The sequence below is a fragment of the Patella vulgata genome, chromosome 1 (genome assembly GCF_932274485.2).
Source record: "Patella vulgata chromosome 1, xgPatVulg1.2, whole genome shotgun sequence".
NCBI classification, from domain to species: Eukaryota; Metazoa; Mollusca; class Gastropoda; family Patellidae; genus Patella; species Patella vulgata.
In genome coordinates, this window is record NC_065879.2 from 12,813,585 (window position 1) to 12,935,480 (window position 121,896).

At 37.4% G+C, this 121,896-nt stretch overlaps 3 protein-coding genes across 9 annotated transcripts; 1 reads left to right on the plus strand and 2 right to left on the minus strand.

Annotated features, from left to right (window-relative positions):
* Window positions 1-15,596: 15,596 nt before the first annotated feature.
* LOC126812109 (lysyl oxidase homolog 3B-like) lies at window positions 15,597-30,875 on the minus strand (the record flags this gene model as incomplete). The annotated part of the gene is made up of 4 exons (XM_050538361.1): window positions 15,597-15,602; window positions 19,613-19,710; window positions 29,957-29,961; window positions 30,820-30,875. Coding segments are annotated over 4 exons (165 nt in total), but the record flags the coding sequence as incomplete, so codon positions are not given.
* A 28,464-nt stretch (window positions 30,876-59,339) lies between these two features.
* LOC126808649 (GTPase IMAP family member 7) lies at window positions 59,340-110,212 on the minus strand. Of its 7 annotated transcripts, none has more exons than XR_008788228.1 (7): window positions 110,073-110,212; window positions 96,720-96,756; window positions 96,103-96,291; window positions 95,706-95,971; window positions 84,272-85,444; window positions 83,494-83,582; window positions 81,246-83,052 (listed from the first exon to the last, which is right to left on the minus strand). XR_008788228.1 is itself a non-coding variant. In XM_050533554.2 (4 exons), the coding sequence occupies exons 2-4, from the start codon at window positions 65,873-65,875 to the stop codon at window positions 61,681-61,683; spliced, it is 1,170 nt and encodes a 389-aa protein (XP_050389511.1). In that variant the 5' UTR covers window positions 65,876-65,901; window positions 110,073-110,203; the 3' UTR covers window positions 59,340-61,680. The 7 variants fall into 7 exon arrangements, 2 of the variants coding, with proteins under 2 accessions (XP_050389511.1, XP_050389512.1); XR_008788227.1 differs by having other exon boundaries at window positions 95,706-95,978; XR_007674703.2 differs by having other exon boundaries at window positions 81,253-83,052; window positions 84,272-84,404; window positions 95,706-95,978; window positions 110,073-110,208.
* A 2,844-nt stretch (window positions 110,213-113,056) lies between these two features.
* LOC126808660 (GTPase IMAP family member 7) lies at window positions 113,057-120,854 on the plus strand. Its single transcript, XM_050533583.2, has 4 exons — window positions 113,057-113,208; window positions 114,663-114,755; window positions 117,223-117,925; window positions 118,349-120,854. The coding sequence occupies exons 2-4, from the start codon at window positions 114,686-114,688 to the stop codon at window positions 118,503-118,505; spliced, it is 930 nt and encodes a 309-aa protein (XP_050389540.1). The 5' UTR covers window positions 113,057-113,208; window positions 114,663-114,685; the 3' UTR covers window positions 118,506-120,854.
* The last annotated feature ends 1,042 nt before the right edge of the window (window positions 120,855-121,896 follow it).

Here is a 121,896-nt window from a genome sequence, read left to right on the forward strand (position 1 = left end):
GTGGGCAATAACCGACATAAGAGCATTAGATAGACAATAAATAGACAATTAGTGAACAATAATCGACATAACAACATTTAATAGACAATAAATAGACACTAAGTGAACAATAACCGGCATAACAACATTTAATAGACAATAAATAGACACTAGGTGAACAATAATCGACATAACAACATTTAATAGACAATTAGTGAACAATAATCGACATAACAACATTAAATAGACAATAAATAGACACTAAGTGAACAATAATCGACATAACAACATTTAATAGACAATAAATAAAAATAAGTGAACAATAACCGACATAACAACATTTAATAAACAATAAACAGACAACAAGTGGACATATTTAATGGAAATACAATCCCAAGTTAAATAGATAATTTCATATTTTCTAAGAAAGTCAAAACATAATTATTTCAATGTCTTTTGCTCAATAGGTTGTCAACTCACTATTATAGGTATTATTTTCCCACTTAAAAATCCGTTGACCCCGGAAATAATAACACAATTATCTCCCTTGTGTTCGTATTGAAGTTGAAAATGATATTTTTGCCAATTTCTCAACTGGCAATAGTGAATTATAGGATTAATAGGAGTATTCTTTAACAAGGTAGGACTGTTTATAGATACCATCTATTTTAAGGCTTTATTTTAATAAATTTTAAAAATATAACGTAAAAATATGAAATTGCAACTTTAAATAGATGACATCGAGAACTGATTATGATCTTGATAAGTTAATAAATGTCTAATTAATAATTTATATAACATTTCAGACCCAAAGAAAGTTCTGCAATGGGCAGATTTAGCTCTTGTGCATAATGCATTTTTAAGTAGATTGTGGGGGTATTGTAGGTATAGTAAAAACATTTATCACCCAATAATACATTCTACAGTACATATCGCTTGTGTGATAAATTTCATATCCTTAGGAGAATTTGATTGGTCAGTTAAAAAGGAACTACTTTTTTTTTATTTTCAAAGAACAGTTCATTTTTTATTAAAAGTATCTTCTATTTTTATTTAATTGACCGTGATGGAAACACTGGGTCAATATAAAGGATTTTGCAATGGTTGAATTGCTGTCATCAGGTTCAGTAAACGTGAAATCTATAGCAAAGAATTATATTTATTTATTTGTGCATGTAAGAAAGGTTTGGGTGATAAATAAAATCTCCTACTCGTCTTTTTTGATATAAAAAAATATCAACACTTGTCGGTAAAGTAAAAAAAAACTCGGCAGAGCCTCGTTTTATGGTTTTTGTTTTACTTTATCGACTTGTGTTGATATTTTTTTATATCAAAAAAGACTCGTAGGAGATTCTCTATGTATATGGATTGAATGATGTATTTGTGAGATACTGTAGGTATAGTAAATATTATAGGTGTGTGAGTTAGTTTTATTTAACGTCCGCTTCCACCGAGGTGATATCGCAGACAATATTATAGGGATTGAATGCTGTATTTATGAGGTACTGTAAATATACGGACGGAATGATAGAATGTTGTATTTTTGAGGTACAGTGAATATAAGAATTGCGTGTTGTATTTTTGGGGTTTATGGATGTTAAATCCTCTCGAGAATAGTGGATGGGAAATATTAATAGCCTTCTATATCTGAAGAAGAATGGTGATACCTGCAAAATACATCGGCTTCGGAAATTCCCCAACTTTCGTCGCATATGTTTCCATATACACCATTTATCACTACTACCACAACCCCGGAAACCCCATTTCGATGCCGATCTGTATGCACGGAGGAATTCAGAAACTGATAAGTTATGTCTGAAATAAAATTTAACAGATGTTGAAACGAGAGAAGTTAAATTCCACTTCATTTCATTTCATTTCACAACAAGCTTTCTTTTCCGCCCTCATAAGTACACAAGTATATGGAACTTGTACTTGATATACTAAAAAAAGTCAATATAATATGTCCCATGATAAGCCGATATTAGAAAGTCCAATATAAAGAGCCGTTTGGAAACAGTTTACAAGTGTAAATTAACTATTTTACAGCCACCGCCTTCATTATTCAGTGGAAGTACCTTATACCTTTCCCGATTCATCAATGGTAATTAAACACCGCCGGGATGAAAGGAACTAATCAAGCTTTACCTGTATTATACCTGTATCGAATTGACGGAATTGCAATCGAGTGGCACGACTTCATATCTGTCATTTCAAAAATAGATGTGGTCTAATGGAAACAAAAGTTTTGGCTCTGTTGACTGGTCGAGATAGAACCATAAGCAATAGCCGCGTGTCTTGTAGTCCGACATTCTCATGTTTACTCGATTGTCAAATTTCGAGATATTTAGATATTCATTTCCGGAACGTTGAATCGGGTATCCGACTTTAGGCCTGGGTAGTACTCGTGTAGGGAGATCACGGTGGGTAAGTGGGTGACTCGCTAGCCTGGGGTTGGGTGTTCGATCCCTGCATTGGCCGAGAAAGTTCATCCAGATTTTCCGGCGTGGTTCCCCCTTGTCAGTGATGCAGGCCGGAGGGCCTGACAAGGACAGCTGTCTAGATGTACGGATCGAACAAAAAACCGAGGTCCCATGTACACATTGGCGTGCACGTAAAAGATCCCTTGACAGTTGGAATTCGATATAAGAGTAGGCCGTAGTGCCGCTGTTCGGGCAAAAGTTCCCTTATAACATACTGTATGGCGTATGAGCGTCTTCATTAACCCAGTTCGGAGCAGAACAGTAGGACGTTAAACCCCATTTTCATTTCATTTCAGTACTCGAGTAAGGCTTGGAGCATAAACCTCCATGGTGTGGGTAACTTGCATTATAATAAACATACACATTATTATAACAAAAATCAACACTGTAAATTATTACCTAGGGATCCATTATAACACGTCACTGCTGCTCGTTTATTTGAAGTACAGTTACCCAGTTGTAGACGTGATCTAAATGGACAGTCGGTTAGAGACCTTTCGGACCCCGTACAGTTTATACCACCAATCCAAAATGGCCGCTGGTCTCCTGGAGATGGTCGCGTGAGGAATGACAAACCCGTCTCATGCCCTTGACTACGGCAAAACACTATAGCATCCTTTGTATCCCACGTGTCAGCACATATATCTCCTTCGATTCCAAATAAAGATACAGAGACTTTGCCAGAGTCTTGAAGTACATTGGTAGCCGAGGACTGTACCAACGTAAAGTTGTATTCGGCTTCACCATCTGAAAAGAAAAAGTACAAAAGTACAATCAAATCACGGTTGATTGAAGTATATTTTCAGTCGTATTGGGGAGGCCAGGTTAGAAGCCAAAGACCAGAGGGGTTAGGTTTAAGAATTTGAGGAGAAGGTTCAAATCTCCACATACGCACTAATCCCTAACTATATCCATACACCAACATTTCCTAATAGATGAAGTTTCCGTATTTTAACGAACTCTCCATCTGGTATGATCTCCCAAACTTGCCTGATTCCCCACTTAATATAAAACGTAAAGGACCACCAATCTAGGTAATACGACAATAAATGTATTGATAATGGAGAGAGAGAGAGAGAGAGAGATAGAGTTTAACGTCCACTCCACACAAACTAGGTCATTTCGGGACTAACACATGGTTCAATTTTGTTTCAACAATTCGCTTGCGGGTAGGGGTCTTTAACAGTGGGAGGAAACCGGAGGGCCCGGAGAAAAAAGGTTGGACAGGCGACCTTACTCCTTGTCACATACAACCGGGGAATCGAAACCCCGCCAGTTGACTCAATGACAGATCGTATGATACAGCACACACGTGCTAACCATTCGGCCATCCAACCGCCCAAAACATAAAGAACCAATACGACAATGAATTTATTGATAATCGTAAGGATATAATTAAGCACGTTTAAATATCAAGTGAATTTTAAGAAATGATATAAAAGTTGATAAAAGTTATTTATTAGTAAAACGCCACATCGTAATTTAGAAGATTGACATGTTGGCGCTGGTTTAAAGAGACATTATTAGGTAAGATTGGATATAGTTCTCGCTATAATAGTTAAAATATAGATAATGAAAACAGGGTATGCTGAAAATTTCAGTCAAATTGTTTCACTCTGAACCTAGATATTAGCGATTCAATTTTAGGCTAGCCTCGATCGCCATTACTACCGTTGTTACGATAATGAACAAAGTGTCGATTATTCATTTTTAGGTTTATTCATCCACAACAAAACTTATTCAAGTCCACTAAATATCATAGGCTAACAATGGCATCGAGAGTTGATTGCGGCCTTGATAGGTTAATTAATGTCTAATAATTTTGATAACATTTATGGTCTAAAGAAAGATCTGCAATAGACAGATTTAGATTGCATAATGTATGTTTAACTAACCAGAAGTCCTGGGTTCGATAACAGTATTGGCCGAATAACGTCCTCGGGATTTGTTTTCACAGCATGGTTATGGCTAATACTTGTCATAACCACGCTCATTTGTGAACTACTTTTTGCAAGAACGCCCATCTCTGTATCCAAGTCTTATAAAATGTATCTGTAACAAAAATTAAATAATACTTACATTCTTCAAGGATATCTGTTTGATCAAAACAGACCACGGATGCGTACAAACCGGACGAACAGTTAATCACTTGATGAACACATTCTAAACTTTTCTCTTCACTACCGTTACATCTGAGTAGTATATCAGATACTGTGATATCATTTATATATTCAACACCAAATGACGAACAACAAACCGCCTTCCCATCTTGATAACTCAGATCTTGACAAACGCGTTTCGCTGATGCGTCGTTAAATTCGTCGTCACAGACCAGATGCCAGGCGTAATTATAGTAGATCTGTACTGGACCCCTGCTAACCTTTTCCAGGTTTCTATTTCCCATAATTTGAACTAAAAGTACACAGAATATGATTCAACTCCAAAGTCAATACCGTTCAAAATATTGTAGTTTGTAACTGATTCAAAATATTGTAGTTTGTAATTGATTCAAAATATTGTAGTTTGTAATTGATTCAAAATATTGTAGTTTGTAATTGATTCAAAATATTGTAGTTTGTAATTGATTCAAAATATTGTAGTTTGTAATTGATTCAAATATTGTAGTTTGTAATTGATTCAAAATCCCTCCAATTGAGATCAGGTCCCGAGTTCACAAACCATTCTCCTACTAAAGTTAAGAATTTACTCAAAATTGTTCGCCTTTTTTAAAAAAAACTAAAATATAGCCCTTTATAAATCTTTGGTTGTTTTAATGTATCAAATACACCAATAAGAAACCATGTACAAAGTTTTGTGTATCTGGATCAAAGATATTTATGATGAACATTGATTGAAAGTTGAAAGTTGTGAACTAGGAGCCAGAGACTTTTAGGATTCCCCCATTTTAAGACCAAACTTATTTTAGTTTGTACCATGATTCGATAAGGTAATACTGGGCTTAATGCCACTGATAATTCATTTGTAAAAGTCGACAATAACAGTGGGTGCTCAGCTACATAGATACATTGTAAAACAACACTAATTATGAGAAAAGTGTAACTAGATAATGGTAAAGATAAATGTGATATTACAATTAATGATTTGCATCAATGAAATTGAATCACAACGTGATCCTACTAATTCATAATAGAAATTGACCTCAAACGGGGTGTTGGACTTATCTCTTTAAAACGTCACGTGTGCATATATGCCTACGTAATTTAGAGACGAAGATGCCATCGTGCATTATCAACTGTCACGTTTCCTTAACAGAAACCTGGCAAATCCTCAGCTGCAAAAATGCCTGGATCTGCCCATGTGTAATGGATTTAAAATCCTCAAGATGACGATAGACTTCTTTTATATGATTCCATTTGTTCTACCATTTAAAGACAAAACTGATATTAAACACTGTACTGGCTTCTATTCTAAGAGAAATACCGGATGTCTCAAAACAATATACTGATTCATCGGTTTCTGTCTTTCTTTCTTTAAAATAAAATGAATTGGGAATTAACGTCCTCATTAGCAGGGTTGTTGCACAGGGAAAAAAATGAAATGAAATGAAATTGGTTTAACGTCCTACTGTTCTGCTCCGACTGGGATAATGAAGACGGGCATATGCCATACAGTGTGCTATGAGGGACATTTTGCTCGGACAGCGGCACTATATCTTATATACTCTTATATCAAATTCCAACTGCCAAGGGATCTTTTACGTGTATGGCAATGTATACACGTCGAACAGAAAAATAGGACTTTATATCCCATTTCATTTCTGTTGCTGGGAAGTATGGCCTAACAGAATTATAAAATTCTGGTTCTAGAACGGAGAGGATCATAGCTATTTGCTGGCACCCTGAATATAAAAGCTAATAATAAAAAACAAAACCCACCATCTTTAACACAATGAATAGTTTGATGAGACTGGCAGGATGTTGTCGTGGTCCAGCTAGAGTGTGGACACTGATCTAGATCTTTTTCATGACCCACACAACTAAAATCAGTGTCATAGATCGGACCAGTGGAGTGAAATTGTGTTGTGCTTATATTAGTTGATGGATAACCAGTCACATATCCATATGACCTACAAAATACGTCATAGAATTCCACCGTTCTTATGTTGTGATCGGTACACAAAGTTCCCCATTCGCCATTTATGTCCACCTGTATCACCCCTCGTCCATTCTCACCAATCAAACGATAAAATATATCTGAAACGTTAAAAAGAGTGATCCATATTTATATGAAGAGCCCCGAGGAAGAATGATCTAAGTCACTTTTTCACCGAACACCCAGTTAATGGCGCCATCTGGTAGCAAATTGTATAAGCTTTCTGCGAAAACAATCAATATCTGGTAAAAACGATCGGAGTCACATCGATCCAAGTTCCTTCTGAAATGGCCTCCCGGACAAATACAAGTTCATCGTATTTATTTGACCTTAATTTGGCTGAAAAGTGGAAGTCAGTTGTTGTACTGGTAATTATGATTCGTACTAAACATCATTTTGAAGTTGTAATTAAACCTGCTCGTTGTTCTGTTCGCGTCATGTATTCTCGTCCAAAAGTCTGTTTTGCCTTTTATGCGAAACGACAAAAATGTGAATAAGATCGTTTTCCCCTGGCCTCTTCATTTCTGTTCTTTTGTTCATTTAAGTCAGTCCCAAGTCAAAATTTTGTAAAAAAAAATCACATCGGCAAATGAATAGTATCCGGAGTAGCTATCTTATTTCACTGGATCGAGTAATTTCTGGAGTAATTTCAAGATATGTGTCGGGAGTTCTTGGAAAGTGCCGCTGTGTTTTAGGACTCGATACTTGTGGCAACGCGTTTGGTTACGAAAGACATAATTGTCAGTTGGGACCTGCCATCCTGCGACCGACCAGTCAGCAACCTTATCTAAAGTAATCGAGGAAAGCAGCAAGGCTCAATCAGAAGTTGCTTGCCACCATTCTGGCAATCCTCGCTCGCTATTATACTTTGTCTATCACATGGTCTCTGGAGCAATGCGTTTCGGTTGGAGTGGAAATGGTCTTGAAAGATTATGTTAAGACACTGTAGTATCTCCAAAGGCACGACTTCGCCTGCAAAATACCAATGTTGTAGCATCATCCGCCGTGGAAATGAATGTTCAGTTCAAAAAATGAACAAACCTTCGTTATTATTCCCTTAAAAGATGCATTATGTAAGATTAGATAAGTAGCTAATAGACCGGAGGCTCAGTTCGGGGGGTGTCCATCAAATGAGCACAAAACCAGGCACAACTTTTCTATGGTAAACTTTGCCGTAGAATACGATGCCGAGTGGTAATCAGTCCGGCGTTGGGGCGTTGGGGCGTTCTCGAGATATTCGGGGTCAAAGGTCAAATGAGGTCATTTTGGGTTGTTTTTTGTTACCTGTTCGAGCTGTACATAGAATTCCTGCACTTTGATTTGAGTTACATCTTGTTACATCTCCAATCTGGAAGTCACAATCAGAAAGCCGATCCTCACTTCCTGTGCAATTGGTGTTGGATATCCAATATGGTAAACTCGCCAGTGATGTACTGTATAAGATAATAAATAGATGAGAATTTGTATCTTAAGAAGCAACGTGTCTAAGTAAGTAATCAGCCTCAATTAATTGTTAAGTATACATTTAGACATTTTCTCAGTTGTAGCTCTGGAATTTACAATGACCAAATACCATGTTATGCCAAAGGCATCATCTAAGCAAATAGTAATAACACAAAACGATATCAATAACATATAATGACCATTTACATGTTGAAGATTATCCTGTGCTCTTAACAAAACTAATTATCTCCCTTGGGGACTTAACCTATGATCGTCAATAAAGATACATCAGAGTGCAGAATTATTTAGTTTGTTTTAAAACATTTTAGGACTTACGACGAATGAGAATAGGCAATTCCCCCAGTAAATCCCCGCTCTCTACAGGCTACTAGAGCATCAGCATCATCCCAACCATCAGAACAAACTTTACCCACTTTACCAGAAAACGTGATTGCAATATATCCAGTATATCGATTCCCTTCTTCGATACTCCAACTGAAATCTAAACAAAAAACACCAATATTGTATCACGATAGCAGAATAAAGATGCATCATGTAAGAGAAAAATGTGATTATTGCAGATCTTTATTTTGGCTTCAAATGTTATATTTTGGCTTCAAATGTTATATTATCTCCTTATTGCAGATCTTTATTTTGGCTTCAAAATATAAACTATTATTTAAACATTTATTAACACGACAAACTCATAATAAACTATCTAGACTATCGGATGGCCGAGATTTAGATGGATTAGAACATCCGCGAGATTTAAGAATTTAACAATAAAATGGATAATCGAGACTTAGTATCGTTTCTCAAGTACCGATAAAAAAAACTCATCAACGCTATACATCTTCCAACATTCATAAGTTTGCTCAGAATAAAGTAGTCTGAATGAAATGTCCAATATTTTCATTTCTGATTATCTACTTTTGAACTATTATAACAAAAACGACCAGCTCTTTATCTAAATCTTACATAAGGCATCTTTCATAGACGGGGGTTAATGCACTAACAAGCAGCAACGTCATCGATAAATAGCAAGTTGAGAACAAATCCACTATGACCTCTGTCCCACACTATAAATTTTAAGAAAGTAAAAACGTGAACGTAAAGACAACTTCGCGACACCCGATCGAAATGAATTGGCGCCAAGCGTTACTCAATCAATCTTTTACGGTCGACCAGATTCTGCTACTCTCCATTAACATAAAATATCGTATTTGTTCGCTTCTATAAAAAGATGCCCTCTACCCAACGTTTTGCGTCATCAATATATTTGTAATTATAAATCACCCTGCCTTACCTCGAGATAAACTACCATTAAAACACTGTAAACCTATAGATGTTTGACAGTAATCTGAATAAGGCAGAGAATAGGAACAGGCAGTGATAGTTGTTTCATTTCCGGAACACTGTACTTGATTCATGGCAGCACCCTTGCCGCTAACACCAAACCCAGTTATAACATACCCATTGTTATAGTTTAATTCTCTACAAATTACCACTGTAATAGAATACATGAAGCTATATCTGGGCCGCCGCCATATTTATTTGCCGTGAACCAAAGGGATGGACCTGTATTAACTATGATTGAACTCAAATCTATAGAAATTATCTAGCGTTGGTATTTTGTTAAATAATCCATATTAATGTGGGTTAAAGGCGTGAAAAGTTTGAAATTTCCGGCAAATTACGGATAGTTAATTTAACTGATTTTATTCCCATCAGCTATTTTCATCTATTAGGGTAATTTTTAACATAATTTTCTTGGTATATCAACCGAACCTTATCATCAGTTCAAAAGTTAGATAAACTCAGAACTAAATTACAAATGTTAGATAAATTTACAACGATAATTCATTGAATAAGATATACCCATTTAAACAACCTAATAGATTGAACTGACATCTAGTAGTATATTGTTTAATAAATTTTGTATACAAACTGTATACGAGGTGTTATAGATTAAAATGTAAGATAACAGACTTGCTATTTATTTTACAATAATATTAGTTCAAACGAAACTTGTCATCAAATACGAGCATGACCATGAGCTCCTGCGTGTGGTGCTACTAAGCAAAGGTCAAGATAAATTAATGCTACCTGTGTTTTCATGGGACCAACCGTCTCCACATACGGCTCCCCATTTTCCATTTAAATGAACCTCTAAATACTCCTGATCCAACCTCACTAAAAACATAAAATAACATTGAAAAACTATGCTATACGTTTAAATATAAGAGATACTATAACTGTTTACCTGGCGTTGAACAGGTAGAACCCTGTACCGGAATTAATATGACCACGAAACCGGAAGTGGTAATGTAACGTCAAAACCAAGGTAAATTATGATTATTATCGAAGAATCTCTATTGTAGAATAGCGTTCCTGATTATTCCCGGAAAACAAATTACCAAAAATAATATCAGTCTGGAATCGAAACCACGCTACTTGACTCAATGACAGACCTTCTGATCCAATGCGCACGTATTAACCATTCGCCCCCCCCCCACCAAAAAAGAATTTATAACAATGATCATTATTAAAGAAGAATGCAAGTACGAGCGCAAAAAACTGTTAAAATTTATAAATTAATATTCATAATCAACAATTAGAATGATACAAAGCTGATTGTATAGATCTATTACCGCTTTGTGGCTCAGTGGGTAAGACGTTGGCTCAGTAACCTGGTGGACCCGTGTTCGATCCATGCATTGGCCGAGAAAGTTCATCGGGATTTTCCGGAGTTGTTCCTTCTTGTCAGTGATGCAGGACCGAGGGACTGGCAAAGGACAAGGTATAGTCGTTCGGATGGGACGAAGGACCGGCGCCCGTGTATACATTGGCGTACACGTTAAAGATCGCTTGGCACGTTAAAGATCACTTGGCAGATGGAATACGATATAAGAGTAGGCCGTAGCCCCGCTGTCCGGGCAAAATTTCCCTCAATGCCACCGTATGGTGTATGCCCGTCTTCAATAGGCCAGTCGGAGCAGAACAGTAGGACGTTAAACCCCATTTCATTTCATTTATTACCGCTTTAATACTAACTTTCCTGGATATTTCGCAAAACAAGTCAATCTATTCGAGTTTGATCCCGATCCGTATACTAACTATTCTCGATAATTTTGTAGGCTTTGTGCAACGTTCAACACGTCAGATAAAAGGTGAACAGCTGATCATAGAATGTCATGACTACATACAGCTATGCCTAGCTCACAACCCGCCGTTAGTGTTTTGACATGCACCGGTCGTAGGGTTTGGTATACGTAACTCGCCGACCAGCCGCTAGTAACTGGGTATAAATTTTGTATGTGCCGAACCAAAAGTCTCTACGGTCAGTCTGCAATCTTCTCTACGGTGCCGAACGCACGGGTTTACTCAAATACCCCGTACGTTGGGTTGGGAGCTAGACTTAACATTATAATAAAATTTCATATCGCCACAAACATTGGCCTAGGACTTAAATGCATACAGACAGGGTAAAAAGGAGTATAATATTTACCGTTATTATAACATTCTACGCCAGCATCACGACACCGACCACTATAGAATCCATCACTTTTGCAAAGATACAGATTCTTTTCGTCTCCGCGACAGTCGATGTTTACCCATGAATTACTATAACCCAATGTATTTTCTGATTGGCTACGTGCTTCGCCACGTAAATAGTTCAACTGTCTGAAACAAAACAAACATCACAATATAGTCTTGTTCGAGCAACTCATTATATATACAATTCAAAATTTAAATAAAATAATATGTCTTGTTAAGTAGCCTTATGAGAATATATCCAATATAAAATAATGTTTCGATAACATAATATTATGTTTTGTTAAGGAGCCTTATGAGAATATATCCAATATAAAATAATGTTTCGATAACATAATGTCTTCTTAAAGGGATTAATGGGAATATATCCATATCAAATAATATTTCAATAACATATTATGTTTTGTTAAGGTGCCTTATGGGAATATATTCATTATAAAATAATGTTTCGATAACATAATATTATGTTTTGTTAAGGGGCCTTATGGGAATATATCCAATATAAAATAATATTTCGATAACATAATACGTCTTGTTAAAGGTCCTTATGGGAATATATCCATTATAAAATAATGTTTCGATAACATAATATATGTTAAACGGCCTTATGAGAATATATTCAATATAAAATAATGTTTCGATAACATAATATATGTTAAGGGGCCTTATGGGAATATATCCAATATAAAATAATGTTTCGATAACATAAGATCTCTTGTTAAACGGCCTTATGAGAATATATCCATTATAAAATAATGTTTCGATAACATAATATTATGTTTTGTTAAGGGGCCGTATGAGAATATATTCAATATAAAATAATGTTTGGATAACATAATATATTTTGTTAAGGGGCCTTATGGGAATATATCCAATATAAAATAATGTTTCGATAACATAAGATGTCTTGTTAAACGGCCTTATGAGAATATATCCATTATAAAATAATATTTTCGATAAATATCTTATAATATATAAAATAATGGTGCAATTTATTTAGTATTATTTGCGTTTCATGCCTCGTTATACTGTGATTTTTCGCCCAATTAGACGACAAACGAAACGATGAGTTCATCTGGATTTTCCGGCGTTGTTCCCCTTTGTCAGTGGTGCAGGACGGGGGCCGACAAGGGACAACGTTTAGACATTCGGATGGGACAAAAACGAGGTCCCATGTGCAAATTGACGTGTACATGTAAGACAACCCTTGACAGTTGGAATTTAAAATACGAGTAGATGGTAGTACCGCTATCCGGGCAATATTCCACGCATAGCACACATCGACGAGTATGCCCTTCTTCATTAGCCCTGTTGGCGAAGAACAGTAGGACGTTAAGCCCCGTTTCATATCACTTTTGTCTGGGTACGATTGCTAACTTTTCCGGTTTCCTCCCACTGCTAAAGACCCCTACGCGAAAGCGAATTGATGAAATAAAATTGAACCATATGTTAGTCCCGAAATGACCTAGTTTGTGTCGAGTGGACGTTAAACTCTCTCTCTCTCTCTCTCTCTCTCCATTATCAATACATTTATTGTCGTATTACCTCTCTCTCTCTCTCTCTCTCTCTCTCTCTCTCTCTCTCACGACTGTTAACAATAAAAAGAAATATATTTAACCTGCAGAGAACTGTTGCGTCTTTGTCGTCCCATCCGTCACTACAAATCCGATACGTGCTGTAATCTATCTGGAGTGTAACCTTTCCTTTTCTTTCATCAGATAAAGATATCTTGGGTCCTGAAAATAGGTAGAGGTTAGTTCGATTAGTTGAATCATTTTGCTCATCATGTTTCCGATGATTTTAGTTTTATTAAATCGGGGATCACGGTGGCTGAAAAGGGCAGCTGTCTAGTCGTTCTGATGGGACGAAAATACGGGGTCTCGTGTACACATTAGCGTGCACGTAAAGGATCCCTTGATAGTTGGAATTCGATATAGGAGTAGGCCGTAGTTCCGCTGGCCGGGCAAAGTTTCCCTCATAGCACACTGTATGGCGTATGCCCGTCTTCATTAGCCCAGTTCGGAGCAGAACAGTAGGATGTTTAACCCAGCGCTGCAAGGGGACAGCCCCGGTTTCACAAAACATTCTCAGACTACAGTTAAGAAACCGGAGCCTGCAACGCTTACTTATATGAGCTTCCTGAAGTCGCAAGTACATGTAGTAGTACAACGATCCCAGACATAATATGTCACCCGATGGGGTGGAGTCGCCCTTATACCCAAAATTTCAGCCTTAGTGGAGAGAGAGAGAGAGAGAGAGAGAGGGGGGGGAGCGCAGCACCCGGAGAAAACTCACGCCGTTGGACAGGAAATCCTACTCCTTGTCACATATAAGCGTGAAATGGAAACCATACCACTTGACTCACTGATTGACACTGTATGTTAACCCACTACACCAGCCAACCCCACAAATCCGAAAGGCAATGGATTTGGACCCTTTACAAAATACAGATAAAATCAACCAACCCGTCGTTCTATATCTGTGGCATATAACTCCACCAACTAATCCTGTAGAGGTCAAAGGTCGAGAACAGCCTGTATTAAAGTCATTTCGTTGACACTGGTCCATTTCCGTTTCGTTTCCACTGCAGTTAAACTTTCCATATATGACCGGCAATGTCTGATGGTTTACTCCGTAACCAGCAATTCCTATCGAACAAAAGCTACATTATAATAAAAGCAGGTGCGGATCCAGGAATTTTTGCAGGAGGGGGTTTGTCAGGTTCCTGAGACAATGTATCCCCCCCCCCACCCGCATGGTCTCTATCGTCATTTTTGCGTATATACATACACATTGAGCTTTTTAAACAGAAAAATTCAACACCTCGTTTGACGTCAGTTTTTTATTATGAATTAATACAATGACATTGTGGTTCATTTTCATGGATGCAAAGCATTAATTGTGATATCACATAATGTCTATATCATTATCTCGTGCTTTGAGTGCCCATCCTGTCCCACATCTGACGCTAAAGGATAAAGCACACGGTCGATAAACTTTTCTCATAAAAAGTGTTGATTTACAAAAAAAAATTATGTAGCTGAGCAGGGGGGAGGGGGGACCCCTCTGGATCCGCCCCTGAAAAGGTTAAGGTTTGAAAAATATCCAAATTTTCCAATATTATGTATGAACCTTGAGAATTTAATCTACAGTATTTATGACATGAGATCTATGGCACTAAAAAATATTAGAAATGCCAACCCAATGTAGTTTTGCTTTGACCATGCACAATGTTCCCTGTAACTTTCGGTAGTCAGAGTTGCCAAACATATGTTACGCAAATTCTATTCCTGTGAAAATAGCATGTATGCGCAGCCTATCTCTCATGCCTAATAAAATTGCATTATTCATTAGCATGTTTAATAAGTAAGATTGCATTAGAAATAGAATAGTTTTGTATCATATGGCCTAAAATATTTGTGCAGACTATTAATTTCCTTTGTGTGCTCGTTGCAAAACGTGTGCGCACACCTTATATAGAGAAATAGCAATGAATATAGAGTTTATTCTTAGATTTAAAGATCTTACCTCCTTTATAACGCCTTTGTTTGCATACAACATTTGCTTCCGAATCAGTCCAAGCTGTTGGACAAATAACTCCGGTTATGCCATTACCATTGACTGTAACCGTTCCGTACCAGTTAGACTGTATCGAAACAGCAATGGCTATCAATGAAATAAAATCAAATTAGGTTTAATATCATACTTTACTGGTCTGGGCTACGGAAGACGTTATACGCCATACAGTGTGCTATGAGAGAAAATGACACGGACAGTGTCATTACGGTCTACCCATATCGAATTCCAACTGTCAAGGGTTCTTTTAAGTGAATGCCAATGTCTACCCGGGATCTCGGGTTTTCATAACATCCGAACGACTAGAAAGCTGTCCTTATCAGGCCCTCCGTCCTGCATCACTAATAAGCGGAAACAACTCCGAAAAACAACTTTCTCGGCCAACACCGGGAGCGAACCCGAGACCTCCAGACTAGCGAGTCAGCGTCCTACGCACCGAGGTCCCCTCTATGGCTGTAATCATAAGATGAAAACGGGTCGTTATTTGCAATTTTCGGACAATATGTAATTTAATATGTACTCGATCAGATTGATTAATTAACATTTAATTTACAACACAACACAAAATATCAAGGCTATATCCGCCGGCTTGGAGTATTTCTAATTTAAAAAAGGTCCATCAACAGATTTTACCTAGCACTAGATTGTTGATATCATATCCAGAGGATGTCAAAAGTTTTGAAATTGTTAATTTATCAAAGTAAATACTGAACGGAATTGAACCATATTAACCTTACAATAGTGTAGGTTTGAACGGGATTCAGAAACACGCAGATGCTGGTCAGCTGTCTATGTTCCATGTTCCGGTTAACGGAAACGTTTGCGTGCACAAGATTTTTAATACAAAATTGAGGAATTTGGAGGAGAAATGAATGCACAACGAACAATTTTAAACGAGAACCCAACACGGACGAAACTATAGGGAAAAAAATACATTTGCTGAAATAAGAGGGAATTTAGCTTTTAGCTGGTTGTTATAATTACCTGTGTCGTTAAATGTTCTTTTAGAACAAATTAATGTTGTATAATTATTTGATTGACACCCGGAAGTAAGAAAGTAGTTATCCAGAAAACGTGTACCGTTATCCTCTAGGAAAGAGCGGCTATTTATGGTCAGAGCATTAATCGACATGTTACCACCAATTGACGAACAGCATCGGTACGTGCCGTCTGTATATCCAAGTATCTGGCATGCCTCCTCGGCGACAGAAAGGTTAAAATTTGTATCACAAACAGGCCTCCATACTTCATTATGCAAAACTTCTACCCGACCATAATTTAGATATGACTTGGTTGACCCTGTTAATCTTACTAAAATAAAATATAATGCAATTAAAACGTACATTAAATTGGCAAAGATCTCAACATTTTCTCGTCATATCATAAATTATTTTAGAACATCTGAGTTTATAAAGCGCCCGCGTTACCCACTATAGACTAACAGTCAGTTGAGAGAGTGTTTAGTTTTTGTATGCATAAAGATATATATAAAAAGATCGAAGATTACAATGATTACATATTGCTTCCACATCATTACCGAAACACTGGCACACAAATCTACAGTATTCACATAAATTTAGCATTTCGTTTTTATAGTTCAAAATTTCGTTTTACTTGTCTTTACTACACTGTAGGCCATCGAAAGTATATAAAAACGAAACGAAATATAGATCTGTATTTTAATCAGATTGGTATTTAGTAATTGAATTGGAAATACAAAGGAAATCATTTAAAGGACAATATTGGCGCCAGTCATTATCACATATGTGTTAGAGCTGGTTAAACACATTCCAAATATACTTTTACCCCATAGATCATTGCTACGATAGCTGAGTAATACAGGTTTCCCGTATCGGAAGTGACGAACGCCAAAGGAAAACACGAGTCACCGCTCTATATAACTGACTGAAGCGACGATTGATAACAGATACACGGCCGAATTTCTGCTCACTAATAATTCCTTTGAAGACCAACAGTTGTTGTGTGAGACTGTGAGAGGATATCTGACAATTCATAAAAGAATTGACTGCCACTAGATAAGAGAACACGAAGAAAAACTGAAAAAGTCCGTGCATTACCATGTTTTATAAGGTATAGAATGAATATAAACAAGGGAATGTACGGACTATTTCTATTTTTCTCGTGTTCTCTTATCTAATGACATTCAATTACTTTATTGAATTGTCAGATATCCTCTTACAGTCCCATATAACAACTTTTGGTCATCGAAGGAATTATTAGTAAGTAGAAATTCGGCCATGTATCTGATATCAATAGTCGCTTCAGTCAGTTATATAGAGCGGCGACTCGTGTTTTCCTTTGGCGTTCGTCACTTCCGATACGGGAAACCTGTATTACTCAGCTATCGTAGCAATGATCTCTGTGTTAAAAATATATTTGGAATGTGTTTAACCAGCTCTAACACATATGTGATAATGACTGGCACCAACATTGTCCTTTAATAGAAAACAATTTGCTGTTTATTACTGAGCCACGTTTCGATTAGAATACTCTCACGTCCCATTATATTTGCCATGTGTCATTGGTTGATACAGACTTGAGAATCCTTATCCTCAGTTAATGACAGCTCTATATGGACCAGGAAACGAACAAGCCTTCATAGCAATCGTACTTGAATTGGTAGGGCCCTAAACTTTTAACAAGAAGAGTGTCGCCTTTGTCAGTGCTTCACAGAACTAAGACATCCTTATTTGGTTCCTTCGCAGTTGATTGGCCAGTACGAGAGAGAGGGGGAGAAATGGGGTTAAACGTCCACTCGACAAAAACTAGGTCATTTCGGAACTAAGATATGGTTTAATTTTATTTCAATAATTCGCTTGCGCGTAGAAGTATTTAGAAGTGGGAGGAAACCGAAGGATCCGGAGAAAACCCACGAGGTTGGACAGCCAACTTGTCACCCAACTTGGCCTGTTCGATCTGGGAACAAGCCAATGTATTATGTTCGACATCACCATCGTGTTCCACAAACAAAATGTCTACCTCGGTATTTCATCTTTCACAAAAAAACACAAGATTTGCATTCTCAACAGAAGTCTCGCCGAAGACAACTCTGTTTGGGGGATGGCAAGATTTGTAGCGTTTAGAGCATAGTTCCAGTGTAAGTATAATCTCTGCATAAAAAAAGACAAATTTAAATCTTACTATCAGAGTAGCATTTGACACCAAGATCCACAATGTTACTACACTGTGCATTATCATCAAATCGTAATCCACAATCTAATAATGACTTCTCTGTTCCCACACAGTCCATCCTTGTGATGTGGATCGGCCCAGATTTATAGCCATAGGTTCTTTGCGGTACCACGTTACCACCTAGATAAAACGATAAATAATACACGCCATTTAACAGTTATGTAGAAGATATCCCTACATGAGGGTGGACGCGCACGTTAACATCTTCTTTCACACGTAACAATTTAAAGTCGATCACAAGTTGAACCCTGTTACTTTTTCTAACGACTGGTGCGCTAAACGCTGCTATGTTTGCACTGTTTTTAACATTTGGCGGGCTAATGCAGTGTCCTTTAAGTGAGTCTACTCTCCATCGAATTCCAACAGTCAGGCGTTCTCGGCGTACACCTGGATCAAACCCAAAACTTCCTGGTTATTGAGCTAGAACCCTACTCACTGCGCCACCGTGGTTTTCATAAAACTACTGGCCCCGAGTTCACAAAGCATTCTGAAACTTACGTTAAAAGAATTGACTCAAAAATAAAAAAAAATCGACTTAAAAAATATATAGCCCTTTATAACGCTTTTGTTGTTTTAATGTATCAAATACATCAATAAGAAACTATGTGCACAGTGTTTTCTGGATCAAAGATATTTCTCATAAACAGTGATTGAAAAGTCGTAACTTAAGTCTGAGATTGTTTTGTGAACTCTCCCCGTCTTCATTAGCCCAGTCGGAGCAGACCAGTAGAACGTTAAACCCAATTTCATTTCATTTTAGTTTTGTGAAATTGGGGGCCAGATAAAGACTCCATAAATAGCAGGCGCTAATCACATGAATTTTTTTATTCCATCAATCTGATTAAAACACAGATCCTATTTCATTTCATTTTTATAGTTAAAAATCTCGTTTTACTTGTCTTTACTACACTAGGATCTGGAAGATTTGTTATCATTGACGTGTTCTGAATGATGTGAGGGATTAGCCAATGAAACGTTCTGTTACGGCGAGTTATTGGCCTTTTAATGCAGGGAACTGTGGGTAAACTCCTAGAAACGCCAACGCTGATTGATTAATCGTTTGACCCCTGACGCGAACTCCCACTATAACTTGTCAGATCTTCATGTAGTGTAGGCCATCGAAAGTATATAAAAAAAACGAAACGAAATATAGATCTGTATTTTAATCAGATTGTTATTCCATACTCTGCTAATCACTTACCTGAATAATTTAACATTCGGCATATCACCGATGCTTCTTCGTCATCTACAGCATATGATTCACATACAGAGCCCCATTCACCATTCACCAACACTTCAACCCGTCCTTGTGATGCTGACGACGAGCCTACCAATCGTATGTTAAACCCTGGGGATAGTCGAGAATGAATGAATGTATATTTCAAGATTTTGCCCACTTGATACCAAAAACAATATTGTTCCAGGTAAAGATAGAAGTAACGTAAAAAAAAAAACCAATGTAACAATATAAACAAAAACCTCAACTGCTTAAGTTGAGAGAATACTCTTCGAAACATCGCCTTAATTAATCAGTAGCTGTTTTCCATAAGTATGTTTATAGTTTATTTATCTGCCCAGTTACTAAACGTCACTTGAAGAATACTTCAGTTCTGGTGTCTGAATGTGGGGTCGGGTTGCGGCATTTTAGCACAGTTTAGTTGTTCTAAGAAACATAAAATACACTGATATGCACGTAGGCTGATATTTACTTCCATGACTTGTACCATGTATATAATGTAAGAACATAAACAAAAAATCATTTTGTGTTCTCTTTTGGTGAAAACCGGTAAAACAAATGTTTTCTTAAAACTCTAAAATACATGCAGATTAATTAAATCATGTTTTGTGTTGTCACCTTCGTGGGTTTTTTTAGTCTGAAAGTGGAGTGTCTGTTAACAAGCCTATTTTCGTTGTATTTTAGCGATGTATCATTTTAAAAGAAAGCCAGTGAAACACAAATTTTCATAAAACCTTGAAATACATACAGATTTATTCTGTAATATTTTTGTGTATTAACTACCCTTTACACTACTAGTGTACGTTTGTTTTTCGGGAGGAGGGGGTGACGATGGCTATAAGTGGGTAAGACGTAGGATCGCTAACCTGGAGATCGGGTGTTCGATCCCTGCATTGACCGAAAAAGTACATCCAGATTTTCCGGCGTGGTTTTCCCGTTGGCAGTGATGCAGGACGACGGACCTGATAAAGACATCTGTCTAGTCGTTCGGATGGGACGAAAAACCAAGGCCCCGTGTACACATTAGTATGCACGCAAAAGACCCCTTGACAGTTGGAATTCGATAGAAGAGTAGGCCGTAGTGCCGCTGTCCGGGCAAAATTTCCCTCATAGCACACTGTATGGCGTATGCCCGTCTTCATTAGCCAAGTTCGGAGCAGAACAGTAAGGTCGTTAAACCCACTTTCCTTGTTTTTTGGTAAGTTATTATCTATAACTCATATCTTACCTGGGTTTCTAGAGCAATATACAGCAGCCGATCTGTCCAAATTACATTCAGAAATATTTCCCCATTCCAAACCTGGACACTGACTGATATACGATTCATTGCCAGAGCAATCAAGGCCTGATAACCACTTTACTCCAGGGTTACGCAATTCTCCGCCCAGATTGATTCTGTTGTAAGCGAATCCCCCTGTGTACGAATCATCTCCAACCTCCTTACAAACCACGCTGGCATCATTGTCATCCCAATGGTTAGGAAAAATCGTACCCACAATACCCAGGTGGTTTATGGTGACTTTACCATAATGGTCGTTACTTCCAGAACCAATTTGTATATCGTAACCTACTATTAAAGAGAAAGAGTTATACGTTATCTAAAATGCCTTAAAAAATGTAATTCAAAGCCGTTGATCGTCGGACGATGTCTATTTTTTGTCGGGATTTAATCCACGCTAAAATGTACCCAATTTGATTATCTAACACTTAATTAAAGATACATTATGAGAGATTCGATAATAGTTAAAAACTAGATAATGTAAATGCAATTTGCTGAAAATTTCATTCAAATTGATCCACTATGAACCGAGAACAAAGCGATTGAATTTCCGCCTAACCTTGATCATCATTACTAACGTCAGTACGATAAACAGAATAGTCTCGATTATCCATTTAATCGTTAAATCGTGAAGGAAAGTTATGCACTAAATCGGCTCACAATCCACTAAAGATCGCAGGCTAGCTATGCCATCTAGAGTTGATTATGGTCTGGATAGGTTAATTAATATCTAATTAATAATTTAGATAACATTTCAGGCCTTAAGAAAGACCTGCAATAGACAGATTTAGATAACAATTTAGACAACATTTCAGGCCTAAAGAAAGACCTGCAATAGACAGATATAGCTCTTGCATAATGTATGTTTAAGAAAGAAAAAAAAGTAAAATATCAGTGGTAGCTGCTTGGATCCAATTAAATTTAAATGAAGCATGCCAAAAGATATTAGCCAAGATCATAGGTGAGATTGGCTTGTTGTTGAAATAAAATTGAACCATATATCAGTCCCAAAATGACCTAGTTTATGTCCAATGGACGTTAAACCCCAGCCCCTCTCTCTCTCCCTCGCTCTCTCTCTCTCTCTCTCTCTCTCTCTCTCTCTAAACACAGAACTTAACTGGACCATTTTGGGACTAATATTCAATTTGCGCCATCTTGTAGTATGCGATGGATTCAAAATCCCTCAAATGATGTTCAGAGACTTCAAGAACATTTTATAACTAACCTGTGTTATGATGCAAGTTAGTACACATGACGTAAGCAGGACGATTACTTCGACAAAATTCCTGATCATATGGACAGTCGTCTAATTTGTTTTCCATTCCACTACACTGTATTCAAAATATATAAAGACAAACACGTGTTTTTAAATTTTTTTTTAGTAAAAATGATGTCTTCTTTTAAAGATTCATTATGTAAGATTTCGATAAAAAGCTGACAGTTCTTGCTATAATAGTTAATGAAAAGTAAATATGTTGAAAATTAAGGTCAAATTATTTCACTATGGCAGTTTGAAGAACAGTGCAGTCTCGATTTTTATCTCTACCGGTGCTACGGTAAATAACAAAGTTTCGATTATCCATTTTTAAATCAATTTATTAACTGCGTTTAAATCCGTTGAAAATTAAAACCACCCTAAGCTCTACACAGTTGTTTATGGGCTTGACATGTCTAATCAATGATTTATATAACGTTTGTGGCCAAACGGCAGATTGGCATTAGGTAGATTAGCTCTTACATAATGCATCTTTAACCTTTCTAAACAAATATTTATTTTTATAGATCTAAATAACACAGCAGATTAACCCAACTGAAAACTTTAATTCTAGCTGGGCCCTACTAATCATCGACAAGAACGTTTTTTGGTCATAGCAAATTGGGAAAAATATGGATAATTGAAATATTGATAAATGCTGTCAGCGACAAGATTGTTTAGTGGTCTGTAGAGCCCAAAGTATTGCCAAATGTGACCGATGAGGCAATATATGTTATACATAAGCATATTTTACAAATCATAACTAAAATCTTTCATAAAAAATTGAAAACATTATGGATGATTGTAATTTGGACACAAAAGTCTTGCTATAATCACCAACAAGAACCGATAAGAGAGTTCTTTTGTTAAATCACCTTTGACGGTTCTTGTTGGTGATTAGTAGGACCAACCAGTAATGATATCAAATGAACACATAATCAATTGGTACCCACAGAAGATTCGACTACTGTCACATTCACGGGTACTTGGTAACCCTGTTGTTCGTGTTCTTGGTGTGACCCTCTATAAAAAAAAACCCTACCGCTCCCACAATTCGATTACGATCTATATGAAGCTCGGTATATGGTTGTTCGGTGGAAGATTTGGCCTGTCCCTTGTTCATATAGTACGGTTGTTACTTCTTATAAACATTGGAAACTTTCGTCTAAATTCTTCAAAATTTACAAAGGAGAGGATATCCCTGGTGTTTTATAAATAGTGAGCATACCCCGCTTTGATCACTACACCCGCCACTACGTATAGCAAACTGTAGTTGTTTGGACTGGACTGGTTAATGGATAAAGGTTTATGAATACTTCCTTACCTTAAAATTATTGAATATTATAGGGTCAGTGGTATTTTGAAAGGGTGAGTACTGCAACTTGTAGCTATATGTAAAGCCGAGATGTTTGCATGCTACAGACGCCGCTGTGGAATCAAAGTCATCGTTGCAAACTAGACCAGTTACTTGGTTATGAGTTAACTGAATACTGCCAACAAATGGTCCCGGTTTCAGCTCAACTAAAATTGCAACATAAATAAATTAATACATAATTACTTCTGCATTCTGGACCACCTTACACACATAAATAAGTTATTATTATCAGGGAGGGGGGTTTAACGTCCACTCGACACAAACTAGGTCATTTCGGGACTAACACATGGTTCAGTTTTATTTCAATAACTCGCTTGCAATGGGAGGAAACCCACGAGGTTGGACAGGCGACCCTACTCCGTGTCACGTACAACCGGGGAATCGTAACCACTCCAGTTGACTCAATGGCTGACCTAATGATACAACGCGTACGTGCTAACCATTCGGCCATCCAACCCCGCAAAAATGGTCACATGTTTGTGTTCTTAAGACGGGTGTTTCAATTTGAAACATGAACTGGCTCAATACACTTGATAATCTTTTTCTTGGTTTTCTTGGGGTGATGCTCTTTAAAAAATGGAGATCCATGTTAGTGTACCAGCGCCTAACCCACTGAGCTACATCAATATAATAGTTGATGACTACTGAAGTAAGATGGCGGAGATTAGGCCATTAGCTGTTTCATATTTTCTGTTATACTTGTCTGATTAAAGGAGCTAAATCGCTAATATTTTGGACCTAGAAATTGACCCAAATGGGTCGCAACGCATATAATAATGTAATCTGATTGTATATAAACTGATTTACATTCAATTGTTTCCGCTTTGACTCTAATTTCAAATCCGTTATGCCCAGCGAAATACGACATGAGTCTCAACCGACTGGCAATTTTTAGCGTCTGGTTATTCAAGTCTATTGTGCATGCTCTCCAGATAAGATATGGCGTCACCGCTTGATATGAGTTGTGAAATATGTCTAGCACTGTTCTTCGTGTCCCTTGTTCCAAATGACGCTGAAACGCATTATGGTACACGATTCGTGTACCAATGGTAAAATGTGTATTATTTTCTTAAATATTGGATATCAGAAGCCTACCTTTTCTCGGTAAGACCACAACATCCGTGTTGATTTGAATCGACAAATAGAGACTTAGCTACTTTAACTATTGTTCACCTGAGATATGGCAGTCCACAGATAAAATGGGTGTATCACCAGATCCATAAGAGCCTGTTGTATTAAACTCATCCATAAAACAGCCTCCAAAATCATCCAGTTCTCGGCATGACTTTAATCCTTTCAGCCATATTTTATCAGATACTGCGTAAAGACTTGAATAGCTATAACTTCCGGCTGGGTAACCAAGACGCTGACAGGCCATCCTAGCGAGTATCTCTTTGTACCATTCTTTTACACAAATGCTTCCCCACATTCCCTGGAGACCAAACTCAACTGATCCCTTGTTTGCACTATGGTTTCCTGGTTTAAGTCTTATCTGATATTCTATAAAAGATAAAAAGGTAAATAACTAGAGTTTATGCAATGGTGGAAATGTTACCCGGAGAGTTTTGTTCCCTATTCTTCATCGCATTCCAACTCTGTTCTTTTACGTGCAAACCAGAAAGTTCACTGATGGACCTAAGATGTCTGTGCCATCCAAACGAATAGGTTCTATTTTCCTTCGCGCCTCCCATTCACTGCAGAACTGACACGTGAAAACCAGATTACAACTTCTTGTGGAATTTGGTGGTTCGTTTTCGCCATGAGAATTTTGTTGTTTAATTCTGTGTACAATTCTATGCAACTCCATGATCTCATATTGGGAGATTAACAATACCGTCGAAAAACATGAATCTAACATCGGAAACCAATTTAACTAAAATGGTCATTAGAAAAAAAATGTGATTTAACGTCCCACTGCTCTGCGTTGATAATAATGTGTATGTTTATTATAATGCACGTTACCCACACCATGGAGGGTTATGCTCCAAGTCCTACACGAGTACTGAAATGAAATGAAATGAAAATGAAAATGAAATGAAATGGGGTCTAACGTCCTACTGTTCTGCTCCGAACTGGGTTAATGAAGACGGACATACACCATACAGTTTTGCTATGGGGGAAAGTTCCCACCGGACAGCGGCGCTACGCCCTACTCGTATATCGAATTTCATGTGCCAAGGATCTTTTACATGAACACTAATGTGTTTACGTGACCTCTGTGTCTCGTTCCATGTAAATGACTACGCATTGTCCCTTCCAAAACCCTCTATCGAGCATCAGTGGACCTACCCGTTAGAGAGCAAAGTCTTACTCAATAAGCTACCGTGCCCCCTTCCCCACCCCCTGGTCATAAGAAAGATAGAGACACTAACCTATAGAACGATTAGAGCATATGGCATTAGCTGCCTTGTCGCTGCTCTGGCAGGGGAGTAGTCCCGTTGAGCTGAAGGGACATTCATTCAAGTTCAGTTCTGATCCATTACACCGGAAGTCAACGGCAAGTCTAGGCTTGTATGTTGAGTTATATGCCTTGACAACACCAATTCGTCTCCCGTACTGAAAGCCACTCTGTCTACAAAAGACACTAGCGTCATTATCATCCCAGCCATCAGAACAAACAGAACCTGCGGTGTTATAGATGGTAATACTTGGATTAAAGCCTTCTTCTGCTGTATTAACACTGACATCTGTAATTAAGAATTCCTTCATAATTAGCTCAATTTCAATAATTCTTTTCACGTCCACTGGACACAAACTAGGTCATTTTAGGTATTAAGGTATGGTTATTTCAATAATTCGCTTGCGCATAGGGGTCGTTAGAAATGGGAGGAAACCGGAGGGTCTTTAGCAGTGGGAGAAAACCCGAGGACCCGGAGAAAACTCAAGAGCTTGGACAGACAACCCTACTCCTTGTCACGTACAAGTGGAGAATCGAAACCCCTCCACTTGACTCAATGAAAGCCCTTGTAATTACACACCCACGGGTTAAACCACTAGACCACCCAACACCCTTCCATAATAAGTAAAAGTTAATTTATCTGAAACAATCTCAGTAAATCATTATACCGAAATCTATAAGTTCTGGTTATAGAGCAGACCATATTTACAGTACCCTAGATATATAAGTAGAGATCTTTAACAGTAGGGGGAAATCGGAGTACTTTGAGAAAAATCCATGAGGTTATAGACAGGCTACTCTAATCCTGGTATCGAAGCCACGCCACTTGATCCACTGCCATAACTTCGATCTAATGTGATGCTATGTACAATAATAAAGTTGAGATTGGTTGCTGTATTGTATCAGTTGTAAAGGTATTTGACATATTTTTGTACCTACATCAAGTTTTACGTGGAATAAGATATATACCTGTGCCAATAGGATGTGTGCTACATAATAAAGATGAGACACCGAGGTAACAACCACCACCAGTGTAGGTACATTCAGATAAATTCAATTCACTTCCATTACATACGACATTATTTATACCATATCTTACGTAAGTTGAACCAAATATCCTTTCTTCTAACACCTGAAAATAAAAGTGGACAGTGTTCATATTGGATTAGGTTCACTTCCATTTCGACCACGTGCCATTTCGAATACACCCCATTTCGACTACAAATTCTGACCCCCAACTAATCAGTGGAAAATGTACCATACGTTCGAAATGTCTCAAATGTTTTATGGAAGAATCTATTTTAGCTATGGAGAAGGTACATAAGGAGGGATAATAAAACCACTAGACCGTATAATCTGTTGTTATAAGCTGTAGTTGAAGTGGGGCGTAGGCGAAATGGGAGGGTATCTCTGATTATGAATCGTAAACTCCTCTACCAGTTTATTAAAGATGCATTATGTAAGAGCTAAATCGGTCCACTGCAGGTCTTTATTGTGTCTGATGAGCATATATAAATTATTATTTAGATAAGTTTATAATCAACACCCCCCCCCCAAGACCACCGGGCCGCCCACAGAGATTTGAATGAATTAGAACGCACAGGAGATTTAAAGATTTAATGATAAACTTAATCTCGTTTGTCCAGGACCGTTGCTACGATAACAAACGATCTACGCTACATCTTTAAACTGTTCCCAGAATAAAGTAATTTGAATGAAATTTTCAATATTTATTATTCATTTTTAGTATCTAGTTTTGAACTATTATAGCAAGAGTATCCAGATCTTTATCTAGACTGATGCTCTATAACCCCTGTTATAAAACAGAGAACTTTATAGTTAGCTACAAACGCAATTTTGGTGAATATACTCATTTATAGTTTTGGTATAAAAAGCAAACAGAATAGTAGAATAATTATATTTATTAAATGAGCTGTTTTCGTCTGAATGTCAGTCGAATGGGGAATACATTCACACTGGTGTACGCCAAGGGTACATGTTAGGGTCGTATTCATTTATATTATATATTCACAACATGAAGGATGTTACATAAAACCATACAGTATTTAAAGCTAGCTGCTGGTAACACAACTTACGATTGATGAAGACCCCGCTTCATTCAATCATTCTATTTACAAATAGTAAAGACTACCTTATAATAAGGGCTAGCTAGTTCCCTACAAATGACTTCACCAGCTCGATCATCCAGGCCTCGACAGATAGGTTTCCAATCTTGGTTGTCGTATACTTCTACTCGACCAGCCATTACATTCGTATCACCGTTGTTACTTAATCTAACTTAAAAACAAATAAATAATAATGTCAGACAGGTTTGTATACAGTGAATGACCTGAAAGATATCTTATTCCGTTAGTAATAAGAATTTTGTCTGCTGATCTAACCATGCGAGAGAGAGAGAGAGAGAGAGAGAGAGAGAGAGGGGGGAGAGAGGGAGAGAGAAAGAGAGATTTTGGGATTTCGGGACTATTATATGAGGAGACCTGAAGACCAAACTAGGTCATTTCGGGACTAACATATGGTTCAATTTTATTTCAATAATACGCTTGCAGTGGGGGGAAACATGAGAACCCGGAGAAAACCCACGAGGTTTGACAGGCAGCCCTATTCACGTACAACCGAGGAATCGAAACCACGGCAGTTGACTCCATCATAGACCTGAGGTAGCAGCATGTGGTTTATTTGTATGATGGTCGTGTATGGTCTTACTACTGGTGGTTTAATTGTGTGATTGTCGTGTATGGTTTTATTACTGGTGGCTTAATTGTGCGATGGTCGTGTATGGTCTTACTACTGGTGGTTTAATTGTGTGATGGTCTTATTACTGGTGGTTTAATTGTGTGATGGTCGTGTATGGTCTTACTACTGGTGGTTTAATTGTGTGATGTTCGTGTATGGTCTTTCTACTGGTGGTTTAATTGTGTGATGGTCGTGTATGGTCTTACTACTGGTGGTTTAATTGTATGATGGTCGTGTATGGTCTTACTACTGGTGGTTTAATGGTGTGGCTGTGTAAGTGTTACTGACTTGCTGGTCCTTTAATGTCACCTACCTCCTCTTTCACACTTGATTGGGAACGTATTACATCCATATTGGTGGTTGGGTTTCCATCCAGAGTTAGCGCACTGGAATATAGATTCTTCACTACCCGAACAGGATACCCCATCCAAAAACACTGCATCACTGGTCCAGATTCCAGGACCATTCCTAGAAGGGACGAGAGTTCAAACTAGTTGCATTCAATACAAACTAGGTAATTTCGGGACTAATATAAAGTACTTCCTGTTTTAATAATTAGCTTGTAATGGCAATGGTTTAACGATGGGGATGAGAGAAGTTGGTAGGCCCTGTGCAATCCCACGAGGCAAGCCCGATAACTCCTTATTGCTTACACGTGGTATAGAAACTCGCCTTTTGACTCAATGGCAGACCTTTTGAATTAAAGCGGTATAATACCCTACCAACGTTCACACAACTACAATACGCCACCATCTGCAGAACCCTACAGGCAAAACTTGAAGCAAGGTTTTGAAAGAAATTGTATTAGATGATTTTAAACAATTACAAGTTAGTGTAATAATTGGTAGTAACTGGCGTTCCCATGACAATAAAGTACAAACAGTGTTACTCTAGTTGATGTTAGTCAATTAGATCCAAGATGACAGAAGACATGGACATGGCCTATGCCAACCAAGGCAATGAAGACGGTCATGGGCAGTAAAGTGTGCTGTGATGGTAAATTTACGTTTCCGACCCCTCTTCTTCGAATTCCACATGTCAATATATATACCCCGACTCTCCAATCCTGCCCCACAAACAAGTGGTAAGCAGTCTGGAAAATCTTCTTTATTTTTCGTTTCGGTTATATGAACTAATACTGTACCCAATCATGCTGCCGGTTTGATAACCTAATATTTTACATAATGTTATGGCTGTTCTTGTTGACCGTCGTCCTATACACACGTTACCGACATCTGTTCCATCCACAATCTCGAGAATACCACTAGTACCTCCACCTTTAAACCTCAGAACAGGTGCTATATTAAAACAGATGATTATAAAAATCAAGTATAACAATCAAATAATAACGTATCAAGCAATCAAATTACTTATTCCTTATTCTGATTAAAACATTCATCATATTTCGTTTTGTTTTTTATAGTTCAATGTTTCGTTTTACTTGTCTTATATATTACTTAATGTCTCGCTCTCGACCATTAAATCATACATACATTATGCAAGAGTTAAATCTGCCTATTGCGGGTATTTCTTTAGGTCTGAAATGTTATATAAACTATTCATTAGATATTAATTAACTTATCCAGACCATAATCAACTCTCGATGTCATCGCTAGCCTGTGATGTTTATTGTATTAGTTCCGATTTGCTGTTCGACTTCCATTCATAATTTAATCATGAAATGGATAATCGGGACTATGTTCTTTTCGTACCGACTTTAGTAATGAGGATCGCGGCTAGGCTGAAAACTCAATCGCTAAAATTTCGGTTCAGAATGGATCAATTTGACTGAAATTGTCAGCAAATTCCCTTTACATTATTTAGTTTTTAACTATTAAAGTGGGAACTGCCAACTCTTTATCTAATCCCACATAATGTATCTTTTAAGTAAAGACTTAAAATCGCAATTATTAGCTTACGCACCGCCATCATCAGTAAGAAAACATGATATCAACATTCACTTTTTATATTGGTATGATATAGTACCTTGGTTGTTGTAGCAGAAGACACCAGCAGGTCCAGCACCGTAGGGACACACTTCCGTCCCTGTAGAACAATTAAATATGTTCGATTCGTTTCCAAAGCAGGCGAGGTCTTGAATAATGTACATTACATTTGTCGGTGAAGGTAATTTCAATTCTATTCCGTGCCTATACCCAAGTTGTCTACAGACAACAGTTGCTTCCGGTTTGCCGAAAAATTCGTCACAAATTGACCCCTCCAATCCACTTTCATTGATCAAAACTTGACCCGTATTTTGAACAAATCCGATTGTTTGCAGTTTTAACGATTTTTCTGAAACTGAAAGAAAATGTAAAATACAAAGAGAGAGAGAGAAAAATGGGGACTAACATATGGTTTTAATTTTTATTTCAATTATTTAGTCCACTCAACACAAACTAGGTCTTTTCGGGACTAACATATTGTTCAATTTTATTTCAATAATTCGCTTGGTTTTAATTTTTATTTCAATTATTTAGCAGTGGGAGGAAACCGGGGGACTAGGAGAAAACCCACGTGGTTGGACAGGCGACCCTACTCCTTGTCACGTACAACCGGGGATTCGAAACCACGCCAGTTGACTCAATGACAGACTTTATGATACAGCGTGCACACGCTAACCATTCAGCCACCCAACCCCCTTAAAATATAAAGGACCAATGAAAAAAGAAAAAATCTGGGTCACATTTAGACTGACACATGGTTATATTTTAATTTATTATTTTTAATATGAATGAGAACTGGCATAAAATAACCAGGTACACTTTTTCGTGTCCGACACCCGAACTTGGCTAATGAAGACGGGCATACGCCATACAGTGTGCTATGAGGGAAATTTTGCCCGGACAGCGGCACTACGGCCTACACTAATATCGAATTTCAACTGCCAAGGGATCTTTTACGTGCACGCCAATGTATACACGGGGCCAAGGTTTTTCGTCCCATCGGAACGACTAAACAGCTGTCCTTGTCAGGCCCCCCTTCCTGTACCACTGACAAGGGGGAGGTTTGAGACAAACATATTTTTATCTCTATTTTTCTCTCTATGGTTCCGATTTCGCCTATCTTTTTTCGATATCTGTCAAGGATTATTTTATGTTCGCACCAATGAATACTTCCGCGAGTGGACTTCCAATGGCTAATTGTTATGCCTAATTTTCTTCGATTTCCAACCGTAAAGGATGATTTTACTTTCGCGCCAATGTATACACAGATGGACCTCGGTCTTTTGGTCTTATCCAAATGGCTAGGGACCCTTTCCTTGTTAGACTCCCAGCCGTCATCACTGATAATTGAAGCTGGACTTGAAAAATCCCAAGAGTTCTACTCGAACCGAACACTCTAGTCGAGGTCCTGACTGGTCGATTACCACACCAACACAATGATTTGGACCTGGACCTCAGCGAGATAGAGAAATGGGGTTTAACGTCCACTCAACACAAACTAGGTCTTTTCGGGACTAACATATTGTTCAATTTTATTTCAATAATTCGCTTGCGCGCAGGGGTCTTTAGCAGTGGTGGGGGGGACCCACGAGGTTAGGTAGGCGACCCTATTCCTTGTCACGTACAACCGGGGAATCGAAAACACACCAATTGACTCAATGACAGACCTTATGATACAGCACGCACGCGCTAACTATTCGCTTACTTAAACTTACCCGTGCTTGCTATATCATTAAAACAATGAACCGCTGCATAATTTACAGCACCTCTACAATATTGATAGCGATTGTTACATTTCAGCAAAGACGTTTCATTGCCAGAACAAAGATAATATCTATTGTCCTTAGGCCTGCTATCACTTCCAAAGGTACCTTGTGGTAGAACTCGACCTTGATTAAACCCTAAATGTCTACAAACGACGACCGCTTCCACAGTGTTGAAATTGGTTCCACAAACATCGTACAGGTTTCTTCCGATAAAGGTGGTAACAATACCGATGGAATCAGATCCACCTTCAAGTATTACTGAAAAATAAACCAGAACCGTAACATCAAATAATGCGCAATTGTCGAAAGAACAGGCATGTCAATTTCATGTCGATCGTACTCGAATTTAGGCATTTTGTGAAGAGTGTCCTAAAGTTACGGGGGGGGGGGGGCAGGTTCCACGGCGTCAAAGGGAAACTCCGGGGACATCGCGAGCCACGTGAAACCATCGGCAGGCCTCGGGAGAACAGAGAAAAATTTCAAAGCTTGCATTGTTAGGTAAACAGGCTAATCAATTCCCATCGGTAGTACATTACCGAGGCAAAAATGCCAAGTGGGATCTAGGCATTAGACAACAACAGTCATGCGAATATCTATAGATGTGTTTGTAATGGAATAGAGTTCAATGTCAGATAAATGTCAGTCATGGTAGAGTTCAATGTCAGACAAATGCCAGTCATGGGAGAGTTTAATGTCAGATAAATGCCAGTCATGGGAGAGTTTAATATCTTATTACCACAATACTTTGGTTATTTTGAGAATCAAGACTCGTCCACAAATTCATATAGCAAGGAGTTGTTTGACGTTCACGACAATGTGTGCCCCGGTAGTTCGTGGTTTTTCGTCCCATCCGAACGACATGGCACACTGAATATCCGAAAATGATAATTATACATTCTTACAAAATTAGCTTTTGAAAACGTGACCAACGATTCCCGCGTCACTTACCATCCCTGCGACAGCTGACAGTCAAGTCCCTTGAATAAACTGAACAAAAATCACCCAACTCTGACCATTTATAGAGATAACTGCATTCGAAAATTGAAGATTTTAAACAGTCTGTGGTTTCAAGGAACACCGGACCATTACCCTGGCCGAACTGCCCTGTGGGCAGAGCAGATCCTTGAGCGAAACCAAGTTGTCGGCAGACAGTGGTAGCATAATTCTCAATGCCAACTCTTGCACATATTCTTCCACGAACTCCATTCACGATCAGTTCTACTCGGCCATAGGTTGATGTACCATTTACCAATTCCAGACGAGGTGGCTCTAAATAGATAATTTTGGATGAAAGTCAATATGGTTGTTTTATATTTATAGGACAATGATCGTCGTTTGAGGGATAGAATATTATTCCAAAAAATTGATTGATATTTGTAATACTCCTTTCAGTTCCTTAAAGATACATTATGCAAGAGCTAAATCGGCCTATTGCAGCCTTCTCTTGTATCGAATTCCAACGGCCAAGTCTACTTGTCCGTGCACGCCAATATGTACACCTGAAATCAGTTTCAATTTGTCGTCCAATTCGAACGACTGTACGTTGACCACTGCCAGGACCTCTGTCCTAGACGATAACATTGAAGAATATACATCCAGCAAACGAACACCCTTATCTTAAATATAGTATAAGTTATTATCTAATTACCTGCCCCGTAACAAACAGCTTCAACAGGAGATGTGGTTCTATGAACAGGTTCGCCCCATGTTATATCACACTGATCTAATCTGCTTTCTCTTCCAGTACAAGTGATAGACGATGCCCAAAATGGTACACGAGATTTATCTTTGAGTACTCCGTCTGAAATATATGTTATCATTTGCAGTGGAGCACGCCCAATTCCGAATTAGTGTGCGTTTAACAGCCTATCTACTCTGACAAATCAGAATTGGATGATCTGATATTTAGTTGAGTATGACCAATTCAGGGTAAGGTGATTGTCGATTTGACTATCCGTCAAGTATCCTAATTAAAGAAACATTATTCTCCTTCCCCATTATGATAGACACCCAGTACTAACTACAGCCAAGCTGAATCCTTAAGTATATATCGTTAAGTTAAGTTAATCATTGTACCTATTTCATAATGTAATGTTTCTATTATAATAGACACCCAGTACTAACTACAGCCAAGCTGAATCCTTAAGTATATATCGTTAAGTTAATCATTGTACCTATTTCATAATGTAATGTTTTATTTCTAAATTTTGGAGTTTTGTAACAGTATGGTAAGGATATCATACATGTGTTAGAGTATGTTTAAAATTGAAAGGGGCCAGGTGCCCCGCTTCGCTAAGCATACATAAAGCTGTTAATGTAGTTAACTTACTTCTTTTGTACAATAATCCTCCAGTGAACCCAAGGTTTCTACAGCTAACATTTACAATGCGTGAGCTCCCTGACAAATTTACATTTACAACATTGCCCCACTGGCCAAACCGTCTCACTTGAACATCACCAGCAAATGAGTTACTTAAGCGAATGGCGAATGCTAAATACAAAAAACAAAAGAGATAGAGAAGTGAGTGGGGTGAACAACGTTAATTCGACACAAATCATGTCATTTCGGGACTAACATATAGTACAATTTCATTTCAAACTGAAGTATCCGGAGATCGGAGAAAATCCACGATGTTGGGCAGGACGCCCTTCTCATCCATCGCCATTTATGATCTAAAGCCTATGCGTTAGACGCTCGACCACCCAAACCCTAATATAGACGGCCATACACGACAGAATGGGTATGTAGTCAAATCTTACTTCGAATTACAACTTTCACGAGATCTTTAATGTACTGTCGGTTTCTCGTCCTATCCAAACGACATGACTAGAAAGTTATCCTTGTCAGATCTTGAACTGTTTCTCGTCCCATTCAAAAGACATGACTAGAAGCTTAACCCTGCCAGACAGTTTCTCGACACATCTAAACGACAGGACTAGAAACGTATCCCTGCCAGACCTTGAACGGTTTCTCGGCCCTTCCGAATGACATACCTGGAAACCTATCCCGGTTTCTCGCCCAATTCGAACGACATGCCTAGAAACTTATCCCCGCTAGACCTTGAACGGTTCTCGTCCAATCCAAACGACATGACAGGAAACTTACCACTGCCAGATTTGAAGGTGAAAATAAATACATATCAAATATTATCCACATCTAACAAAAATTGCTGGCGTTACTCAATTTGTTTTCCAACTTTGACCATTCGACTTTGTATTTGACGATTGCACTTGAGGTTTGACCACTGGACTTTTTTTTGTATTTGTCCACTGGACCATTGAACCGATCCAGTTAAATATTTATTGGACATTAGGTAACAAAGAAATGAAATGGAGTTAACGCTCAACTTTTCTGCCCAATATTCCTGAAGCAATGGCCCGATAAATCTCTCTCGCGCCATTGCTGGATTGACTTCTGATACTTGAGTTTTTGAAGGAGTGTGTCTATTCTTCCCGTTCAATCAAATCTATCTCAAGTACAGCAGTATGGCAGCCCTTCGTTTAATCTCGGGTCTTCCCTAAAACCCTGGACGTGATTTAAGGTATTAAAAACGGTGAAAGTATTGTTCGTCTCCAAACAGTATTGTTTACATTGTAGCCGTTTGATAGCCTCGTTTGTAACGCAATTAGTTTTCTGCACTGGCTAATTGGGCGTAATACATTTCGTAAGTCATGACGTAACGTTATGTAAACATATTTGGTCCAATTTGGAGCTCTGTTTAAAGCCGAATGATATCAGTACGCAGTTAAGGATTGGTTGTTAATCGGACTACTGACCAGTCATAATTTGGAATAGAAATTTGCTTACATTACAGCAGTGTTAAGTGGGATTATGTCTAATTAAACGAAACACTACGAGGAGTATGGTTCTGCCCGACTTGGCTAATGAACATGGGCATACGCCATGCAGTGTTTTATGTGGCCTACTCTTAAAACTGCCAATGCATCTCTTACGTTCTCGCAAATGTGTACACGGGACCTTGGTTGTTCGTCCCATCCGAACGGATGTACCATAAAGTAACACCGAAGCCACATTTACTGTTCCTTGGAATACATTACATAAATTAATATCCTACCGTTATCCACATCTTCCAGACTGGTGTTATAACATATAACAGAGGCAAGTCTTTTGTTCGAGCAGCTTCCCGACATCCTGGTATAGCCACACGATTGTATGCCGGTATCATTACTTGTACAATTAAAGTTGTTGTAACTATAATATGGGTAATTATTAAAATTGTCGGTAGGGGTTCTAGTTAAGAATGTTAGCTTAGAGCAGCATAAAGCTTTCCCAGATATAAACCCCTTCTGTCTACAAAATACCCCGGCGTCATCGTCATCCCAATCATCATCACAAACCGGCCGCCATCCAATGTTATCTTCCCATATAAGAGGTGCGCCACTATTAGACTCGGTAAATATGTCATCCACGGTTATTATAGCTGAAAGCAGATGCACATCAATATTAAACTTGACAAGACAGACCATGCCTTTGGGGTGCACCTTCTAAGGCAATCACCATTATGTTGATCACATGATAAATAAATTAACGCAATCCGTTCGTTATATTTACCACTTTCATTCCAGCATGCGACTCCGACATTTTTGTTCCAGTTACACTTTGGAACCGAAGATCAACCATAAACTTTGCAAGCGTTCTAGGGACCTTGTTACTATGGTGTTTGTGCGCGATATATAAATTTCCGTATTATTATTATTATTATTATTATAAATGCCGTGGGGCCAACCATTACTCAATAAGTGTCCCCATTATTAATAATTATCCAATAAATAACTTGCGGTTCGTTATATTTACCACTTTCATTCCAGCATGCGACTCCGACATCTCTAGAATGATGACTTGCGTAATATGAAGACCCAAGCCAAGTTATACGACAGTCGAACAAACTGGTCTCATTTCCCTTACAATAAACAAACTCTGTCCATATTCGTTTAGTGCTCATTCCATAATATCCATATCGCCTTCCCTAATGTATGAAAAAAAACCCAAAAGTTTGTTAAAAGCATGCCAATATTTTATTTAGTATTGATAGATCCTCTAACGTCTCCCATGGTAGAAAGTTTTCACCGCGGTGGAAACATATCCTCCCCGGTAGAAAGTGTTCTCAGTGGTGGAAAGTTTTTCTCCGCGGTGGAGAGAGAGAGAGAGGGGGGGGGGGAGGGGGAGGGTTCTTCAGCGGAGAAAATGTTTACACCGCAGAGAAAAGGTTTACACTGTTTATACAGCCGAGAGAAGGTTTTTCATGTTTTTGTTCTCATTTACCATAGTTTTCATTGCGAAACAATCTTTCATTGTATTGCATGCATAGTGATTCTTTCTGATATGTTTGAAATTTGCGTTCTTTTATTATACCCGTGGACATCAAATAATAACATTCATTTGTGATTTAATATTTCATACTAGTACATATACATCAGGACACCGAATGCCATTTACATAAAATTTATGTTATTATTTGATGGCTATATAGATAACAACAGAACACAAATTTCAAACGCATAATATATATCAGATTCGTCGGTTCGCCAGAAACGCGACGAATTCTCCTATTTTATGGATCCTTTACATATATTCTAATTTTCATCTAAATCAGACAAACATTGCTGGTTCTAGAGGGTCAACATACACTTTGTACAATTCACATTTTGCAAAATAAAGGCAAGGGACATAACTCAAGATGTTAGGGTCTGATGTAGACCAAAATCGAACTTCCCAAGATTTTTTGATCCATAACATGTTAAATTTGCATCTAAATCAGAGAGTCCACAGACTTTGTACATAATCCAAATTATGCGTAAAAGGCAAGGCTCTGATGCAGACCAAAATCGAATACCTCCAGGATCTTGTGATCGTGAACATGCATGTTAAGTTTCATCTGAATGGGATAAAAATTGTGGCCTCAAGATTGTCAACAACCAAATGTAAAGGGACGTACGGACATATGGATGGGTGACAACATAATACGTCCACGGGACTCGTGGACATGCAAAAATCATCTGAATGGGTCAATTGGGGTAATTCTGCGAAAAAAAAAGACAAAAAATGCAAATGTCAGTACAGATTTCAAAGATTTTTACACTTAACTGTCCCTCTATTACCTGTGCATATTGATACCCCAGCATTCGGCATACAACCTGTGCCTCGTTAATACCCCAGGAGCTAACAGCCACACTTCCCCAGGCATCCCCCGAGTTTCTTCTGACCAGAAGTAAACCTGAGGATACACCATTTCCTCTACTATCGTAACCTTTTGTCAGTCGGAATTCGCCTCCTGAAATATCAGTACGAATTTTATTTCCACAAATGTCAGAGTGGTATGAGATGTTACAGGAAGAGAAAGCGTACCTTTAATCATGTCCATGTTTATAAGCCTATTCAACTGGTCATCAATGCATCATACATTTAACAGAACAGAGAGAGAGAGAGAGAGAGAGAGAGAGAGAGAGAGAGAAATGGGGTTTAACGTCCACTCGACACAAACTAGGTCATTTCGGGACTAACATATGGTTTAATTTTATTTCAATAATTCGCTTGCGCGTAGGGGTCTTTAGCAGTGGGAGGAAACCGGAGGACCCGGAGAAAACCCACGAGGTTGGACAGGCGACCCTACTCCTTGTCACGTACAACCGGGGATTCGAAACCACGCCAGTCGACTCAATGACAGACTTTATGATACAGCGCGCGCACGCTAACCATTCAGCCATCCAACCCCCCTTAACAGAACAGAACAAGGACGATCGTTCTATGGACCAAGAACTGACCATGTTGTTGGATGAAATTCAAAAATCTAATTCACAAAATCGATGCAGAATTGCTCAAAGAACAAGTAGGCTCTATTTCAATTTTCATGTCCATCGGACTTGAAATGACGCAGTCTTAGGCTTTTTCGAAGAGCGTCACCCCAAGAACAAGAAGAACAAGAACTGTTAATTGTTCTTTCACGTGCACTCTGTTATTTACCGGCACAACTTTTGTTTCTCACCTTTTCCACAGCGTTTATTACCATAGATTTACCATAGATTCATTTCTTGATCGAAGTGTGCACATTGCATATGCGTGCTCAATCGGGTGTATATACACCTAGGCGTACAGCCACGGGTTCGCTTCCAATAAATCAACATAGTGTTATTATAAAAAGTCGGCCTCTGGAGGGAAATCACCAGTTTTCACGTACAGATAAGCTCAAATTTTAGCTTAAATAATAACAGCAGAAAACATGGAAGTGATGGTGGAGAGGTAACAGAATTATAAAACATCTCTTAAAATAAAATTATGCACAATGCAACATAAACTTATGCACTTCTCCGAATTCTTCAAAACGATGGCAAGGGACGACGTATAGTCGTTCGGATAGTACGGAAAATCAAGGTCCCGTGTACACATCGGCGTGCACGTAAAAGAACTCGAAATAAGAGTAGGTGTATCGCCGCCTGCCGAGCAAAATGTCCCCTCTCCCCAATGGTACACTGTATGGCGCATGCTCATCTTCATTAGCCCAGTCGGCGCAGAATATTCAAAATGGCGCATTTCAGTTATTCAAAATAAAATAAAATGATGTAAGTGATTGTTAGTTTTCCTACCTTGGACTATTAAATAAACACTAGCAAGAAATATAAACCTAGCGAATGTAGAAACACACTTCACCATTCTCTCTCCCGGTTACATTATTCATGAATCCTATTAAGTCTACTTTAATAGTAACAAGTTATCGCATTTTTATCTCGATTGTGAAATTTTAAATCGTTTGACGTTTGATGTGTTAACGCCCAGTTTCCATCGCATCAGCGTTATATTATAATCGGGTATCTATTTCAGTTATGGTCCGAGTAGTTATGTATCTAAACATTTTTATCACCCAATAATACATTATACAGTAGATATCGCTTGTGTGATATATTTCATAATCTACGGCAATATCTCCTTATTTCTTATTAAAGGTAACTTTTTTTTTATTAAATATGAACTACTGTTATTCAATTGACCTTGATGGAAACACGGGGTCAATATAAAGGACTTTACAATGGTTGAATTGCGGTCAAAAAATGATTATCACTATGCCGTAATGTTCAGTAAAAGTGAAATCTAGCAAAGAATTATATTTATCTATTTGTGCATGTAAGAAAGGATTGAGTGATAAATAAAATCTCCTACTCGTCTTTTTTTAAGTCAAAAAATATGTCAACACTCGTCGATAAGTAAAAAATCTGCAGAGTTTTTTTTTTTTTTTCCTTTATCAACTTGTGTTGATATTTTTTTATATTAAAAATGACTGGTAGGAAATCCTCTATCTACAAACCATTACAAAATCATATTTTAAATGGCATTTAGTAATTGGAACATAATCAAATAACACACTATTTATGGATAACAATTACTATGGTTTATTTCACTGCGACTTTTCAACAAGATTTCACAGGTCGTTATCAAGCATATAACACAAATAAATACAATCGTTCGTTCCTAGGTGGAAGTGGAAGTAAAACTCTAGAAACGAACGATTGTATTTATTTGTGTTATATGCTTGATAACGACTTGTGAAATAGTGTGTTATTTGATTAAGGATTACATTCTGTATATAATTCAAGGGTTTCACTTTGTGAGTACTGTGTTTGATAATGGTACGTATCGGCTGATGTAGCAAAGTTCGCTTGCCTAGTGTGTATCAAAACTGCAATTGTTTCGCAATATGAAGATAACAATTTAATATATTAAACATAGTACGATATCGCCCTGATATACTTAACGGACTAATTTTTGTTCGGTGGGCGAGTTTCATTTTACATAAAGGGTGGCAAACGTTGGAATAGATTACCCATTACATCAGCAATACTACCTCTCCCTTTAAAAAAAAATTACACAGAGCCATCAGCAATACGACCTGTCTCTTAAGTAAAACAAACTACGTATAGACATCAAAAATAAGACCTCTCCCCTAAATAAAACAAATTACCCATAGACATCACAACAATACGATCTCTCCCCTAAATGGCATCACTCTGACTCGTCGAGTGTTTACATGTGCAACTGATTTTCAAACCGAGAACCCCGGGTTTTTAAAGGCCTTAGATTTGGGTTTCATGCTTGCGAAGTTGTTAGACTCGTGTGTCTTGGTGCAATCAAGCGAAAAACAAATTTCGGCAAAAAGTATGACCAGTCACACATAGTAACCCTACATTTAAAACCAATAATGAATATGTTTTACCCTTACATGTTGCAAGGACTGGATGCCGGTCATGAAGACATTTTCTTCAGCCACCCTAAAAAAAAGGTCGTTCACAGCTGACATGACATCATCATTACCAGGAAAATGACGGGCGGCTATGGCGTATGATGATATCGAAAATATTATATTCACGGCGTAGAACCTTCAAGTGAGCTCATTCGAAACGGATTATATCAACCAAGTAGACTACGAAATGGGAAATCGAAAAGGGCGGTGGAGGGGGTATTTACTTCGATAACATAATTCGTATCAAATTATAAAATAGTAAGGTTCATAATTGCATTAATCCCATTGAAAAATATCGAAGAATTTCCTGGGATAAGGAAACAATTTGTAATAATAATAGTTTAAGTGAACAAAAAAGAACCATGTTTCGGGTTTGTGGGCACCAGCTAAACTTCTTTTATGCGTTCGATGATAAACATTTTCTGTTTGGCTAAGCAGCACGCACAACAATCTGGAACACAACACTCAATCTGGAACATAGCAATCAATCCTGAACTCAGCAATCAAACTGGAACATATCAATCGATCTGGAACGCAGCAATCAAACTGGAATATACCAATCAATCAGGAACACAGAAATCCAGCAGGAACACAACAATCAATCTGGAACAAACAATCAATCTGGAACACAGCAATCAATCTCAAACATCTCGATCTGGAACACAACAAGTACGTCATACTTTTAGGGGCCTACAATTAACACCACTCTACAGTAATTGTAATTTGTAGGCCGAAACATATTGTTTTGGTAGCTTTTAAAAGAGTTGAGAAATAAATTGGGAAATGAAACAGGATTTAGCGTTCTGCTTTTCTGGGCTAATGAAGATAGACATACGTCAGGTTTTAGGTTCCCATTTTTTTGCGCGCTAATGAAGACGGTCGGTCATACGCCAGGAAGTGTGCTATGATTGGAATTTTGCTCGGACAGCGGCGCTACGGCCCACTCTTATATCGAATTCTAACTGTTAAGGATTCGTTTATGGACATGCCAATGCGTACAAATAAGCTGAATACTCAAGATGTATCAAGTAACTTTATAGCTGGATTTCCTACTTTCAAAGATTCCTCAACTCTGTATATTATCTATATTCATAAGTAATCCTAAGAATACTTTATATACATCTAAAATTCATTACTTGAAAAACAGGCTCATTTCCGGCTATTATTTTGAAGATACGTGCGATGAATTAATATAAGTGGTTGGTAATTAGTTTGAAATACTAAATATTCTATCTCAAGACTCAGGGTAAGTAAAACAAGAGTTATTTCCCTTTGTATATTTTCAGTCATGTACAGGACGCGGACTACGAAATATACACTCAATGATTATATTTCTTTGTCCGGCTCCAAGTATTCCCCAAATTGTCGTTGGACTTAACGCTCTCAGCCACAGACAAAGCAACATCTGGCCCTGTCTAGCTACAAATTAATAGGTTTGTGAGGTTGTCCAAAGTTAATTTTAGATACATAGATTGGGGAAGTAGTACATTTGCGTCTACTGACATGTTGAAAGTAATTACTCCGATTAAAAAAGGAGACGACCCAAACGTATCTTTGTTAACGAGTTGAATGTATGTAAGAATTTTTCTAAAATAATAATTTATGCTTATAACGAATAGAAAGTTAGAACTACGTTTATGAAATGACATGAAATGAAATGAGGTCTAACGTCCTACTTTTCTGGTTCGACTTGGCTAATAACATCATACAATGTGCTCTGATGGAAATTTTGATCGGACAACTCTTATTTCTATTACCTGCACGACCTCCGTCCTGCACCACTGACAAGGAGGAACCACGCCGTAAAACCCCAATGAACTTTCTCGGTCAATACAGGGAGTGTACCCCACAACTCCTAGTTAGCGTTCCAGCGTCTTACTTACTGAGCCATGGCGGCCCTCGCTGCATACAATGTATATACATGTATGAAGTGTGATGAATTTATAAAGATGTTTCGAATCTCTGTGGAAAAGTTTCGTCGATCCTAAATTTAGCTTTACCGTGAATTTCAGCAATTTTACAAATGAATTGATTCTACAAATATTTCGTCTAAGAAAGATGGACTTCAATGGCGAAAGCATTATTTATGGTTATACAGGTTGAAAGCTAAAACTACGTTTATTAAAAGAAATGAAGTGAAATAGGGTTTTACGTCCTACTTTTCTGCACCAACTGGGCAGCGTCGTAGTCACTGAGCCACCGCGGCTCTTTCTACATGCATGTATATATGAATTAATGGGACATCTGTGGAAATGTTTCGTCATTCCTAAATAAATTAAGCTTTTCCGTGAATTTCAAATTTTTTTACAAATATATTGATTCTACATTTACTCTATAAGTAAATGCGTTATAGCATATTAATGGCTAAGTTAAAATGAATTCATTTCATCTCGACAATTATAAATTTTGTAAGTAAATACGCTACAGCTTGCTAATGGCTAAGTTAAACATTATATGCATCTCGACAATAATTATGTTTGTAAAATATCTTTTGTAGTGCATGTAATAAAGATGGACGTCAGTGGGGAAAGCTACATTGTTTATGAATCGTGTCACTTGGGTCGCTCCTTTTGTAAGTAAATATTGTAAAATATCATTTGTAGTGTAAAGATGGATTTTAGTGGAGAAAGCTACATTATTTATGAATCGTGTCACTTGGGTCGCTCCTTGCGTACTATATTTATTTAATTTGTGAATAATATATGAATCAACACAATTAAAAAGTTGTGTTTTTTGTTTTATTTAACCCGGTTTGTATTGGAAGGTGTTTTGGATATACTCAATCAATATTACTTACAAAGACGAACTGCTAACAATTCCCGTTATCTCTCTTTGGATCCTTTCCGCCTGGTGATCAATCTGTAGAACTACATTATAAGGAGTGCCAGGTCGCCACATTTGTTAGCAGTTTTGCAAAGAGAACGGATTGCGTCTAACGCTGTCTATGTATCTTGGTTAAAATCGGGTTAACAATCATGAAGTTTTTTGTTTTAATATGTCTATTTATCGCCGTAAACACCAGGGAAGTCCTGTACAGCAAGGTAAAATTACCAAACCCTGTGACAATGGAGTATTCTGATTCTATGCATGGCATTTCTGCTAACATATGTGGACGGCTGTGTACATCTAATCTTGGATGTGAAAGGTTCCACTATGATTCCAAATCGTGTTACATTCTAAACAACACAGGTATAGCGGCACTCAGGATTTTGACATATTTCGGAAACGAGATTTGGGCAGGTAAGATAACGTCGGTGGGGAGTCAAAAGGTCGTATCCGGATTTTGCGAAATTGTCCAGGAGAGCCAAAAAACACACATAGGTTAAGAATCAAAATGTCTAATAAAACCGTCACGTCAAAATGTCGTATGTAAAATGTCGTATTTCTGAAGCTTTTCTAAAATATTTCTGTACAAAGTGTATGTGTAGGCATTAAAACAATATGTAACTATCCGCACGTATCAAGCTCAACATTTAGTGCAGCAGAAATAAAGAGTGAAAGATAGTTATTTGCAATTTTATACAGCAAAGACGTATCTCAGGAAAATATTCACCTTTACCTGCTTCAATTTCACAGAATTCACACAGTAGACGCTCAACAATAATTTCTATAATATATATTTAACTATAAAACAATACTGGCTACATTTCGTTTGATTGTAATACTTTGGTAAGACACAAAGTTGATTTCTTTTTAAAAAATACGACATTTTGACTCTTACTATTTATTTTTTTTTTTGAACACCCCATATACGACATTCTGAAACTATATCTATAAAACCTCTTTTTATTGGCTTAGAAATACGACGACTAGATGAAAAGATGCGCAAGAAAATCCTCATTCTGAAGAAGCAAAAAAGTGAATTTCGCAAAATATGCCAGATACGACCTTTTGACTCCCCACCGACGATAAGTTATAGTTGGGTATACATGTATGTTTGAGGTGTTGGGGAAAATCCAATAACCGTTTTGATCGACCTAAAATTAATTCTAACCCTAGTTTCGACTCCAGAATACCACCCATCTTCCTATTCTGTTACAAAAAACAGCAGTATACCAAAATAATAAAAAAATATTTCCTAAAGATGGGTAAAAATAAATGTAAGAGCTTCAGCGAAACTTAAAGGTGGCAACGACTTGTTTAAAGAGGATATAGAGCTTGAAATTAATGAATCATGATATCAATAAATGATATCAATAAATGATATCAATGAGAGTATGAAGTTAATGAGAGTATGAACTTAACGGATGATTTTAATGATGGCATGAAAAGAACGAATTATATTAAGCATGGCATGAATGTGCTTATTCTGTAACAAATAATAAAGTATGTTCATGTGGACGTATATTGGCGTCGCCCATGTCCATCTGTACATCCGTCCGTCCACTTGTGGATACACGGTTACAATTTTGATCTGATTTTGACTAAACTTGAAATATAGATTTATCTCCCAAGTATCTCGGTTCCTTTCTAAATTTGCATGTAAATTCGTGGTTTATGGCCCCTGATTGTACGAAATATTGTGACCACATACTAAAAACGCGATTTTTCGTACAATCAGGTTCCATAATCCTTGAAGATGCGGTCCGATATGCGCGAATATCGAAAGGAACCAAGATGAAAAAAAAAATTTGATCTGATTTTGACTAAACTTGAAATATAGGTTTATCTCCCAAGTATTTTGATTCCTTTCTAAATTTGCATGTAAATTCGTGGTTTATGGCCCCTTATTGTACGAAATATTGTGACCACATACTAAAAACGCGATTTTTCGTACAATCAGGTTCCATAATCCTTGAAGATGCGGTCCGATATGCGCGAATATTGAAAGTAACCAAGATGAAAAACAAAATTCATAGCCTATAAAATACCCTTGAAAATAAATGAAATGAAATGAAATGGGGTTTAACGTCCTACTGTTCTGCTCCTATACTGGGCTAATGAAGAAGGGCATATGCCATACAGTGTGCTATGAGGGAAATTTTGCCCGGGCAGCGGCACTATCGCCTACTCTTATATCGAATTCCAACTGCCAAGGGATCTTTTACGTGCATTCCAATGTATACACGGGACCTCGGTTTTTCGTCTCATCCGAAGGACTAGACAGCTGTCTTTGTCAGGCCCTCCGTTCTGCACCACTGACAAGGGGAAACCACGTCGGAAAATCCAGATGAACTTTCTCGGCCAATGCATCTTGAAAATAAGCTTAAGACAGAAATGTTGCCAATTACCTGAATATTATGGATGTATGACTTTTAAAGTTAGTTCTTGAGAAATATTAAAGAAGGCAATCCACATTCAATGTGATCCCTTTTATTAGTTGGCAGGGGGGGGGGGGAGGGGGCGTTGTATCATAAGATCTGCCATTGAGTCAACTGGCGGGGTTTCGATTCCCCGGTTGTAAGTGGCAAGGAGAAGACTCACCTGTCGAACTTCAGGGGTTTTCACCGAGTCCTCTGTCTCCTATCACTGCTAAAGACCCCTACGCGCAAGCGAATTATTGAAATAAAATTGAACCATATGTTAGTTCCGAAATGACCTAGTTGGTGTCGCTTGGACTTTATACCCCATCTCTATCCTGGTCTTTGTATGGCGGAAGGTTTTGTATGAAAATATTCCATTTTCAACAATCCTGGTCTGACTACAAAGGGGGACCCCACCGATAATTTCTTGTTTTCTTTAATTTCAAAGACAACTGTAATAACACGGAATTTCCTTTGTATGGTGGAAGGTTTTGTATGAAAATATTCTATGATCCACAATCCTGGTTTGATGCCAACACCACGTGTTCACAAAATGGCGGCCAACTCCTCACCATGAAGTCAGATGATTTCTTTCTGAAACAAATGGTTTTACAGGATGAACTTGTTCCAGGTGTTGTAAATGGTAAGACGAAACGCCAGTTTTGTCAGTTAATTTGTTTTATTTTTCATTTACAGATCATAGAAGAATCAAATAGATTGAATGTTCCACGATCATAAAGACTGTTACTGTGTCAATCACCGGGTTCCCATCCAAGTAATGTACGTGACACGGCCCAGGGTCGCCTGTCTAACCTTATGGGTTTTCTCCCAATGTTAAAGTCCCCTTAGCTCAAATGAATTATTGAATAAGATGTTCCATATGACTTTTTAGTCACGAAATGACCTAGTTTATGCGGAGTTGACGTTAACAGTCATTTCGCTTTCTCTTATTTTATTAATACGAATGCTTGTAATGTTAATCTGAAATAAATTTTGATTGGTATTTTTATTCCAAATTATGAATTTCTATGAGACTCTTTACAAAAACCGATCGCTAACAGCTATTTATTAAATACAAATGGTATGTTTATTTGATGGTGTGAACTTATGGACACAGATCACCAAATATTCCTACGCCCGAAACACGGTCCAAAGCTATTTTTAGTCTTCCTCTCCCTTTTCCTTTTTCCCCCTTTTGCATGGCGATTTTTTTTTTTGACTTTTTGGTTTAGAATCGAAGAAAAGGGTTTGAAAATACATTTTCTGCCAGGTTTTGGTGAGTATTCATAATTTTGATGCGGAAGGATACAAGAGTTGAGGGGTTGGTCAGGTTGAAATGTAGGGCCTGAAATTGCATGTTTACTTGTCTCTACTTCCAGCTTGTGTATCTCAAGGTTTTCATGAAGAACCTCATACGTGCTTTTGGGCAAGTGTTTGCCACATGTTGCTCCATCTGTGGTAGAAAGCGTTCTACCCAACGAAAATTTGGGAAAAAGTTAGAGCCGGTCTAAGATAAGAGAATTAACATTGGAGTCAATGGGGAAATCTTTAGTGATCTGTGGCCTTATATGAGAACCGATCGCTATACAGCTATTTATTAAATAAAAATGGAATGTTTATTTGATGATGTGAACTTATATCTACAATTGCAATATTAAAAATTATTTTATGATCAGTAGTGGAATACCGCGTTTTATCAGTGAAATAAAAGTGTTATTTCACTGGCTATCAGTAGTCCATGTTGTTTTTACCTAAAATGATTGTAAAATCATAAAATAAATAGAACATTTGTCGTTTTGTCGTGAATAACATATTTTATTTCATCTCTAAGCAAGAAAACGTTTATATTTTCACTCATGCTACGCTATCAGTAGTCCATGTTGTTTTTACCTAAAATGATTGTAAAATCATAAAATAAATAGAACATTTGTCGTTTTGTCGTGAATAACATATTTTATTTCATCTCTAAGCAAGAAAACGTTTATATTTTCACTCATGCTACGCATTCGTGAAAATATAAGTTTTCTTGCTTCTCGATGAAATAAAATATGTTATTCACTCTAAAACGACAAATATCCCCTATATATCTCTTACCCCATATTCAATTATCCAATAAATCAGGATGTTCAACACAATTTCATTTCTTCTGATATTAAAATATGTCTTTCTTGTGATAATTTAGATAATTATTGGATTGGTGGTAAAGATTTCGATTCCGAAGGGGACTGGACATGGAATGATGGATCTACAATAGAAAGAGGAACTTACCGATGGTATCCGAATCAACCGGACAATTACTTAGGTGTTGAGCATTGTTTGCAATTATTACATTTAAAGTTGAATGATGATGATTGTAACGTATCTCGGAAGTTTATTTGTGAAAAATTGAAATTGTAGAGTGTCACCCATTGTGAAACTGCTATACATTGAGATCCTTTTGTTTACTCATCTGTTCCTTCCGTTCTGTTTTACTTATCCACAGTAGAAACATGTGACGTATTGGTCTGAAAATTTTGTCAATAGTATATATATATTTATTTACAACCCAAAAAAACTCATTTATTGTAAACTTGTAACGGGTCCCTGACCACATAGCGAATAATAATGAAAAAATATTATAAGAATAATAATTCTGTTTTACGTATCCACAATAGAAATGAAATGAAATGGGATTTAACGTCCTACTGTTCTGCTCCTAACCTGGGCTAATGAAGACGGGCCATACAGTGTGCTATGAGGGAAATTCTGCCCGGACAGCGCTTCGGCCTACTCTTATATCGAATTCCAACTGCCAAGGGATCTTTTACGTGCACGCCAATATGTACACGGAACCTCGATTTTTCGTCCCATCCGAACGACTAGACAGCTGTCCTTGTCAGGCCCTCCATCCTGCATCACTGACAAGGGGAAACCACGCCGGAAAATCTGAATGAACTTTCTCGGCCAATGCAGTGATCAAAAACCCGACCTCCAGGCTAGCGAGCCAGCGTATTACCATCCACTTAGCCACGTGATTCCCCATCCACAATAGAAGCATGGTGACGTATTGACCTGAACGTGTTCTCAACAATATATATTTATATACAACGCAACAAAACTAATTTATTTAGATAGCCATATGATATTTTACAGGTTATATTGTAAATTTGTAACATACCCCTGGCCCCGTAGCAATTTTCAATCAAATGTTCTGCCGAATAGATTTTTTAAAAACAAAAATTGCGGTTTGGTTTTTATACGCCCACATTTTCATGTGGACGTATATTGTCGTCGCCCCTGTCCGTTCGTCCGTCCGGACGTCCGTCCACAATTTGTTTGTGGACAGTCTACAGGCCACAATTTTTATCCGATTTTGACGAAACTTGAAATATAGGTCTATCTCCCAAAGATCTCGGTCCCTTTCGATATTGGCATGCATCGTTTTTAGCTTGTGGACCCTCTAGAGGTCACAATTTTCATCCGATTTTGATGAAACTTGAAATGCATGTTTATAACCCAAAGATCTCGGTTCCTTTCGATATTCGCGCATATCGGAACGTTACTTCCTGAATTATGGCCCCTGATTGTAGGGGTCACAATTTTTATTCGATTTGGTTTAAACTTGAAATGTATGCTTATAACCCAAAGATCTCGGTTCCTTTCGATATTCGCGTATATCGGATCGTAACTTCCCTAATTATGGCCCCTGATTATACGAAAAATCGCGTTTTTAGCTTGTGATCCCTATAGAGGGCACAATATGTATCCGATTTAAAAAAGAAACGTGTGAACGTATCACAGTTATACCTTAACGATGGTTGAGTTCGAATTTCGTGAAAATCAGACCAAAACTGCTGGACAAAATGGCCCCCCTCGTACGCTAATAGTGTAAAAATGTGGTATATCAAGGTTGTGGACTGTCTAGAGGTCACAATTTTCACAATTTTTGATGAAACTTGAAATGCATGTTTATAACCCAAAGATCTTGGTCCCTGCAAATACTTCCTGAATTATGGCCCCTGATTGTACGAAAAATCAAGAGGTCACGATTATTATGTGATTTAAAAAAAACCCATTCAAATATGTCACCGTTACACCGTATTGTTGGTTGAGTTCGAATTTCATGAAAATCTGACCAAAACTGCCAAAATTCACCGGGCATGTGAATAAATCATTTAATTAATGATTTATATAACATTTGAGGCAGATGTGGTTCTTACATAATGTGATTTGTCTTGTTACGTTATGTTCCTGTGTGCTGAGGTTGTTGTTAGAATTACAGGTGTAATTATGGCTTTTAATGTTTGTTCCTGCATCACTGAGGCACGGCGTCTCCCTCTATGTACATGTATATATAAATTTATAAAGAGATTTCGGACATTTGTGGAAAAGTTCGTCATTTAAAATTTTACAAATATATTGATTCTACAAATATTTACTCTATAAGTAAATACGTTATAGCATACTAATTGCTATGTTAAAATAAATTCATTTCATCTCGACAATTATAAATTTTGTAAGTTAATACGCTTCAGCTTGCTAATGGCTAAGTTAAACATTATATGCATCTCGACAATAATTATGTTTGCAAAATATCTTTTGTAGTGATGTGTAGTGTAAAGATTGTTTATCAATCGTGTCATTTAGTTCTCTCCTTGTATACTCTATTTATTTAGTTTGTCAATAATATATATAAATCAACACAATTAAAAAGTCTTTTTTATTTAAAGGAGCTAAAGCTCTATTCTTTGACACCTAGAAATGGACACAAAATGTGTCGCAACGCATATAATAATGTAATATAAAGGTATATAAACTGATTTACATTCAATCGTTTCTGTTTTTACTGTAATTTCTAATTAGTTATGTTCGGCGAAATACGCGAAGTGTCCATTTATTCCAGTCTACACTGGTAGTATTCTTCTGTGGGATATGTTTAGCCTCGTTCATCGAGTCGCGGGATTTAATTTACAAATGACACTCAAAAGCATCCTGGCACGTGATTCCTGTGCCAATTTTAAAATGTCAATTTTGTCTTAAATATTGGATACCAGAAGCCCACCTTTTCACCGTAAGATAACAACATCAATGTTGATTTAAATTGACCAATATGTCGTGTTTGCTAACTGTGGAGGATATTGAGTAAAAGACTTACCCTTTTTAACACGTTGTTTATTGTAAGATGTTTTGGATATACCCAATCGATATTACTTACAAAAGCAAACACAAGATCACTTAGCATGCGCATTCCAATAATCTCTCTTTTGATCCTTTCCGCCTGGAGGTCAATCTGCATAACTACATTATAAAGAGTGCCAGAACGCCTCGTCTGTCAACAGTTTTTTAAAGAGAGCGGGTTCGATGCATCTTGGTTAAAATCGTGTTAACAATCATGAAGTTTTTTGTTTTAATTTGTCTATTTATCGCCGTAAACACCAGGGAAGTCCTGTACAGCAAGATACAATTACCAAACCCTGTGACAATGGAGTATTCTGATTCTATGCATGACATTTCTGCTATCGTATGTGGACAAAAGTGTACATCTACACCTGGATGTGAAAGGTGCCACTATGATTCCAGGTCTTGTTACTTTCTAAACAACACAGGTATAGCGGCACTCGACGTTCGTACTTTCTTTGGAACCAAGATTTGGACAGGTAAGACAAGTAATATGTCTTTGGGAAACCCCATTAATCGGTTCCATCGACCTAAAATAAATTGTAACTACATCGTGTATACCAGGGACCTGGCTTTGATCCCAGAAAACTAACAAACCTCAATATAGGGCATATTTATATTATGTTACACAAACAGCATATATATCAAATAATTAAAGTAGCTAAGTCTCTAACTCAATATCATCCAAAGTCTTCGACGTTAAATACACGAATTATTAGTCAATTTAAATCAACATTGATGTTGTGATCTTACCGGAAAAAAATGGGCTTCTTATATGCAATATTTAAGACAAAATAAACAGTTTATCATTGGTACACGAATCGTGTACCATTATGCGATTCGGCGGCATTTGTAACAAGGGGCTCAAAGAACGAGGCTAGATATATTCCAAAGGTGACGGCATCTCCTTATCTGGAGAGCATGCGCAATAAATACTATCGGTGTAGACTTTAATAACCAGACGCTAGAGATTGTCATTCGATTGGGACTTATGGCCTCTTTCGCCGAGCACAACTGATTAGAATTTACAGTAAAAACAGAAACGTTTGAATGTAAATCAGTTTATATACATTCATATTACATCATTATACGCGTTGCGACCCATTTTGTGTCCATTTTAAGGCGCCTGATATTAGCGATTTAGTAAATATTAATCACTTTAAATTTGGGATTGCAGAAACTCAAATATTCACAACCAAAGTACGTAATACAATTGTGAGCCGCAGCGGCTCATTGAGTAAGACGCTGACTCGCTAACCAGGGGGTGTCGTGTTCGCTCCCGGTGTTGGCCGAGTATTCCCCGGAAATGGTGGTGCTGGACAGAGGGCGTGGCAACGGACAACATATAGTCGTTCGGATGGGACAAAAAAAACGAGGTCCCGTAAACTCATTGGCGTGTATGTAAAAGAAACCCTGAGAGTTGGAATTAGATAGACGAGTAGGCCATAGTGCCGATGTCCGGGCCAAATTTTGACCTAAAGCACACTGTATGGCGTATGTCCGTCGATAATAAAAACTGTGGCACTTTTTTACATGACATTTGCCAATCTTTTTCTGATAGAGAATAGAAGGGTAAATCATATTTTATAAGTAAGTATTTCGCTATGTATCATTCGTTGATATTAACTCATACAAGGCGATCTAGTGACATTCAAATTAAATGCATCGTATTTATGGTAGATCCCCACTGTCGTGCTACGCGTTACAATAGGATTGTTCCTATTGAGTCCACGATCTGGTACGTGCAGATACGCTAAGACCAACACGATTGCTACGACTGACATAAATACTCTTCAAAAAAGTCGGGGATATTCAGAAACAATACAAAACTGCGGAAATGCACTGCTGTTTTTATGAGAGGTAACCAATGTAGGTTAATAACAGGCGGCTTATCTGACGGCTTATCCGACGGCCCCATTTTACTCGCAAAGAGATACACTGTCAAAAGTGAAAATGTCTTAATAATGAGTAATTGCTCCACCAAACCTCAGACATTCAGCAATTCGTCGTGGCATGCTCCTAATCAACCGGCCACAATCACGATTTGGGCCAATCTGACCCACTCCTCTTGCAGTGCCACGGCCAATTCTTGCAGTGTTGTCGGTTGACGTTGACGTTGACGTTGACGAACACGTCTTCCGATCATGTCACAGACATGCGCTATAGGGGAATGTCAGGACTCATGGCTGGCCAAGGCATATGGACAATATGGTGACGCTGGAGGTAGTCATTCACGACACAAGCGCGGTGGGCGCGGGCATTATCATCTTAAAAGATGAAACGTCGAGCAAAGGGCAAAACTATCGGTGCCAGGATGTGGTCACGGTAGTACACACCAGTGACTCTTCCTTGAATAATATGCAAGTTCGTTCTGCCAGTCATGAAGATTCCTTCCCACACCATAACAGACCCACGCCCGAATATGTCATGCTGTCTGACGTGAACGGTAGCATGACGCTCATTTACACGCCTCCAAACGCGAGCACGCCTATCGGTGAAATCCAGAGTAAATCTGGACTCATCTCAAAACATTACACGCGCCCATCGACGATTACCCCAATTTCTACGGTGCCTACACCATTGACGCCTGTTTGCCATGTGCTGGCGAGTTAACGAGGGCACAACACGCGGTCGTCGCGCATGCAAATGGGCTGCATGTAGCCGATTTTTAATCGTTTGGGTTGTAACTTGAATTCCTGTAACTTGGTACAAGTTTACAGAAAGCTGATTTGCCGTTTGTCCTAGATTTCGCAGGACCTGTGTATGAATGTATCGATCCTGGGCTTGTGTAGTGGCTCTAGGACGACCTGAACACGGTCTATCATCAATATTGTGTGTTTGTTGGTACCGGTTCTACAGTCTGCTGATCACAGACTGATGAAGCATGCCAATAGCACGTAGACGTTCATCATGTTGAAGACGTCTCATTGCAAATTAAACGTAACACACTAAAGCAAAGATACGCTAAACAGTAAATCGTATGCAAGAACCGATAGGAAACCAAACATGGATAGGATAAACCAGCACACGGCAGGTTTCATCAACCCTTCTTTGAAGTGTCCAATTTGACATGTATGGCGCTATTGCGTGTCGATCGTGCAGTTCAGTGGTTCTGTTGGGGCGATAAGTTCTTCATCTGTGAACATACTCTCAAAGCATGTCAAGTGTCCATGACTATTTATCATATCCCCTACTTTTTTTGAAGAGTATATATGTTAAGACCTGATAGGATCACCACGATTACTCTACGATTAAAACCACGATTTCAATCGTAGCGCAAATCGAGATAGTAGGAACCTAGCATTTAGCCAGGCTGACACTTGCACGACTTTTGGCCACGATTTTGGGGCACGAACTGGGAGGCTCCCGCACTGTTCTCGACTAGTTCACGCATAGTTCACGACGAGTTCACGGCGAGTTCACGAATGCGTGCCCATCAGTGTCCACATTGACACGAACTGGCACGACGAGTTCACGCATAGTTTGCGCATAGTTTAAGCATTGTTTACGCACTTCCCGCATTGGCACGACGAGTTTGCGCAATTCGGACGATGTCGTGCCGCAGTAGTCGTGAACTATTTGTGAACTAGTCGTGAACTATTCGTGGCAGTTCGTGACAGTCGTGGCATGGCGCGCACTGCCACGCACTGGCACGCATCCTACCGCATCATCCCGACGAGTTCAAGACGAGTTCACAAACAGTTCACGACCCGGTAGCTAAATTTTGTCGTGACCAAAATTTTGAACATTTCAAAATTCTCGTCCCGACATGGCACGTAGTCACGACGGGTTTACGCACACTTCACGCCAGTTTACGACTAGTTTGCGCACTGGTGCGATTCGAGTCGTGCCAATGCGTGCCACGGAATCGTGCAAGTGTCAGCCTTGCTTTAGGGTTGTTTAGTTCACGAGCAGGTCTAATTTGGTGTCTGAGCAGACATGCCGTTGTGGATCGTACCAAAAGAACAACAAAAAATGATTTTTCCGCTTAGACACCCTATTAAAGAGTTGCGTTTCTTTCTTAATGTTCAGTAATTTAACTAAATCATAATTGAAGCGCCAAAATATAGAGGAATGGTGTATTTTCCTTGTCTCAAAATTCCAGCTCAAAATATTGAGTCGTTTTGACGTGAACCTCAAAATCCCGTATCTGGACCCCTTGCCCTTTTAAGATATCGGTTCAATTGTTTCGTTGGGTGACCTCAGGTCTATACAGTGCATGGCTCACGTGCTGTACTTGATAACGAAAGGTAAATTTCACTTACACGTTATTTTTATAAAATAATAGTCTGGTGTTCTATCTAAACACAATATAACACAGCTTCGGATACAGGTCTCCATTTCCAGATGAAGACTAACGGATTTAAGTTGTTTGAAAACGTATCACGTATATTGAGTTAGTTGCTTGGTCCTAAGATAGGGGACTTTAAGGGCTTTTAACACAAAATTAAGCAGTTTTATTCTCCAAAATATAATCGAGATTGGCCCTTTAAATTTTGACTTTAAATCTGTCAAATCCCTAAAACAGACTCTCTTTTTTCAAAATTCGAAACTTGAACTTTTTCAGAATTTCAATAGTTACAATCTGTCAGTGGCATTTTGTTTTGATAAATTAACACGTGTTTTCACGGGGTTTTAATTGAAGGGTACTGGCGGAGTACTAGGAAAATGAGAGTCTTAAGGACCGAAAACAAGCTGGTGTGAGCGTGGAACCAGAAATTAATGTAGGTAGATATGGGCCATCACCAGAATTTCCCCGTGGCCGATGTTTAAAATTTTAACAAAAATGAAATGAAATGAAATGGGTTTTAGCGTCCTACGTTTCTGCTCCGAGTGGGCTAATGAAGATGACAAACACCAACTGCCAAGACATATTTTACGTGTGTAGACAGGGCCTCGGTTTTTTCGTCCCATCCGAACGACTAGACACTGGAATTCAAAAATAGTTTAAAAAGGTAACAGTTTTTATCAAGGTTCCAATGAGAGATATACACTGGGTGGACTTGCTGACTCTTGAAGTTTCGGCAATAATGTTCCGATATGTTATTCGAGTTATCATAATATTAGTCGAAGCAGAACAGTAGGATGTTAAAGTCAATTTCATTTCATGATGTTGGACTTCATGTGAAACTTCTAATAATTAAGAAGGGAAATCTACTTTCAGCGTTATCCTTTGAAAATTTACCAATTGTGTTAGAATGACGCATGGCCATCTCCATCAGCCCTATTGGTGCAGAAAAGTAGACGTTAAACCCCATTCTACTTTTTGACCAGGAACTGGTCGCTAACCGCTACTCATCTTGTTCTTCTTCTTGTTCTGGGGGTGGTGCTCTTCGAAAAAGCCCAAGGCTTCGTCATTTCAAGTTCGATCGACATGAAAATTGGCATAGGGCCTACTTGTCATTTTAGCGATTCCGCATAGATTTGGTTAATTAGATTTTAGATTTTTGAATTTCGTCCATCAAAATGGTCAGGTCCTGGTCCACAGTACGATCCTACTTGTTACTAGCAGAGAGGGACAATTTCCTGTATATTTTTTCTAATTCCACAGGCAATTGTAATAACACGGAATATCCTTTGTATGGCGGGAGATTTTGTATGAAAATATTCCAAGTTCAACAATCCTGGTCTGAAGCCAACACCACGTGTTTACAAAATGGCGGTCAACTTCTCACCATGAAGTCAGATGATTTCGGTCTGAAAAAAATGGTTTTAGAGGATGAACTTGTTTCAGATTTTACAAATGGTAAGACGGCCTACCAGTTCTGTCAGTTAATTTGTTTTACTTTTTTTTATAGATTATAGAAAAATCAAATAATGTAATGTTCCGACCTATTGTATAAGAAAGAGGGAGAGAGAGAGAGAGAGAGGGGGGGGGGGTGAACAGGCGACCATACGTCTTATCACGTACAAGTGGGGTTATCTCCTGGTCCTCCGGTTTCCACCCACTGCAAAAGACCCCTACGCGCAAGCGAATTATTGAAATAAAATTGAACCATATGTTAGTCCCGAAATGACCTAGTTTGTGTCGAGTGATCGTTAAAACGCCCCCCTCTATCTCTCTCTCTCTCTCTCTCTCTCTCTCTCTCTCACACACACACACACACACAAGATAAAAGTGTATCTTTCAAACAACATTTGCAATCATCTAGTAAAATAAGATGTTGAACACATCATTTCTTCTGATATAATGTTCTTACAATATGTCTTTCTTGTGATAATTCAGGTAGATATTGGATTGCTGGTAATGATTTCGATACACAAGGGGAATGGAAGTGGAATGATGGATCTACAATAGAAATAGGAACTGACAGATGGTATCCGAATCAACCGGATAATCACCTGGATGCTGAACATTGTGTGGAAGCATTACAACTCCAGTTCAATGATAGAGAGTGTAACACTTCTCAAAAGTTTATTTGTGAAAAACTGAATTTGTAGAGTGTCACCCATTGTGAAACTGCCATACATCGAGATCCCTTTCTTTACGCATTCGTTACTTCTGTTGTGTTTTATTAATCCACAATAGAAACATGTGACGTATTTGTCTGAAAATCTTCTCAATAGTATACATATTTATATACAACCCAACAAAACTCATTTATCTTGAATGAATTTTGGTGACTTGACAATGTTATATTGTAAATTTGTAACGTGTCTCTGACCACGTAGCGAATAATAATAATAATAATAATAATAATAATAATAGGCAAAAGTAAGTCTCTTTCAATCCAATCATCTACTGAATAGATGTTTTAAATTGGGGTTTTGTTAGATTATAATAAAATGCCTATATCAATGCATTATAATTTGATTGGTTTTGTTGTCTTCATTAACCCAGTCGGTGCAGAAAGGTAGGGCGTTAAACCCCATGTCATAGACCAGATCTGCGGTAGAATTTATAACAATGCGTGACATCTCAAAAACGTGACTTACTACTTAAGGGAAAAAAACATTAAATAGGAGACCTGCCCAGAGTTATAAATCCACGAAATTGACAACTCAGAACAGTTTGACATCTGTATGTTATATGTACTGGACCTTTCTGTGCTTGTACTGCTAAAGTGTATTAATGATCGAATGGGCGGGGCCGACCAATGGTGACAGTTGACCTAGTCAGAATGGGGCCAGTCCCCCGATTTGACAACTCAGAAGGATTCGTGTTGCTCAAGGTGGTCCTGGTGAATCGTTTGATACCCATTTTGTGCTTGTACTAAAGGCATGTGTAACACTATCTTAATGATAACAGATATAAGTTTAGTAAATATATGATTTATTTACATCGGAACAGACTATAACACAACTACATCAATACTACAGAAACTAGATTACGACAGGAACACATCAGGACGGTACATAACTATATTAAAGCCATCATTCGTCCCCTCTGCCAAGGCAGCGGATAAACTCGGGTGAGTCCATGCACTCGTCCAAGCCCCTATTATCCTCCCCGCTCTCCTCAGGCCGTCTCGTATCTGCGTCTCTCCATCTATCTGGTCCTCGTTCGTTCTAGAGTTGTACGTCCACTTCCACCTAGGGTGATATCGTTGACAAGCTCTCTAGTCGTCTGCAAACTCCTGCTTATATACACGCCGACAATAGATAAGACTCATGATCATACATGCAGTTGTCTCTTTATTACGACATGGTATGCTGGTATGTTTGTAAATTAGATCATAGCCAGTTCGTGCCTTAACAGAAATATATACAGAGTTGACAAGTCAATATAATATATTATCAAAAGCAGCTTAGGTCAATAAGTTCCTATGCACCTAAATGATCGTTCAATTTGATGAAAGTTGTAGAGTATTTTGTCGCACATGTACTGAGATATACATTGCTGTGGGCGTTGCCGATCAATAGTGGCCTTTGACTTACTCAGAAGTGGGTTAATCTTCACAATTGACAGTGGATATTGACCCAGCGTGTCCAACGGAACAGTTTGATACCCATTTTGTGTTTGTACTAGAGGTATGTACTGATTTGCATTTGAGGGGGGTTGGCTGCGGCCTACTCAGAAGCGGATTAATTCCCAAAATTGACCACTCGAAAGGATTCATATTATCCCAGGGGATAATAGTTTAATACCGATTTTGGACTTGCACTGAGATATGCTTTGAAAGTAGATTGGTTAAACACCAAGAGAGATTTCTATGGTCATCGTGAATCCTACGGAACATCTGAACACAGGTTTCGTGGATGTACTCGAGATGTGTTTTAAAACCAATTTTGGCGATAACGTGAACAGCGCCCAATGGTGGTGTCCCCTAAAACATTACATAAGAGTTGCGTATTTGGGAGGACCGCTCATAAATCTACTAATTCAATATCTATATTCCAGAATTTAACTTCAGGCTTCGTTTAACTTAATTTAAATGAAACCCCACACAAATCCACCCTCGATTGGCAAGGTGTGTTGTCATTGTTTTCCATGAATAACATTTAGCTATGGTTTATTACCACTCACCCTCACCATGTAAAAATATTAACAGGACCATAAATACAGAGAATACATAGAGAGAGGGAGAGATGGAGAGAAATGAGGTTTAACGTTCACGCGACACAAACTAGGTCATTTTGGGGCTAACATATGGTTCAATTTTATTTCAATAATTCGCTTGCGCGTAGGGGTCTTTAGCAGTGGGAGGAAACCGGAGGACCCGGAGAAAACCGACAGGGCTGGACAGGCGCCCCTACTCCTTGTCACGTACAACTGGAGACTCGAAATCACGCCAGTTGACTCAATGATAGACCTTATGATACAGCGCGCACGCGCTAACCATTCGGCCATCCAACTCCCTCAAAGTACAGAGAGAGTCTGGTCAGCTATTGTCTTAGTTGTTATTGAGTAACATATTGGCTGTTTTGTCTAATTTCAGTACAAATTCTTAAACAGTTTGGAGCCACGGTGTCTCAGTGAGTAAGACGTTGGCTCATTGGGATTTTCCGGCGTGGTTCCTCCTTGTCAGTGATGCAGGACTAAGCGCCTGATAGGGGATAACGTATAGTTGAAGTTGAAAAGTTGTTTTATGAGACTGAACTATTCATAAAAAGAATTGACGGTCACGAGATAATAGAATACGAGAGAAATAGAAAAGTCCGAGCCTTCCCTTGTTTTTATTAATTCTCTACTTCCACATTTTAAGCGATAATTATAATTATAGTAGCAAAGATATCGGTGTTAGAATTACATTTGGAATGTGTTTAACCAGGTCTATCACATGTATAATATTGGCTCACACGAAAATTGTCCTTTACGAAATCTGGCTGAGCACAAACCAGTTTTCATTCTACCGGATTTAAAACCGATAAGTTGTATGGCAAAAAAAGCCTTCATTAGTCCAGTCGCAGCAGAACAGTATGACGTTAAACCTCATATCATTTCCTTGTATGGCAAAGGCCTGCTGGATCACTGGCCTGGTATATGGGTTGAAATAATATATACAAAAACACCAAAAATGTAGCAATCCTGATATTGAAACATTCTCACCAACTATTTCATGGGAATCTAACGAATGGGAATGGGTATATAAATAACTAACAGGGACAAATACAAATTCACTACATGTAATTCGTTTTTTTTCAATGAAAAAGTTACTTTACAACGGGCTCACTCTACCAAGGCAGCATATTTCTAGATGTATCTTGATCTTTTTAGACATCACACATGTATTTAAGTACCGCACCTGTTGCAGCTACACCGGTACTTGCAACAGCAAGTGGTCCTGCAGTAAATAAAGTTCCAGAAAGACCAAGCGCTATTAAGGTATAGGCTTTCAAATCGCAATGCCTAAATCATAAAAAAAAGAAAAAATATTAGAAATAGAATGGACCGGCATTATGTTATTTTTATAAGAGCTTTTCTTGGATTATAGAATTCTACTCAAAATAGTTCATTGTGGTTAATATATTTTCACATCCTTGTGCCGCGCAAAACATAAATATAATGAAAAAAATATAAAAATATTAAAGATACATTATGTAAGCTTTAGACAAAGAGTTGACAGTCCTCGCTATAATAGTTTAAATAAAGATAACGAAAAGGGTATATGTTGAAAATTAAGTAAGCTTTAGACAAAAGGTTGACAGTCCTCGCTATAATAGTTTAAATATAGATAACAACAAGGGTATATGTTGAACATTTCAAGCAAATAACTGAGCGGAGTTATGGTCGTTTAGAGAACAGTGTAGTCTGTTGATTGTCATTGCTACCGTTGTTACGATAATAAATAAAGTCTGGATTATCCATTTTTTAATTAAATTATTCACTGGCGATCGTGTTTAAATCCATTGACAATCAAAATCATCCGATGCTCTAGAGAGTTAATCATGGGGTTGTCATGTGAATAAAATGTCTAATTAATGATCTATGTAACATTTGAGACCAAACGCAAGATCCGCATTAGACAGATTTAGCTCTTACAAAACGCATCTTTTGAATAAAAAAAAAGACTTTTAATGAAGCCATGACGGGCTTCGTTGATGCTCTTAATTAACCCTTACCTGCCGTCACCCCCGTACCAATGAAACATACATATAGCCATAGAACTATGGTACAAGTTTTAAAAATGGACACTTAATAACCACTGATGAAGACATCTTAACGTGACTTATCTTAAAGTGTCGATAGATATAACAGGCAATGCAAATAAGGTTAGAAAATATTTTGTGATCATGTATCTTCATACTATTCGCTGAATAAAATGAGCCAGCATCAACATATATACTCAGTAACAAAACAAAACTGCGGAAATGCACTGGTAACCAGTGTATGTTAATAACAGGCCAATTGCCTATACATGAACATAAACAGTTCATATGGGCGGCTTATCTGACGGCCACATTTCACTCGCAAAGAGATACACCGTCAAAAGTGAAGATGGACGTTTTAGATGTTTGTCTTAATAATGAGTAATTGCGCCACCAATCTTCAGACATTCAGCAATTCGTCGTGGCATGCTTCTAATCAACCGTCCAATCACGATTTTGGACTCCCCTTGCAGTGCCACGGCTAATTCTTGCAGTGTTATCCGTTGACGTTGACGTTGACGAACACGTCTCCCGATCAAATTAAACGTAACGCACTAAAGCAAAGATACGCTAAACAGTAAATCTTATGCAAGAACCGATAGGAAAGCAAACATGGATAGATAAACCAGCACACGGCAGTTTTCATCAACCCTTCCTTGAAGTGTCAAATTTGACAATGAACCACTCTCACGTGTATGGCGCTATTGCGTGTCGCATGTTCATCTGTGAACATACTCTCAAAGCATGTCAAGTGTCCATGACTATTTATCATATCACAACGTGCATAGGTATTTGCATTTCAATATCCCCTATTTTGTTTGAAGAGTATTATATATTTTAAGTTTCGTCAAAATTGGGTAAAAATTGTGACCTGTAGATTGTCCACAAACAAATGTAAACGGACGTCTGGACTGGCATGCACGACAACAAAATATACTAATGTCCAAAAGAAAGTATACACTGTGCATTTTGTGCTGCATCAACCAAAGTCGTTTTTCCATGGTATAAGGTATTTGGATAGAATGTCAATTTGTTTCACATTTTTATTTTGCTTAGAAATGTTGAGTTTGGACGCAAGAGACAAACTCAGTAATGCTTTATCAAATGTTTTAATCTAAACAAAACTTGATCATACTTTTAGTGTGTATACATTCTTTTGGACATCAGTATACGTTCACAATGTATGTCATAAAAAACAACAGTGTTTCACTACGTGCTACAGCGTTGTGAAACCCTAATAAAGTTACCCGTTCAACCATTCGTATTTTCCTTCCTCCTCTTCTTCTTTCCTTTCCTCCTCTTCTTTGTTTCTTTCCTTTTCTTCTTTTCTTTTCTTTTCCCTTTCTTCCCGTTTCTTCTCTTCCTCTTTTATTTCCTCTTTTCTTTTCGTTTCTTCTTTTTTTCTTTTCATTTCTTCCTCCTTTCGCTTTGCTTCCAGTTCTTCATTTTTCTTTTGTAAAATCTCTTTTTCTTTTTCCCATTGCTGCTTTTCTTTCTCTCTTTTCTTCTCCTTTGCTGCCGCCTGTCTTAACACTTCCCTTTCCAATCGCAGTTTTTCTTCCTCTCTTTTCTTGTCATCTTCCCTGCGCTTTTCTGCTTGTTTAAACATAAAACTAGTGTAATGAGTACAATCATTCTTCTGAACAGTTTCGTAAATCAATTTCCAAATGGAAGCTATTTCTCTGGTAAGACGATCGCGAGGTGTTTTTGTGTTGATATGTGTATGATAATTATTACATTGTGCTAGAATATCTTTAAGTTCTTTCGTATGACTCTTAGCAAATTCAGATACTTCATTCGGGTGTATTTTGGTGAAAACAACGATCACGTGATTAATAAAGTCATCACCAAATCTAAGTTTTAAATGGTTAAACGTGTTTAAGTCTTCTTTTGTGAATCTTTCGCTGCCGCTGATGACGTAAACGAAGACATGTGGACCAGGTAACGACATCTCAACACACCGACCGATCTCCTCGGCGATTTCATCATTGTTTGCTCTTGTACAAAATAATCCTGGTGTATCAATGATAACCAGCTTCTTTCTATCGAATCCAGGAAATTTAATCGTTACTCTTTCAGATTGTGTCATTTGGGTTATAGAACTTGATCCGATACCAGTAACAAAGGCGTCTTTGTTCAATAGAACATTGGCCAGAGAACTCTTTCCAACACCAGTTTTACCGACTAACACCACGCGAATTTCTTCCATATCTAAATGAAATAAATGACATTAAATTAATCTAACTAACATCACTTTCATACGATTTCCATAGACAAAAATCCACTAGCATCTATATCGTTCGCTTCATTCTCCAATGGATAGCAGGGTCCAGCTGTGTTCATGTTGGCAAGAACGTAGCAAGTGTAGTAATACCGGACTTTTTTTTGTTGTGTTTCCTTCGTTAGTTAAATATAACTACAGGTTAGTTCGTTTCTACAACTTTATTATTAAAACTGGTTGGCTTCTCAATAAAGTATTAATCATGGCTGTTCAATTCTTTTACGTCATAGACTGGCCTTGGTGTTAATTTCCTTCCCAAATATGGAATAAACACCCCCATACCCCAAAGACCGGGAGGAGAATATTACTTATTTGATCTACCAACCACATGTCATAACCAAGATAGTATTTGATGGATATATTGACAACGGTAAGGACATAACTAGGGTTTTACCAAATTATCGCTGTTTTTTTATATATATAAACATATCACTCAATTTCATTTGAGTACGTCATGGGGTCTATAGAAAGTGTGAACCTAATAATTAGACAAAGATACAATATGGTCGCAAAGAACTACCTACTACACAGGTAAAGAGAGGGTGAGAGAGCGGGGGAGGGAGAGGGAGACATTTAAACGTCCACTAGTAGGTCATTTCGGGACTAACATATGGTACAATTTAAATACGAGAACGGGAGAGTTTTAACCTCCTCTAGGTTATTTCGGACTAACATGGTCCAATGTATTTCAATAAGAGAGAGGAGGGTATTTAATTTTATTTCAGTAAGACACTTCCGTGTTGGAGCCTTTAGATGGTAAAAGAAATCGGAGGACCTGCGCAAAACACAAAAGGTTGGCAGACGAGCCGTACGCCATGGCATTTGTCTCAATGACAAATGACAGATCTTTAGATCTAAAGCGCACGCGTTAGACCACTCAACCCCTCCCCACCCCACACACACCCACACACACCACACACCCCTCTCGCCACCATATGACACACTCATATACTTCTGTAAACTCTAACCTGTAAAGCGATCGCCGTACGTTTTAGCTAAAACGATGAGACACAAAAACATTAACTGGTACGTCATCATTAGAAAATATGCTGTTAAATGTATATCTGAAATACAAATCCAACTCTCTCAATAATAGACTTTCTATCTGTAGACCTAATAATGAAATATTTAAATGTAGTTTACAATATAGAGGCATCGTGCTTTGGAATTCTCTCTCATATTCACTTAAAAATATTAAAAATCTTCATTTATTTAAGAAAAATATCACTAGGCATGTTATTGAAAAACTGATTGAAAGTTCTTGAATAATTTTGAAATTAAATATTTCAAATTTGGCATCTAACAAAGCAGACATTCTGTGTTGCCACCCTAACTATGATGCTCTAAGGTATGGAAGACCAAATGGGACAATATTCATGATTCTTGTTTCTACATTCTAGTTTAAATATTTTAGACATGAACGCAACATTCTAAACTAATGATTCTTGTTTCTACATTCTTATGTCAACATTTCATGCACAAAATCAACATTTTAAACAAAAAATTGACTCTATGTTTCATTTTCGGCGTTTTATCGGTAACTTTTATACATCATTAAATATTAAAATTAAAAAATAATTTCTTAATTTTACACGACAAAGAAATCAATTCTTTGGTTTCTGAAAGTATCTAAAGAAATCTGGAATTTGAACTCTTATGAAGTTAAAATCTTGAAATGAAAATTTCCAGTAAAATATAATGAATTATCAACATTATTACACCAGAGGGCGTTGGCGTATGTGTACAACTTTGATACAGACTATAGATTAGAAATCAAAAGTAGACTTTTCCACGCGTGGAAGTGTGCCCCTGTTGTGTTTACAGTAATTAGTTGCATGAAACAGAAATTAAGCTCGGGATATAATAACAATACAAATAACTTCTATAATTTAAACATCTAGAAAAATTAGGACAAAGGCCTTTCTTACATATTCGCTGTTATTTGTTTATTATCATCCATTTTTGCCACATTCGAAACACACGTAGGTCTAAGGTGCAAACACTATCCTAGTTATAGTTCATATGAAGAAGTAAACAAATAACAGTGAATAGAATCCATTTAAAACACAGCATTATCATCCATTCTTGCCATATTCGAAACACGTGTATTTCTAATTTGTAAACATATGAAAAAGTAAACAAAAAACAGCGAATATGTAAGAAAGGCCTTTGTCCTAATTTTGATTTCTAATCTATAGTCTGTTCAAATTCCAGACTTTTTTTTAGATACTTTCAGAAACCAATGAAATGATTTCTTTGTCGTGTAAAATTAAGAAATTATTTTTTAATTTTAATATTTAATGATATATAAAAGTTACCGATAAAACGCCGAAAATGAAACATAAGTCAATTTTTTGTGCATGAAATGTTTATTTTGTGCATGAAATGTTGACATAAGAGTGTAGAAACAAGAATCATTAGTTTAGAATGTTGCGTTCGTGTCTAAAATGTTCAAACTGGAATGTAGAAACAAGAATCATGACTATTGTCCCATTTGGTCTTCATACTAAGCAGGTGCTTATTTTGCTTAGTGGCTCATCCAGCAATGTATAACATACAGGCAATGTTATATATATATATATATATATATATATATATATATATAACATACGGGCAATGTAATTTTGGGTATTTGGAATTAAAAAATAAAATAAATAAAATTCCTTTTTTACTCTTAAGTTTTGACCTGAGTATATTTCTTTATCTATTATTATGGGCATTAGGCAGACAGGCTTTAACCCTAAACAGTTTTTCTAAAAACATATGAATGTCTGTATTTTTTTTTTTGTATTTTTTCATTCAGGAAACGTTGCTTTTAATTTTGACAACAAATTTGTTTCGTGGTTTTTATTAATTTTCGAAAATAATATTTTGTCATTTTGTTACTGTCAAAATTGTCGTTTCGACGTGAGAGGTCATTAATTGAAACATTCACGAGTATATGGCGTCAACGTCTCGATGACGTCAATGTTTCTATGACGTAAACGGCAGGTGTCAACCAAAGCCCTATATAGGGAAAGTTACGACCATAGAAATATATAAATAGTCTATTTATATATATTTCTATGGTTACGACAACTCATTTCCAGGCGCTATTTTGGGTCCCAGTTATGACGCCATAAAAGCTGTGACGTCATCGCTTCATACAGGTTTACATACCAAAATTTGTTTTTTTCTTGCAGTATTAGGCGTTAAGGGATAACGTTTTACCCCCCCCCCCCCCAAAAAAAAAATGCAAAAGAAACCAATGCAGTTTGGTTCAGTGATTAATATATCAAACAAAATCATACTCAAAATCGGGGTATTTTCTGAGAGCGATATCTCGTAATCAGTGTGTTTTATATATTTACTCGTGGGATTATAAATGATTTCTTTTTAAATTCCTCAAACACAGAGTGGTTATGCAAGCGAAATGTGCCAAAAAATCGAATTTGACAAACATCAATTAAAAAAAAAAAATTTTATATGGTGCCGGGCGTTGCTTTCATAATGGCCGCCAAATTTGGTAATATTATTATTATATTTATTATTATTATTACAGCATATTTATAGCGCGCCCTTTCATAAAACATGTTCAGGGGCACTTTACAAAGTGACAATGTAATCATAAATAAACAACAAGATTATGCACATGTTAACGATTGTATACAGAGTCAGTTAAAAAGACTTTTTAAATAAATGTGTTTTAAGTTGTTTTTATACGCCCACATTTTCATGTGGACGTATATTGTCGTCGCCCCTGTCCGTCCGTCCGTCCGCTCTTACGAGAGCAACACTGTGTGTCTTTTTGTCCGTTCACTAGTATCGTTATGTGGCTATTTTTTTATGTGTCTAGACACACAAATCTTTTGAGCCAGAGCTCGTTTGTAGATGTTTTATGTGTTTCTAAGCGTTATGGCCATGAGACACACAAACATAAGGTCTCGGACTAGTCCATAAAATATTTGCCCTTAAGGTGTCCATACATACCACCCTCCATTTGATGGTCCAATTGAAATTCGTGTTCTTTTGCGTCTTTATTATTAGCCAATGAAATGACGGAAATTTGTCAGCCGATTTAAACAGCCAATGAAAATCAGTCTTTCATGTTCCAGGAACTGCGCATGTGCATGACGATAATCTATCAAGATTTTATGGGTTTCTGTTGAAGCAGCCGCTAAAAAATTAAATTAAAACACCAGGTTAATTTCCAAGTTTCTGTGTTCTATTTCTTTTTATTTATTAGGTTCAGATTTTAGGATGTGTAGGTATTTGCCAAAATTCGGTCTCTAATATCCATTCATATAACTTATTACTATTTTTGATGTCAGTCAGTCCGGACTCAAAAGATTTGTGTGTCTAGACACATAAAAAAATAGCCACATAACGATACTAGTGGACGGACAAAAAGACACACGGCTCGATTTTTCCACGTGTTTATTTCTCCGTTCTAATATTACACCCAGGTGCCCCAAAGTTTAATACGTGCTAGGGATTTGCCCGAGCTAGCGAAGCCCCCCACAATCGACCACCTCTGAGGCATAGGGACCTAACCATAACCCCGCAAAGTTGGCCCCTCGTTTCGGTTAGGCACTCTGGACTTTGCCCATTTTAGCCAAAAAAGCACCCCGACCTCCAGTCAACACGCAGACGCACCCGCGGAGGTGTTCGGGAGTTTCCGAGGTTGAATATTCTTAATGTAAATCGACCCCGGGGAGGCGCCCGGGGCCCTCAGATTTCATTCCCGACGACCGGAAGTGGGAATGATTTAGGGGGGGCGCCCACTTCCGGGGCCCTTGACCCCTTTCTGGAACTTTGAACTGGAAAAAGCTGCTGCAGGGGCCCTGTCTTTTGTGGACCCAATTCCCCAACCGGAAGTCCGAGACGTCTGAATTTTGGGGCCGGGAGGCAGAAGGGCCCAACACCCGACCCCATGCTCAAAAGCGGCTACCCCTACTAAATCGACCATTGCGCGTCACGTGGTGCCCTCGAAATTTTTCTGCGGTTAACGGAAGTGGGTCAAAACATTATATATGGTCATTTGACCTTGACCTTTAAGGGTCAACCCAAGGTCACCACGCGACTCCCAGGGGTCGATTTAGTTTAGAAAGCCGCGACCTCAAGGTCGTCGGATGCGATTTCGGAAATCCAGTTATCTGCCCTTAGACCACAGCCCAAAAAATACAGCTTTTTGACTTTTTTAGACAATTTTCCCCAAAAAAGGTCTTCCCATCGACTCCAAAAGTCGTGACCTTGACCCGCTAGGGGCCCCACAAATATTTCGGTTTTTGCCCCCTAGGGGCCAAACTGATTAAGTGAGAACCATTGGACCTTGACCTTTCGCCCTAAAAGTGGGGCCTGCATGACCCCGATAGGTCAAGGTCATCTGAAAGGGTCAAGGTCACCAGAATATCTACCATCTTGCGTGCTCCAGGGCCACGTGGCGTGTCAAAGGTCATATTTGAGACCTTGACCTTTGATCTGACATTTGACCTTGGGGTAGAAAAATTCCGAAAACTTTATGTACCATCCAGAAATGCCAAGGTCAAGGTCACTACCCACAAGCCCGGTGACGGGGCTGTTACCTGAATCAAGTTCATGACCTTGGCTGACATATCGTGCCCCTGGCGGCGGCATAGGTCAAAAGTCACCTCAAAATCCCGGACTTCGAAAAAAAATCCACCCCCAGACACGACCCCTCGTCTGTAAACGCCCCGAAGGGATCGTGGGCGAGGTCCCAGGTTGGGTATTCGTTAAGTATATCGACCCCGAAAAGTCGCCCGGTCACATCAAAATGGACTTCCGGCAACCGGAAGTGGGTCAAAAACATTATTTATGGTCCCTTGACCTTGACCTTTAAGGGTCAAATCAAGGTCACCACGCGACTCCCAGGGGTCGATTTAGTTTAAAAGGCCGCGACCTCAAGGTCGTCGGGTGAGATTTGGACACCAAGTTATCTCCCCCCCTAGCGAGCCCCCGGATGAGGTCACGCCCACCGGACCTTGACCTTTGAGCATGGCCTCCAGCCCTGCATGACCTTGTTGGGTCAAGGTCATCTCAAATGGTCACGGTCTATAGGGTCCACAAGCTAAAAACGTGATTTTTCATACAATCAGGGGCCATAATCCATGAAGTTTCGGTCCTATACATGCCAATATCAAAAGCACAACCGTGATATACCAGATGTTATACACTATTTGCATATGAGGGTCGGCCATTTTGTCCGGCAATTTTGGCAATAAACATTACGGTGTAACGGTGATATATTCGAATGTTGTTTTTAAATCGGATAATAATTGGGTTATAAACATGCATTCAAGTTTCATCAAATTCAGATCAAAATTGTGACCTCGACAGGATATACCAGATGTTTAGACTAATTGTGTATGAGGGTCGGCCATTTTATCCGGCAATTTTCGTCCAAATACGAAGTCAACAAAAAATTACGCTGTAACGGTGATATATTTGAACTTTTTTTAAAACCAGATAATAATTGTGACCTCTCGAGGGACCTCAAGCTAAAAACGTGATTTTTCATACAATCAGGGGCCATAATTCAGGAAATTACGATCCGATGTTTGCGAATATTAACATGAACCAATATCTTTGGGCTATAAACTTACATTTCAAGTTTCATCAAAATCAGAAGAAAATATTTTGACCTCTAGAGTGTCCACAACCTTTATATACCATATTTTTACACTATTTGAGTACAAGTGGTGGCCAAATTCGATCTCAACCATCCTTAGGGTGTAACGGTGATATATTCACAAGTTGTTTTTAATTCAGATAAAAATTATGACCTCTATAGTGTCCACAAGCTAAAAACGTAATTTTTCGTACAATCAAGGGCCATAATTCAGGAAGTTACGGTCCGATATGCTCGAATATCGACAGGAACTGAGACCTTTGGGTTATAAACTTACATTTCAAGTTTCAACAAAATCAGATAAAAACGCGATTTTTCATCAAAACATATTTTATTGCAAAAATATTCTTTACAAAGGGATAAGAACAATTTATAACAAATTATGAATCTTCTCCCATAATCCAAGAAGTTACGGTCAGATACATGCCAATATCAAAAGCAAAGAAGGTCTTTTGGAGATAAACCTATATTTCAAGTTTCGTCAAAATCGGATAAGAAATGTGACCTGTAGAGTGTCCACAAACAATTGTTGACAGACGTCCGGACGGACCGGGGCTACCACAATATACGTCCACATGAAAATGTGGGCGTATAAAAATTTTGACCTCTATAGGGTCCACAAGCTAAAAACATGACTTTCCGTACAATCAGGGGCCATAATCCATGAAGTGTCGGTCCTATACATGCTAATATCAAAAGCAACCAAGATCTTTTGGAGATAAACCTATATTTCAAGTTTCGTCAAAATAGGATAAGAATTGTGACCTGTAGAGTGTCTACAAACAATTGTGGACGGACCGATGGACGTTCGGACGGACAGGGGCGACAACAATATACGTCCACATGAAAATGTTAGCGTATAAAAAACTGTCACCTTCACAATCACAAACTAATTTGGACAAACAAACAGTCAGGGCAACGATATAATAACCCAACATTAAAAATAAGGTATATACTTAATTACACCAATATTGCATGTGTGATAGAATTTGTTAAACACATTACAAATATAATTTTAACACAGATTTTTGCTATGATTGATCTATCACAAAAATTTGAAGAATTTGTAAGGGTTTAAAAAGTTCCCGTATACCATGGCGGTATATTAGATTCAAAATTTTAACATGCTATCGTCTAATTTCTTACTTCTACTCATGTAATTTCTAACTTCCATTCATGTAATTTCTAAATTAAGACAATGTATAATCCAACCATCATTTTGACGTCGTTTGGTGTCGCCACCGTTCGCTCAATTTGGCGATGAGCACCTGATCGGGACCATTCTGTTGATACAAACAACTCGCTCTTAGTCCGGTTGAATGGTTTAGCGGTGTGCTAAAATTGAAAACAACTTCGAGCGAGAGAGAGTGTGATGGGGTTTAACGTCCACTCAACACAAACTAGGTTCGGTATTAACATGGTTCAATTTTATTTCAATAATTCGCTTGCGCGTAGGGGTGTTTAGCAATGAGAGGAAACCGAAGGACCCGGAGAAAACCCACGAAGTTGGACAGGCGACCCTACTCCTTGTCACGTACAACTGGGGAATCGAAACCACACCAGTTGACTCAATGACATACCTTATGGTACAGCGCGCACGTGCTAACCATTCGGCCATCCAACCCCACAAACAACATTGAACGTGATATCTATGTATGGTTTGCAATACGATTTCAAATACGGTCGGTAAGATGCTGGGTCACTAGCCTAGCGGTAGGGTGTTCGATCCCTGCATTGGCCGAGAAAGTTCATCCAGATTTTCCGGCGTGGTTCCTCCTTGTCAGTGATGTAGGATGGAGGGCCTAACAAGTACAGCTGTCTAGACGTTCCGTAGTGCCGCTGTCCGGGCAAAATTTCCTTCGTAGCACACTGTATGGCGTATTAGCCAAGTTCGGAGTAGAATAGTAGGATGTTAAACCCCATTTTATTTCATTTTCTATTTCAAGTATAAGCTAAACAGCATTTGTTCATTTTTTTTTAAGACAAGTGCAGGATTTGGAGAATTTATTTGATTTTTTTTTTACAGTTGAGCCAATTAATATTTATATACTGTTGGTCTATATTAACATAGGGTACAATTTTATGGATACACTGTTACTGAGTTTAATACTAAGTGACGTTTCGACGAGGATACTCTCGTCTTTATCAAGAATGTGTCGTTTATATCAACACAATGGTCCCGACCAGGTGCGCAATCACCAAAAATGAGCACGCTAGGCAGAAGTGTAAAAATTAAGAAGACGTTTTTCGTCTAAATAATAGAAATAAGATGGAATAGAATTAAAATTTACACTGAACAAATAAAGAAGTTGGATTATACATTGTCTTAATTTAAAAAATACATGAATAGAAGTTAAAAAAAATTACATGAATAGAAGTTAAAAATTACATGAATAGAAGTTAAAAATTACATGAACAAAAGTTAGAAGTTAGACGAAAGCTCGTTAGAATTTTGAATCTAATATACCGCCATAGTATACTGGCTGCAGTAGATTTTCAACTCACTGATACAACTCAGTTTAAGCCAAAGAGCTGTTATATAATACTGTGACACAGTGACAGGACATCTGCTTGAGGCAATCTATTCATAAACAATTGACTCTTACAAGATCAGGCTGAAAATATTTTAGGCCTACTGCTTGTCTTGTAAAGTAAAGCTTTGGCCTACATTCTGGTGAATTTTGTGCTACCATAGATACATATATGAGTTCGGTACATAATTAAAAAGTCTTTATTTCTTTGCCATCTGGGTGGTTTCATAGACGAGTGTTATTGAGTTCAGTGGCATGGTTTCACTCCGAAGTCGGTATGTGACAAATAGTTGTGTATGATAAGTAGTAGTGTCATCTAGCTTCCATATACAAAGCCCTTATCAACCTTTTTATAACTTCCTCGACATGACTGCCACCAATGGTGCTCAAATATAGGATCTGTAAAAAAAAACAAACAAAAAAAAATACAATAAAAGCAACTTTTATACTCCAAAATAAAAATGAAATTGGGTATAACATCCTACACCAATGTGTACAAAATACCTTGGTTTTTCGTCCCATTCGAAAGACTGTACATTGGCCCCAGCCTGCAGAGACTGTCGTGCTCAAAAGTCAACTTTAGTTATGCAGGTAGATTTTTGATGAAAAGCAATAGCAGCCGGGCTCCAAGAGGGGGGGGGGGGCTTCAAGTTTGGAATTACGTTCTGGTTGATTACAGTGTTACAGAAGAATTTGCTATATTTCTGCTATTTAGAATCAGAGAAGATTGAGATTAAAGTGTTGCCAATGCTACGAAAGTAAAAATGTCATGTGCCAAAGCCTGCAGCGTTGAGTAGGGCTAGTGAGGACATATTTTTTTGAGTCCAAAATCAAAATGTGTACAGTAATAAACTGATAGTAATTTGTTTTATTTTCATAAAAGCAAACTGTTTCGTAACCTGGCCTCTTACAGAAATAAGAATTACGATGACAAATTAGAAAAATAAGGACATAGAAATAGTTTTACATCTGTGTGAATAGTATTTATTAGTATTATTACTATTACATTGTATTTGTATTTGTAAGTTCTTTTCATATCGCTGTATTTGTAGTCTCCGTATACGTGTATATCAGCAGTCGGGGATATAAGAAAAAAACTTACTCTCAAATAAAACCTCTCAATTTAACTGGTATAATCTATCTTTCTCTGTTTGTGTAATCCAAGTAGCTGTATATTGAACATTTCTCATGCACTCCACGAATAAATTACAATCGCCCGCCATTTTAAAATAACCTTCCCAGAATACCTCGCTTCCGGGTTCAGAGTTGTGAAAAAGTACGGACAAATATAAAATAATCAAAATGATTTTAATAATGATAGTTTAATCAATGTGGACAATATACTGAAAAAGACAACAAACATAGACCACCTAACATTGAAATCAGTTAATAGAAATTACATTTAACAATCTATCGATGTAGTTATTCATTTGCATTGACTGTAATTTATCTTGACCTTGACCCAAAATGGTGGCATATCTATACGTAGATAACAACGGAGTCTATGTGACTATCAACTGTAGGCCTCAGACACATTAACTTGGGACTCGTACATATACAAACACATAAAATGAGCACAAATAAACACACAATATACAAACACATAAAACAAGGACTCATAAACACAGAATACAAGGATTCAGACCCACAGTGTACGGACATAAAAACACATAATGTAGCTCTCGTTAGAAAACATTAAAAGCCACACAAACATAGCCACACAAGTGCAGAGTCCCACAAAGTAGCGCTCGTTCGTTCGTCCGTCCACAATTGTTTGTGAACAGTCTACAGGTCACAATTTTTATCCGATTTCAATGAAACTTGAAATAGAGGTTTGTCACCCTAAGATCTCGGTTCCTTTCGATATTGGCATGTATCGGACCGTAACTTCATGGATTATGGCCCCTGATTGTTCGAAAAAACACGTTTTTAGCTTGTGAACACTGTAGAGGTCACAATTTTTATCCGATTCGGTTTAAACTTGAAATGTATGCTTATAACCCAAAGATCTCGGTTCCTTTCGATATTCGTGCATATCGGTACGTAACTTCCTGAATTATGGCCCCTGATTGTACGAAAAATCGCGTTTTTAGCTTGTGGACCCTATAGAGGTCATAATTTTTATCCGATTTAAAAAACCGTATTATTATATCACCGTTACACCCTAAGGACGACTGAGTTCGAATTTCGTGAAAATCGGCCCAAAACTGACGGACAAAATGGCCGCCGTTCGTTCTCAAATAGCGTAAAAATATGGTATATCAAGGTTGTGGACCCTATAGATGTCACAATTTTATCCGATTTTGTTGAAACTGGAAATCTAAGTTTATAACCCAAAGATCTCGGTTCCTTTCGATATTCGCGCATATCGGACTGTAACTTCCTGAATTATGGCTCCTGATTTTACGAAAAATCGCGTTTTTAGCTTGTGGACCCTATAGAGATCATAATTTTTATCCGATTTAAAAAAACCCGTATTATTATATCACCGTTACACCCTAAGGACGGCTGAGTTCGAATTTCGTGAAAATCGGCCCAAAACTGAGACAAAATGGCCGCCCCTCGTTCTCAAATAGCGTAAAAATATGATATATCAAGGTTGTGGACCCTATAGAGGTCACAATTTTTATCAGATTTTGTGGAAACTTGAAATGTAAGTTTATAACCCAAAGATCTCGGTTCCTTTCGATATTTGCGCATATCGAATTGTAATTTCTTGAATTATGGCCCTTGATTGTAGGAAAAATCACTTTCTTTTTAGCTTGTTCTCTATCCGTCTCTCGAAAATGTGGGCATATCCTGCCTGGCAGCCGCTGGTTTAAATGGATATAGAGATGTACAACATCTTAAACTAAATGGCTGATTAATCCATAAAACAGGTGCTTGATAACTAAAAGGGTGCTGACCATGAGAGACTAGCTGAACAGTTTTGGGCTTTAAAAGTAGTTTATCTGATGTTCGTAATGTTCCGCCATTATATCGTGGTTATATACGCGAAATGTGCTAAAATCGAATTTGACAAACATCAATTAAAGAAATGTATTTTTCATGTGGTGCCGGGCATTTCTTTTAAAATGGCTGCCGAATTTGGTAGCCTAATATAAGACCATTTAACAAAAAACCCACAAATTTGGTCTAATAAAAGGGCATCTCTTAAGATAAGTAAGATATGACTTTTGCTATGTCTTTTATATGGTTTTCGATGTCTCTGAATTTGAAGATAAATTTTGAAAATATAAAATAGCAGCAACACAAATTGGCGGATATTAAATTAGTCGTCATTTTTCCTGTTGGATAGTGTCTTTAAAGCATGATGTACACTGTAGTTCGATGTACCCTGTAGTTCAGATACAGTCTCCAAACCGTGTTTACACTGTAGTTTGGGTGTAGTTCGTCAAATGAGGATGTATTTTACGATATATCCATCTTGAAATAACAAAAAATGAATATATTGTAAACGCGCTTTAAATATCTGGATGCGATAGACCTCGTGATAAAAAAATCAATAATAAGATCCAATTTTAGTTTTTAGTTACACACTGTTAACCACCAATAGATGTTTTAATGACAATAAATCATAAAATGTATTCAGCTCGACGTAAGACTTAAATATAAATAGATACAGTTGGTTTAACTTGAATAGGGATTTTAATTATCTATGCTGCATATATGCATATATGACATTACAGCCGAATCACATTATTTATCTTTTTAGTTGATGTTCATATCGTCTTACGTATTTGTCAACATCAAGGTGAACTTCTATTGTCCGATTAGCCTATTCAGACTTGTTACCACGAATTTACTCACCCCACCCTCGCATAGTTATGAATTTATTGTTTCACTTGACTAAAGAAACATTTTTTAGGAGTGTAAGCTTTTATAGATTGAACACTTGTTTGCGATATCATTTTCTGTGGAAACTGGCACTATACCTAAAGAATGATTGAACAAATAGTGGAGACGGGGTTTCAGCCGTCTGATTTAAATTATTTCTTTAAATACAGTAAAGCTTGAAATATGTCAGTTTTCACTCTTTAGAATTTTTTTGTAAATAAGTTTTTATTGTAGTTTTCGTGGCGTATTCTCAATAAGCGTTAGAAACAAAGATATATATCCTTAATCCCGGTGCCGATAAATGTTGGGTTGTGTGGAACATGCTAACAAATCTCGGGTACAATATATATTTGATTCTGGTTGAGAACAGCATCAGAGCAACATGATTGTTTTCATTGGAGATGAGACGCAAATATTCAAAGGGGTCAGACAAACTCTAAACCAACCGCGTTCCCTTCACTGAGTCCCTTGATATTATTTATACATAGGCGGGGAGTGTTAACGTCTTACCCCAAACAAATTGCAAAAGAAACCATGAAGTTTCTGAGAGCGATATTTCGTTTTAATGGTGGGGGAATAAATAATTTCTTTTTAAATTTTTCAAACACAAACTGGTCATAGAGGCGAAATGTTCCGAAAACCGAATTTGACAAAAATCAAAAAATGTATTTTTCACATGTATGGCGCCGGACATTTCTTTCAAAATGACTGTCAAATTTAAAATGGCATTTTCCGACAAGACCAGCGATAATATCGTAAGATATGACTTTAACTATGTCTTTTAAATGGTTTTCGACGTCTTTTAAAGGTCACCGTCGAGTGCCGTAGTCGTGAAACGCACCATCGGGGATTTGTTGGGGCCTGTCTCCCCCAGAAAATTTCTAGAAATTTCAAGCCGGAAAACGCGTTGTCTTGCCAGGCCGTGAATACGGCAACCCGAAAGTGGTCCATTTTAAAGCGGAAATTGCAAATTTTTTAAGTTATATTTTTAAAATTTATTAAAATAAAGCCTTAAAATAGATGGTATCCATAAACAGTCCTACCTTGTTAAAGAATAATCCTATTAATCCTATAATTCACTATTGCCAGCTGAGAAATTGGGAAAATTGGGAAATTTGAATATCGCTACTCCATGGTGGAGAATAGAAAACAAGGGAGGTAATTGGGAGGTAATTGTGTTATTATTTCCTGTCTAAATGAATCTTAAGTGTGAGAATGACACCTATGATCGTATAATTGTGAGTTGACAACCTATTGAGCAAAAGACATAGAAATAATTACGTTTTGACTTTCTTAGAAAATTTGCAATTTCCGCTTTAATGAAGACATCTGAACTCCAATCAACAAATCAATCAATCAGGCTGTTGTTGCATTCACATGACACCAGACGTGTCACTGATGAAACATATATGCCCGAAACAAATGTCGCTGTTAGTGCAACCCATTTGTGACAATTTCTAGGTCCCAAATATTAGCGATTTAGCTCCTTTAAAAGCGAATGCAAGTTAAATATGTTTAATAGCGCTTTTATCTAGTGTATTTTTTATTTTGATTTTTCTTATAGAATAAGGCTATATAACAATAATGTGCGCTTTTTGTTGTATAATACTAATAATAGTATGTTGAGCTATACTTCTCGTTTTAAAAAATGTATATTTTATCTCCTATAAACACTTATTCGCTGAAATCTATGACATCCAACAATATAATAGGGCATATAAATAGATAATGAGTTGGTAGAGTTACTTGGGACCCAAGATGGCGTCTTTGTACACTTGACGTCATATTTGCATGACGTCATAAGAAATTCCTGGCTTCACAGTTGTCGCAACTTTATCTATACACGGCTTTGGTGTCAACCTCCTTTTCTACCCGTGAACTTTCGGGACTTTTGGTTTGCATTTTTGGTTGTGGAAAATGGCAGCATATCGACCGTATGGAAAACGAATGGTAAGTAAAATTATTTCGAATAACGAAAGAATTTTAAGTAAATAAACTAAATCAAATGACTATAATTGTGTATGGATTAGTCTTATTATGTGCGATTTATTTTCGCCAGAATGGTAGGCCTAACAGTAATGGGGCTCACTTAGCCTAGAACTTAAAAGATGGAATTTATCTACAGGCCTAAAGTCTATCGGTATTATTCACTTTTTGGGTCACCATAACTTCATACATACCGTATAGTTAAAACCAAAAATGGCCTTTCTATTCAAGTTCAGCTATGGTCGTCACGCAGGGTTGGGTGTTAAGTCCCTCACTGTTCATTGTTTATGTGTTTATCTAACACCAATCAGGTGGATATTATTAATTTAGTTGTATTGTTTTTATTATTTATTTCCAGCTTAAAGCCTGCGTCACAAAGGAAACCAGTGCTACATGTAGACCTATCCATGAATCCAATCACTTGACAAGCAATCAGGTAGGCTTTGAGGATCGTTCGTATGTATGCATCTAGGTCTAGTGTGGCCTATATATCGTTTTGTTGTGCCTAATCATTTTGTTTCTCTGTCTTTAGATTTGGCGTATGAATTTATTTGTTTCTTTCTTGAAGGTACACAGACCAACGATGAAAAAGAAGAAAGATGAGGCTATCTTCTTATGGGTACGTAATGGCATTCTACCGTGATGTATTTGGAGTTCGACCTGTTAGTAAAGGTAGATCTAAAAATAATCAAATTATTATTCTAAATATAGCTATCAAATATAATTTGAATATGTAAATTCTTCATGCATTCTGAACTTGACTGAAGACTTAAAATTCTTTGTCATTCTTTGACTATAGGAATATCCGATGTTTAGCCTACACAAGAATCAAGATGGCTGGGTATTTTTTTATTGGAACTTGTTGATAGCCGACTACAGTAATTCTAAGCGTTATGTCCTTAGTGTTATGTCCTTCAATTTTGATGGTAAAAAATATGTGTGAGTATAAACATATTACTAACTATTGGCGCATCATGCACAATTGTTAAGATCTTAAACGTAATTTATAATTATCAGATAATCTTTGAACGACCCTGAAATGTTAAAAAAAAATGAGTTACCTGTTGCAAGGCTACCTCTTTTTATTTACTCCCTTCTTTAAAAACCTGTCACTCATAAACCCCGACTTTGCTTTGTGCCAGGGATGAAAAGCTTCATGTAATTCTATACTGTGAAACCATAATCCCCCCACAAATAAAAACATCTACACACTTTACTATCTAATTTTGTCTAATACAAATACTCGCTCCGTTAAAAACCTGTCACTCATAAACTCCGACTTTGCTTCATGTAATTCTATACTGTGAATCCATAATCCCCCCTCAAATAAAAACATTTCATTTGCCGAAAGTGTAATACAATATCATTTGGGATCTAAATTTCAATATTGTATTCTGAATTCATATTTTATTTGTAACTCATTTTGGACATATATTAAGTGACAGATTAATTGTAAGTTTTAATCTATATCAGGTATGGGGAGTTGACATAGTATTATGTAAGATTTAATGGATTGTACAAACGTGCATACTCGGAGTGTCTATACACTAAAAAAAAACTTGTGTTGTTTTCAACACAAGTTAGGTGTCTCTATTTAACAACACAAACTAGTGTTGAAACAACACAAACTTGTGTTAAATGTTGAAACAACACAAGACTTGTGTTAAAATTTACAAAACAACACAAACTTGTGTTGAAACTTGTGTGAAAATCTACACAATACTTGTGTCGAAACTTGTGTTGAAATTTCTGAAACTTGTGTTGAAATTTCTGAAACTTGTGTTGAAATTTCTGAAACTTGTGTGGTTTCATAAAAACTTGTGTATAACCACCAACAAAAACTTGTGTTTTATTTTCCCTCAATTTAGCAATCTTTCCTATGCAGCCCCCACCCCTTTTGCTCTGTTTAACCTGTAAAGTTTGATAAATGAGGTAACAATAATTTTATTTGTTAAATTATCATTTATTCATAAAATGATAGGAAAAAGTAAATCAACACCACCAAATCAAAACTAAATAGACATCATTTGAAATGTTAACAGAAAAACAGAGATATAATTCTAATACTAATAAAAATTTTGTTATACTTTGCCCCCCTCCCCCCCACATCACAAAATACAAAATAGCTATTTAATTTCTTCTTTACCCGAAAACAAGAACTGAGAAAAGAAAGATCCCTACCCCATACCCCAAAAATATATAATTCAAATATATCTAAATTTAATAACATCCAAACCAAGCCCTAATTAGATTAATTATGCACTAAATTGAAATACTTTCAGAAACTGAAAAGTGCTACAAAGTCATATTACAAGTGATTTGTGAGGCATCTAGAAATAACTAGCATACACAGAAAACTAACAAAAGAAAAATGCACTATTTTGCAGGAGTAATAAAATGATGTAGAACCTTTTCCTCAAACAAAATGAATATTTTGTACATAAAAGGAGCAAAGCATCAAGATTACAGGATTGAAAAATAAAAAAATATCAGAGAAAATCGCAAACATTAAATAATATGTACAAAATATATATAAATAATCACAAGTCAAAAGCAAGGAGGAGCCACTGTGGTTCAGTGAGTGCATTGGCCGAGAAATTTCAACTGGATTTTCCGACATAGTTCCCACACGTCAGTAGTGTAGGACATGGCAAGGGATAATTGGGTATAAGCCCAGAATTGAAACTACCCCCACTGCGTTTACTTTAAAGATACCCTTGACAATTGAATTATCTGACTCAATGACAGACCCTTCTGATCAAATGTGCGTGTGTTAACCATTCGGCCCTCCTGGGTTCCCTTTAAACAACCCTTGACAGTTGAAATATTTGATATAAGAGTAGGTTGTAGGGCAGAATCACCATAATAACACAGAAAAGTAGGATATTAAACCCTATTTCATTTCATAAGCAAGGGAAAGTCACCTCAATGTAGGTCAAGGTTTTTTGTAATTCTGGGTATATTTGATCTACATTTGGTTTCTAGACTATACTTATTAAATACTTTATGATTTCCGACCAAATTCTAAGTGATTTATATGTCACTTTACATTCTATATTATACATAAATTTCTGTAGAGAATTAAAATCTAATCGTGTTTGGGATGAATATTTAACAGTAAAAACAAAAAAAAATATTCAAAAATTGGGTCAAATGCATTCTTTTCCAGAATTAAAAAATAAATTGATGCTTGGGATCTCTTGTTGTTATCATACATCAAATAATCTTCCAGCCTAAAAAATAAAAAGTAGGCAATAAGAATACTTTCTTACTATTTATGGTTCACAATGTTTAAATAAACAATTTATTTTGCCACATCGAGACTGCGTCTCTATTTTGTTTCATCTTTGGGTAACACTTATTGTGTCTTGTCCAGTAACAGACCCAGGCAGATTATTATATTTTATTTCCATCGACAACAAATTGGATATTACCTATTAAAATCTTTTTGAAAAGTAAAATATTGTCCATTTTTATACTGCTATTTACTGTAAAAATACACATAGGGTCTATCACAACTTGAAGAAAATCAATGGATGTGATTGTCAAAAATCAAGAATGCCAAGACTTGAATAGGAGAGTCCTAGGCATTGCCCCAAGAAGAATAACTAGATTACCAATCAAGTGTATAGAACTAGTTGATGATTAAAAATACAAATATGTATGTTACTTACATTTTACCTGATTATCAAGCTCTGTGAGAAAAAGTTTCCAAAATATGAATAGCCATTTCCAACTGTCTTGATCTTTCTGATGTAGTTAACTGAGAAAAACAACATACTATGTTTTAGTTGACTTAAATCGATTCAATATTTAAATAGACGGAAGTTTTAATTTAATTAAATTGTATTGTAATGTGTTGGTTTGCTTTGTCACAGATGAGACAAAATGAAAAAAATGAAATGAAATTGGGTTTGGCGTCCTACTGTTCAGCTTCGACTGGGCTAATGAGGTTGGGCATATGCCATACAGTGTGCCACGAGAGAAATTTTGCCGGGTACCGTGACCCTAAGGCCTACTCTTGTATCAAATTCTAACTGCCAGGGGCTCTTTTACATGCACGCCAATGTGTACACGGGACCACGTTTTTTTGTTCAATCTGAACGACTAGACAGCTGTCCTTGTAAGGCCCCCCGTACTGCATCGTCTTACTGCAAACCCGCGACCTTAAAATATGCAAACCAGTGTCTAACCCACTTGGTCACCATGGGTCCCCACAGATGAGATAGTCATATCTACATGTATCTGGACATAAGTAAGATTCTGTCTGTGCACATACATGTACGTGTACAGTTTTACTATACTAAACTGAATTTTAAATTTCAAAATATTAAAATGAAATCGGGGTTTATGTCACATCAGCTCCAACCGGGCTATATTGTGCCAAACACATTATGGTGAGATTCTAAAATACCACAACAACAATCTTTTCTATTAGAATTGAACACTCACCCTCCAAAAACACCTATGAGAAATCATAGGTGCTCAAATCACCATTTCTTCAGCTCTTTCTTTTCCCATATTTGGGTTTTTTGACTTATTTTATTATATGATCTTTGATTTGCTATGGCATCTAATATGGAAACTGAAAAATATGAATATGTGACATGTAATTAACTGTTTAAGATACCTTACCATATACAAACTGTGTGATGTCTAAAACCATTTTAATCCCGAAGATCTTACCTAAACCGTGAAAATCTGTTTTAATAACCCTTGTTTGTCATGTGACTGGAGAGTCACAGTAATTAAAAGAGAGCCATGTGGCTTAGTGTGTAAGGCACTGGCTTGCTACCCGGGAGGTTGCGGGTTCAGTCCCAGTGTTGACCGAGAAAGCTCATTTGGATTTTTCAGCATGGATTCCCTGTCTAGTCGTCATGGTGGCTAAGTGGGTAAGACGCTGGCTCGCTAGCCTGGAGGTCGGGTGTTCGATCCCTGCATTGGCCGAGAAAGTTCACCCAGATTTTCCGGCGTGGTTTCCTCTTGTTAGTGATGCATGAAGGCGGGCCTGACAAGGACAGCTGTCTAGTCATTCAGATTGAACAAAAAAACGTGGTCCCGTGTACACATTGGTGTGCATGTAAAAGATCCCCTGGCAGTTAGAATTTGATACAAGAGAAGGCCTTAAGCTCACGGTACCCGGCAAAATTTCTCTCGTAGCACACTGTATGGCATATGCCCAACTTCATTACTGCAAACCCGCGACCTTAAAATATGCGAGCCAGTGTCTAACCCACTTGGCCACCGTGGTCCCCCACAGATGAGACAGTCATATCTACATGTATCTGGACATAAGTAAGATTCTGTTTGTGCACATACATGTACGTGTACAAATTTACTATACTAAACTGAATTTTAAATTTCAAAACAATAAAATGAAATGGAGGTTTATGTCACATCAGCTCCAACCGGGATATACTGTGCCAAACACATTATGGTGAGATTCTAAAATACCATAACAACAATCTTTTCTATTAGAATTGAACACTCATCCTCCAAAAACACCTATGAGAAAGCATAGGTGCTCAAATCACCATTTCTTCAGCTCTTTCTTTTTCCATATTTGGGTTTTTTGACTTATTTTATTATATGATCTTTGATTTGCTATGGCATCTAATATGGAAACTGAAAAATCTGAATATGTGACATGTAATAAACTGTTTAAGATACCTTACCATATACAAACTGTGTGATATCTAAAACCATTTGAATCCCGAAGATCTTACCCAAGCCTTGAAAATCTGTTTTAATAACCCTTGTTTGTCATGTGACTGGACTGTCACAGTAATTAGAAGAGAGTCATGTGGCTTAGTGTGTAAGGCACTGGCTTGGTACCCGGGAGGTTGCGGGTTCGCTCCCAGTGTTGACCGAGGAAGCTCATTTGAATTTTTCAGCAGTGGCTAAGTGGGTAAGACGCTGGCTCGCTAGCCTGGAGGTTGGGTGTTCGATCCCTGCATTGGCCGAGAAAGTTCACCCAGATTTCCCGGCGTGGTTCCCCCTTGTCAGTGATGCAGGACGGAGGGCCTGACAAGGACAGCTGTCTAGTCATTCGGATGAAATGAAAAAACAAGGTCCCGTGTACCGGTACACGTTGGCGTGCACGTAAAAGATCCCTTGACAGTTGGAATTCGATACACCGCAGTGCCGCTGTCCGGGCAAAATTTCCCTCATTGCACACTGTGTGGTGTATGCCTGTCTTCATTAGACAAGATCGGAGCAAAACAGTAGGACGTTAAACCCCATTTCATTTCATTTCTAGTCGTTTCAATGGAAGACAAAACCTGAGGTCCCATTGGCGTGCATTTAAGCCGATAGTATGGTAGTTGGAATTTGTTGGCTGTAGCACCCGTGTCACAGTTCGACTGCTAGTTTGCGATACCCACTCGATATGAATGAGTGGTGATTGGCTAATGAATTCTAAAATCAGACGAATGCTTCGGCGAAGCGGACACACCACTCAAATACAATTCGGCCAAATATATCAAACATGTTTGATTCGGGCGTATGTCAGTGGATAAACTAGGTGAAGTTTAGCGCCAATTGATTCAGCCAAATCCTTTGGCTAGTTTATCCAGCACTGACGATTTAAGTTTGTACTTTCTTTATATGCAAATATCACATTTGAAAGAGGCTGTAAGCCTACTTTCTTTATATGCAAATATCTTATTTGAAATAGGCCATTATTATGTGATTCCCCACTTGAATGTGACTAGGAATAGGGTCGCCTGTCCAGCCTTGTGGGTTTTCTCAGGGTCCTCCGGTTTCCTCCCTTTGCTAAATACCCCTAGGGTGTATTCGAAACAGTGTTCCGGTGCAGAGAACGGACGGAGAATGGGTTCTTGTCAGACTTGAGCAGTCTGGAATGCGTTCACGAACACATTCCCGTTCTCAAATCCCACACTACCTCATAGCTGGTGTGAGGGAGAACAAACATGGTCGACGTATCGATAACTGCTGAGAAAACAGCATCATGGGTGCATTTATTAATTTAAAAGTTTAATACCGTTCGAAAATTGGATGTAGTATGTGGCCAGTATAACATCAAGTAAGTTAGGTTGCCAGGCAACGAAACATATGCCCACAGCAGTTTAATCGTTTGCGAGTCAACAGGGATTGTCGCATATTCATTCTTTTGTAGGTAATGTGGGCATTTACAAGAAAATTTCATACAAGATTATAATTGTCGTCGTTTGTGGGTTTACAAAGGTCGACGCATCGATAACTGCTGAGAAAACAGCATCATGGGTGCATTTATTAATTTAGAAGTTTAATACCGTTCGAAAATTGGATGTAGTATGTGGCCAGTATAACATCAAGTAAGTTAGGTTGCCAGGCAACGAAACATATGCCCACAGCAGTTTAATCGTTTGCGCAGTCAACAGGGATTGTCGCATATTCATTCTTTTGTAGGTAATGTGGGCATTTAAAAGAAAATTTCATACAAGATTATAATTTTCGTCGTTTGTGGGTTTACAAAGGTTCTACAAACTGAAACAAGGGCCTTAATTGTTGAAATTTGACAGATTTTTTTGTTTTGTGTTTTACTAATTTAAATAATGCATACAATTTTCATACAAATCGGATGATAATTTTGTTGTTCGTGCGTTCACAAGGTTCGAAAAAGTGAAACAAGGGCCACAACTCTAGACATAATTCACAGAAATCGCAGAAATTTAATAGACGTCTTCGTTTCACTAATTTAAAAGATTCAAATGAATTTCACAAAGTGAAACAAGGGCCATAACTCCAGAAGAAACTAACAGAAATTATTGAAATTAAATGGGATTCATCTCATTAAAATAAACAACATATCAATTTTAAAATAATCAGTTCTGTAGACGACGGACAAACCTACGGACGAGGGCGTATCAAAAGGTGATGTAATCGTCATCCAAAGAATTGAAAAGGAGTAAAACGGTGTCATAATTTATCAAAACTAAGCTTAATAGCGAAGTAAATACTAAACAAGTTATCGTAACAGATTGTATAAATTTAATTCATCTTGTTACCATGGATACCGTTCTCTCATGTTCGAGACTCATGAAAGTGTTTTCATGTTCTTCAGCCGTTCTCGAACCTGCGCAAACACTGTTTCTAATACACTCCTACGGTACGCGCAAGCAAATCATTCAAATAAAATTGAACAATATTAGCCTCGAAATTACCTAGCGCCAGTAAGTATAAAGGATCTATCCGACAAACACTAACAACAACTCTAGGTTGATTACATGTCATTTGGGACTCACATCATTTGGGACTCGCGTCATTTGGGACTCAAAAAAATATGACCACGACATTTGGGACTCCGGTATACGACGTTTGGGACTTTGGTATACGTCGTTTGGGACTCGGGTTAACGACGTTTGGGACTCGGGATAATTTATTAGAAATAGGCCAATTCAAACAAAACACGAAAGAAAATATTTAATAACATGAAACACGTGGTTAGTAAAAGGCTCAACCAAACGATAAAACATTAGTTGCACTTACGGTTCTTTGATAATCATCGTTTCTCATAAAAGTTTTATATTTATTTAAAACGAATAATATGCTGATGAATTTATTTGAAAATGACCTACACAAAAAACAAAATAAATATTTACACGACATGCAATCTTTTTTTACAAGCCCCTAGAAATTGTTAACGATAATCCGTGAGCTGCACGTTGACATGCTTGTCGTAGATGGCAATACCAATTGATAAATTAGTGCGTACAAGGCAAAGTTTTTTTGTGGAAAATATAGGAAATGGCAACGATCAAAGTGGGATAATTAAAGCTGATTAACTGATAATCCCAATGTTATTACAGTATGTTCAAAGAAACCTAACGGTTCTTTGGTGGATGAGGAAAAATGTGAGTTGTCAATCATCGAGAATGGCGGCCGTGTGTTGATTGCAGTTATACCGTTTCACGAAAAAACATTAGCAGTGGTCGGTCGATCAAGCTCGTTTACTATTTATAACGCAAATTTTTCGTTTCGGTTAAAACAAAATATACGTCCATTTTAATTGGCCGAAGGATGTGTGACTAATAGAAATATGGCGGGCGGACAAACTGACCAAACAGTATATTTCGAGGTATTTGAGGTAAGCTAATTTAATATTATATCATAACTGCATGTGCATACTTGTGTTTCTGTGTGATTAAATATTCAAAAAATCATTCTTAGGATACAGCCTCGACACCAGTCAGCCCTGAATTGCAATGTTTGTTTTGTGTTCTGGGCGCCATTTTGAAAAAAACTGACATGACCTATATAATACAATCCAGCGATAGTGCAGTCAATTTCCTTTAAAAGGGAATCCGAATTTGTTAATTTTCTGCAATATCACTTCGGTGGTAGCGGACGTTAAATAAAGCTATTTCACGTACAAAGACCTACAATAAAATCCAGGTGAATTGGGAAAAATATTCATGTATTTTCTTGATGAAGAGTAGCTATTTCAATTTGTAAATGCTCAGTCATCTTAGACAAATAATAATTCCAACTTCAAATCAGTTGTATTTATTCAAATCATACTATGAATAATTGTATTTTTCCACTTGCATAATAATAAAAACTTGACTTTTATTATTTTATTTCTTCAGGCCAAGAACATGGAAAATTGGTAATTGCCTTGTATCACTGCTAACTATGATAATAATATGGTTCTCAGATATGTTACTGTGTACAGACTGAACAAAAAATATATATACACTTGCTATTACATGTACATTATATCATTGGCAATAATAAGATCCAATTTTAGTTTTTAGTTACACACTGTTAACCACCAATAGATGAAAATAAATCATAAAATGTATTCAGCTCGACGTAAGACTTAAATAAATAGATACAGTTGGTTTACCTTGAATAGAAGTTTTAATTATCTATGCTGCATATATGCATATATCACCTTGCAGCTGAATCACATTACATATCTTTTTAGTTGATGTTCATATCGTCTTACGTATTTGTCAACATCAATGTGACCTTGTTCTATGTCACATTAGCCTATTCACACTTGTTACCACAAATTTACTCACCACACCCTCGCATAGTTGTTGCGTGGATTGGTTTCTAAAGACAACAAACAATCAATCAGCCATTTGCATCCAGCGTGTATTCTCCAATGATCACATGATCCAAACACAAGGAATTCCCTAAAGGATTTCCCTTACGTCATCATCACTATTTAATACCATAACATCTCCCTTTCTTCAGATGGACATCAATATAATTTTTATTAAATAATATTATAAACTAACATACTTATCTAGTATCATGAAACTATAAAACTAAACTATATTAAACTACATAAGTAAATAAAGTTAATCATCCAATACAGTATACACTTAAAATTTAACCATATATACTATCCTCCTTCCTTCATAAAGAAAAGAAAAGAAAAAAAAACACATTTTCAAATATCTAATCTATTAACAGGTTTTACTACTCTTCCTGATCTAGTTGTATAATAACCCTCTCTATTTCTAGGCCTTAAATTTCCATTATTATTCATATTCAATCTTACATTTCTGTTATTAACATAATTATTATTATTAGCATTATTCACTGGATCAAAACAATACAAACCAATATCATCAAACATATTTCTATTTAACTTAACAGGATAAGGATTTCTCTTAATAAATCTAGAATTTCTCCTATAACAACCCTTATCAGTCTCAACAATATAGGATCTAGGATATTTCATTTCTTTCTTAATAATACCTTTCTGCCATACCCCGTCTTGATGTAAATTAACAGATTGTCCTTTTATAAACTTGCTATCATGTTCAAGACATTTCCGATCATAGTAATGTTTCATCTTATCTTGTCTAAGTTTTAATTCAGATTTAACATTTTGTTGAACAACAGGCTTTAGCTTATCTTCTTTAATTGGAACAACTGACCTTAACTTTCGACTCATTAACAATTCAGCAGGAGATCCTATCTGAGAACTTATAGGAGTATTAAGAATTTCTAACAAACCCAAATAAAAATCATCACCACTTGCTTCACATTTCTTAATAAGATTTTTTACAACTTGTACAAATCTCTCTACCTGACCATTACTTTGACTATAAAGTGGAGAAGATGTTTCATGCAAGAATTTATAAGACTCTGCAAAATTCTTAAATTCTAAACAACTAAATTGAGGCCCATTATCGCTAAATATTACTTTGGGAATACCATGATTAGAACACCATGATTTAATAACATTGATTACAGTAGAACTCTTAGTATTTCTTAAACTTTTGACTACAGTATACTTAGAGTAATAATCAACTCCAATTAAATAATCTTGATTCTTATAGGTAAACAAATCTACACCTATCTTTTCCCAAGGTAAATCAGGTATAGCATGAGGAATTAGACTCTCACATCTTTTCTGTTTCTGATATTTAATGCATGCATCACAGTTTTCAATCATGCTAATGACATCTTTAGATATACCAGGCCAAAATATGTTCTCCCTTGCTCGGGATAATGTCTTTTCACATCCTAAATGACTAGTATGTATTTTCTTAAGAACATAATCTCTCATGGACACAGGAATAATAACATTACATTGTTTAAATAATATATCATCACATACAGTTAACTCATCTCTATAATTATAATATATTCTTATCAGAGGATCTACTTGATTTTTCTTATTTGGCCAACCTTGTTCTATTTGACTCTTTAACAAACATAAAACTCTATCTTTCTTAGTTTCTCGTATAACATCATTCATAATTCTAGAAGAAATAGCTTTATGCTCTATAATGTTATCAACATGTACTCTAATATCAGTTTCAATCTTATCTGACAAATTACTATCTATTTCTGGTATTGAAGCTCTACTTAAAGTATCAGCAGTTATTAACAATTTACCAGGCACATAATTTACATCTAAATTATAACATTGTAACTTTAGACTCATTCTCTGTAATCTAGGACTAAGTTGATCTAACCTTTTCTTAAAAATAATTTCAAGAGGCTTATGGTCCGTTTCAACTAAAACATATTGACCATAAATATATTGATGAAATCGAGTACATCCAAATAAAATACCTAATAACTCTTTTTCGATTTGGGCATATCTCTTTTCAGAATCTCTAAGTGATCGAGAAGCATATGCCACAGGCTTCCAATCATTATCACAGTTTTGCAAAAGACAACAACCTAGCCCTGTGATAGAGGCATCACAAGAAATTTTGATTGGCTTGTTTAAATCAAAATGTTGTAATACAGGCTGTGAAGATAAAATAGTCTTAACTTGATTCAAACAGTTTTCATGTATATATGTCCACTCAAATTTTACATCATTTTCTGTTAATGCTCTCAACGGTTCAATTATACTTGATAAATGGGGAATATAATTACCCAAATAATTTACCATACCAAGAATTCTTCTAAGGTCCTTTAAATTATTAGGAGAAGGTAACTCTTTAATAGCCTGAATTTTCCTATCATCAGGTTTTATACCTTCTTTAGATATTACTTCCCCCATAAATGTCACAGAATCTATCAAAATTTTACATTTCTCTTTATTAAATTTTAAATTAAGACTCTCTGCTCTTTTCAAAACCTTCTCAAGTGTTTCATCATGGTCCTCCTTAGTTTTAGCATAAATTAACATATCATCATGCACAGTAATAAGATTAGGAATGTCCTCAAAATGTTGACTGACAATCCTATGAAAAATTTCGGGAGCCACATTTAAACCGAATGGTAACCTTAAATATTGATAACGCCCAAAAGGACTATTGAAAGTTGTTAAAGTGGAAGCATCATCAGTTAAACAACATTGCCAAAATCCTTGACTCATATCAAGTTTTGTATAAAATTGTGAATCTTTAAATCGAGACATTATTTCAGATCGTGTCGGCAACATAAAATGCTCTCTCTGAAGATATTTATTTAAATCCCTAGGATCTAAGCAAACTCGAATTTGCCCATTGGATTTTTCAGATATTACAAAACTATTGACAAAATCAGTTGGTTCAGTAACTTTACGAATTACACCAGAATTTTCCATCCTATCTAGTTCACTTTTAAGTTTATCATACATTGAAAAAGCTACATTACGACATGGATGAACAACACCATGAGCCCCTTCAGTCAATTTCAAACTAATAACCCCGGGTAATTTGCCTAACTGTCCATCAAAGGGTTTCGGATGTTTCTTGACCCAGTCATTTTCATCCGTTTTAATGTCTCTTGTAATCTGTTGTACTCTGTTAAGCAACCCTAATCCTTCGGATGTTCTAAGACCTATAATAGGCTGAGCGTCTTTCTCTGTAACTACTGTAAAATAACAATAATACTGTTTATTTCGGACTTCAACCATAGCAACACAACGGCCACAATTTTCTATTGGTTCATTTGTATATGTCTTCAAATTAACCTGCTTAGTATTAAGTTTAACTTTTCCTTTGGAACGTGCCTGCACTTGTCTAAAATATCTAAAGGGTAAAATGTCAACTTGCGCACCACTGTCGATTTTAAAGTTTATTTCAATACCTTCGACTGGTAGTGGAACAATCCATTCATCCGAATCTTCAGAATTATTTATAGAATCTATAAGGAAATCATCATCATTATCAACTGCGTCTTCTTTAACTCTATTATAAGTAAATGATTTATGCGTACCATGTTCCTGTATGTCACTAAAATCATCATAATTTTCTTTATAATCTTCATTATTTCTAACATCATAAACTCCTTTCTTCTTAGTAGCATTATTAGTACCCCAACCGGGATTTGATCTAGGTTGACTACGGCACATTCTAGCAAAATGACCTACACGATAGCAAAGATTACATGTTTTCTGATATGCTGGACATTGTCCTCGTCGATGAGAAAACCCACATCTATTACAATCTTTGGAGTCTGTATTATTACCATACGTTTGATGTGACAGTCTAGTTGTTTTGAATCTACTTCGGCTTCTGTAATTACCTCGATTTCGTGGGCTTCTAAAACGTATTGAATCAACATTTGAGGAATTTGTAACTTCACTACCTGGATTTTGTGACTTTATCAGCTCATGATTTCTAGCCGTTTCTACAGCATTAGTTAGAGTGATATTACCTCTCAACTGTAAAGTTCTAGACACCGTCTTATCAGTTAAACCCCATATAAACTTGTCACGAATATTAGTCTCTCTTTGATCACCAAAATCACACGTCTCACTTAATTTATGTAAAGTTCTGAGAAATACTTCAACAGTCTCTCCAGGATTCTGCTTTCTCTCATGAAATCGTGCCCTTTCTGATATGACGTTACGTCGAGGTACAAAATAATTGTCAAATCTGGCCATGATAGTATCAAAATTTCCCCTCTCGTCTTGGGTAAGAGTGAATGTGGAGAAGATAAATTCCGCTTCATCCCCCATACAATAAATTAAATTACTTGTTTGAACGTGAATATCTTCCTCATTAAGTTTCGTGGCTTCACGATATCGTTTATACCGCCGTTTCCATTCCGGCCATTCATTGGGGTTAAGAAAATCAAATTCTTTAGGTGGTTCCAGCTTCGCCATAATCAAATAAATTACTTAAATGAAATATCTGGACCTATCTTCGGTAAATTATTCTATTTTCATCCTCTGATGCCCACTTCTGACACCATGTTGCGTGGATTGGTTTCTAAAGACAACAAACAATCAATCAGCCATTTGCATCCAGCGTGTATTCTCCAATGATCACATGATCCAAACACAAGGAATTCCCTAAAGGATTTCCCTTACGTCATCATCACTATTTAATACCATAACAATAGTTATGAATTTATTGTTTCACTTGACTAAAGAAACATTTTGTAGGAATGTATGCTTTTATAGATTGGACACTTGTTTGCAATATCATTGTCGGTGGAAACTGGCACTATACCTAAAGAATGACTGAACAAATAACGGAGACGGGGTTTCAGCCGGCTGATTTAAATTATTTCTTTAAATATAGTAAAGCTTGAAATATGTCAGTTTTCCCTCTTTAGAATGTTTTTGTAAATAAGTTTTTATTGTAGTTTCCGTGGCGTATTCCCACTAAGCGTTAGAAACAAAGATATACACCCTTAATCCCGGTGCCGATAAATGTTGGGTTGTGTGGAACATGCTAACAAATCTCAGGTACGATATATGTTTGATTCTGGTTGAGAACAGCATGAGAGCAACATGATTGTTTTCATTGGAGATGAGACGCAAATATTCAAAGGGGTCAGACAAACTCTAAACCAACCGCGTTCCCTTCACTGAGTCCCTTCAAAGGAGGCCCTGTCTGTCTACCTGTGGAATAACATGCATTTGTATCTGTTAAATTTGTGTGGTAGACAGATTGATATTATTTATATAACGTCTTACCCCAAACAAATTGCAAAAGAAACCATGAAGTTTCTGAGAGCGATATTTCGTAATTAGTGTGCTTTAATGGTGGGAGAATAAATAATTAAATTTTTCAAACACAAACTGGTCATATATAAAATAGCATTTTCTGACAAGACCAGCGATAATCTCGTAAGATATGACTTTTACTATTTCTATTAAATGGTTTTCGACGTCTCTTCAAGGTCACCGTCTTGCGCCAAAGTCGTGAAACGCACCGTCGGGGGATTTGTTGGGGCCTGTCTCCCCCAGAAAAATTTCTACAAATTTCAAGTCGGTCTTGCCTGGCCGTGAATACGGCAACCTGAAAGTGGTCGATTTTAATGTAAACATCTGAACTCCAATCAACAAATCAATCAACCAGGCAGTTGTCGTTGCATTCACATGACACCAGACGTGTCACCGATGAAACAAATATACCTGAAACAAATGTCGCTGTTAGTGCGACCCATTTGTGACAATTTCAAGGTCCCAAATAATAGTCCTTTTTTACTATTAATAGTAATTCAATCAGTAAGTGCTATTTACCTTATAATATTCGTCTTAGCTTTTACCCGACATTACACAAAACACCAATGGTAACTGTCGGGTGGTCTCTCCAGTCTTCATGAAGGCGTGTATGGAAAACAGCTGAGACCATGGCTTGTTCACCACCCGAAAAGTTGCATCCATATACCAAGTTTTTGCGCGTGCGAGTAGTTGCATCTGTCTATCAGTACAAAAAATGTGATGGCGCCTTTCCCCAACTTTTACTCTTTTTTGATAAAATCCCGGTGCACTATGATCGATGAAATCTTCAAGCTAAAACAAAAAATAAATAAAAAAGTACATTTAAGTACATGTTAATAAATAAATAAAATTGTACATTTAATTACATGTTAATAAATTCTTATATACATGGGTATTTAATTGCATGAGTACTTACGCTTGACGACACGTCAGTGGGATCTTTTGGTCGCAGAGTCTGTCGGGTTCTTTATAGCGACCTTACAAGTGCTGCAATGGGTGGTCTGCTATGAATGGGTTCTTCTGCAGAACCGACACTGGATAAAACTCTCTCCGCTATTGAGGAACATGCCTTGGTAAAAACATTTCCTTTGGCTTCATGCTTTGCCTGTAATGATAAGATAAAACATATTAAACTACAAATATATTATTGGTTTATTTATATTTTATTTATTTATATATTAAATTCATTTATTATTATAGAGTTAACTAGGTTAACTAGAGTTAATTATGCAGAATTAATATAACACAACATACACAGATGGCAATAGAATGAGACAGTGTTCAGAAAAAGGGCGGAAGAAGACTACCTGTCCTACTTGATTCTAGGACATATATATAGCATGGACCTACTTGATTCGACCAATTTAATACAAGGAAATGAATGGCATAGTTTGTGTCAAGTGAATTTAGTGAACTTTAAACCCCATTTACTCGCCCTCTCTCTACAGAGGTAAATACTTTTCGTGTTACATACAATAACAATTATTGGCCATTATTAAAAAAATATATTAAAAGGAAATGAAATTCTGTTACCTGTTTTTCTTTGTGTAGTACATGCTAACATCAATGACTGGAAAAAAAAATAACGAAACTGTAGAGAAACTTCTGAATCATTGAAAGTCTAATATTAGGCCTACACATTGATGACATTGATATAAAAAAAAGGCTGATTTGTTTGTTGTTGTTTTTTTCTTTTACAGAAATAAGGTTACATTTCAACTAAACAACTAACACAAAAGTTAGTATCTAGCTATAGTCCATGTCTGGATATACATTTCTCCTTTTGCCCGAACGTCTATAAAAATCAAAGATGGCGGCCAATAATTGCAACCGGGTATTACTAGCATGTGCCAACCAAAATTCAATTTTTGAGCTACAGACCTGACATTTTGCACACAGTTAGAAAAACACCTGAGAATCATTAATCTTTTTCAATTATGACAATCGGTTCATAACTTTGTTTTTTGTAGCTAATTTTATATACCCATACGTAAGCAGCGTTTTCCCAAAATCCGTCAAAAACAGGCAAAATTGAAAAAATAATTTTTTGACTAACTGAATGACTTTGGAACAGACTCAAATTGTACACAGATGTTCTAGAGACACACATTTACTAAAATCAACCACAAAAATATTGTTTTTACCTTTTATTTTGACAAAATTTAAAGCAAATCGGACATATTTTGTTCCGAAAAAACATAAAAATAATAACTATAAAAAAAAATCATTAAAAATAGTGGAAATTGTTTTTTGATGATTAAATGGAAACTGGAAACATGTTCTCATGGACAGCTATGAAATATCCATGTTCTCGTGGACAGCTATGAAATATCCATGTTCTCGTGGACAGCTATGAGTATGAAATATCAAAAAATAAAATTATCAAAATAAATGCACTGAATCATAACTAACAAAACTCCAGATTTGAAGTTTTCAGTATAAAAATATAAAAAAAACAGAACAATTCAGCTAAATATCTACAAAATATTCTGCATATACTGAAAAAGTTTTGTAAATATGATTAAACAATACTGATAAAATGAAGGAAAACAGGCTGGAATACATGATACATGAGTTAATAATATATGAGTTAATATTAATAATCTAATTAATATACCGTATGTTAAATAATAAAAATATTGAGACAAACAAGATGAAAAACAAGGTATAAAGAAGTTAACTACAGGTATTTAAGTTGTCAATCATAAAGTCAAGTTAACAGTACTACCGGTAATGAAAAGAGTAACACTGTAAAAACTTCAGAACAGAAACAGGTGAAAAACAGTTATAAATAAGTTGACAGTAATAAATATATGTTAGCTATATTAATAATATTAGTATAAAGTAATAATGGAAAAAGTAACTTTATATAAATAAGTCAATAATATTAGTTAAAAGTTATGGAAAAAAAGGTAAGAAAAAAACATTGAAACAATACATAATAAGTTAAAAACAATGAAAAATGTAACTTGTTATGAAAAATGTAACTTAAAATAAAATAATGAAATAGAACTGATCGAAAACTGTTGCCACATCAGGGTTTCATTGTCACATTTTACTTTAGAAATTATCATTCACAGTCTGCTATCACGGCTTAATTATGAGATCCCCTGCCTCATAATCTTCAGCAAGTTTATAAACATAAACAGCTTTATCCCTTTTATATACTACATTATACCACTCATTGTACCCAGGCACACCTCTGGCTCTTTGCTAGTACTCTCATCGCTTAGCTTCTGTCCACATTCCAATGTGTCTTCTACTAGTTCTTCGGTTGGGGGTAATGTCTCTTCAGAACTACTAGTAGACCTATCCATTTCTCAATAATTAAAAAAAAAAACCTAAAAATAAAAATATAGAAAAGTACTCCTTATTTCTTTTTGTCCCCCGCCTTTCGAAGAAAGCAGGGGACTATTAAAATGGGTTCGTCCGTCTGTCTGTCTGTCTGTCTGTCTGTCTGTCCGTCTGTCTGTCCGTCTGTCTGTCCGTCACACTTTTTGGGACACAATAACTCTCTTCCTAATTGAGCTAGAATGTTCAAACTTGGTGTATGTGTTTATTAGGTCAATGCCTTGATGGAGTTCGAAGATGAGCATTTTCCGCTTAGGGTAAGCAGAGATAAGCAATTTGATTGGTTGATGCTTTGGGACACGATAACTCTCTTCCTAATTGGGCTAGAATGTTCAAACTTGGTGTATGTGTTGATTAGGTCAATGCCTTGATGGAGTTCGAAGATGAGCATTTTCCGCTTAGGGTAAGCAGAGATAAGCAATTTGATTGGTTGATGCTTTGGGACACGATAACTTTTAATTGAGCTAGAATGTTCAAACTTGGTGTATGTGTTTATTAGGTCAATGCCTTGATGGAGTTCGAAGATGAGCATTTTCCGCTTAGGGTAAGCAGAGATAAGCAATTTGATTGGTTGATACTTTGGGGCACGATAACTCTCTTCCTAATTGAGCTAGAATGTTCAATTTTGGTGTATGTGTTGATTAGGTCAATGCCTTGATGGAGTTCGAAGATGAGCATTTTCCGCTTAGGGTAAGCAGAGATAAGCAATTTGATTGGTTGATGCTTTGGGACACGATAACTTTAGTTCTAATTAAGTGAGATTGATGAAACTTGGTGTATAGTTTCATTACAGTAATACCTTGACTAAGTTTGATAATGAGCATTTTCTGCTCAGGGTAAGCAGAGCGATACGCAATTTGATTGGTCGAGACTTTGGAAAACAATAACTCTCCTACTTTGATTGTTAGACTATAAGTAAAGATATACTGTTTGATTGTTCAATACTTTGTAAAAGATAATTTGTGATAAATTTATATGTGTCCTCTAATTATTTTCCTATTTCGGCGGGGGACATCAGCCTCACTGTTGGCTTGTTTTTATTGGGCTTTATTATACCATACAATTCTGAGCTATGTTTGTTTTCGTAAAAAAATCAACTGCACAATCTTAGAAAGTTAAAATTCTTCCTATGATCACTCATTATTAGCACGTGTGTAACTAACGGGTGTCTAACGGTACATTTGACACGCCCCCGCCATTACAATATGGCCGACAGAATTTCGGTCACATGGAGTAAAATTGAATTTTACCAATGTTCACGTCCACTTATGGAAATAAATGAAGATGGATCTTATAAAGGGATATTTAATCCATATTTGAGCAGGTTTTTTTTCGCTCCGCATCTTCCACGAAAAAAGTTACAAAATTTCAAACTTTTCAATCGGAGAAAAAAAATATTCTTACCTTGCTACGAGTGATAAATTTTGCATGCGGAGCAACCTTGACCTCTTAACTAACTGTTTTCGGTTGAATGGAACCGGTATCGATTGCAGGTAACCAACACGAGGCCGTAATGCAAGGCTAGCTTTTCGCGAAAAAATAGCGCCATATTTGTGACTGCCAATTAAGAAAAAAGAGTTACGTCCCTTTTTCGGTTGGCACACGCTAGTATTACTATAAAATCAAGACAGAGTCTTACCTGCTGGTCCTAGTCGCGGGTTTCTTGCAATTATAAGTATTTGAACAACGGTGTAGCGCCGATTAGCTAATAATAATTAAGCACGATTTCAGAAAAATTAAGACAGATTCATTAGATTGCTGAATTAGCGGAACACTTTTAGAACACATCAAAAAAAATTTCTTTGTGGCGCCATTATATAAATAGACTTCCGGTGCAGTCAGTGGCAGTAGTTCTAAATCTGACTGTTTTAAACGAAACGAATTATTATATACATAGAAGCAATATATACATGCTAAATTAAATACACGGTTTTATTTTTTGTAAAAATTTACAAACCTGCGGTCTGGTATTCTATGTGACCATTATAATTTTTTTTAAAATATCACGGCTAAAGCACCCTGTTGATGCTAACTTCACTACATCTATCTAACTGAATGTCGCTGATATAATATCAAAGAAAGAATTTGTCGCAATGACTAAAGTATAGATACTTCTTCTTAGTTAGTTGTATTTTACGTCCACTTCCACCGAAGTGATATCGCAGACAAAAAGTATAGATAACTTGGAGAACCATTATATCAATAAGTCGATTATGAGATACACGTGGATGATCAATTAAATTTGATTGGTTACTTTTCAGTTAACCAATACTGTCCAATTTCGATTACATCAACCAATTACATTATTAAGAGTTTTACTCATTTTTTTTGTTCATTGTACATTGAATCAATTTTCGAAAACACCAGGGTGCTGAAAATCACATGTACACTATATATTCATTTGATCTATCAGTTTATTGGGTCAATAAAAAAAGACAGACATTTTAACTTTACAGACAACTTAACATCAATTAACATTCAAGTCTGTCTGGCAATTGTCTGATTAATTGGTACTCACACCCTTCCAGTGAAGAACAGCATGTGATTTTCGAGATGTGAATTAAGCCCTTTATTACTTTTCTTAAAACTTGACGACTCCCGAATTCAGACTTTGTATGGAGTTTTTTTTTTAAAAAGAAAACAAATCTTGGAAGGTACACATTACTTGTGTTAATGATATGAAAAAAACACAAGATTTTATAAATCGACACAAGTTTGTGTTAATGCAATGCAAAACAACACATAACTTGTGTAGATTAGTTTTAACACAAGTACTTGTGTTGAGATCCAACACAAGTGTTTTTTCAGTGTATGATATAAGATTTAGGCTTAACACGTAGCTTAACACGTATTGACACATTTTGTCTTGAGCTAAGATGTGTGAATCTTACATCAATAAATACAAAAATATGACTAAGTCGAAAGTCGACAAGACGGTATACAAGCCAAAATGCAAGTCGAAAAGTAGAAATTAAGAAAAAACGGGGGGCGCTATTATCGCGGTGTGTTATTTCTTAATTTCCTATTTTCGAGTTGATTTTGGCTTGTATACCGTCTTGTCGCCTCACATTTTGTCGTAACTTCTACTTTTCGACTTTCGTTTTCTGAAGAGGCGAAAAGTAGAAATTATGAATGGTAGTTATAGGCTTCCATACGTTACACATTATCCGGAAATACAAATATCCTTTGATTTGTCTTATTCGGTCGACATTGGCAGTCCTAATGTCCCGCTTACTAATATGTCGTTACGAATGCACTGCAATCTTCCAAGAATGGTGCCTACAAAGCTTCGAAAAGTTTACGATATTTGGCTACGTGTTTACGGAGTATCTAAAAATTCCGAAACTACAGCTACAGTGTTTAAATATGTTGGTAATTACATCAATATTGCCCAGACTACTGTGTATTATAAGTGTACACTTAAATAACTTACAGTGAATATAAATGATGTAACTCTCATTTTAATAGTACGATACAATATTTCAATTGTTAAAGATCCCTATGCCGGCAGGCCGGAGAAATAAAATTGAACAAAATATTAGTCCTGAGAAATATTAAATTGTTAAAGATACAAAAGCTCAGATTTCATACATTTGCAATTTAAGATTTCTTAGCATGTAGAGTTAGTAATTTGATGTCCAGTAAATTGACTTCTGACCGCAATACCTACATATTATTTACGTTATGTATTGATTAGTCTTTTCCAAAACGATTACTACTGCAAAAAGGCGTCATGTGAATGGTTTACACGGAGCTATAACGTACAAATTACCCATGAAGTTCTAAGTCAATTAATTCAAAGACATGTTTTTATTTTCAACAACTAACTTCACACAAAATCTGGAAATCTGGTTCACATTAATTTATAGAAGTGTGAAGTGTCTACACATTTAAATTTATCTTTATTCATTGATTGATACTCTAAATTTCTCAAACAGACTAAATGATTGATTTATAAGAACGTTTATTTTTGTTGTACATGTGCCATAGGTCATATATTTGGATGGTTGGCATTCGTTATAATTCTTGAATAAATTTTATGTTTTAAAGTATAATGTTGTTTCCAAAGTTTATTGTTGCTGCAAACAAGATTAAGTATACATCTAACAACTCTTAACAGTACCACCGATTAGCTTCGACCTAACCAAACGCTCCTATATTGTATTTATTGTATGGCAACGTGAAGTTGGCACGTTATTCGGGATTCCCGAATCCCGAATACCGTGCTGGCTCGTTATTCGGGATTCGCCAATAACGAATAACGAGCCAGCACGTTATTCGGGATTCGCCACTAAAACAGAACGACCTACGTTGCATCCGACCATTTCCTCTCTACCCCCGACCGTAGGGGTAAGTGAACGATGGGTGACTGACTAACAAGGAGACGACCGTTTGTCGAGCGACTAGGTTGTTGTCTGGTTTCGAATCCCCGGTTGTACGTGGCAAGGAATAGGGTCGCCTGTCTAACCTCGTGGGTTTTCTCCGGGTCTTCCGGTTTCCACCCACTGCTAAAGACCCCTACGAGCAAGCGAATTATTGAACAGTACCACCGATTAGCTTCGACCTAACCAAACGCTCCTATATTGTATTTATTGTATGGCAACGTGAAGTTGGCACGTTATTCGGGATTCCCGAATCCCGAATACCGTGCTGGCTCGTTATTCGGGATTCGCCAATAACGAATAACGAATAACGAGCCAGCACGTTATTCGGGATTCGCCACTAAAACAGAACGACCTACGTTGCATCCGACCATTTCCTCTCTACCCCCGACCGTAGGGGTAAGTGAACGATGGGTGACTGACTAACAAGGAGACGACCGTTTGTCGAGCGACTAGGTTGTTGTCTGGTTTCGAATCCCCGGTTGTACGTGGCAAGGAATAGGGTCGCCTGTCTAACCTCGTGGGTTTTCTCCGGGTCTTCCGGTTTCCACCCACTGCTAAAGACCCCTACGAGCAAGCGAATTATTGAACTCACCTGTTGTATTTCCGAATCCTGAATAACGTGCTGGCTCGTTATTCGGGATTCGGGATTCGCCACTAAAACTGAACGACCTACGTTGCATCCGACCATTTCCTCTCTAGTTCCGGGGGGGGGGGGGCGAATGTTCAAGCACGTGCGCGCTGTATAATTAAGCCTGCCATTGAGTCAACTTGCATGGTTTCGAATCCCCGGTTGTACGTGGCAAGGAGTAGGATCGCCTGTCCAACCTCGTGGGTTTTCTCCGGGTCCTCCGGTTTCCACCCACTGCTAAAGACCCCTACGAGCAAGCGAATTATTGAAATAAAATTAAAACTATATGTTAGTCTCGACCTAGTTTGTGTCGAGTGAACGTTAAACCTCATTTTTTTTCTCTATCTGTCTCTCTATGTCTCTCTGTCTCTCTCTCTCTGTCTCTCTCTCTCTTTCTACCCCCGACAGTAGGGGTAAGTGAACGTTGGATTCCCGATTAACAAGGAGACGACCGTTTGTTGAGCGAATAGGGTGTTGGCTGGTTTGTTGGCGTGCATGGGGCAGTCATCTCCAGCAATCACCTGTTGTATTGCTGAATCCCGAATCCCGTGCTGGCTCGTTATTCGGGATTCGCCAATAACGAATAACGAATAACGAGCCATTATGTTATTCGGGATACGGGATTCGCCACTAAAACAGAACGACCTACGTTGCATCCGACCATTTCCTCTCTACCCCCGACCGTAGGGCTCCTTGTTAGTCGGTCACCCAACGTCCCACTTACCCCTACGGTCGGGGGTAGAGAGAGAGGGAGAGAGAAATTTGAGGTTAAACGTCCACTCGATACAAACTAGGTTATTCGAGACTAACATATAGTTTTAATTTTATTTCAATAATTCGCTTGCTCGTAGGGGTCTTTAGCAGTGGGTGGAAACCGAAGGACATGGAAAAACCCATGAGGTGGGACAGGCGATCCTACTCCTTGCCACGTACATCCGGGGATTCCAAACCACGCAAGTTGGCTCAATGACAGGCTTAATGATACAGCGCGCACGTGCTTGAACATTCGCCCCGCCCCCACCACCCCAGAAGTAGAGAGAAAATGGTCGGATGCAAAGTAGGTCGTTCAGTTTTAGTGGCGAATCCCGATTAACGTGCTGGTTCGTTATTCGTTATTCGTTATTGGCGAATCCCGAATAACGAGCTAGCACGGGATTCGGGATTCGGCAATGCAACAGGTGATTGCTGGTGATGACTGCCCCGTGCACGCCAACAAACCAGCCAACACCCTATTCGCTCAACAAACCGTCGTCTCCTTGTTAGTCGGTCACCCAACGTTCACTTACCCCTACGGTCGGGGGTAGAAAGAGAGAGAGAGAGAGAGAGAGAGAGAGAGAGAGAGAGAGAGAGAGAAAAAAAAATGAGGTTTAACGTCGACTCGACACAAACTAGGTCATTTCGAGACTAATATATAGTTTAATTTTATTTCAATAATTCGCTTGCTCGTAGGGGTCTTTAGCAGTGGGTGCAAACCGGAGGACCCGGAGAAAACCCACGAGGTTGGACATGCGACCCTACTCCTTGCCACGAAACCACGCAGGTTGACTCAATGACACTCTTAATAATACAGCGCGCACGTGCTTGAACATTCGCCCCCCCCCCCACCACCCCGGAAGTAGAGAGGAAATGGTCGGATGCAACGTAGGTCGTTCAGTTTTAGTGGCGAATCCCGAATCCCGAATAACGTGATGGCTCGTTATTCGGGATTCGCGAATCACGAATAACGAATAACGAGCCAGCACGTTATTCGGGATTCGGGATTCGGCAATACAACAGGCGAGTTCAGGAGAGGACTGCCCCGTGCATGTCAACAAACCAGCCAACACCCTAGTCGCTCGACAAACGGTCGTCTCCTTGTTAGTCGGTCACCCAACGTTCACTTACCCCTACTGTAGGCGGTAGAGAGGAAATGGTCGGATACAACGTAGGTCGTTCTATTTTAGTGGCGAATCCCGAATCCCGAATCCCGAATAACGTGATGGCTCGTTATTCGTTATTGGCGAATCCCGAATAACGAGCCAGCACCGTATTCGGGATTCGCGATCCCGAATCCTGAATAACGTGCCAAATTCACGTTGCCTTATTGTATTGTATATATCATTGTATTTTCAAAACCAGATTGAAAGCCCGTCTGTTTATACAACACTACGTCCTTCACTGTCATTGTACCACGCCTTTCATTCTCCATATGTGTGCCCCGCTTTACCCAGCAGTGCTCCCACCAATTAGACCCTCCGAGAATGCACATATCTCTCCACCCTTCACCATAAGACTAGTCTAGCAATGTTTCCTTACCAACATTCCATATAATTGTTCCCTATTATACATTATAAATACTAGCCTGTCCAGTGGCTATCTTGTCTGCCTAATGACTGTATTATATAATGTACTTGTTTGCTTAATGGCTATATATATATGCACTGGTCTGCCTAATGACTGTTATATACTATTCAAAAAAAGTAGGGGATATTTGATTTTGGGGGCATAATACTAAAATATGCAAATGACTACGAAAAAAGTCACTATAGAACCTAACAGAAGAAACATTTCCAGTTACATGTGACGCCCAAACGCACCAATAGCTACCGTATGGAATGCAGGTGATGCTTGGGATCATCATGGGGGTCCAACCCAAGATTTGCACGACTCTGGCTTTGAATGTTACAGTCATTGTGGCATTGAATTCCAGGGTGGAAACATCAGTTTAATTGTTTTAGTGACCAGAAAACAAATTTTGATATGCGTCGGCTTACCCAAAATGAAAGGTTACGTGCCCTTGGCATGCTACAGATCGGCACAACACAGGCGGTTGTGGCGCGGACGATGAATGTTTCTCAGTCTGTCATAAGCAGGCTATGGTCCAGATACCGTGATACACAATCTGTACAGGACAGACCACGCTCAGGTCGACCAAGGGCGACAACTCAAGCCCAGGATCGATTTATCCGTACCTTGGCCTTGAGAAATCGTGTAATCACAGCAAATCAGATCAGCGCTCGTCTTCAAACAGACACTGGTGTGAGAGTGAGTGGCCAGACGATTCGGAATCGACAGCATAGGGGTCACCTTCGCGCCCGACGTCCTCGCGTGATCCCTTGTTTGAGAGATCATCACATTCAGGCAAGACGTCGTTGGTGTAGGTATCGTCAACACTGGGATAATCGACGCTGGAGCAATGTGATGTTTTCAGATGAGTCAAGGTTCACTGTTGATTTTTTGGACAGACGTAGGAGGGTGTGGCGTCGTCGAAACGAGCGCTTCCAAGACGTTAACGTCATCAGACATGATCGATTTGGGGGTGGTTCTGTTATGGTGTGGGGAGGCATCACTGTTGCTGGAAGAACGGCTTTACATGTTGTTGCAGGGCGTGTTACAGGCCAGTACTACCGGGACAACATCTTGGCAGTCCATGTTGTGCCGTTCGCACGACGTCATGGCCGCCGTTTCATCTTCCAGGATGACCACGCAAGATGTCACAGGGCCAGGATCGTTACAGGTTACCTCCAACAACAGAACATCACCACATTACCTTGGCCAGCACTGAGTCCCGACCTCTCCCCCATCGAGCATGTCTGGGACATGCTTGGACAGAGGTTACGTCAACGTCAACAACGTCCTGCCAATGTCCAAGAACTTGCTGCTGCGTTGCAACAGGAATGGGACAATCTGGACCAAAATGACCTTAGACGTCTCATTAGGAGTATGCCACGTCGGATCAATGCTTGTTTGGCAAACAGAGGAGGATTTACCCGTTACTGACTTGGTTGTGATGCTGTGGTAACTTTGCTGTTTGACCCCGGGTATCATTTTACCCGTATAATGGTCAGTCTGTGCCTTACTTAGTCTAACGATCGTTTGGAATAAATCGATGAATGTGAACTTCATTTCATTTTGTCATTTGTTTCTTCGTCAGTTTCATTAGGTGACTTTAATAACACTTAAAAATCAAATATCCCCTACTTTTTTTGAATAGTAACAAATATTAGGCAGACCACCAAAAATGTATATTTTTTATTTTTGAGGATTTTTTTTTTTTTCGAATTTCGGATATCAATTAAACAGTCCTAAAGGTGTCATTTTTAAAAAATTTATCTTCAAAAAGTAATAAGTATGGATTTTCACAAATGTCTACCTAATGCCCAAAATATAATACGGTCTGCCTAATGCCCAAATCATATATATATATATATATATATATATATATATATATATATATATATGATTCAATTTTATTTCAATAATTCGCATGAGAGGAGAGGTCTAGCAGTGGGAGGAAACAGGAGGACCTGGAGAAAACCAACGAGGTTGGACCGGCCACACTACTCCTTGTCACGTACAACCGCCGAACCGGGGAATCGATGGTGAAATTGAAAACCACATCAATAATTCGCATGAGAGGAGAGGTATAGCAGTGGGAGGAAACAGGAGGACCTGGAGAAAACCAACGAGGTTGGACCGGCCACACTACTCCTTGTCACGTACAACCGCCGAACCGGGGAATCGATGGTGAAATTGAAAACCACATCGTACGTGATATGGTTGGAAAATACTATTTCAAATACAAGCTAAACAACATTTGTGGTTTAGCTTATATTTGAAACAGTAGTTCAATTTGCAAATCATGTCACGTTCAATGTTGTTTTCAATTTCAACACTCCGCCAAACCATTCAACCGGACGAAGAGCGTGTCGTTGGTATCAACATAATGGCCCCGATCACACGGTGGCGACACCAAACGACACCAAACGACGCCATAATGATGGTTGCTAAGTAGAAGTATCAAAATTCTAAGTTTGTTTGACTTTCATACTTAACATGTAAAGCGACAACAAAGTAGACATTTTTCGTCTTAATAATAGAAATAAGATGAAACATAATTAAAATTTACATTGAACAAATAAAGAAGTTGGATTATATATTGTCTTCATTTAGAAATTACATGAATATAAGTTAGAAATTACATGAATAGAAGTTAGAAATTAGACGATAGCATGTTAGAATTTTGAGTCTAATATACTGCCATACAGGTGATGTCATATATACTCATAGTAGTACATACAGGTGATGTCATATATACCCCATATAGTACTACATACATGTGATTCAAGGAATTAAACTCAAATATGTGAAAAACCCATTAGGGCGGTAAATCAATTTAAGAAATCAGAACAGGATTTCCCAGTTAGGTCACTCGGTCTAACTGAATAGTTACTTGCGTGCAATAACCTTGAGAAAAAGGTACTTGCGGCCAAATTGTTGAGAGGAAGCTAAAGTCTCCCCCCCCCCTCCCACACTCTGCTGGGCCTGTTAGCCTAGTTCGATTCAAGAGGATGTGTTACGTATATAAACTGCCGACCAGAGTAGCTAACATATTTGTGATCCAACACAGAAATCAATTTTAAATTATATAAATACTGCTAGGTGTAATATGTGTGTGGGTGGACTTCATTAATGTGTAGGATTTTAACAAGTGTCACGAACGTCGATCGTGAAAGAGGGGTGTGGTAGGTATTCTTTAAGAAGAGGTGATTCATAATTTATGTAAACGACAAGGAAGCCCACTTCTGTAATCAGTGCACTTTAAAGCGCGTCAAGCCCATACTCAATATCATCCAGAATTTACGATATTAAAAACATGAATTATTGGTCCATTTGAATGTATATTGATCCATTCAGAATTATAGAGACGTTGTTATCTTATCGTGAAAATTTTAAAACAATGTGCTAATAAAAGGGCGTATGGCTGTATTTTGGGGAGCTTGAAATAGACAAAAATGGTTCTAAAAGCACATATTAATGTAATATGAATCTATGTACAGTGATTAATATACAATTTTTTGAACAAAATATTGTAATTTCTTCTCAATTACTTTTGTGTGTGTGTGTGTGTGGGGGGGGGGGGGGTAGCGCGTGTGCGTTGTATCATTTGTTCTGTCATTGAGTAAAATGGCGTGTTTTCGATTCCCCGGTTGTACGTGACGACAAGGAGTAGGGTCGCCTGTCTAACCTCGTGGGTTTCCTCCCTCTGCTAAAGACCCTACGCGCCAGTGAGTTATATAAATAAAATTGAACCATATGTTACTCCCAAAATGACCTAGTTTGTGTCGAGTGGACTTTAATTCGTGTTTTTAATTTTGAATATTATCGAAAATATTGAGTTAGAGACTTAGCTCCTTTAATATGAGCTAATCAAATTAAATTAGGCTAGTCATTACAAATTTGTATCTGTAATTTATTCAGTAACAATGGTAATTGTGCATAGAATGACCGGTAATGTCTTGTTGGTTTATAGTATTCAAGAAGCCCAGAAAGATAATGGCGGGCCATAGTATTCAGGCATTTAAACACAAGTATATATAGAGCTAGATTTAAAACGGTGGCCTACTATAACATCTTGTGGGTTTAAAGTATTCAAAAAGCTCAGAAAGATAATAACGGGCCATAGTATTCAGGCATTTAAACACAATTAGAGCTAGACCTATAAAGATAGCCTACTGTAGTATCTAAGACCAAAAAACTCACCTCGATTTATGATTTTCCTTGAAAATATCTTCTAAACTCATCAAAGACTACACGAAACTATAATGACACGTCTCGGGATGTCCAAATATACGCCAGATGCAGGTAAATCGTTTGAGGAAAAGTGAAAGAAACTACGTGTACAAGCAATTCACGGAAAAGGAGGGGCATAATAGATCAATAGATTACATTCAGATAAATAAAAATTTCGACACGCTTTATATTCAGAGCTGTGATTAATTCCTTTTTGGTTTTCTTTTCTTAAATACATGACAGAGATGCAGGTGTGTCTTTTAATGCAAAGGTTTTTTTTTTGTTGTTTTCTTTTTTTGGGGGGAGGGGGTCAAGAATTTTTTTAAAAAATATAAATAATGAAGTAAAAAATACAGTCTTCGTCTTATTATCTAACTTCATAAATATATGTATAGGAAAGTTTTCTCAAAATTCGCAGTCGCTATCTCAATTACAACTATTATAAAATAATAAAATATATTATTAGTTCATACGACTCTCCTTTATAAACAATAGCAATTGCTTCTACCGGAAGTAACTTGTAGTACTTTGCGATGTACAACATAATTCATCGTCCAATGACAGCTAATGCTAGGGTGCCCCATGTGCCGAAAATTTTCCCTACTAAAGTGGTACTCGACAAGGTGAATGTACACGCTTCAGGTTTGATTTTTGTCTTAATAATAAGTAATTACTCCACCAATCCTCAGGTCTGACATTCAACAATTCGTCGTGGCATGCTCCTAATCAACCGTCCAATCACGATTTGGGGCAATCTGACCCACTCCTCTTGCAGTGCCACGGCCAATTCTTGCAGTGTTGTCGGCTGACGTTGACGTCTCCCGATGAAATTAAACGTAACACACTAAAGCAAAGATACGCTAAACAGTAAAATCTTATGCAAGAACCCTTCCTTGAAGTGTCAAATTTGACAATGATCCCCTCCCACGTGTATGGCGCTTTTCTGTGTCGCACATGCAGGTCAGTGGTTCTGTTGGGGCGATAAGTTCTTCATCTGTGAACATACTCACAAAGCACATCAAGTGTCCATGACTATTTACCATGTCACAACCTGCATAGGTATTTGTATTTCAATATCCCCTACTTTTTTGAAGAGTATATACATATATATATTGTGGTGTAATTATCGAGCTATTTGGAGATATTTATATATGGTGGGGCACCCTACTACTGCAGGGTCAGTTATCCATATGCGGGAGGTTTAACATCTGGTGGTTACAACACGTCGGCTCGCCAAGGGCATCAGTATTTTCGTTTAGAATTCGTCATTTTCTTTGTTGACATATTCTTGGGATTTCTTTTTAGAATAGATGACCTATTACAAATATTTATCGGTAAATGTTAAGCCGTGGTCATAGTTTTTTCAAAAATGGATGTTCCAACCTCGTGGGTTTTCTCCGGGTCCTCCGGTTTCCCCCCACTGCTAAAGACCCCTACGTGCAAGCGAATTATTGAAATAAAATTGAACCATATGTTAGTCCCGATATGACCTAGTTTGTCGAGTGGACGTTAAACGATATGCCTATACATGCCAATGTATGTATATAAACTCCCGACCAGTGTAGCTAGCATATTTGTCAGCCGGCGCAGAAATCAATTTTAAATTGTATAAAAGCGGCTGGGTGGACTTCTTTAGTGTGCAGAATATTAACAAATGTCATCGACATCGATCGTGAAAGGGGGTGTGGTACGTGATGAATCATAATTTACATGAACGACCGGGTAACAGTGTACTTGAAACGATGGCCAACTATAGCATCTAACACCAATCAAATCAACTCAATTTACGAGATTAAAACCTCTTCAAAACCCATTAAAGACACACGACCCCATAAAGGCACGTCTCAGAGTGTCAAAATACGTCATATATGCAGGTATACGTCCTTTGCTGCAAAGTGAAAATAAATACACAAGCAGATAAATCTTACATAATGGGAAAACATAACGGATAATAGATCAAAAGAAGAGTTGTTAAATTAAGGTATGCAGATTAATAAACATTTCGACACACAACATATTAATAGTTCTGGTTAATCCCACAGGTAAGTCCTTTCAAGCAAACTGAAAGTAACTACGTGTCCAAGCAATTCACGGAAAACCTAATCGATAATAGATCAATAGAAAGGTTTTTAAAATAAGATACATGCAGATTACTAAGCATTTCGACACATTAAATATTTATAGCTCTGGTTAAACCCGTTTTGATTATATTAAATACATGACAGGTATACAGGTATGTCGTTTCATGTAAAGTGAAAGTAACTACGTGTACAAGCAACTCGCGGGAAAACTTCGGGAATAATAGATCAATAAACTTGTTTTCATAATAAGGGTACATGCAGATAAATAATCATTTCAACTCATTAAATATTTATAGCTCTGGTTAATTCCGTTTCAATTTTCTTAAATACACGACAGATATGCAGGTAAATCGTTTCATATGGAAAACCGAACAGCTTCTTATTCATAGTCCTTAATTCTTAGTTCTTCATTCATAGTCCTTAATTCTTAGTTCTTCATTCATAGTCCTTAATTCTTATTTCTTCATTTGTTGTCCTATTTCGACATTTGTACACTAAAATTAAAATTTGTATCTTAAAATCAATATTTGTTTTACAAATCAGACATTATCAGATTTGTAAAATGTATTTTTAATTTAATTGTATTTTAATATATAGTTAAAATTTATTTTCGAAAATATTGATTTTAAGGTACAAATGTTAACTTTAGTGTACAAATGTCGAAATACGACAACAAATGAAGAAATAAGAATTAAGGACTATGAATTAAGAACTAAGAATTAAGAACACCGAATAAAGAGCTGTTTGGTCTTCCATAGTTTCATGCAAAGTGAAAGTAACTACGTGTACAAACAATTCACGGGAAAACCTCAAGGATAATAGATCAATAAAATTGTTTTCCAGTTAAGTTACATACAGATAAATAAACATTTCGACACACTCAATATTTATAGTTCTGGTTAAACCCATTTTAATTTTATTTGTGCGAAGCGGTCCTCCTGCATATATAACTGGCTTATAATTTTACATTCTGAGTCGTTCATTTTTACAGCTGTGTTGACTTACCTGCTTTCAGATTTATTCAGGTGAGTTGTTTATCTTGAATAGTATAGTGGTCTACGCTATAAAGTCGGTATTTAATTGTATGTAATAGTTTCGCTGCTCATCAATACAATTATGACGTTTACTAAAGATCAGCCTAGATAAAAAGTAGCCTAAAAAATCTATAGAACACTTCCGTCTGGGTCAAAAATACAATCATGGGGATTGTTTTATTCGATTGATATGTGGGGTGATAATATAATATGGGTCTGTCTGTCTGTCCGTCCGTCCGTCCGTCCGTCTGGCTGTCTGTCCGTCACACTTTTTGGGACACAATAACTCTCTTTCTAGCATGTTCAAACTTGGCCGTGTAGGTGTTTATTAGGTCAATGCCTTGATGGAGTTCGAAGATGAGCATTTTCTGCTCAGGGTAAGCAGAGATAAGCAATTTGATTGGTTGATGCTTTGTGGACACGATAACTTTAGTTCTAATTAAACGAGAGTGCCGAACCTTGATGATAGTTTCATTACATCATTACCTTGACTAAGTTCGATAATGAGCATTTTCTGGTCAGGGTAAGCAGAGCGAAAAGCAATTTGATTGGCCGAGACTTTGAAACACGATAACTCACCGTCTAATTGAGCTAGAACGTTCAAACTTGGTGTAGGTGTTTATTACGTCAATGCCTGGATGGAGTTCGAAGATGAGCATTTTCTGCTTAGGGTAAGAAGAGAGGTAAGCAATTTGATTTGTTGATGTTTTGGGACACGATAACTTTAATTAAGTGACAGTGATGAAATTTGATGTATAGTTTTATTACATCAATACCGTTGACTAAGGTCGATAATGAGCATTTTCTGTTCAGGGTAAGCAGACCGATAAGCAATTTGATTGGTCGAGACTTTGGAACACAATAACTTCCATTCTAATTGAGCTAGAATGTTCACACTTGGCGTAGGCGTTCATTAGTTGAATGTCTTGATGGAGTTCGATGATAAACTTCGTCTGCGTATGGCAAGCAGAAATAAGCAATCTGATTGGTTGATGAAACTCCGAGTATAGAATCATTATATCATCACCTTGACTAAGTTTGATGATGAGAATTTTCTGCTTACGCTAAGGATCAATAAGCAATTTGATTGGTCAAGACTTTGGAACATAACAACTCTGCTTTTAATTGAGGTAGAATGTTTAAACTTGATGTTGATGTTCGTTAGGTGAAATGTCTTGACTGAGTTCAATGATTGATATTTCGAGCTAAAGCTAAACAGAGCTAAGCAATTTCATTGGTCGATGCTTTGGGTCAAGATAACTTTGATTCTATCTGATAGAGAGTGATGAAACTTAGTGTATAGTTGATAATCAGTTTGATTGCTTGTTACTTTTGAAAAAAAATAAATGTGCGATTAATTTATATGTGTCATCTATTTATTTTGGGAATTCGGCGGGGGACACCAGCCTCACTGTTGGCTCGTTTAAATTAGATTTGTATTTCAGGTATTGACAGCTAATGATTTAAGATGTTGATGTACCAATTGGTGATTTTGTGTCTTACGGTTTTAGCTAAAACTTACGGTGTTCTCTATAAAGGTAAAAGTTTTTAAATTGAGTGTGTGTGTGTGTGTGTGTGTGTGTGTGTTGGGAGGGTGTCGAGTGGTCTAACGCGTGATCCCTTTCTGCCATCGCCCCTGCCAAGACGTCTGTACACGTTTGCTTGTGGACACTCTACGGGCCACAAATTGTACCCGTAAAGTTTATATTCCAAAACATCTCGGATTAAATCGACTTGGGCACGTATCGGACCGGCTAAATCTATTTGTTAAGGCCAGCTCAATTGTCGTCAAGGTCGCCGAGATGTAAATAAGGTTAGGGCATGTGATTGTTGGCAAGATTTGTAGCTTAGGGTTAGGGTAAGCATTAGGGCTAGGTCCAGTGTTAGGGTTAGGGTTGAGATTAGAACTAGCCCTGTATACTTCACGTGACCTTTGACCAAACTAACCTATCGGACTGTAACCTTCTAAACGGTTGCTCTCGATTATACGAAAAATCACGCGTTTAGCTTGTGAGCCCACTAGAGTTATTCGATTTTAAGTACGGTCCAAATATATGTTCATTACACAACAATCGCAGATGAGTTCAAATTTCGTAAAATTCGGACTTACACTTCCCGCTAAAATGCCCCCCACCCCTTTCCGCAGACAGTACCAAAGCATTTAATACATATGTATAAACCAAGGTTGTGAACTCGAACCTGCCTTTTGAGCAAATGTGAAATATGTACAAAGTTTGTGGAACCTCCAAAGACCACATTATCTGTCCCATTCAGATGAAACTTAAGGGTCAATTGATCTTGGATGAGTTCGATTTTAGTCCGCATCATGTAAACCATCTAACCAAGTTATGCTACTACCATCTTAGGAACATCAGCAGCATCCGTCATGTTAACGACAGAATCCACAGCAACCCTTGTACGATCATTAATTTTATCAAAATTAGATTACTGTAACAGTCTTCTTACTGGCATTTCATCTGAATTATTACAAAAACTACAGAAGATACAAAATTCTGCAGCCAGATTAGTTTCCAAATCACCAAAACGTTCTAGTATATCTCCAGTACTAAATCCTCAGCATTGGTTACGCATAAGTGAATGGATAGAATTCAAAATTTTAACAGTTGCGTATCAGTGCCTTCATGGAAATATGCTCCTTCGTATTTAAAGGAACTTGCTAATCCCTACCAGTCACTGAAAAAGTTTGGTTTTAAATCATTTGAAGTTTCAGCGGCTGTGAAGTGGAATGCCCTCCCGTTAGCTTTAAAATCTGCTCCAACATTTCAAATCAGCATATCTTTTCAACATTTCATTAAATTTTCATGGACAACAAAATTTCGGCGGGCTTAATACAAAGCGAATAGCATAGATCGATGAAATATAATTTCACATATCTTTGTAAATACTGAACGGACTCATATTCCTTTTAGGGGATCACGTGGCTAAGTGGGTAAGACGCTAGCTCGCTAGCCTGGGGGTCGGGTGTTCGATCCCTGCATTGGCCGAGAAAGTTCATCCAGATTTTCCGGCGTGGTTCTCCCTTGTCAGTGATGCAGGACGGAGGGGCTGACAAGGAAAGCTGTCTAGTCGTTCGGATGGAACGAAAAACCGAGGTCCCGTGTACACATTGGCGTGCACGTAAAAGATCCCTTGGCAGTTGGAATTCGATATAAGAGTAGGCCGTAGTGCCGCTGTCCGGGCAAAATTTCCCTCATAGCACACTGTATGGCGTATGCCCGTCTTCATTAGCCCAGGTTAGGAGCAGAACAGTAGGACGTTAAACCCCATTTCATTTCATTTCATTTCATTTCCTTTTAGAGATTCCTGTCGAAGCCTATAACTACCATTCATAATTTCTATATTTCGCCTCTTCAAAACAAGAAAGTCGAAAAATCGAAAAGTAGAAGTTACGACAAAATGTGAGGCGACAACTCGCTATACAAGCCAAAATCAACTCGAAAATAGGAAATTAAGAAATAACACACAGAGATAATAGCGCCCCTCGTTTTTTTCCTTATTTCTTATTTTCGACTTGCATTTCCTATTTTTGCTTGTATAGCGTGTTGTCGCCTCACATTTTGTCGTAACTTCTACTTTTCGACTTTTCGACTTTCGCGTTTTGAAGAGGCGAAAAGTAGAAATTATGAATGGTAGTTATAGGCTTCCATAGATTCCCCTGTTACCATATTGTAGTTTGCTAAGTGATTCTTATAGCGCTAAATGACGGATCGGGACTCTAATAAAACACCATTTTTCATTGATTAGCCTATATCAAGGACAGACACCAAATCATGTATTGCACCGTGAAGATACAGGGCAGTACTGGGCTCGCCACTTTGTCACAAACACACCCCCTCCAACTTCATCCCAATTTCACCCCCCCCCCCCCAAAAAAAAAACAACAAAAAAACACACCCTTCGTTTCTCTGCTGGTTTACTTGTAGTCTACGATTTGCTTTGAGCGCCCCTGATTACTATAATTTAATGTATATTTTTATCATTTAGACCAGGATGAAGTACGGGTAGTTCTTGTTGGGAAAACCGGTGTTGGGAAGAGTTCCCTTGGTAATGCTCTGTTGAAAATGGAACTTTTTGAAGCACATGGTGGTTTTAAGTCTGTAACCGAAAAATCTACAAGGGCATCAGCCGAAGTTGATTTTCCTGGATTCGGTAAAAAGAACTTGGTGGTCGTAGATACACCCGGATTATTTTGTACCAAAAACGCAAATGATGTCACCGCTGAGGAGATCGGTCGGTGTGTTGAGATGTCGTTACCTGGTCCGCATGTCTTCATTTACGTCATCAGTGGCAGCGAAAGATTCACAGATGAGGACTTTAACACGTTTGTCCAGTTACAAGAAAGATTTGGTGGTGACGTCTTTCGTCACTTGGTCGTTGTTTTCACCAAAGAAAAACCATCTGAATTTACAGACGAATTGGAAGATATTCTCGAAAAGTGTGATAAACGGTATGCATATATCAACACGAAAACACCCCAAGGTCGTCCCACAAAGGAAGTAGACGAAATTTTGGAATTGATTTTGAAAACTGTTCAAATGAATCATGGTAAACACTACACAAGTTTTATGTATAAACAGGCCGCAAAGCGCAGGGAAGAGGAGAAGATAAGAAAGGCACAAATGGAAGAGCAGCAAAGAGAACTGGAATATGTACGTAGAAGAAATGCAGAAATAGAAGAGGCCAAGAGGTAACTTTATTATTGTTGTATTTATTGTTTTGATCTAATATATTATATATATGTTTATTATTTTTTTAAATTTATTATTTGTATATGTTTATTATTTTTTTAAATTCATTATTTGTATATTCTTATTTTATTAATTTATCATTTGTATTCTTCTTATTTTTATATATGATTTTATATTCCTACTATTTTGATTTAATATGTTATTTTTTTTATTAATTTATGATTTATATTATTAGTAATTGTTTATATTATTATTATCATTAATTTTTTTATATTATTATTAATTAATAATTAATATTCGTTTTGATATTTATCAATTATTTATATTTTTACTAGTTTCAAGCAAAACTCTTACATAAATAAAATATTTAAAGTATTGCCTGTCATTTATGTTTCGAATATTTTTCTTTCTTTGTTCTTTAGGCCTTCCAAATTGTCATCCTATGTTTTAATGGGGCTCGGTGGTGCTGGGGCCATGCTTACTGGAGGTATTCCAGGTATTGTAAGTGCAGCCGCAGGTTTGACAGGTTTGGCAGATTTTACAGGTTTGGTAGATTGGTGTAGTAAGTACATATACTAACACATCTAGAAATGGGCTGACTTGAAAGTTCCAGAATGTATTTGTATTCAACCAGTTAATCATAATGTAGTCAGGGCCATATTTTCCCAGAAAATATCAAATTTCTCACGGTGCTTATTTCGATTTGTAATAAGGTAGATACAATTCCCGGCATTTTCCATTCATCTGCTGAACCACTGGCTTTTTAGCATGCATATACATATACATTTGTAAAGCTGAAATGTGTCCTACAACTAAGTACAAGGACCTAACCAATATCTTTGGACCTATTAGTGAGTGTGGTAGTGATTATTAATTGAAATAGAGGCGATAGGATAAATTGTCGGAAGGGAGATAACTACTATAGATTTTAGTTTAGTTTATGACATGTTTTAAGCGTGCACTAAAACATTTTATGACAGATTTTAAGCACGCACTATATCATTTTATGATACATTTTAAGCACGCACTATATCATTTTATGATACATTTTAAGCATGCACTATAAGATTTTATGATAGGTTTTAAGCATGCACTATAACATTTTATGGCAGGTATTAAGCACGCACTATAACATATTATGATGGTGACATTTTAAGCATGCACTATAACATTTTATGATAGTGACAATTTATGATAGGTTTTAAGATAGGTTTTAAGCACGCGCTATAACATTTCATGCTAGGTTTTAAGATCGGTCTTAAGCACGCGCTATAACATTTTATGATAGGTTTTAAGCACACACTATAACATTTTATGGCATGTTTTAAGCATGCACTATAACATTTATACATGTGGTTACATGTTGTTTTATCTGTATTTATCGTCTTATAGTATTTTAATCTTTTGCCTGTTGTTTATTGCTTGCAGTGTCTGTGTAGTTTGCCGTGTCCGCAGGTTTGTCTATCGGTTCTGTCTTGCGTTTAGTGCGGATCTCAGCATATAGTATTATAATAATATATCTTATCTAGTATAAAATAACTATATATTTTGTTTTAGAGTTATGGGGAATGATATCCCAGTTATACAATCAATATTATTACAGACAAACTATTTGGATTGATTAAGAATTGTTTAAAATTGTTTAAAAGAAAATGTTATTAATTTATTAATTTACTACGTTTCGATTCATTTTTCAAACCATACAGTTAAAACATCAGTTTTTGTCACCACTTACTACCCGTCACTTGAAAATTGCTTTTGCCTTGATGTTATAATTTATAGAAATAACAATTCATATAGAAATATTTATTAAAGTGAATCAAGGATTATTTTGGGTTTGATTTTGTAGGGGCTTCACGGCAGAAAAATAAGGTTGTGTTTTAATGTCTATGAAATTTTTTTTTATATATACTCTTCCAAAAAAGTAGGGGATATTGAAAAATACCTATGCAGGTTGTGATATGATAAATAGTCATGGACACTTGACATGCTTTGAGAGTATGTTCACAGATGAAGAACTTATCGCCCTAACAGAACCACTGAGCTGCATGTGCGATACGCAATAGCGCCATACACGTGGGAGGGGTTCATTGTCAAATTTGATACTTCAAGGAAGGGTTGGTGAAAACTACCGCTTGCTGGTTTATACTATCCATGTTTACTTTCCTATCGGTTCTTGCATAAGATTTTCTGTTTAGCGTATCTTTGCTTTAGTGTGTTACTTTAATTTGATCGGAAGACGTGTTCGTCGCCGTCAACGTCAACCGACAACACGGCAAGAATTGGCCGTGGCACAGCAAGAAGAGTGGGTCAGATTGCCCCAAATCGTGATTGGACGGTTGATTAGGAGCATGCCACGACGAATAACTGAATGTCTGAGGATTGGTGGAGCAATTACTCATTATTAAGACAAAAATCAAAAACGTCCATTTTCACTTTTGACAATGTATCTCTTTGCAAGTGAAATGGGGCCGTCAGATAAGCCGCCCATATGAACTGTTTATGTTCATGTGTAGGCAATTCGCCTGTTATTAACATACACTGGTTACCTCTAATAGAAACAGCAGTGCATTTCCGCAGTTTGTATTGTTTCTGAATATCCCCTACTTTTGTTGAAGAGTATATATAGTCATAAAGTAATGGGTAATTGTAATTAATTACTTTTGATGTAATGGGTAATGGTAATTAATTGCATTACTAAAAATGAGAAAGTAATTGTAATGATTAAATTTAAAAAGTAATGTGATGGAAATGTAATTAATTACATTGGCAGTGTAATGGCCCCAGCCCTGCTTTGTTGACCAGAAATCATTTGTGTTATTTTGAGTTAACTCTGTAAATATTCTGTTAATTTTGACATGTGTTTATTAATAAAATACTTAATTGATAGTAACTTTGGTATTTAAAAATAAATGATGTTTCACCGATCCTACTGGAATTTGTCCTCATGTATCTAGCTCAATTCACCCAATATAGAGAGCTCCATGACAAATGCCGCGTGTACAAGTTTACGTGCACGTAAAGGAACCCTTTCTATTCGGAATTCAAGAAGGAACCCTTTTCAGTTGGAATTCAAAATAAGACTGCCAGACAGAATTCCCCCCATACACTCCATGGTTTATGCCCGTCTTCATTATCCCGGTTGGTGCAGAACAGTAGGGCGTTAAACTCTATTTCATTTGATTTCCCTGGCGAATGGACACTCGAGTTGAAAACACCCAGGAAATTCTGCACACAGCACCGCCATGATGGTCAAAGTGACTCAGTGATTAAGAGGTTGGCTCTCTAACCTGGAGGTCCCGTGTTCGATATCGGCGTTCATGGCCGAGAAAGTTCATCGGGATTTTCCGGTGTAGCTCCCCCTTGTTAATACCTGGCAAGGAATAACGTATAGTCATTCGGATGGAACAAAAAACAGCGGTCCCGTGTACACATTGACGTGAACGTGAAAGAACCCTTCATTAGCTCAGTCGGAGCAGAACAATAGGACGTTAAACCCCATTTCAATTCTATATTTTATATAAAACACCTATATTTTATATAAAACGTCCACTCGACACAAACTAGGTCATTTCGGGACTAACATGGTTTAATTTTATTTCAATAATTCGCTTGCGCGTAGGGGTCTTTAGCAGTGGGAGGACCCGGAGAAAACCCACGAGGTTAGACAGGCGACCCTACTCCTTGTCACGTAAAACCGGGGATTCGAAACCACGCCAGTTGATTCAATGACAGGCCTTATGATACAGCGCACACGTGCTAACCATTCGGGGGGGTTGGATGGCTGAATGGTTAGCGTGTGCGCGCTGTATCATAAAGTCTGTCATTGAGTCGACTGGCGTGGTTTCGAATCCCCGGTTGTACGTGGCAAGGAGTAGGGTCGCCTGTCCAACCTCGTGGGTTTTCTCCGGGTCCTCCGGTTTCCTCCCACTGCTAAAGACCCCTACGCGCAAGCGAATTATGTAAATAA

Coding starts and splice junctions, on each gene's coding strand:
- LOC126808649 (XM_050533554.2), bottom strand. CDS start 65,875: ATGATGACGTACCAGTTAATGTTTTTGTGTCTCATCGTTTTAGCTAAA. Junction 64,768..65,805: donor GTACGGCGATCGCTTTACAG/GTTAGAGTTTAC, acceptor TATTTCATTTAG/ATATGGAAGAAATTCGCGTG. Junction 61,817..63,803: donor AAATACGAATGGTTGAACGG/GTAACTTTATTA, acceptor TTTATGATTTAG/GCATTGCGATTTGAAAGCCT.
- LOC126808660 (XM_050533583.2), top strand. CDS start 114,686: ATGTTGATGTACCAATTGGTGATTTTGTGTCTTACGGTTTTAGCTAAA. Junction 114,756..117,222: donor TTACGGTGTTCTCTATAAAG/GTAAAAGTTTTT, acceptor TTTATCATTTAG/ACCAGGATGAAGTACGGGTA. Junction 117,926..118,348: donor GAAATAGAAGAGGCCAAGAG/GTAACTTTATTA, acceptor TTTGTTCTTTAG/GCCTTCCAAATTGTCATCCT.